Source organism: Nyctibius grandis, chromosome 3, assembly GCF_013368605.1.
Source record: "Nyctibius grandis isolate bNycGra1 chromosome 3, bNycGra1.pri, whole genome shotgun sequence".
NCBI classification, from domain to species: Eukaryota; Metazoa; Chordata; class Aves; order Nyctibiiformes; family Nyctibiidae; genus Nyctibius; species Nyctibius grandis.
Genome location: NC_090660.1, coordinates 59,323,902 through 59,468,080, shown reverse-complemented (window position 1 = coordinate 59,468,080; position 144,179 = coordinate 59,323,902). Strand labels below are relative to the sequence as shown.

General features: G+C 41.0%; 1 protein-coding gene and 1 long non-coding RNA gene across 4 annotated transcripts; one reads left to right on the top strand and one right to left on the bottom strand.

The window, feature by feature from the left end:
- Positions 1 to 57,937: 57,937 nt before the first annotated feature.
- Positions 57,938 to 143,581, bottom strand: MIB1 (MIB E3 ubiquitin protein ligase 1). The gene is given in 23 exon segments (XM_068396086.1): positions 57,938 to 63,597; positions 68,818 to 68,918; positions 70,041 to 70,154; positions 71,717 to 71,795; positions 73,911 to 73,957; positions 73,960 to 74,005; positions 74,007 to 74,103; positions 75,470 to 75,651; positions 81,090 to 81,251; positions 84,089 to 84,175; positions 85,414 to 85,546; positions 106,523 to 106,674; positions 109,263 to 109,460; positions 113,231 to 113,338; positions 114,396 to 114,529; positions 115,710 to 115,854; positions 116,168 to 116,351; positions 117,959 to 118,163; positions 120,123 to 120,189; positions 127,987 to 128,091; positions 129,715 to 129,844; positions 132,632 to 132,803; positions 142,862 to 143,581. Coding segments are annotated over 23 exon segments (3,018 nt in total). The 5' UTR covers positions 143,091 to 143,581; the 3' UTR covers positions 57,938 to 63,456.
- Positions 96,108 to 108,435, top strand: LOC137660895 (uncharacterized). Of its 3 annotated transcripts, none has more exons than XR_011047804.1 (6): positions 96,108 to 96,724; positions 96,837 to 97,016; positions 98,301 to 98,553; positions 104,151 to 104,195; positions 104,802 to 104,919; positions 105,040 to 108,435. It is a non-coding gene; the product is annotated as an uncharacterized lncRNA (long non-coding RNA). The 3 variants fall into 3 exon arrangements; XR_011047805.1 differs by having other exon boundaries at positions 96,822 to 97,016; XR_011047803.1 differs by having other exon boundaries at positions 96,111 to 97,016.
- Positions 143,582 to 144,179: the final 598 nt, after the last annotated feature.

Genomic DNA, 144,179 nt, shown 5'->3' with positions numbered 1-144,179 from the left:
TTTTGTGTCCCTGCTGACGCCCCAAGCCGCAGGACTGCAGAGGGAAACAGCATTTGAGGACCTTCAGTGTGCGTCGAGAGCGACCTTCTGCAGGCTGAGAGATTTACGGCTCTGCGGCCGAGGTACTGCTTTGCACGGTGCAAGATACATAACAACAACAATACCTCAGGCTGAATTTAGGAAATTCGGTAATAGTCAAGTGTGGTAAATCATCTTTAAAGCAAACATTCTTAAAAGCGGAGAGATAAAGTTCATTCCCCCGCGACGAGGCGGTAGCATGGAATACGGCAAGGCTGTGGGCAGGGTTTCAAAGCAGCCTGGTCGCGTTGGGCGAGATACTGCTGCCTGCTCCCGACGGGATTTCTGAGACTGCTGGCACCAGGGTGACAGGCCGGTAATCGTTAATAGGGGAAGTCTGTCTGGTGCCTGCCCTTTGTTCCAGCCCCACTTTCATATTTGAGAACCCTTATGGTATACTTTCTATTCACAGCAACGTTTTAGCCTGTCGCAAGTGTGGCCCCAGTGATTATAGTTAGGCAAATATAGCAAGAACCCACACATGCTTGAGCCCTTCAAAGTATCTTTTTTTTTTTCCACCTCAGTTTCCACTTGTTAATATTTGACCGAGTCTGTGGTTTGAACAAGTACTTCCCAAATATATTTCAGCTTTCAAAAAAAAAAAAAAAGCCACCGAACCTTTACGGTGCTCAGAGCATTTATGGCTGAAACTCGTTCTGCAGGTTCAGCCATCTGTCCTGCCCATCCTTGCACAACGATATTCTTGTAAAATGCCGTCAGTCATCTTCTTGGGAACTCACAACGCCCCTGGCACCACATTCGGTTCCTGGATATCTCACCAGGATGACTTCTTGGAAACAGTAAAAGCAAGGAAGATGCTAGGAAGATGTGGCTCAAAATGCTTACAGCTGCAAGGGGGAAGTCGCCGTTGAAGTGCAGATAACAATCTCTCAAGGGATCCACCTGAAGGAAGGACATACCCAAAACGAGGGATTCTGATCATCTGTCTGTGTAGAAAAAGGATGATGGGACACATGCTTCTGACTACGTTAAAGTGAATTGCAGTACTGGTAGGAACATCAGAGCTGGGCCAATGTGATTATTACTCAGATTACCAAGTGGGGTGATTACCATTACTGACTACTATCCACACAAAAGAGCTTGTCAAAGGGATCCATTCTTGCTATTTACCATTGGAGAAATGTACCTGAAATTTCACAGAAGTTGGAATAAATGGGGTCCCATCAACTCCAGTAGCTGCTCTTCCAAGCACTTTGTGAAGGTCTGTCTATGCAGTCTTAGCACAGGTGACTCGATGCGAATTTACACAAAGGCTTCTTCATTCTGCTTCTGGCAGCATAAACCATTTTAAAGAGGGTATCAATGATACCGTTCTGATAGAAGTTATAACAATTGTTCTTATGTGAACCTGTTCATCTATTTTAAATCTCCTTAATCCTATGCCAGGACAAATGTGAAATCGGAGAATTTTACATGCCCAGCTTCTTTTTTCAGCCATGCACATATATATGAGTCCTGGATTTCATATTTCTGTACACAAAACTATTCCCTGTGTGGTGATATTGTTTCTACACCAAGATGGGGAAACAAGGATGCTGCAATAATAACAACAAGGGAGTCCATTTTCCCTTTGAAGAAAAGCTCTTTGTTTTTTAAAGCTTTATGATAGATGTAAACAATTGTGTGTTCTTAGAAACGATAGGTATTTTTTAACATGCAAATAGAGGATTATTGTAATAACCTTCAGCAAGTCTGAAAGGCTTTCATATGAGCAAAGAAGGAGGCTGTGGGGTTCATCTCAAAGCTTGGCTAATTACACAGACTTACAGGAATTGCAAAAATAGGGTGGAAACTGCACTACATGACAGCAATTCCACTTTCATATTGCCTTGCTTGTGACTGGAACAAAGTTACTTTAGGTGAAGATCTGGCCCGCTACAGCAACTAAAAAATTCTGATCTCACCTGGTCACAGGAGGGAAAAAAGTTAGGAAGGCTGCAAAAGAGAGAGAACGTTTTCCTAACAGGCTGACTTCCAATAAATACGTAATTACGGTTAATAACATTTATTAACGGTGCAGGATAAGTATTTGAATAATCTTTTTTTTACCAGATCTGTCTCACTTTACCATCGGAAGGAAATCCCAGAACCAAAGAAACCCCTGAACCCAAGAACAAAAACTAAAAACCATTGCTGTCCTCCCTGATGCTGTTTCAGTGCTGGTGAAACCACATCGTCTCATACTGCCCCTTGCAGATGTCCTGGGTGAAGGCTCACTTTTGTTGAGCCAGGTTTTACGTGGTCACTTAAACAACTACCAAATTTTCCATTGGTTTCTTCCCATTCCTCTCCCAGGCCATGGATGTTGCCTCTCCATCCTTGTCATTCCCCAGACTGTAGATGTTAATACCACATCTCCATTGCCTCTCTTCTGGTATCCCTTCTTCCAGGCATCGCTTTACCTTTGTAGGTGCTTATTCCACTGTATCTTCTAATCTTCTTCTAATTTCGTGCTGGAAAAACACAGTTGGAGCTGTCTTGTCATTTTGCCCCTGGAAAACACCACTTTTGCTGTAGCACATGGAAAAATCACGGCTTTATTTTCATTAATAACATCCCACAAGCTCAATCAGGTAAGCAGAGGCAACCTGCAAGCCCTTGTCTACAGGGTCTATGGTTGCCGCCAAACAACCCTTCTTTGTAGCACTTCTTCATCCTGGAAATGTAGCCACGGAGCAGTTCACATTTTCAAAGTGTAAATCAGGCTCATATCTTGGATGCAACTGGTACAGTTAGAGCACGGTCTGTTTAAATCAGGCCAGAAAGTGAAAACCAAATAATGAATGAGCACAGAAAATTAGCTTGGCAAAACTCCACCGCGATGATTTGTTTTCCAAAGTGCAGCTGATTTACAGATTTGAGGCCTCCATTGGTGCTCTCTAGGTTTAAAACAAGATATTTCAACAAAAATTATAGCTGAAGAGCAGTTCTGCTGATCCAGGAAATGTTCTGAGGGTGACAGTAAACTCTCAAGGTATGTGCGAGAGGGCTATATCCCAGCTGGTACTGTTACCTCTCTGCACAAAGCAGTCAAGCAAGCATAGTTCCTGAATTTATTGGCTTTCCAGACCTCCGCCCTGCCTACAGCCCCACAGCCACCCCGCTGCCCCAATGGGCCAAGACCGGGTTTAGTCAGATTCCTGTGGATTCCCATCAAAAAGGCACCCTCCAGCTGGAACAGCACGCAGAGGCTCAGCTGCCTCTGCACAGCTCCCAACTACCCACCACTGAAACCATCCCTTCCCATGGGGGCAAAGTGATTCCCCAAATAGTTTGGGTGCTGGGGCTGCACTCGTCACGCAGCCTGGCCTATAGACGGTGAGGATCAGAGCACCTGATTTTTACCCAGCAGCTTTGCTTGTCATCATTATTGCTCGCTGGTGGGATGGCTGCAGTGACCTGGAACTCTGGCTGCGTGTGGTGCAGACCCTGCAATGGGTCCCTCACCTCTGTCACACCGCAGAGGGCAGAGGAAAGACTTCAAGAGCCAAACCACTCATAACAGCCCTTGGAGGAAATAAATGCTAAACAAGCTGCTTCCTTGGGCCTGCTGCAGTTTTTCTTACACTGATAGTTAAGGGAGAACAAGATCTCCGTGTGCTCACTCCTGCCTGCTTTGCACCCCAAATGTTTAACATCCATCAAATTCTTGAGCGAGGAAACAACAGTTCTCGAAGAGATTGACCTACAAGCTTTGTCAGTTGTAATGGAAGTTTTATCCCTTAATAAACTGGAAAGTGACTCTTTTTTTGATGACAGAGACACTAGTAGCTGACACCAAGTGGAATACCTGGCGGCATGCCTGTCAGCCGTGGGAAGGTGCCTACGGGCATTTAGGAGCTCTCCAGGACAGAGCAGCTTTTTTTTTACTGCAGCATGCAATTAGACAATAGAAATTTAAACTATCTTAAAATACAACAAAGCGCCCATCAGAGATTATATAAACAGTACAACCCTATTAATTTCAGTGTCCTGAACATAAGGATTTATACCCACCGTGTCAATTTAAAAAGCAAAACCAAAGCACTATACAAATTCAAGAGGATGGATTGTGCCCTCACTTCCACTCCTATACCACAATTAAGTCATATGACTTATGGATGTGATTAAGGGGGACGATCTGTCTTTTAGATGATGTAACGTATTAGCTAGAAAAGCAATGTGGATGTTTACTAACAGCTTCCTCACAAACAAAAATGGGAAAAGCGGTTCATTAAACTTTTAAGCTTTTAAAGTTAAGAAGGCAGATGCAAACCATTATTCCATACATGATGTGAAGAATAAAAAGAGAGAGCTCCTTCCACAGTGGGGGGAAAGATGGCTTTGTTTCTAGCACACCTGAAGTCTAGAAATTATGAAGCAAGAGAATGGCTGGTGATATTTCAAACTATTAATTTACCTGGGTCTATGGACAGAGAAGCTAAAATGTTCTGCCACAATATTCTCATGACGAGAAACACCGAGATTTATCAAACCATCCTCAGGAAGCTGGGAGAGGCTTTAAGAAGAAGAGCTTTGACAAGACAAAAATTGGAAGGAGATTAATTAAAATTACCCAGAAATGACCTGTCTGCAAGAGGGGCTAGGGCTAGTCAGAAATGTAAATTCAGAGTTAAAGGCAGAAGATTTTCAAAGTGGCATTGTGATCCCTTGCACAACACTGCCTGGACCTCTGTAGCACATAGATTTTAGTGCTGTAAAACCAGCAGCGCATGGGGCATCCTCTCCAATGAAGAAACACAGAGATGTGGGTGTTGCAGAAAGCCCTGTCCTGTTGCCAGACTGTCCCCACTGAATGGGCAGGGGACAGTAACGCCCAGGGGGAGCTGGGAAACGCAGCTCATGCTGGTCCAGCTGGGCAAACAGGGCTGGACCCACACCTTCCCCACCACCTGGTGCCCACCCAGCAAGGCGTTCGGGGGTTAGGAGCATTTCTTCAGCTTTTTCTTAGAATAAAGAAAACTTTTTACATTTTCAGGGGTTTTTTTCTTGCTTCACTTTCTAGCCCTGGATTCTTTCACACTACAAGATCTTTCTCTTTATGTCATCTCCATGACTTTCTTTTTCTCATAAACAGAAGTGGAAAAAATAAAAGAAAAAAAATAGAAGGGAGCAGGGAAAGGTGATAAACCAAAAGGGCAAAAAAACCCCCAGCAAAACCCCTCTATTTTTCAATGTCAGATTTATTAACACAGAAGGATGCTGGGGGAATAACAGAAATTTTTCCAAGAAATTTCTTTTTCCAAAGATAAATTCTGAAATTTCTTCTTCTCCTTATTTTCATTTATGAACTTTAAACGTGGCTGTTTCCTATATTTGTGAAGTACCCTTGGAAAGACATAATAGCTCCTAAGGGCATGCGAAACCAGACTCACTGCCCTGAGGCTTAAAATCCTCAGAAAGGCAGCACTCAGCGATGCAAAGCATGAGACTATTACTTCTTATATTTGCACATCATCATTATCTAATTGAAACTGTAGCTGAAGGAGAGGGAAAACCACAGAGCTGACTTCATGTGGCTACCAGAGAAAATTTTTAATTGCCTTTATGTGGATAATATTATTTTTTCATCAATGCTTCCAGGATACATAAGGGGACAGCTCGGCTCTGTACGCGCCATTCACAGAGAGTGGCGTGTTGGTGGCTTGAGCAGAAGTTGGGGTGTTTTGGTTTTTTTTTTGCAAGTGCTTCACTTTTTTTTCCAATAGATATGGGCAAAGTTTTGTTTAATTTTCCAGAGACCTTGATTATGCAATTCTTTGACTGCTGCCCTGGATGACATCAAAGATGCCATTCTTGTTATCAGGTGGCAGGCAGCCCCAGCCAGGTGAGGGACACCCAGAGGGCACCCGGCAGTGCCAGGGGCAGATGGCCCTCCAGCCTGCACTGATTAATGAGCTTCTCCTGGGGAAGCTCTTATTGCTCCAGCTCCATTTTTTTAAGAGGGGGAAGTTACAGGGCTGACAGTCATAAAATGCACAGAGGCATCATCAGGTAGATGATGATATACTGCAAATAAACTGAATATTTATTTCCCCTTCCAAATAGAGAAAGGATGCTCCCAACCCAGCAACAGCACATGCTCAACTCCAACCAAGGGCTCAGACCCCACTGAAAGGGTTAAATTCAGCCCCCTTTGAAGTTGGCAAGGGCAAAACCTTCATCTCAATAGGGCCAGTTCCACCTCCCAGGGCTAAGTGCTTTGATGAATCAGCCCTGTAACACCCAAACGAGGTGCAAAGCAACATCATTTTTTCCAGGGTCCCTCCCTGATGCAGGCATAACCCTTTCCAGGGAGACTGGAGCCAGGGTCAGGGCATGGCCCTTCCACCCTTTCTCCCAGAGACGATCAGGAATATCAGTGAAAAACACCACCCACATTAAGTCCCGCTCCTCTCCACAGCTTGGCCGTGGGCAGACAGTGAAGGGCAATGACCCTGCAGAGGCAATGGGGAGAAGGAAGCAGAGCAAGCATTCCCCAAACCCCTCTTTGCCATGAGAGTCCCTGATCTTGCTCGATAAACTTCCTTGTCAACCTCACAGGTAAGGAGGAAACCAAGTACAGACCAGAACTGCAAAAAGGTGGCTAACAGTACCCAAAAAATCTCCCATCACAGCCAGATTCTCTTTCAATGCTACCATAATTTAACCCTCCCCCCCGCCCAAAAAAGATGAAAGCCACCTACACCCAGTGTTTCAGGTGGTTGAATGTTAGTTGTTTTTGTGGTAGGACCTGGAAAACTAACTTATGAGAGATTTCTACCTGCTCCTCTTTGAGCACTCCTGTCTTTTTGGTCCCTTTTCCACAATTTCTTTTTCCTGCAAGCCTGGAACGGAGGTTTTAGCAACCAGGTGATCTGTCTCCCAAGTGCTCTTGACAGGGTGAGGCAAAGAGGACTGAAAATTGCCCATTAATCCCTGGTTTTCAGGGTTGTTTTACATCACATTTCCTGCTATACTGGGTAAGAATTTTCTGATCAAAGCAAATCCTTTCCAAAGCATCTCTTTTCTTTTTTTTTTTTTTAAAAAAAAGCAGAAAATTGAGTGAAAAATAAGAAGGAAGAAAAAGAAAAGATAAGCTCTGGTCAATCAAGCCCCAGGTCTCTTGTCTCCAGTTTGTGATATGTTTTATGATCTCAGACACAACAGATTGTGAGCCTGCAATGTTTGGGAATAGTAGATGATTAAACCTTCTGGCCAGGTGTAAATGCAACCTTTGTCTTCTGGTGACTGTGTGAGAATTACCTTCCTTCTCAAAGTCCCCAGCTGGCCCTCTTCTCTTCACTGTTACAAACGTCCCCAGCTTGGAGCTGCAACCACAATGTGCTTCCACGTTGTTTCTCACCTATCCAGGCACCAACGCAATCCATATCACTCCAATTGTCCTGAGATACAGCAAAAAAAAAAAAAATGCTGAGCGAGCTCCTAAAAATTCGAAAGAATGTGGCCTGTGAGTTTTTCTACTTCTTCTCCAGGGGGGATTTTGTACCAGGTAAATAATAAAAAATGTGTAATGATTGACTAGGCTTTTAAACCTGAGCTGAAGGTAAGTTTGCCTTGCTGTTCCAGTTAAACATTCTCACTAGCCCCCTTCTCTCTCTCCAGTTTATCATGCCACAAAGTCCCCTTCAGCCTGATTCATTCTTTATTCTTTAGAAATTTGGGCAACAGTCAAATCTGACCTTTAGAGTCGTAAACAAATTAAATTGTTTCACAACCAAATAATATGAAACAATATCAAATAGCTAGGCTTCCGCCGAGTTTCCTCTTAAAGAGAAAGAAGCCCCGAAACACCACAGATGTGGGAGATAGATAGATAGATAGATAGAGGGAGAGAGATGGAAGACAAGGCATGCTGATACTCGTCTACGGCAATGAGATGGCAAAGCACCAGGGTCTGTCTCTGGACTGACAGATATCAGCACTTCAGAAGATGCTGTGAGAGGCATTTATTGACCCTTCTGGGAGCAGGGTGCTCCCCAAGACGCATGCCCTGCTGCTGCAGAGACACCAGGCGCTGGCAGCACCCCACACTCTGGCTATGGTTCAAGGTGAAACCCAAATGTGGCCAAAGTGGCCTCGGTGCCACCAGGTCGGAAACCATTTCTCCTCTCTCCTCTGTTTGCCTGAACTTTGGCTGCGTGCTGTTCAGCTTCCCTGTACACGCGGCACCTGCGCGGTCCCGCTGACATGGGCGAGGGCAGGGCTGTGTCACCTGCTGCCACCTCTGTGGGGACATCCGTGGGAGAGGGACCATTCCCTTCCACTTGGCTTGGGCACCTGCCCTAAGGCTGCCAGCCCCCCAGTGTGGCAAGCAGCAAGCCCTCTTTGGGGAGATGCTGTAGGGTTCCACACATTGGCGGAGCATCGCTGGAATGCGAAGCATCTGGGGCAGATGTGGAGACGTGATAAGGCTCCTTGCTGTCCTTAAAAACACCCTGAAGTAGCCAGGTAGGGATTCCCCTGGCAAAGGGTGATTTCCCGCCTGGCACAGAGCTGATCCCAGTTGCCAATGAGGCTCTGGGACCATTATAGGCAGCCCAGCCTCGGGCCCCCGGGGAGATACCCTGTGGTCTCCTTCTGCTGTGGGTGGCAAGGTGGCATCCAGGTGCCTGATCATGCTGTGTCCTTTGCAAGGGGACACCCCAGCCAGGGACAGGCCACCCCTCCTCCTTCCTTGCTTGCGCAGTTATGCAGTTTTTGCATAAAAGCACCAGACAGAGAAAGAAACAGAACAATAAACGGTGCCCTCGACCGATGCCAGCCATGTGGCACAGGAGCTATATGGGGAAGGTGGGGCCCACCAGCCCCTTGCTCCAACACCATGGCCAGCACAGGCATCTCCATGCCCCTGGCCACCCATGGGCACGATGCTGGCCTGTCCGGCACCGCCCCCCCCCCCTTCCCCCAGGGATGGCACGTTTCTGTGATGTGCCAGCACTGACCCTGGGGAAATTCGCTGTCCTTGTCCCAGCTGCACAGGGCAGCCCTGGGCTGAGAAGTGGCCACAGGCTGGGCATCAGGGACACGCACCGCACCGGCACGACCTGCACTTAAACAGCAACACTCTGAGAACGGTGCGCTCATGTACACTTGACATAACGAGATCCCAAACTGCGATTAATTCTTCCCATACATGGTGTCTGCACACACGACACAAGCAACGATCTTTTTACAGGAGACATATGAACAACACGTGTAGCTGCCGCTTTTTCTCCTAGGCTGGACACTCAGCTACAGACGTGCTGTGGACAGTCATCCACGGCCTAAACTGCTGTCACTGTCACTGGTACGAAAAGCCTTTAATTATCCACAGGTTTGTGCCATTTACAAAGCGGAGACAGACAGACATGAAGCACATTTGGATGCTTTAATTAATGTCAAGAATTATGAAGCCTTGCCTGTAATTAAAATATAGTTTTGCCTTTTGTAAACCATTTGACAGAAGAACGATGAGGCGAAGAATTAGATGTAGGAATACATCTAAATATTTATACTACATTCATTACACCAGTATCTGAGCGCATGTTTATGTCGTAACCACCACTTCTACATCTGTTAATTTTGCTTTGCTATATCACCCCGTGTCACCTATAGCACCGTGCCATGGGTGCCCTCCTGCAGGGGGACTGCCTGGGTCTGCGACGATTCAGGTAAAAGCCCTTTCTCTGGGCAATATATTTCCCCTGCTCTCAGTGCAAAATTTGCTGAGGCTTCAAAACCAGGACACTGCATTGAACAGACTCCTGACCTAAACCAGGCTGGCAATCCCTACCTTGTATAGCCCCGACAAACTAAACCCCCTCACGTCGTATGTCAAAGTCCTCTGACACAGAGCTCCAGCCACCACATTTCATTATGGCAACGAAATGCTGTGGCCGGACTCCAGTAGCTGCTGTCATCAAAATGCTGACAGAAACGGAGGTCAAGAGTACTAAATGTTTCACTGTTAACAAAGCCAATGTAATGTAATGTGGCTTTTTTGCAGATTGGGTAAAGGAGGATGCTGCCAGCAATGATCCTGAGATACACGTAAAGCTGTGAAGATAACTTTGAATAACATTTTAGGAGTCTTCTAACTAAATAAAATATATGTGTATTTCAATCCAATGTTTTGCTCTATCTATAATTTTTTTTTCATTTAAAATATGTTAGCCAATAAAGTGAAGAAAATTAATTTTGAAAAAAGTCAACATGCTTGATTTTGAAAAGTTCAAAAGAAAACTTATTGTGCCTTGCAATTTTGCTCCTAAAATACATTTTCTAGTAAATAAATTGTTTACCCAGAATAATCCATCTAATGCCACACTTACTACAGTGAAAAGCAGTGTTAGTAATTACACACACAGAGGAATTTACCTTTATTTTTTTTGCCCGTGGAACAGAACTGCAAGTGCTGCAGGCAGAATTTTTGACCAACGGGCATTTTGGAGTTTTGCATTAGAAAGCTAAACAATTTGACAGTGTATATTTAATTTTTCCTATACACCTCATGACACTTGCCCCTTGTCCCATTCCAGAAGATCTCTTTTGCAGTCACCACCTCAAGGAGGTGGTCCCAGCAGAGGCTTTCCCTTGACATCCTCTGTTCTGCCTTCCCAGCCCATGTCTTCTGCCACCCCAAGCGCCAGACACAGGCATCAGAGGTGTGATCACAGTCTCAACACATGACAGTTCTTGAGCTGGACTGACACTAGTCATTAACACTGTTACTTTGTTTCTACTAAGCTAATAAAAAAAAGGTTTTATAATTTCCATGAATGTATTTCTTCCCCCCCCAACCCCGACAGGAATTTCACCAGTCAGTGCCATCATCGTGGCACTGGGCAGTAGCAGCTCCCTTGTCATCCTCTTTGAAGAATGAATTTTGCTTTGCAAGGGAAAATTAATGTTTGCCAGCCAAACTGAGAGGAGGAGCACCATCCCACCCTTGGCAGCCACATCCCCTGGGGAGCAGTTGGGAGATGTCGGCCGCTGCCAGGAACAGAGCCTAGGAGAGCCAGCTCAGGTAGGATGGGAATCTGCCCCCTCGACACATGTTGGCAGGTAGCTATCGAGGAGCCCAGAATGGGGAGTCCAGGCTCCTCGCTTGGGGCAGTCTCATATTTGCACTATGGGGACATCTCTCACCCCCATTCCCATATCTAACAGCAATTCTGGTTACTGGGACTCAGCCCCAGACTGTTTCATGCTATTCCTGTTTCATCCACCTGTTATTATCTTCTGCTGTTCTTCAGAAATTACTGCCAAATTATGCTGCTTTTTTTTTCTTCCATCATTAATTTCTTTTCTAGGGTGGAGAGCTTCCCAGATTACCCTCCACCCACTTACACACATGCATGCACACACACACACTTTATAGAAAGTGTTTACTTATGCGGGGGCAATAGTTTAAAAGGTAAATGAAATAGAGGACGCAGCCTGGATTGGCTTAGCAACACAAACAGTGCCAGCAGGTAAAGGGCCCAGGCCTGTTCTTTCCCACCTCAGAATTGTTTTAAAATGACACCCCTTCATAATTAATTGTACAGCACCTGATTAGTCACTATTGACAGACCTAGAGCCAATTGACTCTTTTTTTTTCCCCCTTCTTCTTCTTTTTTTTTTTTTTTTAAACTGGCTGGGAAGAAAATATGAAGTGCCTGTAGCCACACACAGGCTCTGCCTCCTGGTGATTACATCAGGCAGCTGAGCAATTAGAGCCAGTAGAATCAGCTCAGGAGCTGGAGGCTACAGTAGCAGGATCACAGCCCAACCTTAGCCTTTAATATGAAAATGAAGAAGGGAAGCAACAAATCCAATAAACCCTAGAAGTCAAACAAAGCCAACTGGGAATTCGTTTGTTGATAAGCTGAAGGAAGAAACACGGCTGATAAAGCCAGGCCCTTCTGCTGCTGCTCCAGACTCTCTCGAGGGTGAGGAGGATCAAATTATTCAGGAGGCAGCTCGAATCCACTCAAGTGGGAAGGCGATCCCAGTGGCAAAAAACACGTGTGTGCACTTCATTAGCAATGGAGTTGGGTCAGAAGGGGTGGGTTTGTACCCCTTCTCACTTCCAGGCATCTGTGAGCACTTTGCAAAGCAAATGAGTTTGCTGCGGGACAGGGCAAGGGCATGTGACACCAGGGGAAGGGACCGGCAGCTTTTGCTCACCTTGATCTAAAATAGCATTATCTTACTGGAAGCTTTGAAAGAACAAAGTCAGTCTCCATTACCAAGGAACCAGTTGAAGTCCTCCATCTCCAGACCTCCAGCAGTCTGCTTCCCCAGATACACAGATTTCGTGCACCTCAGCGCTGTACCAGTTTAACTCAGCCATTGTACAACCCAGTAAAGCCGAGTCCTGCCACTGTGCAAACACTTTACTCTCAAAGAAGAGGATCCGTACAAGACCTTAGCCAACTTCAGAGTACTTCTGAGTAAGGTATTAAGCCAATATCAGTGCCTACATAGGCACTTGCTCCAGTGTGAGTTAATCAGTTTAAACCCATACCTTTAGATAAATACTTGTGTGCAGGCAGACAATCACTTGGGATTTGACCAAAGCTCAGTGAATACAATGTGAATGAATGTGCGTGCTGAATAAATAAATAATTAAAGAGCCACTTAATTAAGGCTCCTCTGTGGCCATTCCTCTTGCAGAAGAGGCACTGTATGGAGAAAACCCCGGGGTCAGGTCTAAAGTGGATTGCAAGAATTTGGCAAAGGATCTGCTGCTCTGAAAGCTGAGGAGCTCATCAGGAATACATCGCTCTGGAAAAACTCTCCTGCATGGAAAAACCTCCACATAGGCCGTATTTAAACTTTTTTAACACAGATGATTTTACATCCCAGACATAGTGACTCCCAAAATCAGGCCCAGAAGCATAGGAGACTGCAGAGCAGAGATCCCACAGCTGCCTGACGTGAACCATCTTGGCTCCAGGAGGAGTCTCAGTCACCTCGGGTTCAAGGTGACAACCCCTTCTAAATGTTCCTTGGACTGGGCTAGTATGCATGGTCCAAACGTGTCTTGAGTTACTTTCTTAGTTTAAACCAGTATAAAATGCAGCATAATGGCTGATAGAAATTGCACCAGTTAAGAAAGAACCAAATCACAGCTATTTATAGTTACACATTAGGCTTCAGTTCTCCTTGAAAGAATGTAAATACTGCACCAGTTGATGACCACATAGCCCATAGACAAATCCTGGGATCAGGACCATATGTGTCCTTCTCCACTTGTTCATAACTACTCCATAGAGAATCAACATTTATGGCTCAAATAATGCTGCAAGGACTTTGGAAAAAAGAAACTGAGCCACACCTTTGTTTTTAACTGGAATCAAAATTGTTTTATTTCTGTGAAACCATTATTAGCCTCAACCATCATTTGTTTACAGGAACCATGACACAGGCACTGCCTGAAAATGCAGTTTTCTGAAGAAACACTCTGGAAATATGACTGAACTCACACCCCTAAATATTTGCAGAACAAAGGCCTACGCAGAAGCAAGGAGTGACATGAAGAAGAAAGGATTAGAGAATAGCAAGCCACAGGGTGAAGCATCATATTGAGATCACAGTGGCAAGACAACAGAGCTTCAGAGAAGAGTGCATGAATCTCACTTCTGTTGCGAAATTTTTCTTGTGGTTCATTTTTGGGCCACAAATCATCTTTCAGTCTTGTTTTACCTCTTATTTTTCAGCAAGGGGTCTTACACCAAATCTTCATTCCTATTTTCTCATTCCCTTCCAGACTTTCTGCAAGGAGTAGGTTTTCTGCATTTTCTGTTCCAGAAATCTCTTACGGGACTTGGCCCGACAGTTGCTGTTGCAACCAGCAGTCACGTCTCATATTTTAACCTATGCCTGATGAAAGAAACCACGGAGCTCCAGCTCCAGTAAAGGGTACATATACTTGGATGACAGCTCAAAAGATGGGCATTCAAAACTACGTATGGAAAGAATACCTGAACTGATTTTCCATGGAGGAGTGCTACAGAATTCAAAACGCTCTTTTGGTAACACATACGGGTACTCACACTGAAATTCTGGCTCTCAGAGTCAATTCACAACCCATTTAATATGGCACTATTTGAATGCTGAGTCAGAAGTTTACAACCAGTTTCCTCTGACCCACCACTGAGCTATGCAGCTGGTGCCTAACTCACAGCCCATACCTCCAGAAGGAACATTTATACTCTTCAGCCCAACCAACTCTTCCTCTCTAGATCCTTGATTAACTTCTGCAGATGACTCCCTTTGCTCTTCAAAAGTGGCTTGTATCTTCAGCAGCAAACCACACTCACCACTGTCCTCCTGAAACCAGTAGCTACCTGGATTGCCTGGCCTTAGCAACAGATTACTTTTGATAACAAAACAGAGCCTGTTCCAGAGGAAGAAGAAGAGTAAGTTAGTCTTTGAGGGGTTTCAGTCCCCAGGTTTTGTTAAGAAAGCAATGCTCTTGCCTATATAACCCTATACATCACCTCAAGTTTTCCCTCTTGCATGTCTTCAGAGACATGTAACTTTACACATAAGCTTTGTCCTCCCGGTTTGAAATTGTTTCCCTGGCCTATTACTCAGCCAGAGCCAATCTTCTTTCCTTCCTCCTTGTCCACATTAAGAGACTTTCCTCTCTGACTCCCACAGCTGCTTCTCTTTGGCAAGACTTGCCTCCATGCAGCTGTGCTAACAGGTCTCTGCAGGATCCTGTCGGGTCCTCAGGGTCCCTCAATGGCTCTCCAGCTGCCTGGCCTCAGGAGGTTAATCCTAGTGCATGCAGGCAGGCAGGTCCCACATGACCTGTTTGGGCACCCCTCATCACTTCTTCCTCCATCCCACTCTGTTTTGCTCTGCTCTGGTCTCACTCAGCGCTGAAGCCTGCGTAAGGGTGACTTAGCAGGGACTTGGTTTCCTGCCTCATGCCCTCCCGATCTTCCCGCAGGGGTCACCCACTGCCGAGCTTGCTCCATCAGGACTCCCGGTGTTCCCTGCTTCCAGTCAGGATGTCTCTCTTTTCACCTCTTCCATCTTCCATGTGAAAATGAAAACCATACCTCGCTGCAGTTCCAGTCTCCAGCACTCTGATTGCAGGAATGGGCAATGTAAGCAAGGGAAAGACATGTTTTTGCAACCTGAGACACCAGCTGAGGGATAGAGAGCCCAAGAATCTGCTCTGCCTAGTTCTTCTCATTGCTTTAACCTTGAGCTCTCATTTCCCCACATCTAAATTCTTGGTCTGAGAGTGTCTTTGGGATACTCAGTTCAGATGAAAAGTGTGCCCTGCATTAATGGACCAGCTATTATCTCAGAAAGAGTGCTCTGGGCTTCCCTATCTGAAAGGTGCTGGCATAGGTGGGGAGGAAGGACAAGCACAAGGAGCTATGGGTGCTCTCAGATACAAACATAGGACACAAGGTCATCAGCCATTGGAAATCCCTGCTAACCGTGATGGTGTCTCTGCCCTCAGTAATGCTTAAAGAAAATAAAGTAGTAATTCATTTCTGGAAGACATACTTTTGCAGAGTTTGCAGTGATCTCATTGACATCTCTTATAACCCATCAAAACCACTCCACAATGCAGTCCTGAGCTCTCTTAGGATGAAACAACATTCTCCACAGTGCCCAGTTTAGATATCGATGCTGTGCGGGGAAGCGTTACCAATGGACCATTGCATGAGGTTAGTCCTGCTCAGGCTGCAGGTTCCTGTAGCCCCCTGGGTGACAGACAGCTCCACATCACTACAGCTTCTGAACAAGGGGAAGAGCCTCCCTCTGAGCAAGCTACAGACTGCAAATCCTTATTAAGAGTTCACAGGTGAGGTAGTCAGTAGTGGGTTATATGATGAATGTTATCTTTAGCAGGACAACCTTCTTGCTGTTTTGCTTTGCAGGAAGTACCTGGAGAAGGGCTGAAGTTGGAAGTGCACCCACCCACTGTGGGGGGAGAGGGGAGGTGAGGGGACACCGGAGCAGAGGGTAAACATGAAATCTGCAGGCACAGCAGTGCCTGATGTTGCCTGAGAGGAGACTCCAGCTACAAATGTCTCAGGCAATGCTAAGAGGTGAACTTCTGAATGCCACTGGCAGAAGAGGAAGCAACCAGGAGATAAGGTCTTCCAGGAGCAATATCTGTTGTTCTAGACCACATAGGTGCAGATTGAAGATGGGTATTGGGAAGGCACTAAGGATAGGAAAACTGGGCCCAATGGCTCAGGCACCGGCACGGGCATGTGGAAGGTCTAGTCCTGTTGCTCACCTCTACATCTGACCTGCCATGAGGATTTCACATGAGCTCATTTTCCTCTACTCTATGGTATCTACTTAGATAATAAGCATCCTAGAGGCTGAGATGTTGCCTTCGTATGTGTGTGTGTGACAGTGAGATCAACAGATCACCAGATCTCAACGTGTTGCAGCAACATGAATGATCCTAACAAGAGGAGCAAGAGGCTGTGGAGTCCTGCTTCCCTGGGTCTCAGGCAGCTGCAATCCATTACAGATGACATTGTAATAAACACTGATTATTATTTGTTAGTGGAGAAGTGTTTGAGGGTGGGAGGCCAATGCTTTCAGGCTGAGCGCTTCAAGCCAGATGCTGAGGAAATGCTGGTGAACCTGGATGGTCTGAGCACAGGGGACACCTTTCAAATCTTCATCAGAGTCCCACCTTGCTCATCAGGAAAGACCTACCAGTGAGTTTGTACTCCTGGGATTATTTATCCCTGACACTCTCATGCTTGCTCCGGTTGTATTTTTCCAGCTTTTGTGTTTGGAGGAATGTGAGGAGAGAAGAGACGGAGACTGAAAGTCTTGTGTATCAGGGTGACTTTGGCTCCACGGGCTGGAAGACACACATATGTAAAAGAGACGTGCCTGTATTCATATCAGCAGATATGCATTAGCCACAGATCTGTCTAAGGGATATTCTGTGTGTAACAGCTCTGACAGACTTTAATTATTCTTCTTTCTCATTGATAGCGGTTAGAAGTTATAATTTCTATTCTGCAAATTATTTTACCATTACAAAATTTTGCACGATTTTGAAACCAAAGTAAAAACCTGAATTGCTATCTTATTTTAAATTATAGAATGGATATTCTGAAGGGCTTTGTTGGGATAATTACAGGAAACTTCACTTTACCAAAGGGGATTCAATAGTTGAATAGAGCCTACGGCTACTTAGAACAAAATGCTAAAATAATGGATTTCAACTTCATCCTCCTCCACACGAAATGAAGAAGACTCACTGATTTGTTTCAGTATAATCAGTGTCATCAGAACTGGAAATTTTTCCTTGAAATGTTTAGAATTTTCAAAAGGAAAAATTGTTCATCCCAGGCTTTATTATATCCTGCCGTTATACCAAGTGTCACTGTTGCTAGATTGCATACTTTTTATTCTTCTCTTTTTCCTTTGCATGTGGGCATTAGCTCACATGTACTAATATTCAAGAAGCAAGGTCCAGAGAGAGATAATTTAAAAGACTTAGTAATCCCTGAGCAAATTATCTCTGTCTAGGAGAAGCCATAAGTTTTCCCACAGTAGTCCAGCTCTGACCGGCAGGATGCTCCACAGTGCTCCCACCAGTATATTATCCACATTATTCCAGAGGACCACTCAGTCCTGCTAACTTTTGCTCGTTTTTCAGTACATATTTGACCGGGGGTTTGTTCAAACTAGGGAATGATACCTGCACATCGGCAACATTTGCTGTTTATGGTTTGCAGTGTCTTCTTCTATCATCTTCAAGCAATCGCGTAAAGATACAGGAACTGCACCATGGGAATGGGGTAACGTGCCACAAGCTCTCTCTGATAAATGTTTTATCAGATAAGCAGCATGTTTATCTAAGAACCTGTCACAAAGAAAAAAATTTGCCAGATAGCTTATTTCCAAGGAAAATCTGATCAGCTTGAAACTTTGGCAGTTAACTTCCAGCAGCAGTCAACACTCAGTGTTTAAAGAAAAAAAGTTGAAAAAACACAACTATAATGTACACGGAGAATGGTGCATGCTTGTCACAGGACAAATCTCTACGTCTGTCCTTACTGCTTCTGGTAGGTTGCTAAGGGTATAATGGGGTCCCACCAAGTAGGGGCAGGGAAGTGGAGAGAGCACTAGTGGGTTATTGGCTCTTGGTTTGGTGTCCCCACTTCCAAAGATAGCAATAAAAGTGGAGGATGTGCAGGAAAATACAGATCAAAGGCACCATCTCTCAGTGTTCAGCTTTCTAAAAGAAGGCTGACTTGACTTGCTGCTGGTACAAATTCATCCAGAAGGAAGTGTTGTCACATAGCAAAAGCCTCCTCTTCTTGGTAGAGAAAGACACAGCATAAATAGCTATGTGAGAACCAAGAACTATATTTTCACCAGTGAGGATGAAGAGCATGTCAGCAAAGGGTGGCAGCCTTGCTGGCAGAGGTGTTTCAGCCAAAGGCAAGCTGCCGGGCTTGCTACAGGGACGAGATGTGGGAAGGAGCTGTGGGGCCAGCATTAGGCTGAGAGCTGCTCTGCTGGCACCTCCCAACCTTTCACGAATAACGTAGGAAGGACTAAAACTACTAACACTTGTGTTTAGCTGCTGCTGTCAGTAGCCACCTGTTACACAATTTTTCCTGATTTTCATCTTTCACAATCATTTCTATTCCTGTAGGAAAAGCTTTGGAACCTCATGAGCATCTTTATCCACTTCCTTCAGAGCACATATAATTTTTCACAGCCCAGACCACCCCCATCCACTTTCTAACCCATTAGCTTTCCCACATTGTTGCATTTCCAGATGCTAAACACTAATCACCAAGCAGGGAGGCATGTACAACCACCAGAAATAGATCTTTTACATCCTATATTATGTCATGACAAATTATTTGCCATTAATGAATTTCACCAGGACTAGCAGGGTGGTGGTCACAGGTGTGGTTTGCAGAAATCCCAGTGACAGCAGTCTGAGTTACACCAGCCATAGAGACAGCAACAAGGGTGTGTGCAATGGCCAGACCTGAGAAGCGACTGTCCAAAAGACAGAGATGTGACCAGATGCAAGAGACAGATGGGTCTGAGGTCATCTTGGGTTGGTATTGATTGGACATAGCCAAGCTGTATGTGAGATCTGCTGATTCAGGGTCCTTTTTCCTCTTATGCTTTCACTTCCAATGGTCCTTTCGAACCAAAACAATTCTATGATTCTATGATTTTTAATGCATCCTCACCCATAACATGCCTTATCCTTTGTTTTTCCACAGTTCTCCCAGTCCGTAGTTCCCCTTCCCATCCCTGGCCTATTTTTTCTCCATTGCTTACGAAGTAAACCTCAAGCAGAGGCAGCACTGGTGGGGTCATTACAAATCAGTGCTCCACAAAGTCAGTTTGGAGCTGGCCCTGCATTTCCTGAGGGAGGGATGGAGTCACATTCCGGTGCCTTCAGTAGCACCATCGATGGCACCACGCTCCCCTGGCTGGATGTCCCGCAGCTTGTCAGCCCAAGGGAGCTGGCAGACACAAGGCTTCCCGCTGCATGCGCACATGCAGAATAATCAGAAAGTTGCTTATTTCTTCAGCCCCTTCACCCTGCCTAGCCAAGAAACATCTTCCCTGACCAGACATCCCATATTATGACTAAGGCAGAAGGCCACAGGTTTAGTCAGTTTGTGTACAGTTTGCAATTATTCAGCTGTTTTAATGAGAAGAAAGACCTTGAGGCCCGTGATGTCAGAGATAAGAAAGTGTGGAAAGCAGCAGATGTGTGACCTTGCCGCTCTCCTATTGCTTTCTCCTTTGTTCTGTGTGCTGCAGCTCTTCAAGGTTTTAATATTGGGAAGGGGTGAGGGGAAGGCAAGATGCAGGTTTCACAGTAACTCAGACTCCCAGCTTGTGGAACAACCCACTGGCTTTTAATATAAGCCACTGATGGTAACCGAAATCCAGCAGCTGCTTGAGATTTGGGATCTTGCAGGCTGCAGCCCTTTCCAGTATCTGTTTGTTTGTTCTCATGGGTAAGTTCAGATAAAAGTTCTCAGTATTTTCCTGGACAGACAAGTTTTCCAAAGAAAAATTTAATTTCATGGACACTGAAAGCCTTTTTCATACAGAACAGGTGAACATGGTTGACTGAAACATTTCAGTCTGACTTGCGTTTGTGCCCTTTGGCCTAACCGGGACAGCTGCACTGCGAGAGCTGGAGCCAGAAAACTGGCATGGGTACCTAAACCAAACCTTAACTATCCCAGAGGCACCTAAGTATGAAGGTTGGGTGCTCCACTTCTCTGCCCAGGTGCCACTACGCCCTTCAGACACCCGGGATATACCTGGCTTCTTAAGGCATGCCCAAGCTGAGTTGCAAAACACCTAAACTCTACGGGTGTCTGTGCCAAGGTGTCCTCACAGCTGTCTTGCCAGCAGCATCATCTCTGTTCAGCACAGTCTGGAGGTGAGGTTGGTGCTGTCTCATGTGTCTTCAAAGCTGCCTCACACATCTTCAAGCAAAACAGAAAAATACAGTTTTGATGCAGAACTGGTTGGATAACTCAGTCCGAGGAGCAGCTGGTGGTGGTTCATTGTCAAAAAGGGGAGAGAGACAGAGAAGGACACAGGGCTGGTGCCTGGCTCTACCTGGCATAATTTGTCACAGCACAAGGGAACACAGACTGCAACTGCAAACCTGGCAGATACAGGTATTTGGGAGAGAGGATCAGAATTTAAAATTTTTTAAAAGGGGAAAAAAGGAAAAAAAGAGATATTGTTTTGACAATTTAGAGAAATGGTGTGACAAAACTCAGTGGGGAAGAGTGCAAGGATCTACTATTAGGTAGGAATAATCAGCTGAACAAATATCAAGTGGAAATGGATGGTTAAGCAGCAGTTCTGTAGAAAAGACTCTAAATCACACTATTAACAAAACCAAAACCAATAAAGCAAACATGCTGGAAGGAATAATGAGCAGCATTGCCTGTACAAAGAAATTACCCTTTCCTTCAGTGCAGTCCTGGTACGCTGCTGCTGTTATAGTGTGGACAGTTTGGGGCAATGCATTTCAGGAAAGATGTGGACCCCCTGGCGAGAGTCCAAGGACAGCAAAGATCTGGGAAACGTGACTTGCACGGAAGGGCTGAAAGAACTGGATGGCTTAGGCCAAAAAGCAGACAACTGATGGGAATGCAGTAACAACCCTCAGCTACATAAAACAGCTCACAGATGAAGAAGGGAACAACTCTGCTCCCCTGTTCATAATGGACAGCGTGAAAAACCTCTTTAATGGTAAGGGGGGTCCTTAAGAGTAATATAAGAACATCTTTCACAACAAGCCACATGTATAGTTGGTCAATTCTTGGACAGAGAGATGCTTTTGGAGATCTCTTCCAACCCCTCTGTCGATTTCTGTGCTCCAGGCATAGGACCCCCTTGCATGCACACAAGCTGGAGCCACCCTTTCGTACCCAGCGCCAAATAATGTCCTCACCACGAGCCTTCAGGCACAGCTCCTTTTGAAATTATTCCACTTTGCACAGAAGGATGACAGAGCCATTTGTCTGGAGACGGAGATCACGCTTGTCTGGCTGAGCGGTGTGGATTGGAAAAGGTTGTCACAGCTGCTGGTCCCTGAGGTGGCCGCCAGCTATTCCCTCTGGGGCGTTGATAGGAAAGATAGGCCTATTTGAAGAGTATTTAGAGCATCTGTGTTACTCCCGAAAATACTTCCTGAGGGAGATTCTCTCCCTTCCTTGACTGTAGAGGTAGCTAGGCTGATCAGGCGGCTAGATAAACAAATTAGGTGCATGGGTTTATATGATCTCCCCCTTCTCCAAAATGCCCTGCTTGGAAAAACCGTCATTTTTTCATACATTTCCCAGGATGTTTAATTATGCTGTAGCCATTTCTCTAAGTAAGATGTAGACTCTTGAACTGTGAGGGGAAAATTAGATATTAAAAAACATTAGCCGGATGTGATATTCATTTTTCAAATTAAAATACCGCAACAGTGCCGTATTGATTGCAGCTGGAAACCACCACGGCAGGCCACCCTCACTTGCAAATACTTTGCCTGACATGTCAGCAGACAACAGCTCCCAGCAAGCCGTGCCAGCCACCACCCTGGGGCAAACGGTGCCGGCTCCCAGCGTTCGCCCCATGCCTGCGAGGGGGCCACTGCCTTGACCCTGACCCCGGCACTGCCAAAGGGATGAAGCAGAGGGAAAGGAGCCACCCTCAGGCTGTGATATTGGGAGCTGTGCTTGTCGCCATCTTTACTTGGTTCCTATGCTCACCAAGGCAACTTTTTGGGACAAGCTGCTGCATTCACGTTGCCTGCAGCACTGTTGCACCCATCAAATACCCCTATTCCAGCTGTGCAACAGCTTTCTGCCTCTTAAATCCCACGGGTTCCCCAGGAACCCCTCCTGCCATACCTTTAAACGTGCTGGAGCGAGTCCAGAGGAGGGCAACAAAGCTGATGAAGGGTCTAGAGGGTATGTCCTGTGAGGAGCGGCTGAGGGAGCTGGGATTGTTTAGCCTGGAGAAAAGGAGGCTGAGGGGAGACCTTATCACTCTCTACAACTACCTGAAAGGAGGTTGTAGCAGAGTGGGGGTTGGCCTCTTCTCCCAGGCAACTAGCGACAGGACTAGAGGACATAGCCTCAAGCTGTGCCAGGGGACATTCAGGTAGACATTAGGAAAAATTTCTTCACAGAAAGGGTGATTAGGCGTTGGGATGGGCTACCCAGGGAGGTGGTGGAGTCACCATCCCTGGAGGTGTTTAAGAAAAGACTAGACGTGGCACTTAGTGCCATGGTCTAGTTGACACAGTGGTGTTAGGTCAAAGGTTGGACTCCATGATCCCAGAGGTCTCTTCCTACCTAGTTGATTCTGTGATTCTGTAGACAAGAGGCCAGGGATGGGTGCATTAAGCCATTCTGCATGACAGGGCGACGGGGGAGCATGGGTTGGGGGCAGCCCTGAGGCCACCCTCCCTCGCCCCATAGAGCAGGTAGGCAGCTGGCAGGGCGCTCCCTGCTCGAGGCCCCCGAGGACCCCATTGTAATGCTTATCGAGCCCATGCACATTTTTCACTCAAGGTGGCAAAACGCCCAGGGGCTGCCAGGCTGCCAAGGTTTCTGCTAAAAATACCGTTAAGACACATTTCGGCCTGGGTCTCTTAAAGAAAAGAAAGAGCGAGCGTATTCTGGTTGCAATGGAAATGACGTGGACTAAGGCAGGGGAAGAGACAAAGGGAGAGGAAGACAGAGGGAATGAGATGGGATGAAGACTGGAGAGCTTCCCAGGGCAAGGCAAAGCCAGGCTGAGCCTGAGGGAGGTGTTGGCCATCCCCAGGGGTGATGAGCAATGCCACTGGTGTGCCATCCAGCTCCCCCTTCTCATGTTGTAGAAAATGCTTGTTCTTGCCATGTTTGCTACAGTTGGTGCCACCACCATGGCGGTGGAAGAAGGAACACCCACTCCTGTGTACCCAGCAATGGCACGGACAGGCAGGGACCTGGTGTGAGGGAGCTGGGGGCCAGGGTGAAGGCAGGAGAGTGACGAAGAGATCAAAGGGAGCCTGGACAGCTCAGGACAAAGGCAGTCTGGCACGACAATGGAGGAGGCTCAAAGAAAAAGGTCGGGAGAGCAAACACAGCAGTGGGGACAGAGCATGGGAGAGGACTGAAAGCAGGAGGGTGATGCTGAGCAGGTGGTAGGAGGAAGCGAGAAGGAAAAGATATAAGAGAAAGAGAGTTAAGAAAGAACAAAGGATGGTAAAACACTCTTAGCATGAAGATCCTCTGACCTCATTCTCTGTCAAGCAGGATGCCGTTAGCTTGGAGATCCCTGGGAAGGGATCTCCATTTAGGTGGAGGTATGTTTTGGGAACTCTGAACGGTGGCAGGTTGTTCATTGACTTTCCTGGCCTTCATCAAAGCTAACCTCCACTAAACGTAGCCGATTATGTTTTAACAGTATTGCAAACGGAAGGAACAGTTTCAGAGTGGGGGTTAGGAAGGGATTTAGGTTTATGGGAGTCAGGACTGACTAACATATTTTGCTTTTCTTATTATTTTTAATGTGCTGCCTCTGTGTTTAAACTACATGAGAACTCAAGAACCTTCACTAACACAGGCTGTACTTCTCTCTGACCTTGCAGATAACCATGAACCAAAACGCGCCGCTCTCTAATTGCTGTTCCTGATGGTGCTTTACAAGCTCGTGCTAAAATTAACGAGGAGGAGGATCAAGCTGAAAACTTTTCCAAATGTTCCTTTCCTACGGCAGGGGGAAGGATTGGAGGCGCAGAAGGAGTCTCTGCGTGCCTCCTGTGGAGGGCAACAAAAGCACAAGAGAAATAGAAATATCCAGAAGACCCAACTTTACCGTATGGAGCTAATCCAACCTGAGACTGGAGTCTGCACGCATGTATATCGGCATTTATATGCCCGTATGCCCTTAACAAACATAATCACAGGTTTCCGTGTTGCCAGTCACAGTCCCTGTGCTTCAGGTCCTGACACATGTGCCCATGGTGTTGGTACAACAGGGGAGGACCTGAGGCATGAGGAGCTGCTCCTTGGCCGGGGGTCCTCCGGTTCCACCAGCATGGGGGGTGCCCGCATGGTGGCAAGGACACGAGGCCGTGGCCAGGTCCGCAGGGATGATGTGCGGCTCCCGGGAGGCTGAGCACCGACCAGCACGGTGTTCCTGGCACGCAGGCATGCACGCGCCCGTGCTGGGCCAGCCTCGGTGCCAGGACGTACCAATGACGCACTGTAGCTCCTGAAGAGTAGGGCTTTTTTTATTTAAGAAGATTTTTTTTTTCCAATTCTGTCCCTTCTGGCCTGGTATGTTCCATGCTTATGATATTTCAGAGGAAGCAGATGTTCCTCCAACCACAGCAATTGTCACAGTGTTTAATTTTCTTAAAATTTAACACTGTGACTTAATTGTCACAGTGCTAAATTTTTCTTAAAGACTCTCAGCACCTTTCACAAGCTGCATATGCCAGCCTGAGAGTTTCAAACGACGCTGGAGAAAAGCCATCCCTCAGGTGGATCACAGCATGTCCAGAGAAAGATCTTACAACCAGGAGACATCAGATCAGCTTGAAATTACCTGCTTATTGAGTTGGTGTTGCAGCAAAACAAAAACTTGCCAAAAATACACAGAATAAAAGCAGGAATGTAAAAATAGTGTTTTAAAATTCACTGATCAAGTAAAAGAGGCTATAAAAATCTATTTAGAGTCAATGTCTGGTTCAGTGGGCAGCTTAGAGCCCTGGAGAGCCCTCCATGAGCAGGAACCTGGGTTTAATTACTCCTTGCTCTGGCCCCGATCTCTCCGTGCCTCCTCTCCTTGCCTTGTCTAACACGACTGCAAGTTCCTCAGACCAAGGACTGTTTCTCACTTGAGTTTTGCATATTGCCAGGGCAGTGAAGCTGTCTTGGTTGTTTCCCCAGTCCGAGCAGCAGGAGTAGCAAACCAAACCTTTGGGCACACTCAATGTTGACAAGTATTGCCGCTGACTGTGTTGACGGAGTGGAGACTTTGTACTGCATCAGAGCCCAGGCTGTTGTGTCTTTTCCAATTGTATTGTATTGTTTGCCTTCAGAAAAGAGGAGAAACACATGACTTACAAGGACATGGGAAATTCTCCCATGTCCCCACTGCATATTTCAGTCAAGCAAAATTAACCTCTTCACAGGAGGTGAAGATTTAGTGTGGGCAGAATTACGGTGAGCATAGTGGACGCAGCAAGAAGTAGCAGAGCAGAAAAGATCAGTTCACAGAGGAAACATAAAAATCTACTGCAGATAATCCAGTACAAAAAAATACGGACCAGCTGCAGAGAGATACCTGAGCTGGAAAAAAGACTCAACAGCTTGTGCAGCACATGACAGATGAAAATCAAAGCTGGTCTGAAGGATTAGAGAGACACATCCTTGTAGGTACACACAGCCAGATGCGACCATGGTAGTGACAGAAGTCACTTCAGCCTCTCAGGAAATATTGAAAGGAGGCCGGTATTTTCCAGAGTGTGAGGGATGAGGGCACAGAGGAGATACCAAGGGAAAGGGCTATGGATGAGCTGCGCATGGGAGAGAAGCATTTAATAATATTTGCTTGTGTAGCAAAGATCATCTTATCCATTTATTTTTCCTGAAAAAGCGTTCAGCCTTAAAATAATGGTGGAAGCACCAATTAAGGCAAACGCCCACACTCCTGCAATGCAAGGAAACGGGCTGTCACTAGTCAGAGTGCCTGCACTACATTTTCTCCCAAAGGCTGTTGTGTTAAACCATCCAGCTAAAAACCCAAACCTCTGCCCAAGCGCGCCGGGCGTTTTCCCACCTCCCCTTCCTGCCTGAGCGTGCCTGGGTGCACGGCTGCCATCCGGTGCCGCAGCACAGGGAGAGGATACCAGCAGGAGGCCCAGGATGGAGATGCCGGGGTGCTGCGGTAATGCACCAAGAATTCAGCAAATTATCTTAATTCATCATCAGTACTTTAGGGAATAAGTAACACAAGGATTCAGGTCTAAAAGGTCCCATAGGTCTTTCCTATCTCTAGCCATACGTGAACGTGCTGGGATGTAGTACCTGACAGAGCCTACTTGAACATCTGGTTTAATTTCTGCTGGAATCCAGGCTGGAGCAACGACCCCAGCCACCTGAGGCGGCAGATAGGGAAAGAGCAATATCGGCAGAGTTTGACCAAAATGATAGCCTTAGAACCAAAACTACAGCTCTTTACATCCACTCATATTCCCTCCCTTCCTTGCCAGCCCTGGCTCTGAAGTCAACCACTATGGAAAGCTGAAGTAACTCTAACTCTAGTGCAAGTGTTGGTGGGAATTTGCACCCGTAATTAACCAGTTAATAATAATCTTTACAGTTTTCCTAATTGCCATGTTCCAGGGCACTTGAATTAACAATTCACCAAGCATGTTCATTTTGAATGACTGCATTGAAATCAGCACAAACTCAAACAGAAGCCCTATAAAAAGCCAAAGCTTTATCATGTGCTCGGTGGTGGCAGCAAGAAGGCCTGTGGGAAGGAAACAATACCCGTCTGAGCGGAGCGAGGGTTTATCTGCTTGCCATCAGAACAAGCCAGTCATGTTGTTTTTCCGTCCGTTCACCATGTGAGCGGGCTCCGGTGTACAGTACCAGGCTGTGCAAAAGCCCGCGGCCAGGTCCTTCTGTTTGTAGGGCTTGCTGACATAAGGTGGAGTTGAGGTTATTGTGGTGTGGGACGTTTCCTGCCCCAACCGCTGATAACCACAAATCCCAGCAGCCTTACAGGCTCCCTTTGTCTGCCGGTCTGGGACCTGAGCTATGTATAGCCTATACCCGCCCAGCCCAGGGAGGGCACACTGTCATCCCTGCGCCCGAGGATGCTTCACTGCACACTGATCGTTTCCCCAGTGAGGAGGAGATGCTAAAAACCCTTCCACACCCAGAGGCGCGCTGAACTTTTTACCTCCAGGAGCAAAGGAGGAGGGTGAGCACAGGTCTCCGGCTGGTGCGCACACATTCCTTCGCATCACAAGTAAAAGGATTAAATGGACTGCTAAATCCCAGAGTCATTTATACCAGCTGAGGTGTAAATGAAGACCTTGCCATGAAAACAGCATTAAGCTCACTTTGTGCTGCCGGGCTGTATCTGTGGATGGCAGCGAGGGTGACATCTCACGTGTCCCCTGCCCGTCCCCCTGCCCAAGTGGTCAGCGCGGCTGTGCCAGCCAGTGTGCGTGGCGACATAACTCTGTGTGTGGCTCTTGTGAGCAGAAAAGCAGTGCAGGGGATGTGTTTTCATAAAGAGGTGATACAAGAGTAGGTGTGGACAGTGTGGACAGTCAGTCGGGAGAAGGATGGAGTGTGGGGATGAGGGAGAGGGGAGTGCAGGCGCAAGGAGATTTGAGGGTTTGAGTGCAGGTGCAGGGAGGTTTGAGCATCAGCTCCTGGGACGTGGGCAGCACAGAGGCATTGCAGCAGGCAGCATGGAGCAAGAAGGACCGCTCTGGGACGACAACGGAGAAGCAAAGGGGTAATACCTAACACAGTGTAAAAATGAAGGGTTTGGAGCCCTGAAAGAGTTTCCCTTAAGCCGAGGCTCCCTTAAGCCAGGGCTCTCTTCCAGGCCGTGCTACCTGCTCCAGGATCACCCCAGGGACCGAGCACTGCCCAGTGTCGAGTGTGCACTGCATCATGGAAGTGAGGAAATAAATTCTGTGAGGAAATAAAGTGCTCCAGGGCTGTCCCCTAGCCCCGAAGCCTGGTAGCCCAGAGCAGTTCACAGCCATGAAGCCAGTTCTCGTGCCTCTCAAAACAGACTGGCCACAACCGATGTGCTCAGTGTGCACAGCTGCTGCAAACACCTGAAATGCTCTCATCTCAGGGGGTGGTAACTGGCATGTGCCAAAACCATGCAGGTACAGTGCTAACTATTCAGTGATATAGAACAGCTACCTCCTGGCCTCATTTAATTTATTGGTGTAGATATTGCTGATGACATGGAAGCTTTACCTGCTAGCACAGAAAAATTTCCTCCTTCCTTTTTTGATCCTTTGTGTGTGGGTGACAGCCCAGATTGGATGCTCCCTGGGCTGCATGTGTCATCACCCAGAGGCCCCGTACTGATGCTTTCTGTGTCCAGACCCACCAGTCAAGCACACAGACTGTCATTCCCACTCAGGCAGGCTCTGCTGCCCTGACCCCTCTTGCCAAGTGCATTGTACCAGCCATGAGAGCCAAGGCTGGTGCTGGAGACATCATCTCGGTCTGCTTAACCGCTTTGGTGCAAGGCAGTAGGTCAGAGTCCCTCCCACCAGCTGGGTATCGGAACTGTGCTGGGGGGAGCACCACGCTCAGAGCAAGCAGAGGGGCAGCACACACCCTTGAAGACTGGAAACGCCCTGCTTTCAGGATTGGTGCTGATACTTGGCAGGGAGGTGTTAACAAGCAGCAGTATTTTACCTGGACTCGCATGAAGCCACAGCAGGCTGTGCCCCATAGCTAAGCTGTGCTGCTGAAACAAATGGCAGTCTCCCCGAGTGCCCCAGGGGGCTTACCAGGTGTCTCTAGTGCCATCCCTTCTCCTAGCATGGAGAGCTTCTCCTCCCCACCCCACCCAGTGAACAAACCCGCTCTGCACAGAGGATGAGGCTGCCCAACGGCACCTGCGGAGAGGAAGAGAGAGATACTGCTGGCTCCCTGTCCCTTGCCCCAGCACCCCGGCCATTTGCTGAAAATCTGTCCGTGCAATGACTTTGGTGTGGACCTGTGCATAGCAGAGCAGGTAGTGTGGTGAGGGCAATTAATTCAAACCAGAGCTTGAGGGTTGGTGGCTAGACCTTACTACGCATGAGACAGGAATCACTTCTTGCCTCCACAAGGAGCTCGGCGGCTCCTGTTACTGCCGGTACGGAGCTACAAGCTGTGGGACGCTATACTCCTCCCGCAGCAAGCCAAACTGGTGTGACCTACAAGTAGGAAGCACTGAAGACTTTTGCTTTTATATAGTGTTTGCTTTATTGCATTCACACCAGCTTGCAAAAACAGTGCTAATGCCATCATCTACCAATGTCTGTCTCCCATAATCAAATATCCTGCTTTCCGTGAAACTCAGACGCTGGGCACCGACACTCCTACTCCCATGGGGCTGCAAGGCAGGAAGATCCTCCAACTTCTGAGCAAATTTAAGTGAGAAAATAATCTGAATAATGCATCCTGTTCACCTCTATCTGCTGTCACAACGCCTCACACTCACAAATTACCCAGCCATGGGAATCAGACCAGATCCCATTTAATGCAAATGTTAATCTATCAGGTATTTCATCTCTCTTAAATGTTCATTTCGCTGCCATTTGATCAGGCAACATCCATGTCTTCCATTTGGGTCAGTGTTTCCCCACTCCCTTGGATGCTCAGGGCTCTCATTCCTCTCCTTCCACTTTGTCAGCCAAAGAGTTCACCTGATCCAGGCACTGCTGTTCTCTCTGAGCCGTCTCCTTGCTCCTCGTGGGGACAGACCCCTCTGCCCAAGGGTGCTGCTTTGCACGTGGCATCGAGCATGGTGGCAGAGGCTGGAAAAGGCCTCAGGAAATGGCTGTGGCAAACACAGCTAAGGCGAAGCTGCTGTTGTCCGAAGTCTGTAACACTAACGGGGTTGTGAGTCAGACCTTGGAGACTCCTCTTACCCACGGGACCGTTCCCCGCACACAGAGCAATGGTGGCAGCAGCCAAGATGTGGCATGGGCAGTGGTTTCTCTTCCCACCGTCTCCATGGCCCTTCCATCAGCTGGAGGGGGGTTCAGTAAGCATTTTGCATGGAGCAGACACCCTTTGATCCCCACCTCAAGGGAGATTTTGAGGTGTTATCGCACCAGTGGGGGGATGCCCTCCAGCCACATTTGAGCTGGAGCTTCTGTCCCAGCTTTGCTAGAGCCCAGCAAGCTCCTCTGACCAGCCAGCCATGATGGCCTGCACACCAACCACAGAACGTATACAACAACCACAGAAGGTATACAACAACCACAGAAGATATACACCAACCTGGTGCAGGTCCTGTAGAAAGGAGGGGGAAATAAACAGGCAGAACATGCAGGGCTGGGAATGCAGGAACTAAGACTGGAGCAGATCCCTTGGCTGCGTGTGGTTTGACTGTGTTGTCCCAGTAAGAGGGAGTACAGGTTCAACGCTGCAGAGCGATGAAGACTGAGTGCGAGGGAGAAGCCTCAGATTAAATCACATTGGAAAGGAGGGAGTGTGGGTACAATAGGCATACCCAGGATGACATCTCAATCAAGACCAAATGCTCCATCCATCTCTCTGTGCTAGTCACTACTGGCAAATTTTGCTCTCTGTGAATATTCCTCCGGGCTCCCCTGATCCTCCCTGGATAATGGCATTTCTATTCAAGTTGTTTAAACGAACAGCAGCACAATTCGCAGCCAGCGGCTTCGGCGCTTTGTGCTCATTTGCTCAATCAACATTCACCCCCTGGTAAGTGACTTTCAGAGAAAACTGTCACTGGCAGACAATGGGCTGGCAGTTCACAGCAGCGGTTTTGTGTCTCAGTGTTTGCAGACGCTGGAGTAAAATGTCTCAAGCCAAATGTAAAAGGACAGTCGCCTCCCCTCGGTGCACGGGGACCGAGAGGCAGCAGGGAGATGAGAGCGGCTTTCCTGCATCCCTGTCCCTGTGCCGGGAGGGTCGGAGGGAGACGTCTCAGGGAGGTGAAACCCAGTGCCACCGCTGATTTGTCACCTCCCGGCTTCCCTGCACATCGCTGACGGGGAGCTCGCTGTCCGAAGGACACAGTTCTGCTTTGAAATACTGCTGTGAACACCCGTGCTGCCCGGGCTCGACAGTCCCCCGCCACCAGCAGCTCCCTGGCATCGCCCCCAAACCTCAGAGCTTCATGAGAATAATTTGCCTCCCTCTCTGCGGCTCACTTAAAACATTTATTTTGACAATGAAAGCCATCATTAATTCTACCCATTGATTTATTTTTCCTAAAAGCCCATTGTTACCCCTTAAATGTGCATGATAACTTGCCATTTGAGATACCAGCAAGTGGTTTATAGACTTGTCTACCAGAAAAAGCCCTGTCAGTTTATAAATGGGCCAGTTAATGTGGCTCCCTTGTGGCAGCGTCCTTATTTTGCTTTGAGAGTAAAGCTTGATATTTTAAACTTTACACAAATCATTACTTACTTAAATCGATATGATTTTCTCATGTAGCTGAGACCTAACGTCTTCTGGTTTTGATCATGCCACACAAGCACTATATGCCAGCAGATCATCCAGAAGCTACTGTTGGATGACAGACTCCTTCTCATCCTTCTAACAAGGATAAGGCCCCAAAACATTGTCAGGCATCCTGTGACCACAATGGAGAATGGATCAAAAATTATGTAGCAATAAATGCTTTCGATGTAATTGTTTCAGACATTTATGTGTGAGGGTCTGTAGAAATTCCTCAACCCTTTCCCTCCAGGCTGTGACTCTACCCGAGCTGCAACAATCGTTCCTATCCCCTGTGCAGTTTTTCATGCCCCTTGCTTCCTTCCTTCCTCTCATCTGGGCACCCATATTAAAGATTTGAGGACTACTTGTTCTCTGTAGATGGATATGTGGGTCCGTTCTTTTTCATCTCACCTTGCCAGTCTTCCTCTGAATCTGTCCAGGGAGCCACATGGTGTAGAGGAGGACCATTCCCAACAAGCAGGTGGGCCAGGAGAATAAGCTGGACATCTAGGAATTCATGGGACATTCACTACATATGTCATGTGACATCCACCACATATGTATCTTTGTTGTACTGTCCACTAAAATCATAATAACTGGAGAATGTACTGGCTTGTCAACCCTTGGTGGACAATGGTATGTCTCCCTAAAGCTTTTATTGGGAGTCTTTTCATCAAGTATCTCTACTTCCACAACTTAGGAAAAAGAAGAGGGTGTTTCTAACCTTCCTGGCTGCACACCAAAGCTTGAAAGACAGATATTCCAAAGATTCAAAAGTCAGAAAACGAAAAATGAAAAAGTGTCTTGGACTTTTCTCTGTTTCTTCAGTTTCTCAAGAACCTCCAGCTCTTTAAGCCAGACCTGATTGCTGCATGTGTGAGGCTCTGGCAGTGCAATCTGGCAGCCTGAGTTCCTGTCAGGTGATGAAACTCTAGGTTTTACAGCTTGAGAAAACTGTGTCTGTTTTTTACCACCAGCTTTTCCCACACGGCATACATTCAAATGGAAGCTAAGTGAGCATGCCAACATAAATCACCCCGTGCACCTTCTGCCTGCTCACAGATGCATGGAGGTCTTGCCTACCCCAAGAGCTATCGCCCTTCAAAGGCCCTGTCCCTCTCTCTTCCTTGTTGTGCCACCAAGACCCTGCTCCCCTGGGGGTCTTTTTCCCCAGGGATGTCCCCCTCCTGCAGGACTGACCAGCAGATTGATCCCGGCTCCACGACCCGGAGCGGGGAGCCTTCCAGTGCACCATGCGTTTTGGGAAGGTAAATACACAACCAAAATATCCAAGCTGTGGGGCAGCTTGACCTTCGCGCGACCCTTAGCCTGACCTAACGCTGGTCACTCTCACCAGCAGATTTGTTTATCTTGGGACCTCGAGGCTTCCAACCCGAAAGCACTGGGCTGTCTCCCAGCTCCGAGGCTTGCTGGCGCTGGCTGCTGGCCCTCGTTAGGAACATCCGATGAGATGCAAGTTTTATTTTTAGTCCCATCCCCAAGCCCTCACACTCGGCAAGCAGCCGCCATCCTGGCAAAAAAGCCCCAGTAAGTGAAATTGGGCCGTGGTCCCCCTTCCCCAGCCTGTGGAGCAGCTGTGCGCACGCACTCAGGAAACAGCTCTGAGAGGGGCTTCTCTTTCTTCAAAGCTCAAAGAGGAAATTCTGCCCAGGGGTTTCCCCTCTTTCAGCCAGAGAACTGCAGCACGGCTGGGGAAGCAGCTAGGGCAGCAGATGCAGAAATGGGGGGAGACTTTTTCTTACCCTCAGAGAGTGGGATGCAGGGGGCGAGGAGCAGCAGCAGGACACATCATTCCGGGAATGTCTGCTATCCCAGAAGTGAGTGGAAACAACCCATCTGAAATATGCAGAGCCATTATCAGGCCGGGGCTTAAATAAACTTTACTGTCCATTCAGTGATCAACCTCCCTGTGAGCCGCCGGCTCCATTCATCACTGTCACCTTTTCAAAGTGACTGCGATGACAGTTCATGATCATTAACTAGTAATGGTGTGCTTTGCATTAACAGGAGGGCACATCAAACGGGCAGGCTCGCAGCTCGAAAGTTAACTGAATTATATAATAAACATTCTCCAGCTAACCATGTACAGATGGTGACAAAAGGTGGGACAAAGTGGCAGGCAGGAGAAAGCAGGGACAGGGGGGCATCAGAAAAAGAAGCACTTTGGTATTGTACGTATCGTGCTGCTCGCCTGCCCCGTGACTTGCTATTAATTAGGAATAATGAAACGTGGCTCTCCAGCCAGAGGGACCAGAGCCACTCGCTGAGGTTGCGGGAGTTTTACTGTCAACAAAGTTGCCTTAAGATTTCACAGATCTGCCGCAGCCGGGGTCTTTTTGCTGCGTTTTGTCTTTCTCTCTCAAATGTCATTCATTGCGGGCAGAGCTGAGGCACTCCAGGCACAGTTTGGATGGTCAAGATTGAAAATTGAAAAGAAGAGGACGTGAGGAGGGAGACTTCAAACACGTCCTTCATCTCAGAGAGCCGGGATGGCTCGTCACCACTTCCTACTGGCACAAAGCACCAGCTACGGGCCCCTGCGCATCCTCAGCACATGCTCGGAGTCAGAAGGGCCCAAGATCAAGCAGGCCCACCAGCTCAGCCAGCTCAGGGAGAACAGCCTTGTTCAGAGAATAGCCTGGGAGGCAAGAGCTCCTAGCACAATTCCCAGTGCAATCCCTACTGACTGAGAAACATGGGGGAAAAAAAATCTCATTTTTTCCATCTATTCACTACCAAAAGGCAAAAAAGCCATAAATCTTTTTAGTACAATTTATTATGTTATACTTGCAACAAGATCTTTCACACGGACAAAAACGGTGCCTAGAGTTGGGTTCTTAAGTCCATAATTCAGCACTTTAGGGAAATGGAAAAATATTTTAACTGGGACTTCAGCAGGAGCTGCTGGATGCTCAGGGCTTTTCCAAAAGCCCAGCAAAAGTCCAGCAAACCCATTGCAGCAAAGGGGTCTCCTGCCAGACTTCAGCAGCCTCTCTACTTAGACACTTAACCATACATTTAAGGGGTTTAGATTTAGGCATCCATTTTTTTACTGCTCATCTTAATGTTTTAAATTAGTGCGTGGTCACAAAGAGGGAGACTTTTTTGCTCCCCATGACTTAGAATTAAGGAAAAATCATCAGTCATCAAAAGTTTGTCTTCCTTCATTTCCCCACACCTCAGTCCCTTCAGCCATCTCTCAGATTACATACTTTTCCATCATTTACCTGGCTTTCGTATCAAAGTCTTCACAGAAAAAAAGCCCAGAAAAGGTAACCTGGACTCAGCTTTTATCCTAACCAAAATGGTCAGCTGAGAGGGAGGAGAGGGAAAGAAGCCAGACTGATTTTTACAGTTTCTCTCCCAACGGTGCTTCAATCTGCACTTGAAGAGCTGACACCCCTCGATGCAGGAAACATTTTTGGACATATATTTTCAAAGACCACTGATTTTTCAATGCTAAAATTATCTGCAAGGGGCATCAACTTTTCCTCTGCACATGTAACTGCCCGCCTCCATGCGCCATGGAGCAGGGTGACTTTCCTACTGGTTTGCTGTAGCTATGGGGAAAGTTGTTAGAATTCAGGTTTTCAAGAGAGTCTTTTAAATTTGGGTCCTTCACTGTTTGGGCGCACAACTTTGACAGCCTCAGGGTGGACTTTCTGAGGTGCCCAGAGCTCCTACTTGTGTTACGTGGGGGCAAAATGTACCAGGTCAGTGGGAACGCCATGGGGACTAGGTCACTCATGCTCACAGGGAGCTGAGAGACCTGTAGGCTCCCTGTCAAAGCCTTCGTGCAGGCAGACAGCAATTCAAAGTACAGTCATCTGCCGCTGCATCTCCCCTGTCCCGGAGGTTGCTGGGTCCCTGCACCGGGGCAGCAGCAGGAGGACACGAGCTCTACCATCTCAGCAACATCCCTATCAGCTCCGGCTGCTGATAGAAGGGGGCTGCTCCAACACCGCAAGCTGTGAACTGCTTCAACTGAGACACATCTCCGCCTCTGCCACTGCCCTTGCACAAGGAGGCACCTCAGGGAAATGGGCAGAGCAGATGCCATCGACCGCTTTGGCCACCTGAGCTCTTTCCCTCCTGAGTCACAAGCCAGAGCCTTTTGCGCTCCCCTGCCGTGGCGGTCACTTTGTCCCCTGCCTTCCTGGATCTCTCCTGTGCTATAAGCCTGGATGAAAGACTGTGCCTAGTCTGGATCTTTTATAGCACTGCCTATCTGAGCACCCACATTCTCTATTCAAAGGGGACAGAAGAGCAAAATAAACAGTTGTCAGACACTAAGGCGAAACATCTCATGAAGTCAACAATTTAAATAAGGAGGCGCAGGTACGGCAACACCCCCCTTCAGGGCTGAAGAAATGAGAGAGAAACTTAACTTCCCATACAGTTGCCCTGGTCTCCTTTAAGCTGCAGGAAAAGAAGTGACAGTGTCCAAACGCTAGCAAGCCAGCTAGGACACCCACTGTCTTTCATCCCCCTTCTCATGTCCTGCCAGCATCACAGCTGGGCTCCGTCGCCTGCCCAGCACAGCATTTCTCCTCAGGAACATGTTGGGACACCAAGCGTATACCATCCTACAAGGGATGAAAGCCTTTCAGGAATCAGATAGGATGAAAAAGCTGCATTATTTTCTCAGGAGATTTATATTGCTCATGGGATGTTCCTTAACAGATCTGTCCCTGTTCCTTGGTCCTAAAACAATGCTTCTGACAGAACAGAAAGGCAGAAAACTGCAACTGGTTTATGATTCGTTCTTTTATACATGCAGATGTTTCACAAACATTTAAAATAACAATCCACCCTGGGAATGTAGTGGGTGAGAGAGGCAACACAGCCGGGGACTTCTGGGTCCTATTCCTGGCCCCATCAGTCATTGGCTGTGTAGTCTCAGCCGAGTCACTGTAGGATTACTTCGTGCCTCTGCCTCCTGCTCCTTTTTCTGCTGCATTTCTTTAGATGGTGAGCATGTTGTGGGGCAGAAACTGTTTCTTTTAAAATGTTTGTGCAGCGCCCGAAATAATGAGAACCCTATGTGTGACTGTCTTGCAAATGAGATGCTTTGTATTTTAGTATCGACATAGTCTTTCAGGCAGCCCTACAGCTGATATTGAATGGAAGCTGAAGGACTCAGATGTACTTAAAGCAAAAACAAACAAACAAACAAACAAGAGCTAAGCCATAGTGTAATATTAACCATATGCCCCATACAGGATTGACAGATATTTTGCAGTTATTCCTGAAGGTCTGTGCTGGGCTAAAGGTTACCATACGCTGTAGGAATGCTCTGCAAACACCAACGAATTGCCATGAAAGTTGAAAACTTGAAGTTACTATACAGTCAAAGGTGGTTAATTGCAGCTGCTACAACCTGTTAGCCCAGGTATATAGAGTATTCAACTGCTTGGTTACAAGGGCTGTTAGCTTTTCTCCTCACACATGACTGACTAATTTTCTACATACCATTTAAAAGAAAATGCAAATAAAAGAGGTTTTCAAACAGAACAGGATTTCTTCTCCAGCATGGCCTCTACAAACCTTTATGAGTTCTACAGTGACTGGTCAGGAAGAGATCAAGAGCCGTAGCTGAGTGGCTTAGAAAGGAAAGGGAATGGAGTTTTAAGAGGGAAAGCACACTCTGATATTGCCAGGAACTGTTTTCTGGTTCTGCTGTAAGGTCTCCATCTATTTCACAAACAGTTAAATCCTTCCATACACCTCATGCATCAGGCAACTCCCCTTGGCCCCTGATGCAGGCAAAGGCATGTGATAAAGACTGTATTTTCCAAAAGTGCTCAACTCTTTTAAGTCCTATGGACATTTAATCCTAAATAAAGAGCAAGAATACAGATGGACATCAAGGAACATAGATCCACAGATCTATGTGGTTTGGAGTAGCCAAATGTATCCACAGAGGCTACATTTATACTGACAAATCGTGACTGTCATTCTTCAAGGACTGTGAAAGCAGGGTCAAGAAAAGTGAGGCAGGAAAGCACATCAGAAGCATGAACAAGATTGGATTTATATCACCATATTGTGGGACCCAACTATAATCAATAGAAATGGAAAGAAAATAGTCGTATTGATCTGCCAATACCACCCAGATGGAGCTGTGTTCAAACTGAGTGATAGGTGTTCTTCCCCCAGGCATGGCTCAAGCTGCAGGGGAAGATGTTTCTCTGTGGGAAAGTGTCTCCTCATTCACAGAAAGTAAATGAAGGAACATGCTGAGATGAGGAAGGCCAAGCTAAAATGCAATAGGAAAGTGCCCCTAAGGCACACATGAAACTTCCTCTGCCACTGCGAACTGTAAACTCAAGAACACAAATAACAGAGGAGGTGCAAAAACCACTGGAGATCAGTGTGACATGGAGGTAGAAGGCGGAGTGGGAATTCGGACTTCCAACAGTATAATCCAGCCATTCTCCTATGGTCTTGGTTTGAATGTTCAAAAGTGGGTGGTGATTTAGGTTCTTAAGTGCACCAGAGTCCATTGAGGCACCTCTGGTGCCACAATCTAAGCAGCTGAATAATCTGTTGCAAAATGCCTGCCCTGGTATCTCATGAAAGAGCTACTCTAAACCACTGGCTTCTTTGGAAACATCTGTCCCCACCAACACTTTCTTCCTTCTTCACAAACCAAAAAGCCAAAACCCCAGGAAAAACAAAAATGGCAAAGCCATTCCCACCTGGTAGATGTGAGAAACATTGCTAGTAAAGTGACTTGAGGAGGAAAGTATATCAAAAGTTATTTTACTGATCCAGACAGACAGAAGACAGGGTGCAGGACTCTGATGCTAAGCTTTGCCTAATGGTATGGGAAGTATAGGCTGCAACTGAGCAAAAAGGAAAACAGAAGAAACCTCAAGTACTGAAGGCTAGAAGGAAAGCATTGCCCGCTGTGCTCAGTTGCAGACTAGACCACTGCAGCTGGATTCCCACTTCCCACTTTCAGGGAAAACGCTCCGAAAAGACAAAATGGCAAGCTCAGCGCTGACTAGGAAGCAGGTCTGGTTAACATTATGAAAGGAACTAAATTTCCCTTCTCCCAGACTGTTCAAGGGCCAGAGATTTGTGTGCAAAATAGCTCGAGTTTTTCCCTGTGGTCACAGACTGGTGTTTTATTTATTTGCAGTCAGCAACGTTGGACTTCTGTCATATTTTGCTGTGGTACTCTATTATTTAAGAAAGTCCCCTGGACACTGGCCAATGCCTTTGCTTGACAGGGACTACCTTCTGACATTGCACCTGGCCAACAGGATCACTTTTTTATTGAGCGAAGAGGGGAATTAAAGGTACAACAAGAAATTGGTTTATAGCCCGAAGGAAGGGGACTTGTCAACCCTCACAGTGTTTTTTTTTCCTTAACAGGCTAGATGAATACAGCTGCTTATGCCACAGAGCACTTGCGTGTATATATCAAGCTGCTTTTAAATCCTTCTAAGCAGCGCACGCCTCGGTGATTTCCCCTTGCGACCAAAGCAATAACATGCCCGGCCACTGCTTAAGAAAGCATTGGGTTTTATCCTTTCTAAAAGTCTGGAGCAAGACCCCTCGAACAGCTCCTTATTCCCCTGTCCCAGGAAGGCAACCCGGCTCTTGCAGTCTCCTGTCCTGATAGCCGTCCCCCATAGTCAGATTTTACAGCCTTTCCTCAAGGCAAGGACCCTTACTGGTGCTCCCCACCAGCCCGGAGCCTTTGTTCCCATCCTGCAGACTTGAATCTTGAACATTATTAGACTTTTAGGATGGAGGTGTAACACAGTGATGCCGTAATACCAGTCCTGCTATTGCAGGGACGAAGACAATGTGAAAAGAGGGACCTCTCTGCCTTCTTAGTGAGAACATTTCAAGACAGCAGCTACTAGGCCTGGGAAAATAAACCAGGGGAATTAGACAAGAGAAAATTATAAACTGTTGAAGTTCTGGAGTACTTCCAGGTATTCAAACAGGTAATAGATTTGTTTAAATAAGTGGAAATAGTTTCAAAACGTCAACTTTGCCACATTGTCTAGCTTCTCCTTTCTGGTCCAGCTCCAGTCCAGGAGGTTTCTTCATGCATGAGCTCAGAGAAAAGCACCTACTGCAGAAATATAGCAAAACCCCACAGCATTTCAGCAGGGAATTTTCAGCTGGCACATGTCTATCACTTTCATGATTTCCTGCTGGGCAGATAGCTTTGGGGAAATGCACGTATGACCTACTGCCCAAAGAGCATCAAGGAACTATCCACAGAACTAAATAAGCAAGCTAGATAAATGCAACACTTGTTACTCCCCTCCTTGCCCCAGAGTCCTTAAGGTTGTTAGGTTCTTGATAACCCAAACACAAATTTCGGCCAAAACTTTACAACTAGTTTCACTTAAGTAGGTGTCACGAAAGAGCAGTGGCCCTCATGACTCCCAAAGCCTGCCAATAGAAATCAACGTGTACATCAGAAATAAAAAAATACAATGGTATTCATCTAGGACGCAGCACCTAAGTGCATTTGCTTCTTACAGGAATGACAGCCTTTTGAATCTATGTGGATGACCCATTGAACTCCACACACAGTATATTTTAAGATCTTTTTACCTTCTTGATATCCAACATTAATTTGGGATAAAGACTGCTATTTGAATCTTTCAAAAACTGTTCTTTTTCTCTGCAGCCCTGGCTAGAACAATAACAATATACTCACGAAGTACAACTGTCTACCTGTAAATATTTTATAATATGAATGGACTATATCTTCAGCACCTCTGAGGTTCTGTAGATATTGTCCTTGATCCAGAGGTACGGGAAAACAAGGCAGATAGTGATTATTGGTTACTCATGAGAACTGTTGCTGGTTAGGACATGACACAGATCTCCCAGTTCTCATCAATGTTCACAGACTTCAAGACCATCCCCCTTACTTACGTTCGTGATCACAAATTGGCTGCAAGACTTACACCATTTTGTATTCATCTCAGCATCCTATGGAACTGAAACTTGGGCAAACCAAATTTGACAAACTGAATGTAAAGATACCAAGTTCAATGAAGCTCGAGAAAAATATACAGCTGCATAAAAGGGAAGAACAAGGGGCAAAGGAGGGTAGAGAGTGAGAGAGAGAGACCAGGAGAGACCAGCATGGTTTGCTCATGGAACAGCTGAAGCTCAGAGAATTCACTCCGGCGAAAACTGATGAAAATCTGACTCAGTTCACTGCGTTGCTCAGAGAATGGCTTGTTCCTCCATATGCTCCATAAAAAAGCACTCCTGATGTCAGTAACATGTGGAGAGAGCAAATATTTCTCAATTGCCAATGATTCATTGACTCAATAAGCATCTGGCCTAAACATCTGATATATATTTAATATTCCACCTACTTCCTAAAAAATATTCCTTATTTTTTGAGTGATCAAAACCAAACGACAATAGTAAAAAAGGTAACAGGGTAATCTTTTTTTTTATGCCATTTGTGATCAGAGGCAAAAGCTGTTTACCATTGGTGTGGACCAGATTGGGAGCAATTCTTTGCTAAAGCCCTTCAGCTGCTCCTTTCTCAAGCAGAAGAAATCGAACATGTGCACGTAACTCCGGGCACTTAGCGACCAGCGATGTTACTGGGGTCTGCAGGGGGAACAATTCGGCAGGGGACGTGCTGATAACATTCCTGTGCAGAGGGCTATTCCCAAAGGCAATTAGTGACTCAGGTGCGCACCCACCCCAGGAGGACGTGGCTCCAACTCCAAGTCACACCCTTCACCACTGGTCTCTATCAGATGACTTTTGCCATGCACGGGAACTGGCATAAGTTACAGATCAATTTGTCACTCCGGAGCTGGATCAAACACCAGTCCTCCAGGTCACCGCGGCTCCACCCATATGTGAATCAACATTTAATATGGCATTAAAATTCTCTTGTGATTGCTTTTAACTTTTGCGCAGTGTGTGCTTAGGATTGCAGAGCGGGGGTTCTCCTGTACAGCCAAACCACTGTATTTTGTAGGCCAGCTTCAGCTGCATGTCCAGAGTCACATTCCTCCTCTCCTGGATGATCCAGAGCAAGATGTTTCAGCTCCCTGCACCCATTTCCCCCCCTCTTTGCTATCTAGAAACAAAGCAGCCTGGTCACAGGGATTACTGCATGCAGCGTCCTTCTGTGGCATGCAGCACAGTGGGGATGTGAAGGAGCATGACGTAAGTGCAAATTGTCATCATTCGCTCCTCCAGCATTTTAACTTATTTTCTTTTTCTTCACCATTTTTGCTGGATTAAGCTTTTCAACAAAATGGGGCTGACTCTGGGTGTCTGGGCTAGATTTAAAGTTCAATGAGGTTCGTTATTTTCCAGGAAACACTCTTCCTTCCTCTCCTTCCGTGATTGTTCCCACAGGTTTTAGAGTTTCTTGCTGTTGGGGTTTTTTCCTCCCCTTCTGGGTTTGACCTTTGTTCAGTTGTTCTTTTAGCAAGAGTCTTGTGGGTCTCACAGAAAGTTTCAACACAGTTGAGCTCCCTGTCCAAAAGGGGACTTAGCTGGGCAGGTTGCAAATCTCAGAGCTTCAAGCATGGGCTCAACCAGTGCTTGGTTCTCACCTTACTCCACATGGAGATTTACACCTCCCAACAGACTGCATGAGGGCTGTTGCCCTCATCAACTCAAGAGTTCATTCCTGCCCTTGCCTAACACAAGCAAGGATGGCTACAGGAAAGGCAAGGTGTTTTGCCTCTGCTTTGCAAAATTTAAGGCAGCATTTCTGGGAACTGAAGTCCCTTACTGAAGCAATTATACCTTCCTTGCCCAGACATATCAAGGCTTTTCATGAATCCTATATATATATATATGTGTGTGTGTGTGTATAAAATAATGTAGAAATAATACAGATATAAAACCTGCCATCTTCCTCCATCACTTCCCACAACTGTCTCTTCTCCACCACCAGGTAAGGACTTACCATCTAGCAAACTTGACTATGTTTATTCTGAGCTGCCTAACACCACTCTCCTAGCAGAGAAGACAAGACCTCAGACAAGTGTTATCTGACCTCAAGCCTCCACATCTTTTCCACCTTTCCAGCACAGTTCATTTGGCTCATGACTGCTCCCGCCCTTCTTTCCTAAGGATCCCTCAAATACAGGCCAGTGTTACAATGAACGTTGCCCTGCCCGCTGCCAGCTTGACTGCCCACTGTCTTCACCAATCTGATAATGCACATCCTAAACACTATAAGTGTTCATCAGGTTGTCTAAGCTGCTCATCTTGGAAGGCTCATCCAGAACTTCACTGATCAAATGGTGGGAATTTCCTCTTAAATCTACAGTTCACGGCTCACTAGACTCATTTATACTCATGTATGCTCCTTATACTCACTTATACTAATTTTTTCTTATACTCACTGTCCTTCAGTTCCATTCACTCTTCTTTTCTTTGCACCTTTCCCCTTCTGTAGTTACTGAGAGTGAGTGAAGCTGGTTTAGCCTCTCTCAAGACAGGTTTTCCAGCCCCCTGGTTATTCTGCTAGCCCTATGCTGCACCTACTTTCATCACGGATTTATTCTTTTTTTAAATTCTTCCTATGAAGGCAGTTGCCCAGAGCTGTACGCAGCATTTCACACAAGGTCCCTCTCACCAGCACCTGGCTCAGCAGCACAAATACAATGCTCCCCTCTCCCCTGGAAAGGGTTGCACTGGTACCACATCCAACTCAAACTTCCTGTGACTCACTACAGCACCCCGGCTTTCACTTCCTCTGAACCTTTCGGCTTCAGTTCATTGCCAAAATGTTTATTATTTCTCCCTATATGCAGCAAGATCTTTTATCTTCTGCAGTATTACATTTCACACCACTTCTGCTACTGTGATTATTTCATTCTCCTTGTGGAGATCCAAATCCCAGTCTTTATGGATATTGTATCCCAGCTCCAGATCATCAGCATACTCCTACATTGACACTTGTTGAAAATATTAATGCAGCTTGGTCACCAGATTTATTTTCATGAAACTCTGCCAAGAAAACTCCCTCAAATCTATTATTTCTTTTTCCCCACGTAAGTCCCTGCCTGCTGTTGCCTTATTAGCCAGTTCCTTACCCATGTTAAATGATAATTTTAGCAGAATTCAAACATCATTAGAATAGAATTAAAATCTAGAAATGCTTAATAAAGTTGTGAAAGATGAAAAAGCTGCATATTTTCTATCTATAAATAGTTTCATTACAAAAGGAAACAACCCTGCTAGTCTGTCACAAGCTGGTTTTGCTCTTTCTTTTTCCCTCTTGGTCACATGCCTGCATGTATTTAATAATTCTTTCCCTCAAAATCTGTCCTAAATTTTTTTTTTCAGTGTTTGAGGCTGGATTGACAAGGGGATAGGTATTAAAATCACATAGCACCTCCTTCTTAAAAATAGGTGCTTACATTTGCTGTTCATTAACCACACATTGAATTCCCAAATTCAATAGTGAATCAAAGTTCTAATAAAAATCACGACCAGTAAATTCATGTGTGAGTTTTTCTTAGTTTTGTGAGACAGAAGTGGAGATGAAACAGCTTCTTTCTATAACTTTTATTGGTGTTACGTGTGCCAGCTCTGCACATTCATTAACCAAAGCAAAAGAAACAGGCGCTCTTAATTTGAGCCAGCTGAGGTAAAAAATCTGTGTTTAAAAAACAATCAAACTTGTGGGTCTTTATGAGCTACATAGGTTTTTAGCTCTTTATGAGCTAAGTTTTAAGTTCTAATAGCCCATTTCCCACAGTCTTTAATTCAATCTGCTAACAGATACAAAAACTACAGCATCCTTTACTTGGCTAGACTTTCCTTTGAGTTGGCACTGCATTAACACTCCTCTCCTGGTAGTGGAGACCTCAGACCAGCAACATATAACCAAGACCCTCCAAGTCTTTCACACAGTCTTTCCGATACTTTTGGCCCATGACTGCTCCTGCTGCCCTTTCCAAAGAATCCTTTAAATGCAGGCTGCATGAACTGCTTTGCCAGATACCAGTTGCGGTTTCTTCTGGGAAACTCACAGGTTCATGTTAATCTTCCATAACATTAGGAGATTACAAATATAATCCCTCTCGGGATGAAAATAATGGAAAACGTCCTGATTTTCCTCTTCTATCCTCACATAAAGCCGGTAACATGGAAGAGAGCACCCCATGGGTCTGTTGCCTACTGAGATACACCTGTTCAATCCCCCTTCTGCATCAAATTGCCCTAAATTTGTGACTCTACGGCTATGGATTGTCCATATTTCCTTCATTCCCAAACAGGCTCATGGGTTTGGAGACATTTTACTGACCAAACACAGCAAGAAAAATCTTATTTCCATCTCTTTGAATCAGATCTAATGCTGAAGCCCAAAATTAAAAGAAAAAAAAGCAAGTAGGAAAGAAAGAGAAGCTGCTGCAGCAGCTGAGGACAAAACTCCAAGCCAGGATTTATCCAATACTACCACAAGCAATTTTGCTAAACTAATAAAATCTCTGTGAATGCTAGGCAAGGCAAAGCAAAGACTCACACAACCTATCAATCAACTCATTAGCACCAACCCACCTTTCTGGTAACCCACCACACAGCCTCTGTTTCAAGCTCCTGGTCCCCTATCAGGTCAATGTGGTGGACAAGGATGCTTGGATCCTTCTCCATCCCTGCTGGTTTTCCATAATGGCCTCAACACCCAGGAGCAGGCTGTTAAAGACAGGCGTAAACATGCTTTGCTGCCAATGTTCATTAGGAAGGACTCAACATGCTTGAAAAGCAAGGAAAAATGGGGTTGCTGACAGCGAGCTCAGCACCCTTTCTTAGGGGCGCTCAGGGCCTCTGCAGATCAGGCCCTCGTGTACTCGGTACGTGAAGACATGAATAGTCCTTTCTCTCTGCCCATACCGGAGACACTGGCGGCATTGTTAAAGCACAAGCACGACAGAGTCTAACGTGGCTGAAAATTTGGCAGCACCGCGCTGGCCTTTTTACTTCAGCAGGATCAAATGGCAGCATTGCTCAGTGAGTGCGCAGGGCATGAAAGGATTAGCCGCCCTCCCCCACCAAGCAGGTGAGCCCAAATCCTTTCCAATTCACCACATGTCAGTTTACAAGTAAAACATAAGGTATAAATGCAGCTATTGTTAAGGTGAAGCAGCCATCCTGGCTGGGGAGTTAGATTAGCAATTTGCCCTTTGTAAAAGGATTAGTGGAGCCCTATTGTTTCAGTGTTTATTTATCAATTTGCATTTTTAAAAGGGGGCATATATCTGACAAGGGCCCACTTTCTCCATGTACTGGGGCCACATCATTTTCTTCCAATTCCCCATTGCCAGAACCTACCAGAGCATTTTAGAGATCAGAAATCAAGGAGAAACCAAATCTTTGGCACTGCTACTGCTCACACAACAACATTTTGTTGGACTGTCCGGCATTCAGGAGTCTTTCAGTTGAGAGCAACTGCTGGGTTGCTGCTAGCCATGTCGATCAAACACCAGAACTGGTTTCCCACTTTTCTTCAGGTAGTTGAGCTGAACACACAGATATTTACAGCCCCTTCACTGTAGTTTCTAATCCAGCCCGTGGCAGGTCGCTCCCTGACATGGATCACAGGCATCAAAGCAATGGAACCTGAGGATGAGACACCTCTGTAATTGGCAGAGATTCCACACTTGCGGTCTTCAGAACCTCTCAAATAATTCATACAGCTTTCACCAGGCTCACAAAAGCTGTTTTTTTTCACTGACGAGCACGGTGGTGAAGAAATTACGTGTCTCATTGGGCACAGAGGTTAACAGAACGCAGCAGTTCTTGGTATCCCAGCATCTCTGATGGGTCCGCAGCTTAGGTTGTGTTGGGCACTTACACGGTCTTTGGGTGCCTTGTAAACGAGTATTTATTGCTGCAATGACTAGTTCAGTCTCCACAGGCCGCAGCGACTCCTCACTGGAGTTCAAGTGGAGGGAAGAGGTTTCACACAGAGCCGTTTGCAGCACAGGAGAGGGGGAGCGCCGCTCGCCGCAGCGAACCCCGCCAGGAGCACGGGCTGGCCATTTGGCAGACAACAGCTGCTCACTCAGATTAGGTAAAAATTCCTTCGTTAGTGGGAACCGGGATGTTTTGGCAGGTAAGTGGGAGAGGAGATTTTTTAATTAAAGTGACGCCAGTGCATTTGCACTCTGGTGCAGCCCCACACCCCGCTTTTTCGTAAGATGGCGATTTAGGAAGCTATTTTTTTAAACCATAAAAACAGTTTAGAACATGAACAAGCATCCAGCTGTGCTAAATTACTTTCCTGCTCCCCCAGGACCAAGCAGCAAACTATAGCATTTATTTTACAGGCGTATGATTTATTTACATGGAGTAACATACAGGTATTGGTTTTGACCCGTAAAACCCCTTTGCAGCTGGGGGCCTACACATCCAAAAGCCCGGGCTCCACCGCTACAGCTGTGCTGAAGGAGGACCTCCATTCACGAGAGGAGGAGAAGAAACTGCAGGGTGTTCTCTGGCTTTTTCTAACTCCCTCCGCCCACCCATTTCTTTTTCCCAAACAATTCTAGTTTGTTGATCATTAGGCATCTCGCACAGGCAATTCATTTTTCCTGATCATGAGGGGAATGAGAAGGCTCTGGTGGGACACGCTGTAAAGATCTTAAAATATGTTCTGTGCCGCTGGCTTATTGCAGATACTCTGATTCATGGTCAAAAAGGGAGTCCACGAGTGGTCTCAATTAAGGACATGAATTTAGGAATCATCAATGAGCACATAAGGCAAGCGACAGGCATTCTGCTAGGAGGATCGTGCACAAACATTTAATTAAAAAAAAAAAAAACAAACACATAGAAAAAAGGGGAGAGTGGTGTTTCAAATGCAAGGGACAGACCCTGTCCCACAGAGCTTACAATTTACATTTAGATTAGCACAAGTAGCAGTAACATTGCAGGGAAGGTGGATAAGGGTTACAACAACAAAACTTTGTGGCTGGCCTGCATTGTAATTCCACTAATTAGAAAAAATGAAATGTTTCTAGTTAATAAATTAGTGCTATTGACATTTCCATAAATTTGAGGGAGGTACACAAAAACCTGTGGGATAAACTCTTTGACTGGATTTAGCCAGTATACTCTCTAGAGTAATGGTTTTCAATCAACAGTCCTTGAGGTCTGCTTTAAAGATATGTGAAAGGTATCTTAAGAAGAAACAAGCCTATTCCATAAACTTACATTCACTGTATATCCCTGAATATTTCTGGTGGGCAGGAAAGAACAAATCACGTAATATTGTAAGCAATTGCTCTAGAATGACAGATGGGGAGAAAATTTTTTCCTCTTCTTTCTCAACTGAGAAAATCGATTACCACATCCTCATGGACAAGGGCTGGCAATCTCCCAGTGCACGGAGCTACTAACCTCTCTATAGGAGCTGGACTAACAACGCTGACCATCAGTGAGCTTCCAAGTGCCTGTAAACACCAACCTACATACGGATGCTGCAAACTTGTGAGCAAGTCTTCTCAACAGATCTGCAGAGGCCTCAGTCATCTTTTAGACCAGACCAGCGTGGCTGTTACCAATAAATATCTAATCATACCTAAACATAACAACAGCCCACACACATTCCTCTATCACCAGGTGCCATGGCTACAACACAACACACCGCAGCAAAGCAATGGCACCATGAGCACCACCACCGTGCTTTTATCAGTGTTGTACACACCTCCCTTCACGAGGCAGCACCATGCTCTGGCAAGGCAGTAGTATTGGCACACGCAAGTATTCACAGCCTTTCCCCTAACAAGGTCCCTCATCCTTCTGGTTTGCCAAGGTTCTCCTCTCAAAATGTGAGGAAAGAAGTGAGTGCAACTCTCCGATACCTCTTGACACTCCTCCAAAGGATGGCGATAGCAGCCTAAGGTCCTTCTGTGAAGACAACTGCCAATGCCAAGAACTGCAATGAAGTGTAGTTTCTGTCCAGCTCAACGTTCAAGGTTTGATACTGTAGGTAGAATGACTACCAGGCATAGCTAAAATGAGAGCTGTGTGAACTTGACTGAATATATTGTCTGATCCAAAGGAGAATAGAAGGAAGAAGTCAATTACTCAGAACTGAGAACGCCTTCCCTTTCCGCTAGCTTAGAAACAGACCAGGGATCTCTTCGTATTGTTGATATTTAAGCCAGTTTATTTTTCTATACTGGATTATCATCAGATTTTTCAGCCTAATCAATACTCTGCTCTCATAGACTTTCTGGATTTACTTGAGGAAATAGAAATCAATATACATTCAAAGCCAGATGAGCTTTTAGATGGCAACCACACACTCTGTCAATTTAGCAGAATTTGTGTAAGCACATGTGCCTGGGATGGGACTTCTGCACAGAAACTGGAAACTGCTCCAAAAGTATCTATCATTGCCATACTTCAGATTCTCTTTCCACACCCTGCAAAAATTGCTCACCGAGTGAATGGGGCTTCCTGAACTCAGCAATTGGCTGAAAACAAGACACTTTCTATTTGAACTCCAAAAATATCAAAAGGCAAATCAACTATGGTTTTAGAATGCCCACAGTTGACTGCTTCAAGAAAAACAAGAGGCTGAGAACCACTTCTTGTTTGTTTAGTTTTAAGGCAAGTAGAGGGAAGAGACATTGTCAGAAGAAAAAAAAAAAATCACAGAAAAAAATATAGAAAATCTTAAATATCAATGAAGGTTTCTTAGAGATATCCAAATCAGAAGAGGTGTCCGTATATGTTTGCTTCAGAAAAGCAGGCAGGTAGGTGGCATTGCTGTGTATAGTCTTTGTTACTCATCTGCACAATACATTAGTAAAACAGACTCTTAATCTCCTTCTGGAGCCCACAGATGTTCTGCAGTGATAATAAAGAACAGAACATAGAAAGCAGCTGTTGTGCTCAAGAAGCACTAAGGTACAAGACCTAAGAGACACACTGGGCTCCATTCTGCTACATTCCAGGGATCCTATTGGCATGAAATAGCAATTCTGCTCCAAAAAATACTGTACTACTGGATGACCAGAGAGTATTTCATGGGCAAGGCTAAATGGACACCAGTGCACCAGGTAAAATAGCTTCATCTCAGGCAAATATTCTAGAGAGTACCGTGACTACTGCTTAAAGGCAAACAGATAGAGTGAATTGATAAGGCAGGGGTCAACAATTGGTTCTGACATAAAACATTTCACAAAAAGCAGACCAGATCATGCTACAGTAACTTTTATTGCAGAGATCAGTAGGCCAGCACAGCTATTCATAAGTATTGTATATACACGTGCTTCATGCTTAGGCCAGCCAGCACAGAGGTAAAATGGCAGCATATAACAGATTAGTGTTAATAAGCAAACAGTCATTAGAAGTGTTAACAAGTGATGGTGGAGAGGCTCTGTTTTTCATTTTATTACTGATCCCTAGTAAGTGTTATTATCCTCATAGAATAACATTTTATTATGAAATGCATGTGCACAGCATTAAAGCCTTTGATAGACCAATGTTTGCCAGCAGCAGCAAAATTGTAAACAAAGTGAAAGAATCATTTCTGAAATGCCAACAGCCATTAGTATTCACAAAGTTTATAGGATGCAGAGAGGGCCAATATGCTGCAGCATAAATAACAGCAATTTACTGTGACCTGGGGATCTGAGGCATCAATTGAATATTCAGTTCCTTCATTTTTCAAAAGAGCCTAAACATAGATGCTTAATTTCAATTGATTTGTGCCTGAACTAGGGTCCTGAGTCTGTTAGATGTTTTCAGTTCTTTTTAGCCAATAGATTCCTTCGACATTTCCCTCTTTTACAATACAGCAAACAGCTGCAACTAATCATTTTTCATTATGGTTTTGTATATCTGTTTTGTTTTACAACAAATTTTACTTAAAACAACAAAAATGCAACTGAGCAACTTCTGCTTACTGTAGAAATGAGATTTTTCTGAAGACTAGCAGAATTGAACATGGCATCGGATACAATGAGGACAATGTGTTTATTTTAAACTATAGCTAGGAAAAGGACATGGTTTGAGGAAAAAAAAACACTTTAAAATGAAGGAGCTTTTAAGACAAGACTTAATGTTTGTCTACTTTCTATTACTATTTATCATAACCTGAAAATTATTGATGCATTTTATATGGCTACCTATTTATCACAATCGTTTCTTCAGCTTTGATATACAATCAAAACAAATAAGTCAATGGGGTTTAAATTTCTGTGTTGCAAATATGCAGTCTCCATCTATCCAGAACAAAAGCAAAGGGAGCTCAATCTACAACGTCCTATATCACAACTGAGTAGCACCAGGGCCCTCCTGAGCTACCTCCCACAGCAACACAACACAGCAGATAAAGTGCACACAAGCCACTTTAGTGCTATGTGCAAGCTAAACTTGGGAAAGTTTACGGAATTATTAAATAAGCAATTATGATAACACGAGATATTAAATACAGATAAGGGTTATGTCAACCCAGCTATGACTTTGGGTTTTTTTTTAATTTTTCCTCGCAGAAATATTAGAAATACTAATGTAAGCATGTTGCCTTCCCTTCCAACACGTAATCCCCTCTTCAGAAGATGGCTAAAAATCAGTGAAGAAAGGAAAAAAAAAAACATAATACAGCAAAGTCCTATTGGGGAATAGGGTTTTAACGAACACACAAAGCAACTAGGTGACATCTTTATCAGCCCTCATAAACCTTGATTGAATACACAGCGATAAGGCCTGTTTAAACTGTCATCCTCACGATAACACGGGCAGAGACAACGCCGGCCTTAGCAACGACCTGTGTAAGAGAGGCCCTCCCAAAAGTGCAGGCACCGCTAGGTAATGTATATCACGGAAACAGTTCAAAGCTTGCGCGGCTGGTTGGTTTGTGTGGCAGTGGGAGGCGGAGGGCTGGCCGAGGGGGTACAGGCACATCTTGCGGCACCGGTTTGGAAGGGTGTTTGCTTCAGAGCTAGTCTGGTTTTGGGGATGGCGAGCTGTCTGGGGAAGACGGGTGCTTTAAGTCAGAGTGGCTTTTAGTGCTTAGATCTGCAAACACCAAGAATTTCATATAAGTGGTTTTAAAGGATTTAAGGAAAGCCTGCTCTGGCTTTTTTCTTTTTTTTTTTTTTTGTTAAACCAGCATCTTATTTGAGGTGCGTAACATTCAGCACTAGGAAGCAAGTGGGTATTTGGGGCCAGAATGACAATGGAAGTTGGCAGCGACATGACTTCTTACACCAGAGGATCTGGCCCTCACCATCTGGGATATTTATTTAAAAAAAAAAGAAAAAATCAAGCATTTCAAATATTTTTTAAGCATCTCCAAGAAATATCTTGGCAACTGCATGGTTAGTAAGCAAGGATTTAATTATCTATTTTTCTATATTTATTTCTAGCTTAAATAAAACTTACACTTGAACTTTTATTCTTTCTCCCCAAAACTGTTCCTCTCTCACTCCAATGCTTGCAGTGACACCCACTGGCTGCAGCAGCTCGAGTTTCAGAGTCATTATTAAAATGCTTCAGCGCACTGACAAGATCACAGAGAGACAGAAACTCAGAAAAACACCGCCACCAAAAAGCTGGTGTTTTGTCAGCTCGCTTAATAATGTAACTCAATAACTGTATTCAAAAAACTTTTAATGGAAGAAAGCTGTAAATACGTAAATAATGATCAACAGCTACTTGTTACATACAATAAAATATACATCTGTATATAATTACTAGTTAATTAATAATCCCTATTGCTTGGGCGGTGGACGATACTAGTTCATTTTATGTCTATTTGGTCTTTGGCAAGACTGTGAAGTAGCACTAGTACTAGGTTTTAGGTTTCCATCAGGAAAATATTAAGCTGAGTTTGTACACCACTACATAGCATGCCTGGCTGGCAGAGGAGGCATTTTAGCTACTCAGGAACTGATTTATGCTTTTGTGGGTTTCTTTGCATACACCAGATTTCTGCTAGTACCTCCAAGCAGTATTTTTCTCATTTCACACACAGGAAAGAAGGGAAACACAGAACTAAGTGATTTGAATAAAGACTCACAGGAAACCCACAGAAACTAAATCTAACAAATCCCAGTCTAATGGCCTCAATTAGAAGATGACTTGTTTCTTCAACTTTATTAGAGCAATTTCTCTATAACACATGTAGGTTCTTAATGTTCAAACAAAATTATCCAAGTTTAAGCTGGAACACAAACAAATAGCTCCTGTTACACAAAGTGTTCACCAAAAGAAAAGGCTAGGTTTTAATTTAACTACAACCTGATGGCTTGGAAAGGATCAAGGGAAACTTCAGAAATACCTGGAATAAAAAAATCAGAAAAAAGAGAACTACTTTTTGCTGGCTCTATGGCATGAGCCAAGAGCAAATGGCTCCTGGCTGTGAGCATGCAAGGTGCGTTTGCTGACTTACTCAGATTAAAAGCATTTTAGTCAACTTTACGTTATTTCCCGCACCTACGGCCTCTAGAAGTTCTCTCTAGAGGAGGGTCAGAAGCAGAACTCTTATATTCACGAAAAACACATTTATACAGAACTTCCCACAGACCTGAAAAAAAAAGAAATGTTATCCAATGCCTTCCCTGCCAAACTTCCTCCCGAGGTGAAAAATCCTTCCCTTTGATAAGAAAGCTGTGTCAGACCACATTCTGTTGCTGACAAAAGAACTGCTCTCCCTTGGCTTGCTCCAGTTTTGGCAGCCATGCTCAGCAGAGCCACGCTGCTCTTCCCAGATAGTCACCACCCTTAACAGAGCCACCAGCTTATCTTTGACCTGAACAATAAAATAAAAATTAACTATGCACAAGCAGTTACTGTGGGTAACACTACCCACCTCAGCTCTGAGGCAGGCAGTTCTCTGGGTTAGAAATTCCATCAATAACCTAATATATCATGAAAGACCTCTCTCCTCCCCCCTCTCCTCCTTTTTTTTGCCTGTCCGGACTCACAGCTATCTACAGAGGTCTTCAATGCTGCTTATACGCAGTTCGCAGCAAAATAAGCTAGGCTTGTTAGCTTCCCTTCTTCCCTCAGATGTTCTTTCTGTATTGGGGGGAAATAAATTAAGTGTGGGGAGGGACTGAATACTGAAAGTTGGTGCCTTTTAGATACCCTTGTTTCTAATCTGCTGACAACCAACCCAAGGATACACACAGATGCTTAGGAACCTTGCTCTAGAGTTTTGGGGTAAGTCTACCGAGCACCATGTGGTGGTCTGTGTCCAGGTTCCTTGCGGTATTACTGACCTCTTCTCAGGTTAGCTACCCTTCAAGAAAAGCCAACAAACTAACATGCCCACTGGGAACTAAATGCTGTATGATTGCTATTTATTTTATACAGCTTTCATACAAAGTATCACAAGACACCTTATGATCATATAAACAGTAGGGATTACAAAATGTTAGTAGGAAGAGTATTACTTGGAACATGGTTTCATATTCGCTTTATTCAAAGAGGCAGAACTTTTTCATACTTCTCTATGGAGGCAGCAAGAAGCCAAATAACAGAACCCTTCTCTTTGGAAACAATCCATGCTCTTGCAAGTGATCCTACTGAACTGAACAGACTGCCTCCGGGCAACTTAAGTCAGCAAGATACACACGACTAGGAGACAGTAACTTTCATCCAGAGTGAGTTTCTCTGGGAAGTACCTTTTCAACAAAAACTGAATCTGAGGTATGGTAATAATGGAAAGTTCAGGCAGCATATGGGGGGAAAAAAAAAAAAAAACCCACACACCACTACAAAAACCAACCAACCACCCTGAAATATTTACTTTCCTGATTTCCCTCATATGGTCAAGAACAGTTGTAACTAGACCAAAAGAAGCGCCTCTACCCTACCACTACCACCTACGTGGTAGCCACAAACTTTCTTATACTGGCAATACAGAGAAATAAGGGTTGCTGATAAATCAATGCAAAATTTTGCTAAGACTGATTTCAGGAATTCCTCCTGTCAGTATATGCAATTAAGAGTGGAGTCAGACACAAGGATAGGGCCCCATTCTGCTTATGCAAAGGCACGGGGCCAACTCTGGTGTAACAGAGATTAATTTTAACGAGTTAAGGAAAGCATGACACTAAGAAAGGACACATCAAGAAAGGACACGCAGTTCTGCTATCAAAAAGCAGACATAGAATTGAAATGAGAGACTTGAGTAGCGAGGGACAGAAGCACTGAAGACATGAAACAAAAACTGTTAAGAGATGCAAAAGAGAGAATGCAAGAGTTACAAACATGAAGGTAAGGAATGTTTGTTGTTAATCTAGCAAGTCTAAGTAAGAACCTGTGCCAACCTGAATGACATTGACCATACTTAGATTCCTATTTGTGAAATATGACTTTGGTACAAGGGTTGGAAATTTTTGTCTAGGGAATAGCTGTCTGGTCTGTTCAGCCTCTTGGTAAAAAGATAATGAGTTACTTCAAACTTCTGTCTCCAAGTAACTTGCATACTCGGGGAAGCCTTGAGAAGCTGGACATTCCTTCCACTGAGCAGACTGATAGGGTTCAAAGCATATTTTACTATAAGCTGTGTTACTATAGGGTGGAAAATATTAATCAGCTCTAGCCATCTAGGGAGACTGTGGTTATCATTAAGAATATGTGGGACACTCATACAAAAATTCTTTTCCCCTGCCCACTGGACAAGCTTCTCTCATATAGTTTATCTGCTCCAACTGCATGCTTTTGAAAAAACAATAGACTAAATGAATACTTTCAACTAGAGCTAAAGGTAAACACTCCACTGGAACTTTGCCCTAATCAATAGTAGCAATGTTCATGTCACATGAGAGTCAGAGGATAGAATATGGTGCTTACTGAAGTCAGCAAATAAGCTAATTATACTTAGCCTGCTTGAAGAAGGGGACAAGTGAGGTCTGGTCCACACACATATTAATGCAATCATCATTATCCTTATCCCTTGTTTGCTTTGTGCTTATATTACAAAAAAAAACCAAAAAAACAAAACCAAACCTTGTCACAAACGGATGGTGCTACTGACCCCGTGTGGAAGAAACACTCATATATGGCAGCACACACAAGGTCACTGGGGAAACCAGCTCAGATCTAAGTTTGTCTACTTATCTCCCTCAGATTTATTTTTAAAGAAAATTCACTGAAATGGTATTATAGTGTTGCAAGGGGTCAGTATATTCTCACAAGTGTATTCTCCTGATTTTAGGCATTTTTTCAGAAATTAAGTTTTGTATTATCTTCTGTAGGGCAGTCAAGTAAAGCCGAAGAAATCCTAACTTTAAGTAGATTTTACACTAAATTTCCTACAACTTGAAGTCTTGCACTGTAACAGAACAAAACCTTTACATTATCAGCTAGCATAGTTCTTGATTTCTAATGTAATTTAAACTAATTTCAATCCATCATAACATTACTCTCTAAAAATTGCTTTAAAAAAAAAAAATCTTCTGGATAGCCTGGACAACCTACTCTCATCACTGCAAAAGGAACAAAGTATTCACATCCCTAAAGTAACCTTCAGCCAAAATCTTTTCATAAGCATCAAGAACAGCGTTGATAGGCTTCATTCTTTAAAGTAAAAGCGTTCCTATGCACAATACTTTGTTGGCTTGTATCTGGCTGCACAATGCACAAGAACAAGATCTTCAGCAATACTGGTTCTGACTAACTGAAATTACCTTGCCCCATTGCGGAAAATCAAGTCTGAAAAGGAAAGCTATCACTTTTTATTCAAATACTGCTGCTAATTTTTCTTCTCTAAATAAAACAGAGTACACCCATGAAGAATTGCCCTCTGCATTTAACTAAGTATCAAATCCAAAGAAAATCTCCACAGAGTTTCATCATCCTTGTTGCAAACAGATGGCTGCATTATTGTATACAGCTGGAATTAGTTAGAACAGCAAAGTACACTATATAGAGATTAATTATATTATACAGTTTTTATATTATAAAGTATTATATGAATTGTATCATACAGTATGAAGCAGCCTTCTCAAAATCTAAAAATGTCAATATCGAACACCAGCAAAGACAGCAGCTTCCATTGTGACCAACATTAGGGGCTGAATCCCTAGAGACTAAGCCTTAAGCCTATGCCAACTCTGTTACCATCACCTTCAATGAACAGGTACAGAGAAGTATGCGAACTGCTTGTAAGTCCCAAAGCAAAGAACAAGTGGTTATTTAAAATGTATCTTGACAATTTGCATCAATGGTTTTTAAATAAAAAGTTCGAAAAAAAATATATCTGAAAATCTTATGTTTTCATATAGCCCTGTCATATAAACCAAAGTTGAAGAAATCTTGAAAAATGAAAAGAAACTGTGAAAGAGAGCAACAAACTTTTTATTCTGTCAACTCATTTTTCACCTGTACACTATGATAAATTAAAACACTACGCCATTAAAGTCTGGTTCTTTTTGTTGCCTTTCATTACATATATATATATATATATATATATACACACACACACTCTTGAATGCATCCATTAAATTGAATCCTAAAACTATAAACTACGATGCAGCAACTGTTGTCTCAGAATATGGGAGTTACCGTATCTGGCAGGAGATTTTTAAGTGATCACATTCACGTAGCCAGATCTGTAAAGGCCATTCAATTACAAGCAAACCCGGAGTCTAACATAAACTTAACAGCAGCTCTAATCAGTATTATGAACTGCATATTTACAGAAAAATTTGCACACATGCTATAGATAAAAATTTTAAATCAACCTTTTTGTTGTTACAACATAATCCACCCTCCATCCTTCTACCGTGCTGCTTAAATAACAAGTATCTAGGAGATTCAAAAGGCATGTAACATTTTCGATGTTGCTACAAACTCAATCTTCAGGGATGCATTATAAAGAACCAGAATTTTTTGAAGCTTGGATTGCAAACTTTCTCAATAAATAAAGTCTGGTGCACTTTAAACATTGTATGTCAACAACTAACCGAGTTACCAAACATTTGTTCAGGTATACAATTTTCTAATTCCCTGATGACATCTAACATCATTACAAATAAGAAGGAGGAAGTCAAATGAGCCACCAAGTCCCTTCCCAATGATGTGTGCACAAAAATCAGTATTAAATTCAGTCCAATTACACTTTTAAATCAAAGCTTTTGAAAAAGTCAGCATACACCTTATATAATGTTTTATTAACCATACAGTACATTAGCAGTTCCTTTGAAAAGCTTAGACCTTGCTAAGCAGTTTTAATGAAAGGAATTATATAATGCTATCTGCATACAGAAATCCACTACATTCACACAGACGACCTTAAATTTCTCCAATAAACAGTCATGTCAAAATCTACAATTTACTGAAAACAGAAAGTTGGTTTTAACAAAAGCAAAAATGTTCCTGTTGTTCAGTAAAATCTGTTTTCTAATATGAATAGTTTGCATTCATAAAGACACTAAGCTTGGGACAAAGAAAGTATTTCCTAGAAGCTCAAAAGGAGACAAAGTTTTTAACTATGAAATAGCATGCAAATATACAGATTTGTTGCCAATTATTTCTGTCTTTTATGAAAGACTTACTGGGCCAGAGTAAAGCAGGTATTTTTACATGTTTGTTTACACAATGACCTCTCCCCTCACAGTAAAAATGTCACATACAGAACATTTTATCAGCTGTCTTTGTCACAAATACTGCTTCTGTAAATTTGAATACTATGCCCTTCAGACCTCCCTGACTGGTGCAACAATCAAGCAACTTTCAGAAAGCTTAACAAAACCTAAATTTGCCAATTTTCCTTTACAGAAAGTATATACAAGTTTACAAATCCATAGCAGGGGTATTACAATTACATTAACATCAACTCATTAACTGGATTCAAGAGATATGTGCATTCTGTAAGGACTCCATGGCTGCTGCCCATTCAACAGTTCTATCAAGGCACTGTACAGTTATTAAATCTCTAACATTCTCCAAGATGTGCTGAAGAATATTGTGAATGTGTTTAAGCTGTTAAAAAGCCCTGAGTCAGAACTTTCGTATTTACCACAGGCTTAGCTATAAAAATGGCACATACTAAAACTTCTGCGGATTTCAGTTTTGCTTTGTCAACACAAACACATTATGAAATGCACAAAAAGACAACAGTACAAATTCCAGCAATTTATGCAAGAATGACATACAATGTACATTGTGGTAAATCACATGCTTACATTGTACGTAACTTATACAGAGAGTAAAAAAAAAAAAAAAAATAAAAAATCTTCCCAATGTATTCAGACATCAAAACTGATGAAGTAAACCAAAACGGATCTGTTCCCCATCCCTTCCCAAAGACAAAGAACTAGCAAAGAATTCAGTAATTTTACAGAAAGGAGGTAGCACTGCTAAAAGTTAGGCTGTAGTGTTCTTGGTTTTTTAAGTGAAAACTTGACCCGTGCAGCACAAAGAACAGGACAGGCTCTTCGGTTCACCAGCTGCTACTGGAAGAGTAACATTAAGTTTCTGACATTTAATTTTGTAGAGGAAGCTTAGATCACTAGCTCGAAGCAGCTGCTTCAAACAATTTAGTTTTTACACAAACTGCAATTCTTCAATTAATACTGCTAAAAATAATTAGGCATACATAAAACTTCATCTCTAGAAAATATCTACATAATAAGGACTTAAATCGGATTCTTTCTAAAAGACCATCTCACGTCTTTAAAAGAAGCTAAAATACTCATTGTAAGACTATGCTAACAAGGCACAAGTACTTGTGCAAATCTGCTATATCTTCACCCAGTCCAAGTTAAGAACACCACCTCCTAATTAAACTTTCACATTTACAAAGTAACTGGTTTATTCTCTTGGCAGTCTCATTTTTAGCATCCACTTCAGCAAAGAGGCATTCCTCCAAATCCCAACAGACAAGTACACAGTATTTCAACAGATGGAAAATAGGTAATAATAGCCCAAATTTTGAGAAGTGCCATATGAGCTTGGGGTATAGTAAGTGACAGACAGTAAGTCTGAGGAAAAAAAAAGTCAAACATAGTTATACAGAAGTTAACAAGCTACAACTATTTAGCATATTCTGTTAAGTCTCTTAGGTTGTCTTCACACTTTAAATCACTGTGTACTCATGTGACAATTTATGTATTTTACTAAACTGAAAAAATGAAGTGTTTCACTTAAATATCTGAGCATACCTGACATCTGAACACTATATATTATTAGGTGTTTTCTTGACTGTTCCAAGAAACAAACTGAGATATTTCATCCAATTTAATTTCAAAACGGCTATTAAATACTGGGAGATAATCATAATAAACAAAGCTTGCAAATTTTGCATTTTATTATTTTACAGTATATTAGAGATAAATGCCTTACTCATTTTTCTCTCATTTTCACTTTGACCCTAATAATAGTGATGATAATAATGAGATTTATACTTTCATCTTTCACTGAAGACAGAGGCACAATGACTTACTCTCAACTCTCCTACCTGTTATGATCCCCTTTGGCTTACAACTGAGCTTGTTTCCTATCCTTCAATTATTTAAGTGTTATCCAATTAAACCTCTCTGTGCACATTGCGCAGACGATAGACTAAACTGAGTGAATGAACTTACTAGCTTTCTCAACAACACTAGTTCACCTTCTAGACAGTGTGAACCTAAATATCTATTTCCATAAGTGATACTGGATTTGCAAACATTTTTCCTCATTAAGTTTTCTGAAAGGCAAGCACTGCATAGCCTTCCCAACACAAGATACAGCTCTTTCACCTATTAGTAAGAGGCCTATATTAATAATTCAAGCATGTTGGTTAGCTTACCTGGATTTCCTAATTCAGCTGTTTCTTGTTGCACCGTAACAGCATCAAGTTGACACGCTTTGATTTCAACTGGCACATAACACTGCCTAATGAGTCCAATCACAAACTTGTATGCAGTCACATACATCTGGTGTGACTGCAGTACAGAAGACTACAGCTGCTCCTGTAGTGATACCTTCAGTCATTGTCTCTATTTCCATAGGACTGTGATGGTATCCAAGTATTAAGAGTGTTATAAAGTAACTTACAGCTTCTCTGTTGAAAAGTATAAGCTTAACAGAGCACTCACCTATCTATGCTACAATATGTGCCTCGTGCAGACAAGGAGTTTTTATCATTCGACTCCAGTTTCCCACCCAGGATGCTTTAGATCAGTTCTTACTCAGCTGAATTATTCAATTGATGCTAAACTGGAATACTTTCAAGTAATTCTGGTTTGTTCCAGTGAAAAAGAATTAGGAAAATGCCAACTGCTATATTGAGGTTTCAGTTTTGAGCTGCATTAGCAAGAAGAAATACACCCTGCCTTTGTGCCAACAACAGTTTATAGAGGTCCTCTTGAAGAATAAATAGGACACAATATTCAAAACATGTCTACCAGAGCCAGAGGCAACCGAGGTACAGATCTGATGCGTTACAGGTACAGATCTGATGCGCTACAGGCTGAAAGTCAGAATGGATTGTCAAATGGCATGTCTTATTACAAAATTATTTTTAGAGGAAGACTGACAGGAAACTGAAGTCTACTATAGAAAGTTCAGCTGTCGAACACGCTACACAAAAAAACCCAAACTGACTTAATGACATGCATATTGGCCAAACGAAAATTGCAGCGAACACTTAGCTGCACTCAGAGCCTAAGTGAAGATAGTGAAATGCTGAACTGAAAAAAAAGCCCTATATCAAAAACTTTCCAAAGCTCCTTGAAATCTTGATAATTTTAGAATAGGGACCCAAGAAAAAAGGAGGGCTACTTAGTTTGGCCAAAAAGACAGATACACAGATTATCTGAGCACAGATGACCACTAGTACACAAAATAAAACAGAGTATTATATTGACTCCAGATTGAGATTGTATCCAATGAAAAATTACTGAAAAGAATGATGAATGTTTGCAATTCAGGATCAGGATAAAAGATGGCTATGGAAAGGCTGTGTATTACATCACTTTGTTATGTAAAAGCCACTCTACATACATTTTTCCAATAGATCACTGTGGTTGTTTCCTGGAAAACACTATTCAGTGTTTAAACCCTAAAAGTTCACCTATCTTTACAGTTTATTAGCAACATTCTTCTAAGACTTTTGCCAATGTTTGCACAATTCAGGCATATCAACATAAGCTTCAGAAGACCAAGACTGATTTTCTGAAAAGAGCACAGTTTTATGCCTTTATCCTTTCTTGGATCTTTCCCTGTACTATCCCTTTTGCCACATTTTTGACACATGCAATGAGAATTAAATGAGAAATTAATCTTAGCTCCCAATAAGGCACCTAAGTGACTCCAGCATATATTTTTTTATTGTTCTGCAAGAGCACATCCAAATGAAGTCTGCACAATGGCAAAGGGCTACATAAACTATGCACTCAGAAAACTGCCGAATCACACATTCCTTTTAGCTACAAGAGATCCTTGAATCACCATACTTTCTTCCATCCAGAAAGATGGAAGGATGTACTTGTTATCAAAATGTTAATAGTTTGCAGTTCCTGACAGTAGCACTTTTGGGGTCAGGAACGTCTCTTTATGTCACAGCAGTGACAGCTAAGTCCTTCAGCCAACTTCAACTCACATAGACATGGCTCACAAAAGTCACTGCTCTGTCAGCAGTATCTTCATTTGCAGTATTACCCAGTAATGTTCACTACTAAATTCTGGTGTTAACACTCAACTTAGACAAATAAGCAATATTAAATCGTCTCTTTTGCTGTTGATACTGTTTGCCTGGAAATAATAAAACTAATTTAATAGAGGATATCTTGCAAAATCCCTAGTTTTTCCCTAATTCACAGACCCAGAATTTTTAAATGGCCCCACATATATATTTGTTCCTCTACAGCTGATCAAATTCACTCATCTGAAATGGGTAACTGACCCACTGCTCAAATGTTTTCCTTTCCAGTCAAGTTAAAAGCAATTCCATACAAAATTATGTGGCTAGAAGAATTAAGAAGTTCACTATTTAAGCTAGTTTGAACTTGTTAGACTAAAGTGCAGTTTTGGAAACATAGTGTTTCTAAACTAGATTTTTCTTTTTAATGTTTCCTTCCCAAACCATCCTCAGCAACAAAGGGCACAATAAAGTTAGAATTACCTTAACGTTGTATTTTGAGGCCTGTTCTTACAGGATTAGTAAGATATTTATTACTACTGTGTATATACTTTGTATTGATTTTGCATTATTGTATATTTCAAGATCAAAATTACCGTGAATCATAACTGTCACAGGAAATTGGAACATTCTCCAGAAAAGCATAAAACAAAAAAATCCTAACTGTTTATATTTGATATTAACTGACAATATAAAAAAACACGCTTATGTCACTTGACACCTTATACATATATTAAAAAACATGAACGAAACCAAAATAAGATTGTCCCTTTACACTTCAAGGGGAAGAAGACGACAGACAATTTAAAAAGACTGCTTTAAATTAGCTTTAGGCTTACGTGTTTTTTAAGAGTCAGCTAAAAGCTGACTGTTCAAATACTCTTATTTGGTGCGTTCACAGTCTTTAAACAACTACCATGTAATGAACCTGTGCTAGAAATGTTTTCATTAGAACCCTTTACTGCTTTTCAAACTGACGAAGATTTAGATCATCAAAATGTCCTTACTATTTCATCAGCTAATAAAAGACACTGGTTCCCCTAATTAATACAAAAGGATCCTTCGTTCAATTGCCTTGCGGCATATAGGGCATTCACTCATTCGGTCTCCACAAAGCTGACAGGTTCCATGGCCACAGAGAAAGATCATATTCTTCAGACGGTCCAAACAGACAGGACACATGGTCTGTAAAAGATTTTGACACGTTACATAGTCAATGGCAGCAGCGATACAGTATCAAGTATGCAATATGTAAATTACTGAAATTTAACAATAAATATGCCATCTTAAGCATAGCAGATCATTGCCATTGCATAACCCAGCCACTAACCTGAAAACTAACTATTTTTTATAAATCACATTTTTACTTCACATTGACTTAAAATATTTGGGCTTTTCCTACCCCATCATGACACAAAAACTATGTAGCTTTTTTCCAAATACGATTCCTTTAAGAAAGGCAATCCAGTAGTAGGCTGACATCACATTTTCAATATCATTACCCAAGTTGGCAACATTTGCAACATTCTTCAGCAACAATCCCCTTTATGTCATGTAATCTTTCAGGGAACAAACACAATACAAACAGCTTTACATGTGCAATGCTCAGGTAATGATTTACCAATTTATTCTCAGGCTACCTAGCCATTCATATACTTACCTTTAAACACCAAGCACTGAACACATGCAGAAGTAATAAAAATGCTGCATAATGAATACTATATATAAAGATTCAATACTGGTAATTCCAGACTTTGTTCATGGAAGTTATCTAGCTTTTCAACCAAAAGAACACCTCCAGTTTCAAATGAAGAACAATTTAATAAATCTGTGACTTTCAGTTATAACAGTAGCACAGCAAACTTTTAAAATCAGTTTTAATTGCTGAACATTAAAGTGACAGCCAATGCCCCCCAAAAAAATCTCCTAAAGTTCTTAAACAGCAAAATTCATTTTGTACCAGGCCATTAAGGAACAATGTCCTTCACCTTTCGTCACATGCAGAAATTGAAGTTTTGGTAAGGCATGTTCCTTCACCATAAACATGTTGCAGCCATATTAGGATTTCATTTATAACAGTTTATCAAAGGTTAGGAAATGGATAAATGTTGTAACAGATGATACTTGTTAAGACCATTCTATAGTCCAACAAATCAAATCTCAGATGTCCTTAGATCTGAGACACTCTTCTCATATCTAGCACTTACAAATGTTGATCTCATATAATATGAAATACTGACAGGGTTCATCTTTCAAATGCAAATTCATTTTATCACTACCTTGCACCTGTGACTTGTTTCCATACTCATCATTGGGGGGTTACTTCAGTTTGTTCATCTCATGAGAGAGAGAATCCATAGCAGGAACCCTATTCAGTATAACCTTAAAGCATACTTTCTATGGAATCAATACATATTACTTCCTAGGGTAGGTAGCTTAGTTGAAGACCAAAAAAATTCACCATCAGTCTGCTTATACAGAGTTCAAATTGGCATGGAATCTGGCCAAATGCCTATTTTAATCTCCACAATACCAGTGTAATGGGCTACCAGGAATGTAAAACTTCCAGATAAATGTCAATTTATGTTTAAAAAAACCCCTTCACTCTTCCCAAAAATGCTGTGCTCCAGCTTTGTCAGAATTGCTGCAGTACTATAACAGAACACTCTCAAACTAAGAACTTGCAAAAGACCAACTCTGTCAGTCAGTCCTGCTCATTTTTCCATTCACACCAAGTCATCACCTTCACATCCCAATGGGACAATTACAGCATTCTTCCTCCAGTAGCCTACAGCCTTCACATATCAATGAAACAGCTATTTCCAATGAATATATAACTGTCCTGTGACAAGTGTCTATAACCTGATATAGTATTGGCATGATGTCCTTTGACAAAGGACTGACAAAGCAAACCTGAATCTCATCTTTGGAGAAAAAACTTGTAGCCTTTATTTTATGTTTTTAGCTTAATTATTTGCTTTTGTGTCTAAATATAATGTCAGAATTACTGAAGTTACAAGGGTCTGTTTCTCTTCAAATGCCACACCGTCATTTGAAAATGAAAACATCCATCAAGGGACTCAGGAATAATAAAAAAATAAAATCTGTTCAAACACCATTATGTTTGATTATTTCATTCAGTGAAGCACAGAAATCCTAACATTTTCATTGTATAGATCTTTTCTGCAATTGCATGCAGCATTAGCAAATTGCCCGACTTCTCCTGCTTAGTACAAATGCAGAGCTCCTAAAATACATTAGCTGTTTAATTCCTTAATATGATACTATTTTAACATTTAAGTTACTTCACACAGTAGGAGAATTCAGCTGGCAGGAACGACCAAACTTCCTGTTTGCTACGCAGTTCTATTCTCACAAGGATTTTCTCGATTTGTTCAGCAGTTTCCCACTGGGATACAAGCCCAAATAACTGAGTTTCATCGAACTTTCAAGGAGCATTCATTACTTAACCACCAGCTTATATGCACTTCTACAGTGGAAGGCAGTTCACTGCATGCCTTATATCCAATTTGTGCCACAGCAGCAGGAACGAAGCAGCATCTGTTTCTATTGTACTATCAGTTTGTTAGAACATTCTCTGCACGAAACCACATTCTACCTTTTTTATCTGCATGAAACACTTGACTCACATGTTTTGAAATAAAACAAACGGTGCAAAAATATACCTGTTCTATGTGAGAACTACTTCTTTAGATAACTAAAAGTAGTCTGAAAAAGTGCTCATCGTACCTTTAAGTATAACTGGGTTTAAAATTCAAATCAATTTTTACCACTAACAAGGTGTTTTAAACTGCTTGAAATATGAATTCCTCATTACTAAAACCAGTTTTTTCCAACAATATACAGGTGCACAGTGACAAAATAAATTCATTTTTAAGGAGAAAGAAAGTGATGTAAGTATGGTGAAGGAACATACATAAGATATTAGACAGATGATGGTGATTATGTATGAAATGGAGTGAAGATATTGCAATTACAGTCAAAAGGGTTCACATTCAGGGAATTCCTGAAGAATGGTGTGGTCATCAGATGTGGGAGATTCTGTTGACATCAGCATCACTTCTGCTTGGCATCAGAAATGGTTTTAAAAGCTTGCTGCACTAACATATTAGATTATCATTGAAGGTATGAGTTGAAACATAGGATTATACCTGCTGAAAGAGAACAAATTGATTTTAAGTACAAAAATATCAATGTAACACGAAGACTGAACTGTTAGAGCACAAATGAAAAGAATACACAGTTACAGTGGAATGCTGAGCACAAATTTAAAAGATGAGATAACTGATTTCAATCAAATCCAACTTGATACTCACAAGTATGAAACACAACTTTCCCTGTCACGAGACTAAGCAGAAAAGACACTAAGGAAAACATTAAAAAGTCTCAAGCCAAGATGCACACAAGAATGACCAGAACCACTTCTTTCTAGTCAGAGGCATTGAACAATCTTCAGTTTTATGCTGATTTAAAATAAATTATTGGACCAAAGGCCACTTCAAAGCAAAAGAGTGCACTTAAATTCTCAAAGCATTCCAGTATTAGATCTTTCTTACTACTGCAAATATGAAAACTAGAAAATGACACATATAAAGTAGTTATTCTCTTCTCCCTAATACAGCATAACTTTCTGATATTACAAAGCTTTTGGCTAGCAAATCCCAAAGGCAAGGCAAAATTGTTAAGAATAAAAGAGCACTTAAGGAAAACTGAAAAAAAACAAGATCACCTCTAATTAAGAAGAAAAACTGTAACATAAAGTAGTTTTTCTTTCATGTCCCTATACATAGGAGTATTAGCATACCAAAACAGAATTCCAATCTTCTATTAACTCCTAAAATAAAGTAACCAGAAAAAAAAATACATCTGAAGAAAACAGATTACTTGCATTTAAGCATCCATCTGCATGTTTTGAATACATCTTTTTAAATGCCAAAACAGTAACCTTATTCTTTTCATCATTGTTAAAAAGTAAAACAGAAGCTAAACAGTAGATGTAAGACGTCAGAGATATCTAGAAACTCCAGATATTATCATCAAGACATATATGCATTTTTCAAATAACAATTTTTAATCTGCATGTTCTTTTACAGACAAAAACTACAAAGGGATCTGTTTTGAACTGGGTATTTGAATTTCTATTACTGGGGTGTTGGTCAAGTCTCCATATGACAGGAACAGCTCTTCACAGACACGCCACTGAGGTTAAAACCTGACAGGATATCAGCTCCCAAATTTAAGGCATCTAGTGGGCCATAAAACTGGCGATCTAAACACTTCAGTCTTAGCTTTCAGGCACATGAACAGCTGAGAGCAACAACTACCAGGACTAGATGTGATACTGCCATCACTGAAGATTACTGACCGGTGCAAGCCTACGAGAGGAAAAGGCAAGTAATACACTAAAACCGCTTCTCTGCTTCCTGTATCCATGGAAAGTTTCTTCGAATTGTGTTATACATAGGGAAGCCAAAAATCACATTATCAGGGTTCTAAGAAAGTAAGTTCATACAATAGTCAGATACCCCAGGTCCTTTACTGCTGAAAAATCTCAAAATCAAGTTTTTCTTTGTTCAGATGGAAAAAAGAAACCATTTAGTAATTTAACATTGGGAAGTTCTGCATGTAGACAACTGCTTAAGCGCTTCTAACAGAGCTAGACTTACAGGCATAAAAAATTTAAATAAGTAACCGTCAGTTATCTAAAACACTAATTTTTGGTTAATCATTATGTTTCTAAATTGCATGTAACTCAACCAATGAATAATCAATACAATCTATAGTCAATTTGTGTAAATTGCCTCCTGCAAACACTATGCATAATTACAAAAGACAAACCTTATCACTTACATTCCAAATATTCCAATTACATGTATAGTACTTTCAAAGGTCTTAACTTTGCAATCACACAGTACATAAATCACACAGTACATAAAACTATAGCCTTTATACAACAGGTAACTGCCAGCCATTGTTCAAAGCCAGTTCATGAACAGGCAAGTAAAGATTCAGGTAGATACAGAATAGTCAAGAATATCTACTTTTATTATTGTTCTGTGAAAACAGCTTCTGCTGGACCTATATGCTCAGGTCAGCTAAACAGGCAGAAAACATACTGACTGGGCAGAGCATCCTTTTTTTAGGCACACCAACACAGATGCTCTAATAGATGGATTATCACACATGGCCACCTTTTTTTTTTTTTTTTTCAAAATCTGTACATAGAAGACATACAAGCCACATCACACACACAAAATATGGTTATTTAACTAAAATTTAAGAATTGAAGCACTTCAACATGTCATTTTGTTTTAAATAACAGAAGATGCATTGGCTTTTTCAATTATTTTAGTGGTCCATGAAATTTTTATCCAGCACTTTTACCTGTTCCTTGATGTCTTGTAACTGTTGCTGCAGCTTCTGTACATCCGCATTGACATTGGTGTTGTCTTTGTCTTTCTGCAAAACTGGAATGTTTCCACTTGCTGTAATTTAGAGAAAATAGAGATATGTGATTATGCATCAGTCTAATGAAACAGGAGTTAATTATTTCCAGTGTACTAACTACCATTTTTCAATTATCTGAAATAATGACAGTCAAACATTTGATAATCTAATTAAATTCACTATGACATGACTGCAGCTCAACTCATAAAGAACTTCTCTGACAAATATTTCCTCATTAATGATGCTCAAAATGCCTGTAATCCCTTAATGTTCTCAGAGTTCTTATTTGCCAGTGAAGTTCCTGCAGTAAATTCTTTTGCACATGCAAAAAATAAAGCCAAATCCTTTCATGCTGAAAAGACTTTATCTACACAGCTGATTCTATTTGGTGTTCAAAACTGCACAAGCATCTTGGAAGTAGTTTGTTCAAAATTTGAACAAGCTCAGATTAATATTCCTGTATTTGACTGATCCAGGAAGCAATGTTACTGTAAGAAACAGAAAAACTGAGAAGTATTTCAAATGACAAATTTTAAATTGCCAGTGTGAGTATTAAAAACCTGATTTTAAGGATTATTCTTACATTTATCTATTTAGGAACAGTATGACAAGAATGACCTAATATTCCAATTCACATAAACTCAATTCAAACACTGCATACCACACACACACAGAGTAAATACAAATAATTCCTAGAAATTATTCAGAGAAAGAAGTTTAAAAACTAGTCAAAGCAGGAGATGTAAAACTGAACAATCGGTCATGAAAGTTGCTTGTACCTTAGATGCAAAATTTACCATTCCTTTACCTGTCAGAGATTTCCATAAGTAAAAAAAAAATTACATTTTTTTGCTCATTGCACAATTACAGACAATCTTCAGCTTTTGCTTCATAGGACATTAATAAGTGGCCAAGAAGTCATATATGTTTCAGCTTCTACTCTGGATGCTGGAAGCAATCCTGTATTGTAAGGACTGCTGTTACCATCGCATCTCTTGCTACCAATGTAGAAAGTAGCGCAAACAGCAAATGAATACCCGGCTTAACGCTGTTTTTATTAAACTTTTATTTAAAAAGGAGAGGAAAGATTTAGGTCATTTAAAAGAATGCAATAAATTGGTGGGGAAATGCGAAAGAGTATGGGTTTTGGAGTCACTCACAAATATCATCAGTGGTATCTTCTGTACCTTTCCCTCCGCAGCACATTATGAAAGGCACTCTTCGCTCAACCACTGCCCGACACTGTACACATTTCTTCATCAAGCTTGCACAATCTGAGAGGACGGAGAAATAAATCAACTCTGAATCCTACGATTTCAGTTTCCTTCATTCCTATCCATGAGCTTGTGTATTTACAGTAACTATATAGCAATGCCATAATAGATGCTTATAATACAAATAACTACTTGTGTTCATCTTCATACCATTTTCTTCAAATGTCTTGTTTGGGATTCAAAGCAAACCTATTCTGTTTATCTTCTTTTAACATATTCCAAGTGAGCAGGTTCCTCTTTCTCCAAATGGATGTCTATTCCACAAGAATCACATAAGTTAAAAAAGTAAAATCGCACACATTTGAGACCAGAACTTTCAAGAATGTCTTGACTACCTGCTTTTTCCTTCAACACAAACGAATTCAACTTATCATCCTAATACTCCAAGGGCAAACAGGTGTGGCTCCTTACCCTTATAAGAGTAAACCTCTATCTTTTGATATAATCCTAGAAAGGGGGCTGTAATTATTCTACAAAAGGCAGATGATTATGTTTTATAAATGCTGAAGGTTACTGTGAATCACAGTGGGTCCTATAAACTACACAAATCTGAAGACTCACTCTCATCCTGCTTGAACAAGATGTCCAGAAAATAATCTGGAAAGAAATCATCTACATCTGTTAAACCTTTTGCTGTCCTTGTTACAGCTTAGACTTGGTGATGTGCATTTTTCACTGCTGAAATCCTTCACCACAGCAATCAATCTTTTTTGCTGTCTTCTTCCTGGGAAACTAGTCAAAAAAACCTGCTCTCATCATCTTTCAACTGCAGACAGTGAAAGAGGCCAGATCAGAATAACTGTGAAGTCAGTGATTCAATGTCAGGTCTCTCAGCCAGAACAGAAGAAGAAACCAGCCTTTTTTAGCAAGACCAAGTAAGCAGTTACTTATGGGAACGATTACTTTCCTTATGTAGATACTCAGTAACAAGGACTGCTCTTCTCTAGGCAAATGACCCTGCAACAAAGCCCTGAAAAGTCTGGTGACAAGGTGATGGCTGCATTCTCAGCCACACATTCTCAAAACCTAAAAAATTCTGGAGATCTATGTCTTTTTTTGCCACACAAGATAAAATCAGAGTGAATCATAACTGGTGCTCTTTGCAAAGATATATGATGTGTCTTTTAGGGAAAATTACAGCCCTTGTGCAAATCTGTAGAATAGTAATGAAGCATATTAAATATTTATTTACAATATTCTTTTAAAACCCCATTTGCACATCTGAATGCCCCAAAAAAGCTGCAACAAAGCAATAACATGAATTCTAATTACTTCGAAAGTTTTAATGATATACAGCAGACTTCTATAATCTGAGCAAGCCTACTCACAATTAAATAATTCAGATGGAAGAGCACTTGCTTTCTGGACTTTTGAAAATCTCCAGTTTGTTCTCCAATTATTTAATTATCAGCATGCCAAATAATGCCAGAATTCTGAGTATCACACCAGACTATCAAGTAAATTGGGCCTGAAGTTAGATTACTAACGAGCTTTTAGCAATCTGATTAAAAGTGTTCTGTTTCAAGGTTATTTTAAAAAGAACTTTCATCAAGTTTACTCACTCTCACAGGCGCACATATGACCACAAGGCTGGAAAAGCACTGCTGCCTTTTTGTCTGAACACACTACACATTCTTCGATCTGTAAAAAACAATAAACACACATATGAGAAAAGTTTATCTCCTGTTCTCTACATTAATTTGCTTTTACACTCTCTTTGGCAAGGCATGTGGACTTTGAGAAGCTCCATCTAGTGCTATTTTAACTAATTCAGCACCCCAAATTACAATTTAAATGAGTTGTCACACTGACTTCTAAGAATAGATACTTCCTGGCAATATTTGTATGTTCAGGACACAGTCACAGAGAAGCAGCTAAGACAGTATGTTTGTTCTTCTTTATTCTTTTCTCCTTCTTTGTTCCACCATATATACTTAAATTGGGGGTGTTCAGCCTGGAGAAGAGAAGGCTCCAGCAAAACCTTATTGCGGCCTTTCAGTACTTAAAGGGGGCTTATAAGAAAGATGGGGACAGACTTTTTAGCAGGGCCTGTTGCAACAGGACAAGGGGTAATGGTTTTAAACTAAAAGAGGGCAGATTTGGACTAGATATAAGGAAGACATTTTTTATGATGAGGGTGATGAGACACTGGGACAGGTTGCCCAGAGAGGTGGTAGATGACCCATCCCTGGAAACGTTCAAGGTCAGGCTGGACAGGGCTCTGAGCAGCCTGATCTCATTGAAGATGTCACTGCTTATTGCTGGGGGGTTGGACTAGATGACCTTTAAAGGTCTCTTCTAACCCAAGCTATTCTATGATTCTATGAAATTCACTTATAAGAGACGTTTATAGTAATCTGTTTTAATATTCTGGGTTAGGGTTTCTCAAGCCCTTTAATGTGATGAACTGTATATATAGTGTGACTGTAGACACCACATACCACTCCATTCATACTGGCCTGGACCATCTCTTCCAGTTCATAGAGCTGTTCTCCAGGTTCATTCATTTCTTAACCCTGCAGATATTACCTTAAGTTTTACATAGAAGAGTGTAAGAGAAGTATTGAACAGATATTCCACTCTCTCAATCTAATTTAGCAAAAGCAATCAAAGGAAGGTATCCACAAAGGTTAGCTTCACCTGGGAAAGCTGATTTCCATAGATTAGCTTCTTTAGATGGATGAGTGGAAGTAGAAGCCTTACTTTGCTGCTCTGAATCAGCCAGTGGCAGAACTTTTTCACTGACTATAAAGAAAGTCTAGAGAAAAGAAACTCACACTATGTTAACATTTGGCCCTTGAAAATATGCATTGCAGAATAATGAATGGTATAAGAAGTAAGAGTAAGAGAATTGATAGCAAACCCAGTAGAAATTCATATTTACAATTCCTGTATTTACTCTGAGGTAGAGAAAAAAGCCATAACACAGAAGCAGACTAGTCAAATGTGTTTGGAAAGAGATAGAAAGAACAGAGTGGGTTTTCCACAGATCAGAAAAACCTGTGTGTAGAACATGAGATTTTTTTTTTTTTTAAATGGCCAAAAAAGCAACAGAAAGACAAGACTTGATGATTATGGGGAATAAAATAATACTCAAACAGAAAAGCAACAGGGATGCCACCCATATAGTCACAAATACTTGGGAGCAACCATCTGAGAAACCTGAGGACTTACTGGGTTTATGTCCCCAAATTGGGCACAACTGGTTGGTACTTCTGAAGGAGAAAGACAGCATAATGAAATTCATGATTCCAAAGAAAGAGAAGGTGAAAGCTGAAAGTAATTATTAGCTTCAAAACCATACTAACTAACTCAGTTTACAGGCAAATCATCTTTCCAAGCAGCCCTAAGGAATAAAAGGATTCAGAAGAACTGAGTATCCTGAAGGAAATTATTACTTCAGGAAAGCAGCAATTTATCTTAATGGGAGAAAAAAAAATACCGGTGTGGGGCAGGGAAATTATTAAATAAAGCATCCTCTACTCTACTGACTATTAGGAACTCTGAGGACCTGAACAATAAAGACATTGCAAGGCGGGAAGAGAATGAAGGGTAGGTAGGACATTAGTACAGGCAAACAGAAAAGAGTAACACACAATGCTGGGACAAGATATCACTACAATGCAAAATGAATTCCATCCAGTGAGACACCTGTAAGGCAAAAATACCGCTTAAATATACGACACTTTTCCCTGACCTCTTTTTACTTGTCCATTAAAAACAGAAAGAGAACCAACAAACTTTGGAAGTTTTTACCTTTGTCCTAGACTGAACTTGTTCTTTGCAGATGAGGCATTTTTTCACCGTGGTGAGCACAGAGAACACGTGGCAATGTGTCCACATGGGCCAAAACAGAGTATCTCTCTTCATGTCTGAACACACCATACATTCTTCTAAGGTTTCAGAATCATTGTTGATCATAGATGGACTTCGGGAACCAACCTGTCCACTACAAAGAAACCTTGCAGTCAAACTTACTTTTAAGAATTTTTCAAATTCTTAATTTAAAATGCAAATCAACTGGCTGTTTATCTATATACTGCTATGCACCTGGTCTAGTGGAAGGTGTCCCTGCCCATTGCAGTGGGGTTGGAACTAGATGATCTTTAAGGTCCCTTCCAATCCAAACCATTCTATGATTCACATGATTCTATGAAATGTACACTTGACATCAGAGTGAAAGGTCACACGCTTGGATAAGACACTGTACAGAAACAAGCCACCCAAGTTAGAACAGCATCTCATGAATGTAAGAAAAACCTTCCCTCCCACCCTAAGAGTTTATTAACAGAGACATACCCTGTAGATTTAGAACTGCACAGCTTAACACCTTCATCTTTAATATACTTCCAATACTTACCAAATGACAGGCTTGTAAAAGAACCTCCAAACTCCCGCAGTGAATTCACCTCAGATGTTTGTCCTATGCTGCTGCTCAGCCAGCAGAGGGAGCATGTGTTGAACCTAACCATCTCATGCCTACAGCCCTCACCAGCCCATAAAAGGTGGCAAGAAAAGAACAGCAGCCACAGGGATGAGGCCAAGACAGATGGACAGACAGACAAAAAGACTCTGAAGAAAATAAGCACCTTACACACCAGGACAGCACCAACAAAAAGAGCCCCTCTTTGTGACATTTTGAAAGTACATTTTTTATTTCCATACAGAAATTAAGGATGAGAATCATATAAGCCAATGGTAGGAACACAATGAGGACAAGTAACAAGCTGAAACTTCTCATACTGCGTGCACTTGATAACATGACATCTCACTGAAATCATAATTTCTAGAGAAGTGCTTCTGAGACATGAGGCCTACCGCTTCCTTTTCTTTTTACAGAACCATACAATCATTCAGGCTGACAGGTACTCAGGAGGTCACCTGCTCAAAGCAGGGTCAACACTGAATTCACACTAGGTTATACCGGGCTTTGCCCATTCCAATCTTCAAAACTTGCATGAACAGAGATTTCACAACCTCCCTGGGCAGCCTGTCCCAATGATCAGTTATTCTTTCAGTGATTTCCCCCTTGCCCCTTTTCTGGAATGGTTTGAAGTTCTACCAACCTCCACCTGCATCTTGCCACCCTCCCATATTAACATGAATGAAAGTCCTGCAAGACTTGTGTAAGTTTCAACTAATGCATTTGTAAATTAGCATTCAATGTACCATAGAATATAGAGAATTAATTGAAAGTAAAGAAAAAGCTTGGATGTTTTAACACTATTGCTAATAAAGGCACAATGTTTTAAATACATTGGTTAATCTATAGAAAGCAGAGATTTGGAAAACGAGTATTTTATGAATATACAAACCTGACTTTTTCTTTGTGACATTTAGCCAATGCTTTGCAGAGACTAGGATCAGGGCAGAGATCGAGAGGAGACTGACCCTTCTTATTACGAATGCTGAGGTCAGCTCCGTTGGCTGCCAGGAAGCAGGCAATAGATGCTGCACTCTTCTTCTCTGCTCCCTGAGTGCCAAGTCCCATTATTAACTGAAAGAAAACAAATACGTAAGCAACTTGAGAGACTCTCTAAACAGTCAGGAATAGTGCGGCTAAAGGAAAACTACTTGACATGCGCTCATACACACACACGTATGTATAAATCTGTAAGCCCAAGGAAGCGTCTCTAGAACTAAAAATCAAAACAACAGTATGGTTGCTTAATTTTGAGTCAGCTATACTTAACTTTCCTTTAAGGAACTAAAATTCAGCAAGGAATAGTTCAGCTACTGAAGCAGTCAATCTCCTGCATACCTATACTCACTTGTGAAGTGGCTATCCTTCTACATAAGCCCTGTAAAGGGCAAAGTCCCAGTGGGTGTATTCAGAACACAGCCAAGTATACTGAAATTGCTCAGTTCAGACAAAATGGTACCATGACCACACTTGGACTGAAAACATAGTTGGGCAGAGAAGTGAATGCTCACCTACTTTTAGTCTAGTGAGTAAAGCACCTGCCCAAGAAAGACTTTATTTCAGTTGTCTTCTTAGCCTGGAGAGGTTTCAACTCACATACCTGTCCTCCTGCCCTTACCATGTAAAGCTCCTTTGGCCTTTTACAACTATTACTCTATTTCTGTATTAGCGTACCCATTACGTACAATTCACAGGGCCAGAGAGAAAAATAAAGAGAGAAGGCTCACTACCGTAGCCCAGCAAGGAGTGGATTCACCTACTCGATCATTCTAGGCCTGCTCCAACATCTTTTTGCATTAAAGCTTCAAATGAAATGCGTAAGTATAATGCAGACCACATGTAACATGAAACCTGCTGGCACCGAGAATCCCTCAAACTGCACTAGACTATATTCAAAGGAACAGCTTTGGCACAGCTGCGACAGCTCCAATCCAGCAGAGTTTGAAGTGCTGAATTCCGGAATTATAAAGGCTTTGATGCTAGGATAGAGGCAGGATTTTGTACACACCTCTTTCCCATTACTTGATTTAAGTGCCCAACTTGCCTGATGTACATCTTTCTATGCCACTTTCAGCTTGTACAGGCTATCCCTGCAACTGGTCTTCTGAAAGCTGGGTGTCAAATATCACCCCTCAAAATTAAAGTAATTTTGGCTGGATTAACAACCATTTTGTATTTAAAGAACTAGATGTGCTATTTTAGACACAACAGCATACAGGAACAAATTTAAAATACCAGACACCTGTCACTGCAGCCCTAAAGGCTGCATGTCTTAAAGTCTGAACTACGAAGACAACAGTTTTGAAAACCCCTCTAGTTATTTCCCCCATCCCTCGGAGGTGACTTGTGAAGAAAAAGGCTGGGTTTGGGTTCATGTCTTGCAGCACATGAAATATGTATTAGAAGTCTTTACCCTGCCTTGATAACTGCAAGATTATCCTCATCATACAGCCACCCGGGTTCCTAGGGAAGCAATTTTTAAAAATCTCAGTCTATATGTTTTTTCTAGTCAGGAGTTCCTATATTAATTAGTATTACACTGAGGTGCTATGAGACTCTTCAAGGTCACTTCATGAGTTCAGAGATACTCACAGTCCTGCATTCTTCCCTATGAGTAGGTACAGCTTGAAAGGCTTCATACCAGGAAAACCAGTAAGTTATGGAAAGAAATTGTTTTGTGGCATTCAGATCACAGAACATTTTAATTTACAAATTCAGACCATTTTTCTGCACCTCAATTACAGTATTGGCTGAAGTGAAGCAGAAATTTTATCTAGCTTCAGCCCGGGTACCTTGGATCATGTCAGTAATCCAGCCAAGGTAGCACAATGCCCAGTAAGAGCTGATTTGCTCTGAGGTTGGCAGAGGAGACATTTTTTGAAGGCATGCCCACACCAAACGATTTGCTGTAGTCCGTCCTTACTTGCTGGGGCAAGAGTTCTCTCACCATCCACACTTCCACCTTACGGGCTCTTAGTTGTTCCTGAACGAAACAGCTATTGTGCCTCCAAGAGGAAAATCAAACACAGCTAACACGATAGTTTGCTTCACTCGGTGTGGATATACACTATGCCAAGACTGGCTCCTCCACCTGGAACAGTCATCAACATTATTCAAGAAAATCTTGAGTCCTAAAATGCCTCTGTGTGCTGTATGCTTTGAAAACACCAAGACAATATTGCATCCCATGACACTTCTCTGGTAGTCTGCAACATTTCAGGCACACAGAATGACAAAAAAAAAAAAATCAGCCCATGCATAAAAATAAACATTATGTCTTAGGGCCTAGTATGGCTGCAGCAAGCCTCCTCTGGAGGGTGCTAGCCCTGAGATGCATCAACACAAGCCAGGCCCAGCCAATTCATCTGCGAGGGAGAAGACTCCACACAAACAGTATAAATATCACCTAAGTAATTGTAACTACTGAGCTATCTTTGAAGCTGTGAACACCTAACCAACTTCCATTAAAGTTTCTTTAGTTTAAGTCAGGATTTAGGCGGTGGCATCATTTTGAATCTTAGAAGTGTTTTAAGGGTCTGAAAGATACCTATGCTAAAATAAATTACACTAAACGAGCCTGGGGAATAATACATTTATTTAGAATAAAAAGTACCCTAGACCAAGGAACACTGCATCTGTAATAAGGCAACTGAAATGACTTTTTTTTTGTGGTGGTGGGGACTGTACTTCAGAAAATTTCTCCTCCTCCCAGCTGTACCATCATCGCCATACGATGGATGAAAAACTTCAAAATTATTTAAAGAAATGGGGTTCACTGCTCATAGCACTTGAATACAGAAATGTTTTTCAGATCGATACCTAAAATGTGTAGGCCTTTGTGTACTATCCAGATTGTTCACTACATGCATTTTAAATAGTCTGCAAAAAATAGCTGAAGAAACCTGACAAAAATTGTTTTAGTTATTACAACAGCTTAATGTTGACATTCAGAAGGAACTACTAAAAAATCAATGCTGAAGAACTCATTCCATATAATTCTACTTATGAAATAAGTTCATGACACCAGTAAAAAGTTTGTTTTATGTTTTAAGCTGTGCTCAAAGCAAAAAGTAACAAATGGTAGAATTTCAACGAAGTTGCTGTCCAAGCAACTTTATCAACTATGAAAAACATCTAAAATCCTGCAAGTAAAATTCCTTTTTCAGTTTATTCAACTGAACAAAAAATCATTACTTGTTGAAGTACTATACTACAAAGAGGCACCCTACGTGGCTCAGTAGGTTGGTATCTTCAAGACAGTATTCCAAAGTGAATTAAAATTTAGCCAAGCAAAAATGAGCTCTAAAATACTACAGATTTACATATCAGATTTGCTATCACACAGACTAAAGGAATCTGGTATGTTTTCCCAATCTTTAAAGGAATTAATAAAAATTAATTAAAAAAATACAGATTCCATCAATTTAACTTAAGTCATCATGTTTACAAAAAGAAAGTCTTACTGTTTCCCAGACTAAATTATTAATCTTATTTATCCTCTATTATCCATCACCTGTAATTGCAATTCTACACAAGACAAATTACATAAGTGTCCTTGGACAGCTTTAAAGGTCCAGATGCCTGCACATACTTTAGCAGCCTAGATCCTGTCTTTTTTTGACATACTATTTTGGGCCAAAGGTGGCTTACTATTAAAACTGTTTACTGGTAAGATCTAGTTTATAGCATTTTTACATTACCTTTATTTAAATAAAGGTAGATAGGTACAAGTATTGTTCTCATTTACTATTCTCCACAAAACAACATTTTCAAGATAGCTTGATCTGCTGATCATCTTAAAGAGTTTTCAGGTATATTTTAGCCAGGCTTGACTCCATCTTTTACATTTCAGCCAGATCTTATGTTGCTGCCGCATAAAACTAAAATAAGTAAGTTTTCACCTCTTCTCTGAGGGCACATATCTTCTCCACACCACTTAAACCTCCCAAATTTGTTAGTTAGGCAAAAATTTTCTCTGCAGCTAAACAAAGTGCAAAAAAAATGACCAATAGTTTGATCAAGCTAAAATAAGAGGTACTGGTTGATCGTGATTTTTTTTAAACATTAGAACAATTTTATGTGATCAGAGATATAATTGTGCAGGGATTTTGTTTGTTTGTTGTGGTTTCTCCTCCCCCTCCCTTTCCTTTTTTGTTTTGATAGAAATAAACCAAAAGTGTATTTTTTTTAAACCAAGATACAGCTCAAATGAAACTAGAAAAAAAAACCTTGTTCTTTGGAACATAAAATCTCCTAAAGCAAAAATTTAAAAAGGTAGTAAAAAAATCCCTACTTCTTGTGTTAAAAAACCTCAAAAAACAACAACTCTGGTTTCATTGTGCATGTCTCTAATGAGATGGGCAACAGAGAAACCTATTTATGACATGCTAAATCAGAGAAAAAATATTTATCTCCCATTCATTCATTCCACAATTAAATACATGCACACAAATTATTTTGGCCACCCCTCACAGAGTCCATTTCAGATCATGGGAACAACTGAGCTGTAATTGCTTTCTTCCTCTCACTTAAAAGGACAGAAGCATTTTCTTACATCAGCCACCCATATTTTAAATCTCTTTTCAAAGTTTATTCCAGTGTATTTCAGTGAGCTAAGTGACCAGTTTGAAAAACATTTGCTGTACAGTGGAATTACTGTTTTGAACAAAGGCTTTTTAATAAAGTTCGTGGCGGTTTTTGAATGAAATGCAAAACTTACCACCCGCGGATAAATGAGAAAAAAAATTATGACACTAGTAACTAATGATTCAGCAAATCTGACCCACTGTCATGTTGTGCATCTTTAATATTTAAAGAAAAATTTGTTGTTTGCTTTTCTCAATCCCAATCACTCCAGAATTTGATTTGTCCTTTGCCTCTCAGCAACACTATAAATTTCATCTTTGCATATGGTGTTCACAGAGCTTTTTGGGTGTGAGCATGTATTTTTTCAATAAAACATTTTGATCTTTATTACCTGGAGTTTCTTTGATTATTTCCTTACTACAGAACAATTTCTGAAATGAACTCTGTCAGAAAGATACATAACAATAAACATATGGAGATAAGAATGCCTTGTTCTAACAGCATAAGTTTCCAGACAGTTAGAGAAGCAGCTAAACAATTAAAGCTACAAAGACATGTAAGATATTGAATCACAGAAAACGTAATTGTAGTCTTATTCTGTACTGTAATACTGTTTATTTCTCGTTGCTAAAAAGCTATTTTTGATTTTTTTGGCAGCCACACATGTTCTCTACGGCAGAGAGATTTGTAGAAACATTTTGAACTAAATAACCCGTATTTTTCTTTAACAAAGGCAATGACTACACGTGAAAAGCCACATATAACAACATGATTTCTGCCTACACTGCAGTCTTATGCAGAATGTCTACATAAACCTATGCTGCCAAAACCAAGTTCAACAGTACAGAACTAGACGAACTAGACAAACTAGACAAATAGACAAATTAACAGAAAAAAAAAGGAATAAGTAAATGCATTTTATTTACTGTGTTCTTTGATGGCTCCCAAGCAGTATCTACCTTGCCCACATCTTGCATGTCTTGGAGTTGTCGGAGCTGTGATAGGGTGTGGTGTCTCAAGGCTTCATGCAGGGGAGTATCCCCATCTTTATCCTGAATATCCAGCTTAGCACCTGCACGGACTAAGAGCTGAAAAGAGAAAGAACACAATTTAAAATTCAAAAACCCGTATTTGTTCATTTTAAAACTAATTTCAGTGAAACTATGATTTAGAATGCTCTAGGAGGTCCAAAAGGGTTATTCTTTTATCTTGCTACAATTCACAGTTGAGTTTATTTACATTTATTTTCCATACTTGGAGCTCAGCCCTCAACTGAAGCATTTACGTCTTTCAAAGATCAAGCTTAATTCAGCAAAAACCTAATGCTTTCCTGTGCTCTGAGGGAGCGCTACAAGAGATGCTATTTTAGAGGACTCTTTCTACTGTCCAAAACCTTTAAATCCTACAAGACAACCTACAATGTTAACATATTACAGCAACATATCAGAAACAGAACAAGTGGGCAGTACTTTAAATACGTATATATTCTTTACTGTTAGGTTTCAATTACCTCAAAAATCACCACTTTCACATCATGCTAAACTTTACAGCTTAATTTACATGTCCTCCCATTAGCAAAGTAGTTAAGCATGTACTTAGGTTTATCCTTAATCAACAGAAGACGTAAAATCCACTGACACTATTAATACTATGTCAGAACACTTTGGAAAGTAACGAACTGTAAGATTCATCTTTAAGGCTAATTTTAGACACATGTTCCAGGTCACATGACATGAAAGCAAGTGTAAGGCTGCACAGGCCCTCCTGTTCATACTGCCTTTGCATACAGCCCTCCCATAACTCGATGCACCAGAACTTTCTTAAATATGCTGTCAAACAAAACAAATCAACATACGCTGACAAATAACAACTACCCCTAAAATTTAAACCCTGTCATTGTCACTATTCCAAAACCTGTGGAGAGCAGCTGAGGTTTTAACTTTAGTTCTGAGCTTTTGCTACTCTGCAAAATTTGCATTAGCAACAAGAGACAAAAGGCACAGCCTAGAAACAGGAATACATGAAGGTGGATCTCCCCCTTCAGAACCTGCACGCTTGCAAGGATCTCAGCCTCTCGGAACCAAAGAATCTCAGACTCTAGAACAGGCTAAAAGGAAAATAGCTTAAAATGAATTTGGAACTTAATTTTCAAGGAAATACCTGCCTGGAATTGGCTGCAGGTTATCATTTTCCCCAACTTGTTCTTCCACAAGTGAAACCAAGAAAACCAGCTAATAGTTGCAACATTCTCCCCCCAACTTCCTACATTCTCTAAATGGACTTACTCTGGCCCAATTTTTCTTTCTCATATTCATATCTTGGGTCTGCCACTAGCTATTTACTGCTTAAGAGTTTCTCCTGAAAGAAAATCTACAAGAGAACTCTTGTCAGAGGAACCTGTAATCCCTGGCTACCACAGAAATTCAAAGCCTTTGAGTTTAAAAAAAAAAAAAAAGAAAGAAAAATTAAAAAAAAGGCAAACCACCACCTTCTGTCATTGCAGCAGGGCTTTTAAAAGACCCGTGCTACCTTTGACCACTATTCCACAGATGCCTGAGGGTACAACCCAGCCCTGGAAGGTACCCAATAGGAATTAGTTTTGAAATATGGAGTCAACATGTTCTTTGCATGGCTGCATGAGTTATTTTAGGACTTCTCAAAGTTAAACCAACTCTGAAGTACAGATACTCTACAGGGTCATTCACTTAAATGTTCTCAGATATTAGCATATTAGTCCAATACATGTACTAGTTCTTCTACATGCCTACCTTCCCCACCTTCCAGCTCATCTGCTACATTAGTATTGTATTCCCAGCTACCATGTCAGTTCCAGAAGAGCACAAGAGCTCAGCAAATACAGCTACCAAACAGCTTGCAGGATGCAAGTGACACTGACTCTAGGAAACCATTCTTTTGGTAGCAAGCAGTTCCAGGTATAGGGCCATATCACATGTTTCACTGTAATGGTATCACATCCATCAACCCTTGGAGATGGAGAAACCTTATGGCAAAATAATGCTAAACAGAACTGCAGATACAGGTCTGCGTAGGGGGGACAATTCTCTGTAGGCCTAAACAAGAGACAGTTTTTCATATAAGATGACTCTCACTCTACAAAGACAAATTTTAAAAATTTACGCAGAGGGCTAAGGCCAGGCTGATGTATTCACTCACAGGGAACATTTCCTACAGCAGTGAGTGCTCTCTCTCAGCCTCAGCAGCCCATGCTAGCAATCCAAACACTAAGTTACACAGGTCCCCTACAGACAGTGCACACAGGCCAGAATGGGCAAGCTGTGCCAGATGCCCATTTCCTGTGCCAGTAACAAAATTTTGTTAAATTGAAGTATTAACTTTAGCAACCATGCAAGCAAAAAAAAAACAGAAATAGCACTACTTTCACCAGTAAAGTACTTCTGTTACTGCTTATAGCTCTCCCAAGCTAAGAACAGGGAAAGTTACACACTCAGAAGACTGAAAAGTAGTTAAACTCATGAAGAGATGTTTCACCTAGCTACAATTTGCAAAAGCTATGAGCAAGAATAATTACTCATACAGCAAGAGGCATCACAAATGCTGTTTGACGGTCCCATTAGAGGACCACAAGACTCAGACAAGCAACAGAGGAACACATTCTTCCTTACTCAACAAGGAGGGATGCTGTAATTGGCAACTGCATAGAGGAAACCCTAATGTACACGTACAAAAATTTAGCACTCCTGAAATGCCCTTCATATTGCCAACTGTTCTTCTGGACAAGTTGGCAGGTTTCTGAAGCAATCAAAATTAGTCATACAAACATTCAATGGCTACATGTTGTTAAATCATTTTTCAAATGTTCATGAAGTACCCATATCTTAACAGCTACAATCAGCTTGAGTCAAATACCATTAACCATATGACTTATTGCAAATAAGATACTTACCCTAACAATTTGTGTATGCTGTCGTTCAACAGCAAGGTGCAGAGCAGTTTGCTGGTTAACATTCTGGATATCCAGGTTAGCATTGCCCTGAAAGATATTCAAAGCATTAGAGCATTATCATCCCAGCAATTCATCTACAGGCAAGGCAGTCCATTAGGGCACTGAACACAACCCTGAATATCAGAATCATAGAACGGTTTGGGTTGGAAGGGACCTTAAAGATCATCTAGTTCCAACCCCCCTGCCACAGGCAGGGACACCTTTCCTCTAGACCAGGTTGCTCAAAGCCTCATCCAATCTGGCCTTAAACACTGCCAGGGAGAGGGCAGCCACAACCTCTCTGGGCAACCTGTTCCAGTGTCTCACCACCCTCACAGTAAAGAATTTCTTCCTAATATCTAATCTAAATCTACCCTCTTTCAGTTTAAAACCATTCCCCCTTGTCCTGTCACTACATGCCCTTGTAAAAAGCCCCTCTCCAGCTTTCCTGTAGGCCCCCTTCAGATACTGGAAGGCTGCTATGAGGTCTCCCCGGAGCCTCCTCCAGGCTGAAGAGCCCCAACTCTCTCAGCCTGTCTTCATAGGAGAGGTGCTCCAGCCCTCTCATCATCTTCATGGCCCTCCTCTGGACTCGTTACAACAGCTCCATGTCCTTATGTTGGGGGCCCCAGAGCTAAACACAGTACTCCAGGTGGGGTCTCACAAGAGTGGAGTAAAGGGGCAGAATCACCTCCCTCGACCTGCTGACCGGCTCATGTTGAGCTTCTCGTCAATCATCACCCCCAAGTCCTTCTCCTCAGGGCTGCTCTCAATCCATTCTCTGCCCAGCCCATATTTGTGCTTGGGATTGCCCCCACTCACATGCAGGACCTTGCACTTGGCCTTGTTGAATTTCATGCGGTTTGCACAGGCCCAGCTCTCAAGCCTGTCAAGGTCCCTCTGGATGGCATCCCTTCCCTCCAGTGTGTCAACCACACCACACAGCTTGGTGTCATCAGCAAACTTGCTGAGGGCACACTCAATCCCACTGTCCATGTCACCTCCTAGTTTGGAGATTTGAGAGCAGAAGTGATTAAATACTTTAATTATTCACTGTACAGATGTTGATCTGTTGAATCAAACTAGGTATCAAATTTTTCAGTCCCTCTGCATCATTAGGCCATTGTAATGATCTCAAAGGCAAGTTTGACCTTAGAGCTCACCACGTGTCCTTCCCTGCTCCACCGCTTCTGCATTGCGATGTAGGCGTAAAGCAGCAAACTATTTTCACATCAGATCGTTAACTGAAGCGCGACATCTAAATCCTCCTGAGAAAAGAGTCCTACCTGATGTACCAAAAGTTCAGCCACTTCCACGTGATTATTAAGAGCTGCCAGATGTAACGCAGTGTAACCGTCATCTTTTTTCTCGTCAACAATCCATGGTCGTGGTAACTTGGACAACAATACACGCATTGCACTGAAATAAACATGTGGAGATGCACCTATAATGTATTTGTTGAACGACAACACTAAAACAATATTCATTCTCAGAACTACAAAGTAGTAGTAGCTAAAATAACATTAGTATTTTTTCAAAAAGAGAAAGTGGGTGAAAAGCTATACTGACAGTTCTGAAGCATAATAATTTCATGTTCAGTTCCTTCTAGTTAGAGCATACAAACAAACTATACAATACCCAAAACAGAGTGTGGGAATCAGATTTTTTGAGAAGAATGTTATCTAGCAGTAAAAATTATCTTAAGAATAAGTATTCACACAAATTCTGAAACACAGACAACAATGTTCTCCCTCAAAATCCTTATAGCATGTTTCACTTAAGTATTCAATGAGCAAGTTCACTATGTTAGATTTCTTTAAAATTATCACTTTATGAACTGATGCCATGGGCTGTGACGGTGAAGACTTCCAATTTCTGAGATAAAACTGGAGTAAGACCTCTTAGGCACAGGCAAAAGAAATGCTGAAACTGTAAAGCAAGTGAGTGGAATATTTTCCTAACAGATAGTGGCTGAGTATAACATACCATGGCAATGTCTAGTACTCAACGCCACTTCTGTATGTGCTTACCAAGATGCCTACCAAAGGAAGGGGATTTATTATCTTACGCCTCGAATTCAAGGGTGGGGAAAAGCAGCTCAATTACTAGAGTATTAAAGCAGACTAAAATCCATGAAGTCCAAAGACTGCAGTGTTAAGGGTATTAATAACACATGCTAGCTAAACAAATTGTTCAATCTTGTATCCTTTTAGAAATACACTTAAGTTCACGTGTCTTCACTTAGCTTTTGGAACAGGTAAGTAACCAAAATTAATTCCCTTATTGTCTTATCTTTATAATTAGCACATGCAGCTCCCTTATTACAGCTCCTCAGAGATAAACAGAAAACTAGAAACTGCTATAATCTTGTGCCAGGAAACCTCTTCTGTCATTTGATCTTTCCCTACCATTGAAGCAGCATGCTATTTTCAGGAGAAACAGAGTTTCTTCACAAAATTCAAACTCTAAAATCCAAGTAACACTAGCTAATGCAAGTGGAACCACTCATTCTCAGAATGCCTTGCAAGGCAGATACTATAATGGGATTAAACAGTTCTTCATCAGCCACTTGATATTGAAAACATGGGATCTCAATAAGCCTCAGAAATATCCTCATAAAATGAGCCTCTCTGCTTTGACTTAAAAATATTCTCAACAGATAGCAGTAAGATGACAGTGCTGTCAAGTAATAACTGAGCTCCTAATTCATTCCAGTAACCTGTTACCTTGAACACCCACACCACGTAAGTGCTATTCACTCCTAAGCTCTCTTTTAGACTAAGCCAACAAGTTTCCCATAAAACAAACAAACTAAAAGCTGTGGTTCTGGGGAAAGCTCACTCCAATGCGCCCTCCTGAAAAGCAGAAGAAAGAGTCCATGAGGTAGACTACTGTACCAGTACGTAAGTGCACTCCTTCCTACACACTGCTTGGACGCTATCCTAATAGACCCTGACTTCACAGAATCACAGAATGTTAGGGATTGGAAGGGACCTCGAAAGATCATCTAGTCCAATCCCCCTGTCGGGGCAGGATTGCCTAGACCATATCACACAGGAACGTGTCCAGGCTGGTTTTGAATGTCTCCATGGAAGGAGACTCCACAACCTCTCTGGGCAGCCTGTTCCAGTGTTCAGTCACCCTCACCGTAAAGAAGTTTTTCCTCAAATTTAAGTGGAACCTCCTGTGCTCCAGCTTGCACCCATTGCCCCTTGTCCTGTCAAGGGATGTCACTGAGAAGAGCCTGGCTCCATCCTCTTGACACTTGCCCTTTACATATTTATAAGCATTAATGAGGTCACCCCTCGGTCTCCTCTTCTCTAAGCTAAAGAGACCCAGCTCCCTCAGCCTCTCCTCATAAGGGAGATGTTCCACTCCCTTAATCATCTTCGTGGCTCTGCGCTGGACTCTCTCTAGCAGTTCCCTGTCCTTCTTGAACTGAGGGGCCCAGAACTGGACACAATACTCCAGATGCGGCCTCACCAGGGCAGAGTAGAGGGGGAGGAGAACCTCTCTCGACCTGCTGACCACACCCCGTCTAATACACCCCAGGATGCCATTGGCCTTCTTGGCCACAAGGGCACACTGCTGGCTCATGGTCATCCTGTTGTCCAGTAGGACCCCCAGGTCCCTTTCCCCTACGCTGCTCTCCAACAGCTCTGCCCCCAACTTGTACTCATACATGGGGTTGTTCTTGCCCAGATGCAGGACTCTACACTTGCCCTTGTTATATTTCATTAAATTTCTCCCTGCCCAACTCTCCAGCCTGTCCAGGTCTCTCTGAATGGCTGCGCAGCCTTCCGGTGTGTCAGCCACTCCTCCCAGTTTGGTGTCATCAGCGAACTTGCTGACAGCGCACTCTAATCCCTCATCCAAGTCATTAATGAATATATTGAATAGAACTGGTCCCAGAACCGACCCTTGTGGAACTCCGCTAGACACAGACCTCCAACTGGACTCTGTCCCACTGACCACTACTCTCTGGCTTCTTTCCTTCAGCCAGTTCACAATCCACCTCACTACCCGATCATCCAGACCACACTTCCCCAGTTTAGCTGCAAGGATGCTGTGGGAGACCGTGTCAAACGCTTTACTGAAATCGAGATAGACCACATCCACAGCTTTACCACCATCTATCCACCGGGTAACATCCTCATAAAAGGCTATCAAGTTGGTTGAGCAAGACTTCCCCTTGGTGAAGCCATGCTGAGTGCCCCTAATGATCCCCCTATCCTTGATGTGCCTAGAGACAGCACCAAGAACAAGTTGTTCCATCACCTTTCCGGGGATGGAGGTGAGGCTGACCGGTCTATAGTTACCCGGGTCCTCCTTCCTGCCCTTTTTGAAGACTGGAGTGACATTCGCTTTCCTCCAGTCCTCAGGCACCTCTCCCGTTGCCCACGACTTAGCAAAGATGATGGAGAGTGGCCTAGCAATGACTTCCGCCAGCTCCCTCAGCACCTGCGGGTGCATCCCATCAGGGCTCGTGGATTTATGGACGTCCAGATTGCTTAATTGGTCCCTGACCCAGCCCTCATCAACCAAGACAGATTCCTCCTCTATCCTGACTTCTTCTGAGGCCTCAGGGGTCCGGGGCTCCTCAGGACAGCCTCCAGCAGTATAGACAGAGGCAAAGAAGGCATTCAGGAACTCCGCCTTCTTTTTATCCTCTGTCTCCAGGACCCCCACCTCATTCATCAGTGGGCCTACATTGCCTCTAGTGTTGGCTTTACCTGCAATGTATTTGAAGAAGTCCTTTCTGTTGTCCTTGACCTCTCTTGCAAGGTTTAATTCCAAGGAGGCCTTAGCTTTCCTAGTTGCCTCCCTACATCCTCTGACAACAGACTTATATTCCTCCCAAGTGGCCAGCCCCTCCTTCCACGATCTGTACACTCTCTTCTTCCACTTGAGTTTGCCCAGCAGTTCCCTGTTTAACCATGCAGGTCTCCTGGTACCCTTCCTCGACTTCCTACCTGCTGGGATGCTCTGATCTTGAGCTCGGAAGAAGCAGTCCTTGAATGCTAACCAACTATCTTGGGCCCCCGTACCTTCTAGTACCCTGTCCCATGGGATTTCCCCTAGCAATTGCTTGAAAAGGCCAAAGTTGGCCCTCCTGAAGTTCAGGGTTGCGATTCTGCTAGCTATTCTGTTCCTGCCACATGAGATCCTGAACTCTACCATCTCATGGTCTCATCACAACCAAGGCTGCCCTCAACCTTCACCTCTTCAACCAGACTCTCCTTGTTAGTGAGGATAAGATCCAGCAGCGCTCCTCTCCTAGTTGGCTCATCCACCATTTGCATCAGAAAGTTATCATCAACGCACTGGAGGAACCTCCTGGACTGGGGATGGCTGGCTGAGTAGGCCTCCCAGCAAATATCAGGGTAGTTGAAATCCCCCATGACAACCAGGCCCTGTAATTGCGAGACTGCTCTCAGCTGCCTGTAGAAGGCCTCATCACCCTCCTCATCCTGATCTGGTGGCCTGTAACAGACACCCACAACAGTATCACCCCTGCCAGCCTGCCCCTTAATTCGCACTCACAAACTCTCAACTCGCTCCTGATCCGCCCCTGGACAGAACTCCGCCCCTGGCAGACTTCTTAAGCATCTGCATGTTCTCCTGCTACTGCACTGAGTATGCAACATCAGTCTTCAGTTTCACATTTAATACACCATCCTGGCAGTTGCAGTATAACAGTCACTTTTTTTTCCCCTAGATTCAGAGTGCCTGAAGGAACCACAACCAAGCAACTGCATCTTCAGGCCGCACGATCACACAGGCCCACAGGACACCCAATGACCAATTGCTACGTGGAACATCTGCAGCCAGGCTGCTCTGGAGGTTCATCCTTCGCAGAGTGGACATAAGCACTTGGTCAGGAACTGAATGCATTTTGCAGACGGTGGGTTATCTCCATCATTTTAGACTCCATCATAATCACAGCTTTCTTGAGGTAAGCAAATAAATAAGAAACCATTCTCAGCCCCTTAGGATTTTTTGTTTTCCTGGCAGGACCAAGTTTCTCACTTCTTCACAGTTCAAATCACTTATAACACAGCAAAATAAGACAACAACACTTAACAGATTATACATTGCTCGTTGTGAATCACTGCTCAGCTTCTATTCATAACGCCTTCTACAGCTCTGTCACGTGCTAGGAAATAAAGAGTAGAATATTTTGGGGAAAAAAACCCCAAACCACCAACATTAAGTCTTTGAGAGATTCACTTATGCAGGAGTTTCCAAAATTAAGGGTGTAATTCAGTAAAACACAAGTTACCAAAGCTTTATGAAATGTGGCAAAATAAATGAATATTAGTTGCATTGATAAACGTCATTTATTTTGTAATGAAACGATGTATTCTCAAACCTAGGATATAAATGTGTCTGGTTCGCAACATCAGAACTGTTTCTAGCTGTCTTAGAGAGGGAGCGAGTCTGGAGCACTGTGGTTCGTGTCGTACCTGGACTGTACCTGGGCACACCACTATCAGCTCTTCAGGAAGCTGGGCTGATACAGACCACGCCTCAGGAGCACATGATACCAGCAGCACAACAAGCCGGTCTACTTTCTACAGCGGTTTCCCGCAGGGTATCATGTCATGTAAGCTCTTTATCTTCACCTGCCAGGCTCAGTGCTTCTAAAACCCCGTAAAGCTCTTCAGTATCTACTGTGGATCATCTAAAAAGCACAACAAAAATTACCTGAAAATTCCTTATGACTGACAGAAGCAATATGACCACTGTGAGTGACCAGTAAAAGGAAGGACAACAATAACCTAAGAAAAAAAACAAGGCCAAGACATTTTTTTTTACAACTGCAACTACAACTTGAGAAACGCTATGAGAAGGCACCAACACTCAAATCTCTTATTATAGCCAGCTTGTCTCCAAAGTAGCTCTAGTCACTAGACGAGGAACTGTCCTAACCAACTCGGATGATATTTTGTATCTTTTTCTTCAGTAAGGAAATAAGGAAACTGCCAACTCCACAAATAAATTAAATAAAATTTAAAGTACATTCACACACTTTAATAGATGCATCGAGACGTGAATATACTTCAGAAACATTATTGTTGCCATTTTTTAACACCTCTCATCTTTGAAAGAAATCAATTGACTTGATATTTTGTATGCTATGAGAAAATTCACTCATCCTAATATTTGCAAGAGCTCTAGCCTTACCAAATCCTCTTTCAAATCTTTTCCTATTTAGTTTGCTGTCAAATAGCAGGAAAATTTTCATCTGCAGTTCAACTGTAAAATATCTGGAGGCATCTTGCTTTCACATAAATGAGATGCCTGTTACATTTTTGGATGCTTCTAAAATGTATTGGTCCTACTGAAAAAACAGAGGGACCAATAAAACAAACAAACAGCTTCTATATGTAATAGATTTTTATCTTACTTTTCACAGCAAAGCATCAGAGGGCCAGTAACTACTACTCAGTTGCTTCTGCCTATCCAAGTAGAGACCACATCTCTCTCTCTTCCAGACTGTGCTAAATTACTGGGCAGTAGGGCAGAAGGACTGTTTTATGGACATGACACCTTAAAATTCTGCAAGATATTGATATGCTACAAATGGCAAATTCTTTTATGATGCTCAGTGGCTGCATCCTCCTCCTCGTTAGCTGACAGGTAGTTTCTTTCAATGCACAAGATCCTGTTCTTCCACACTGCAGCCTTCCTTCCGACAGCTATTCTATTTTGCAGGATTTTCTAGAGCTGCTGCCAAAATTCTGACAGCTAAGTGGCTACCATTCAGAACAGTACTCACTGGAATAGGCATGCACTGTATCATAAAAAGTCATATTAGTGAATCAATGCTGCATGCCAATTACACAGTAATTCCTGATTCACTTTTCCACATGAAGTGTTAAAGAAGCAGCCAAGTTGTACCACCCAATTTTCAGCACCACAACACACATGTGGTCCTGAAAACTTGCTTTCATCTTGTATACATTAAAACAGACCACAGACTACTTTCACTGTAATTGTACTGAGAAGTTCAAGAAATCAGCAAATTTAACAGTAACCCTGACCATGAAATCAGCCAAAGAAAACTCTTCAGGTTATTATTTTCAGTGTATTCAACTGTTACAGATTACATGGCTAACTGAGTAGCTGCAAAGATTACTGATAAGATGGTTAAAACTCCTGTTGAAACACTGAAATCACAACATCATGATGCTATTTAAAGATTATTACTAAAGCATTACCAATGAATAAAAATTTGTAACAGGCAAGCTTTGGCATTTGTTGGTCTGCAGTATTTTCAGGTTACCAGGAAGCTGATAAAATATTCTGGGCCTTTTTCAGTTGGATGATCTTTTGCAAGTTCTGAAATTTTCTAGATGGGACAAAAAAAGAAAAACTTCGGTGAAAATTTTTGAGGAAGTTCTCTGTAAAACTTCAAACTAGGTGAGAAAACTAGTTCTTCTTTCATAGGAGCTAAACACCACCTCAGTGAAAAAGGTAACAAGAAAGCACATGTGTGTACAGGGGGCTGAGATCAGGGTATCTGTTGCTTTCCCAGGTCCAGCTGTTGGGGGTACAGTGACTTATAAAGCCCACTATAATTCACATAATTCATCCCCATAAAATAACAGTCCAGGCTCTAACAGTTAGAAGTGATTTGGTAGAAGGAACACCCATTTATACTGTGTTACATTTAATCTGAGATGTAGAAGAGTAACAGCAAATGCTGCTGCTGTACGCACCTTTAATTTGACCTTGCCACATGAGTATTTTTTCTTTTTTTTTTTTTTTTTTTAAAGTTCAGGTTTTAGAGAGTCTGGAACCACAGCTTAACATAGATACGATGTATTTAAATTATAACTAATAGCAGAATGCAAATTCAACAGCATTAATTTTATATTTGCAACATAAAATGCATCACAGATCTGAACTATACACTAATTCATTTTTAGCCACATAGAGCCGTTGTTTCAACACCAGTTACCAACATTAGACATACAAAAAAAAAATCATTGTTATGACCAAAAGTTTTAACATATGGTATATTATTCATTATCAACTTACATATAAAATATCTTTCCTCACGCAGTATTTTACTCAGAATTTTTCCAGATGCCCATCAGCATTATCTGAGAATGCCACATAGAATAATGGATTTATTTGAAAAAAATCTACATGATAAAAGTACTTGTAAGCAAGATGAAACTAGCACCTCATTGTATATATAAAAAAAAAAAAAATCCAGATTTCGCATTTCTAACTGCAAAGACATCCTTCCACCCTGTTTAAAAAAATACGTAAAGAAAAACTAGAGAAGATTCTCCGCTAGCAACTGCAATTTGACTGCCGAATGATTTAAACAGGCAAGGTGGGGAGTTTGTGGGATGGTGGTGGGGTGGTTTTGTTTGTTTGGCCTTTTGGGGGTTTTTTGGGTTTTTTTAATGAACAGATACTTAGCTGTAAAACAACAGAGAGACTATTTTACAATCAGCATAAGCACATTTAACTTAAATTGCTACTGAAAGACACAATCCCACTTTTCCCTGCACTTCAATTCCTGCATTATGTTGGCTCTACAGACACATCACTGTGTAGTGAGTGAAGCAACCTGCCAGACTCTTGATTTGGCAAGTTTGCTTTCAGACAGATCAATGAGATAATCCAACTTACCCTGCAACTTCATGATCTCTAGAAGCAATAGGAATAAGGAAATGATGAAGCTAGAGTTGCAGGGATGGCAGGCTGCCCTTTCCAGAACAGCTGTCTTAGATCAGCATAAACTTATCTGGAATCGTATCTCTAGGGGTTGTAATGATTCAGTCCACTTTCTACTACAAGTTTCTCTATTTCTCTGCCATTCTCCTTTCTCAGGTCAGCTTTCCACTGTCTCAGTGTGACATGGTTTCATAATATAAGATATTTTACAGCAATCCTAGCTTGAAGTATCCCCCCCCGCCCTGCTTATTCCCACCCTCGGCTCAGCTAAACCTCTTCACCTGCTTCCTGTTACATCCTCAACCAGCTGAAGGAACGGATCAGATTTAAAGACAGCTTCCATTGCAAAGTTTTCTTTTAAGGCCATGTAGTCTGACATGCATTTTACAACACAATAGAAGCAAGACTACTTTTTACTAATCTCATTCCTGTCCTCTGACTACCACCTCTGCTCAAAAAAAAAAAAAAAACAAACCACAAAAAGTGGTCCCAACACATCTAAAGAGTCACCCTTTTTTTGTTGGATTATTTCTCATACAGAATAGTACTCTAAGCTTGTGTTAAAGAAAAAATTTCTACAACAGCTTGCTCACTGTGAAGCCAAGGAAATATTTGTACCAACATAGTGCAAGAAGTAACACAGGAACAGGACAGTGCTATTTTTGGCAACGATATGATCTTAAGTGCACGTCAGCACACAACTTAAAGCAAAATCAGTTCCCTGATCTGGTTCACACCACACTCACTGTGCAGTACGAGTTACACTGGAAGAATGAAGAAGGAAGTACCCCTCAGGAACAAGTAACAAAGAGTAGATTAATACCTTAGACTGGTATTACTGAGCACACTGTATCTTGAAATTCGAGTTTAATACTTCATATCTGACTGATGGCTCAGCATAAGTTTAAGTAGGCAGGTTGTTTCCTTCTTGTCTCTCAGATTTTCAAGTATCTCTGGTATCTGAAAAATCTATTTCAATATACATGAAACTAAAGAAACAATGAGGTATATAAATTTACATGGGATTCACAAAAATGTATTCTGTATTAGTCTAGATCTTAGACAATGATTTTGCCTTCATTGTATGATTCTGAAATTGAAGAAAGAGAAATGAAAAAGTGTGACTTAACAGAAAGCAACACTGCAACAGAAGTCAGGGGGTAAGCAGCTACCAAGCACAGGACAACGCCAACATAAAAAGAGGAAGCAAAGAAAGTATAAATCCAGGACAGCAGTCCATTCAGGACTTTGTGATTCACTCTCTACCCTACAGTACTGAACTTTAATGCATTAGTAACTACTAATTATATCAATATTAATTGGGATTACATTTTCATTTAATAAGTTTGTTTAATTTTAGATTGAGACATTTTCAGCTTTTTCACTCTTCATGCTCCTGAGCAACATAAAAAATTTTGTCTAAAAATTATAAAGTCTTGAAGTATTCAGGTTCCTGTTACATTTAAATAGCTAAATTTCAGTTACTTTATTCTTTTCTGAAGAAAACATTCCATTACTCCCTATGAATATGAAAATTCCTCTTTTCATATTTTGAATGTGTAATTATTTTTCTTGTTATAGGCCAATTTTGTACACATGAAAGTCAGATTAACGGACTGAGCTGTTCACTTGATTTTTTTATTCTTAAGCATTTGAGTTTTTTCAAAGAACAGTAGCACCTAATTTACACATGCATTTGTATTTTAAAAGTAATTTTATAGCTAAGCATTATATGCAAAATACTGTGGAATTATTAAACATAATAGTATGGAATTATATGAACTTACTAATTACAGCAAAGGTTCGGTTTTTTTTTTCAAATAATTTCTAACTTGATTTGAATATGGAAATGTGGGGCCACAAATCGGCATCAACTTCTTATTTATAAAATAACAGTATGGTTTGCAGTTGCAAACTTAAAACTAGACGTAGAACAAGGCCGCTTAGACCTCAGGTTAAACACCATGTTGTTACTTGTGGCATTTTGCACCGATCAAGAAACCAGGTTACACAACCTGCCGTGGCAGCACAGGATATTTATTGTTCTGTATCTCCGCGAAGTCCTTGCCTTGCTACTAGCAGGGCTGCCTTTCCCCCCCTCCTCTATCTCTCCTCCCCCCCACCCCCCACCAACGTTTCTAAGTATAGTGACAACCTCATCAGGGTTTACTAGCAGCAGCGCAAGCCCAGTGAAAACCTGGGAAATCTAACTGGAAACACGAGCGAGCGCTTTATTTGGCAGTGCTAAAAAAACCTGGGGACAAATGGCTGAGCGGCGGTGGAAGTGCAGGCTGCACAATCAATAGGCAGAGAGGAGGATAGAGGCTCTCTCTGCTGCTGGATCGACAATCGACAGCTGAGAGACTATTTTTTGCAATGGTTGACTAAATATGGTCAGGGAAGAGAGAGGCACAAGAGAGCCTGTTTGCCTGGGAGTGCATGTTTCAAATGCTTAGCTGCCTATAAAGCCGTAACAGTTTTGCTCGTGCCCTCTGAGTGGGAAATACGGTTGGTGTCTTCTGTAGGGTGTGTGCGGGAGCCCTGACCTCGCTAGCAGACTTGACCTCTGAAGATGGAAAGTAGCTTCAACACAGACCTGCCTACAGTTAAGCCTGGAAACATAACCTCAAGCAAGAAAAGATACAGTGCAATATCTAAGGAACTAGAAGAAACCAATATTTGCCGGGGGAGGGGGGAGACGATCGCCTCTTTTTTTGTGCCTTTTTCTTTTTTTGGAAGCAACTCCAACTTTTGGGGGCTTGGTTTTGTTTTTTTGTTGGGTTTTTATTTTTCTTTTTGCCTGTGATTATTTTCATCTGACAGTGGGCTAAGTTCACCTTCCCTTGGCTTCCTAGCATCTATCCTTGGAGTTTTAACTCTCAGTCCAGCAGACATAAGGTATAATTTCTATACAACATCATCCATATTTTAGCATTCCAAGAAAGGCAGCAGGTGCCAATTAGGCACCGGTCTTTATGCTTTTTGGTTTTTTAAGTTTTATCTATTTAAGGTGGTGAGGTACCATATGCACCGACATTCACCCCCCCCTTGCCTCCCCCTCCCATGTAATGAAGAGCTGATTCAGCGAATAGAGTGAGAGCGCACTCAGGATGAGATGGCTGCTGCTGATGTACCTCTAGGTCATTACCTCTCTTCCAACTGCAAATGCTGCATGATACTAAGCTTACAGGTAATAGAACATCAGGAGACCTGCATTATTCTGCACGTTTAAAGGATGCCTATGACTTTCTGCATGTATAACTTATTTACTAGAATGTTTTTTTATTGTTATATTAATCCCTCTACTCTGGGAACAGCTTAATTTTGAGTGTGTTAAAGTACCAAGCATTTGTAGTGTAAAGAGCAGGTTGAACAAAAACATCATTAGTCCAAATTTCATAGCAAAAAAACCCCAACTTGCTGGGTAGGCAGAATTCTTTTTAAAGAAGATGAACTCAAAAATTGCAATGCCATTAACTAGTTGTTCATTTCAGTGAAATATAGTTTTATCTTCCTATGCACAAGCAAAATAAATTACCAACTTTAAAAAGAAAATCTAATAAAGAGTGTGGTAGTGCAATGCTGAGTTCTCAAGTAGGTCTAAGCAAAATTTTCAAGGTGCTTTATCTCAGATGTACATGAAAACAACCTACTTAAAAACTAGAATGTGACTGCTGTGATTCTACTGCTGCATTGCTGTTTCTCCTTGTAGTACTGTGCTAGCTACTGCTACACTCTGATTTGCTCTCTATCAGCTGCACTGTTTTTGTCATGAGCTGCAGAAATTCTTACCTCCTCTGCTCTCAGCTTTCCTTACGACTATTACATTTACTAATTGTTAAGTTTGTTTCAAGTTTACCTTCTAATGCTGTAAAGACAAATCTTACTCTCTACTGTAACGCCAATCATCTCCCGAAATGCACATTAAGCAACCATAAGCTATATCTGTCAGCCCCTTAGAAGTCAAACCCGTACTGTACATCAAATATTTAATTACCATTCCAAACCAAGGTGCACAGAGTCTGATACAACAGGGTTAAACTTTGGGTTTGTTTCTTTGAGAGTTTTTTTTTGTTGTTGTTTTTTAGTTGTCATAAATGTTTCAAGTGTGGACAAGATTTTGACTGAAGCAGGTGAGTGCCAATTTTAAAGAAAGAGAAAAGCTGTTTCCAGACGTGTTGAATAGGTATTAGCTTTCACATGTGACCTTCGGCCTAACAATCCAAATCCTATCACAGCAGTTAGAGGTTGTTTTCTTAATTCAATGTCGTCATCTTTACAATAAGCAGGATCACTGGTGGCATCTGCAATTATAATTTTTTTAAAACTGCTCTGAACTACAGCGGAAATAAGTATAAACCTGCAAGGAGTTTGCAGAATACCGGATGGGATGCAAAAAGCATGGAAGTGGGATTGGGAAGGGTAGGAAAATAAGTTTAAAACTGCCATTAGACAAATCTATACTTCTCTTCAGGACACTAGGTGCAAACTGTACTCCAGCATGGAAATCTGCTAGAAGACCTGGGAGGAAGCTGAAGTTTTTACAGTGGAATACAACTGTGAATTCCAAGAAAACACGTTGCAAAGCTACCAGAGATTCAACTCTCCACTCAAACACGGTCACCCAGAACAAACAGCAAGAGGCTGCAAAAATCTGGAAAAGCACTTCTCATGCCCATGCCATCCCAGAACAATGAACTAGAGCCGGCTTTTAAGCCGCTATGCAGGTAAATTGCATTGCAAAGTTTAGTTAGAATAATATGTTTATTTTCTACCATCAGCTAATCATAACACTGTTCTTCCAAAGAGCTGTCAGCCTGAGCTTTATCTAATGACAGTAACGGAAAGCAGCAAAATACTTTTCAGGTTCATCTGACAGTAGTCGAGCAACTCTATGCGTACCTGCTCAGAGTACATACTTCTTTATGTACCCATATGAACATACAATGCTATGGAATGTAAAGAAGTATGTATTTTTGGCAGGCACGGAACAACCAGTAAGAGGAAACTAAACAGCTGTTGGAAGAAACAGGTTTCCCTCTTGTTTGAATGACATTCATGTGACAAATTAACTTGCTAAGGGTCAGCTGGTATTACCAAAATAACTCATACTTGTTAGTTACAAATCACAAAACATTAAATTAAGTGACTATAAAAGTGGGTAGGAAGAATTGTTAACAGCTGATAATCAGAACATTAGCTGTAAACAAACAATTCAAAACAAGGCTGGAAACGAACCCTCGAAATGCGCTGATTAATATCGCAGACTAGCTGCAGAATTTATCATTACCAGTACTCCTCACTTAATAGATCCTAAACTAATCTTAAAAGCCTGATTTTCAAAATGTATCTCATTAAAAACAAGCCATTGTTCTATTAATCACAGCCAGTTCTGTGTACTTTAGATGGTAGCATTTAAACTTACATCTACCATAGAATATTTAATCTACAGGTTGCAACTCAGAAGTAGAAACAGCTAAGAAATTAAGGCTGTGATTTAGAGAAAAGGATAGTCAAAATAATTGAGTACGATAACTTCTGCAATTTAATATACGAGACTTAAGTTAGAATTTTCTCCAAATCAGCACTTATTATGCTCACTGAGCTCTTCGATACAAAGTGCAGTGTCAGGTTTATACACAGAAAGTGACAATACAGAGATTTCTAGGCCACAGTTGCTAGTCAGCGGATTAAAGCTATTGACAGATTCCTAAATGAAAACACAAATGACAACTACAACCTAGAAGGTAAGTTATCTTAAATACTATTTTCAAATAAGCTCAATTTATTTTAAATGCAAATTTAAGAAAATCGGCCATGGAAATAGGACTTTGTAGCATACAGAAAATTGTAAGAACTACATGAGAAATAGTCCTGCAACAGTTTCAAGTTCTAAAAGAGGTATTAATTAAAATATCCCAGTGCATACCATCCCTAAGTAAAGACAGTCAACATCAAATTCAGTAACAAGGAAAAATATACGGAAAGACCTCCCGACTCGTCAATCCAGCCATTCCTACTCATGACAGCAGCCTTCTAAAAGCAGCTATTAAACAGGATATGTCCATGATCAGTAGGCACATTGGCCCAGATGAAAGATTTTAACTGTACCCCTGTGCTTACTAAAATGTCTGGGAGAAGAAGAAAGAAAAATTTAAAAAAGGCAATGCATCATTTTTAGATGGAGAATCTGATTTTTAAATACTCACATAATTCTCAAATAGCTAAAACTATATATAGCCTGCTATTTTAACTACCTGAAACTACAGAATAACATATATACAAGAAGAAACATTATCTTATCAGAACCATTTTATTAAGTAAAATATTAATATTTGTTTTAAAGCTATTTCTCTTATGAGTAGATATTTTGGCATGAAGACTAGAGTATCTTAACATCTAAATTAAAACCTGGTTTATAGTGGGAAGCAAATCAAATTGTAATAGCTTTTCTAAATGGAGTGATGCTACTGAACTTGATCATGCTCACAGAAGCAATTTGGTATTACTAACAGCTTTACAGAGGGGTTAATTGCTAAGCATTTACTTTTCCTGAAGAGTTCCTGTCCCCACCACCAATTGATCTGACTTCCTCTATATAATAAGACCAAATTTTTAACAGCTTAAATTTACTTTGAAAGGTTTTCGGTAACAATTCATCATGTTGTATTCTTCCTTGTCTTCTTCGTATAACATTGCAATGCTATTCTGAAACAAAATGACAGTTCAGAGTGATACAAAAGTTAAAATTATATGTTGACATTGCTTCCTGCTAGTTCATGTTAGCATATCTCTAAGAATACATATCCAGTCACTCTAAAATGTCACATCCATCACTTAGATCAGCTGTTCAATTTTAACTCAGCACATGTTGAACTTTGGGCATCTGCTGACACAGTTGTAACTCAAACATTTCAACTGTGTGACTGACAGGGATAACAGATGCTGACATTATCAAATGCTACACGGCTTTTTTTCCATGGCCGTTTTTTGTCCCGATATGGCCAGTACATGAAACTGTATTGCCATCCAAAAGCGCACTTGAGCAGCTGTATCTGTAAAACAGTTCCTGTATAACTGGTAAAAATAGAAACTAATTTTATAGCCATCTTTAATGCTTAAGTCCAAGTGACACACCTGCTATGTTTCTATTAGGATACATGGTGTTGGGAATATATTTACATAAATCTTCTCGCCAGCATCAGACTATGCAACAAACAGATGCAGACTATACTTGACGTACTCATCATTAGCGAATGGCTTGAAAAAAGGTTGCACCCTACTTCCCCCTGCAGTCAAAGCTCAAAAAGAATTCAGCATACAACATAAAAAAGCTACATGAGCATGCACAAATGTATTAAGGACCTTAATTTAGAAGGAATTAGATGCAACTCCAGATAATTCTTTAAAAGCTGTATTTTTCTGGCATTAAATGTTTTCACATATACAAACAGAGTAAAAAAAAAAATTCCATCCTGCTATATTATATAATCATTCCTAAAAAGTTAATACTAACCAGAGATATAGCAATGGAATTGAAAGCACTTGACATTTATACTTGTGCTAACCAATTACAGCACAAGCAGCTGCAAAAGGGAACCTGCCAGAAAATTAATGGGGGGAGGGGGGAGGGGGAGGTGGAAATCGAAACCTTCTTCCCAGTAAAGTTTAACATAAAGAGGCAAGCGAGCTCTACAGGAGTAGAAATTGTAAGACTACACTTTCTGGTCACTACTCCAGAATTTCATTATTGCAGAGAGAAAGAAGTTAAAACTGTAACTATAATTTAATCTGAGACTCATTCAAAGAGCATCAAGGAAATACTTGGGGAAGGAACAAACCTGGATACTGTACAGGCCTTTCTGGTACGTAGCTTTCCATTTTGCCGTCTCCAAATTAGTGAAGGAATTTAAATTTGCATTTACTAGAAACAAAATGTGTAACACAGAAGAAAGCCACATGTTCTTTGTGAACTGTTCGTGTACTTAAACATGTGTTACTGAATTATAACCTTCCTGCACTCCAATGCTTTGCTAAAGCTGGTAAAATGGAACCAAATCACCTCTTCAATGGATTTGGTCCCCTTCAACCAGCTGTAGCTATGCATTGATCACTACAGGATTTCTCACATTTTTAAAACTGGACACTAAGGCTGCTCAGAGTAATTATGCAGTCCTCTGCAGTTGAGTTCAATTATTCTAGGCAGTTCAAACGTAACAAGAAGTGTAGTAAATTCTATATTCCAAAATTTCAAGGTTTTATTTGTAAATAAACAGCTCCTGGTGTTTAACATTCTGTCCATATTCAGTGAAAATTGATCTCTCATAACATTTATAAAGAAAATAGGTAAACAGTGAAATAAACACATTTTCCAATGATTTATTGTCTCTTGTATTTTTCCTCAAGGCTGTTGCCCTTTGTAACAGAACTGGCCAAAAAAATCTGATCAAGAGGAAGCAATCACGAACAGTATTGGCAATGGAGGGAAAGTCTGCTTTTGGGCACCTCTCTTCCTGTAGTGGCACCCCCCCCCTTTTCTTAATTGCACAAGGGAAGACAATCCACAGCGTAGGAACTGTATTTGCCATCTTGCACATGCTGGGCATACTATTTCCTATTTGAAGATAATAAATTTGTCACTGATCTCAACAGCTACAGGCTAATCTGCCATCTAATTATAGCTCTGCTCATGGAGATTATATTCTTTCTCCAAATCAATTTGAACAAAAGTCTTCTTTCAAAGCGTTTTCTGACATAATGCTTTAATAAGAGGTTTTAGGAGCATGCTTTTTTTGCACTCAGCTTCAACTGAGCTTCAACATATGTTTACTGTTGGAACTGCAAATATGAAAGCAGAAAATCCCTTTTACTGGTTTAGAAAATAACTGTACAACTCTGCGACTACCTCATAACTTCTTTCTGTGAGGACCTCCATGACAATACAGCACAAAAGTCCCTGAGAAACTCATTAACACTAAGTACAGGTGAGAAACCCCACCTCTCAAATACATCGCTAAAAACAGTTAAAAATTCCACTGCCAACCAGTACAAACTATCTGCACTCCTAAAAACAGGGAGGGATCTACTAAATAAGACAACCATGGCGAAAAAGTAGAATTCCATTTTAAACCACAATCTCCTACTTGCTAGTTTGTGAACATAAAGATGACATACTCCTTGCTATTGGACAGCAATATATGAAATCTGCATCTTACCCCAATATTTTAATTTTTTGATTTAAAGTCCAGCAGAATTTATTGCTCTGAAGAACTAGTCATATGCATGTGCGAAGTCAGGTCAGCTCTAAAAGCAGCCTCTATTTAAGATGCTAGCTGCGGTGTGAATAAAGCTCTCTTCACAAGATACAATGCAAATCTCAAACTAACTGGGGCAACGGATATAAAATACACCTACACTTCACAGTCATGTCTTCAGCTCAGAAATCTGAAGTCACAGGTATGCGAATAGATCAAACATAACCAAGAGTTGATAACATGGAAAAAATAACCGATCTGTACAGTATTTTCAAATTTTACTCTCTTTTTTTTTTTCTGTCTGAAAAATCTTAACACTGAAGAGGCAAAGTCTGCCAAGCTTTGAGGTTCACAGTACTTTGAAAAAAAGTCCAAAATAAATGCACTTTTAATATGACTGACTCAGATAAAAAATCATGAAGAAGAAACCACGTATTAAACAAAACCTTAACTTCCCCACACCTCATTTCAAATTTCTTTTTAGCTCTATCTCCCCTGCACAAGTATAAAGCTGCCTACAACACTGAGTAACGTCCAATCTACATTTCAACATTACACATTAGCAGGAAAAACAAAAACTGTTTCTATACCAATTCACAAGGTATGAACAGAAGCAAAGTATTAAAAGGAGAAATATTCCACTAATAATAAGATGCTCTCCAAAACACACTATTCCTTGACTTCCAGAAAACACTGCCAAACTGACACGTAAGATTAAGTGCTGAGAAACATCTAAGCTATTTGACATAAATTGCTATCTTTCTTATAATATTTATCTTATACACAAATGTTGCAAACAGAATACAAGTATTAATTTTCATATGAAAAATTAAAAATTTCAAATGTTCTCTTCAGCACAGTTTGTGTGGTTTTTTTTTTTTCTTGGAGATATATCTCCCTACTGTTAGTAAAGGTCAGAACTCAAGCAAGAAGCAGAATAAGTTTTGCACTGAAAACAAAATTGGTTCCAAATACCTATTTGATATCAACTATAAAAAAATTCTATAGAAATCTAGTTCACTTTATTCTGGTATCCACACCCTTAACACATGCATTTATTTTGTTATCAGTAACTAAGAAGATGGATGTGGACTTTAACAATACTTACATACATGGTAAGCATTTTATTTTTATAAATGTAGATATATACACAAACATGATATACGCTTATATACATCTACGAATACATGTTTAAGTTTTATAAAATAACATTTCTTTATATATTTGACCTTAAGGGGAATTTAGTGCATCTTATTCCACATAAGGCACCACAGCATGAAGCCACAAAAACTCCAGTTTAGGTGGAGCAGGAAAGTTTAGATTAGGAAAGACAGGTCCTTAAGTAAGGTTTCAAGCAGAATATATTATGTACTGCTTGTGCCCCACACCAGCTACAAGCTAAAGTTCAAGCAGTTATTTTTAACAACGTTTTAAATAGCTTGTGCTTAGTGCATTTAACAGATTAGGAATATCCATTGTTCTATACCAGATTAGAAAAAAACAAAGTAGCAAATATAAAACCTTTGGTCTCATTCAGAAGGAGGCCAGTGGTAGAAGTACAGAATCAGCAATGAAATAAATGCCCATCACTACAATCTTAAAAGAAAATAAACCATAACTCCTAAATGAATCAAATTATTATAATGATTTTTTGGCCAGGACAAAAAAAAATGTTGAAATTTTTTCAAAATAAATTTATTTTGTTTTTATTTTCTTCACAGGTTGATGTGTAAAATATCTAATGCTGTGAACAAATGAAACTACTGCTTCTGTGATGGAGACAAGATTGTCTCTTTTTACATGCTTCAGAAGTGCTCAGATAGAACTGTAACCAAAAAAGTAAGATATCAACAGCTTTAGATATCTGACTGTTTTAGATGCAAGTGAAAACCCATGTATAGGAGGGACTCACAAAGGGTCCAAATCACTAACACTGGAAATATTTTCCTATTCTTTCAGTAAAGCTTTTGTAAAGGAGAGAGGACTCTGGGAAAAATTGCACTATACTTCACATTCTGCCAACCATCAAACTGACCCAGTCTGAACTACAATTTGGATCCCTCCATCAAAGAAAAAGCCTGCAGCTCCTAAAGCATTCATCCACAGGAAACTCTTCAGCATCCCTATGAAGAGCTTTTTTTCCATACACTTTCCCTTCATCTCACAAGAGCCTAAGAAAAGCATCACAGAACAAAAAACTAACAAAAAATACCCATCTAGGTAACTGGAGACAGGAAGCAGTACTCCGGGCTAATGCTGTTATGCAAATATGTAGAATTCACATTAAGTGAATAAGCTACCAAGTCAGACTTGAAAGAATGGTCTCCTGAATGCCAAAAATAAGCTCCTTTCACAATTCCCTGATGTGTTCTCTTACAGACCTTTTATGAGCACTGCAGAAAACTGTAAACACATTTATTGTTCCTAATAACACTTCCAACCACTACTTTTACTTTGTGAAGTGTGATTCTATTCCATATACATATATAAACGCTCACAATTACTTTTTAAGTATAAGTCTTGATAGCTATGTTCTAAGAGACTAACCCAGATTTTATTCTCATACATTAATATACAGCCTTATTTGTCCAATTTGACTCAACTGAAAAGTAGCAGAATTTAGCAGTTAAACAAGTAATCATGTTTCTTATTTCATGTAAACTATGCCAAGTTCTCCACCACACAATTAACATATTGAAGTCTTGCTAGGCTGACAGCTCTGAAGAATACCATTTATCCACAAAAAAATAAGCAACCAGCAATGCAGCAAGTTTTCCATTAAGTTCCATCTCTGCAGTATAGTTTTTGAAAGCTATCTTAACTGAAGATTGAATGTAGATGTATAGTATGCAGCTAGCACCAAAAAAGTTATGCCTTAAAAATAACTTTTTCAGATAAGCTGCTATGTAAAAGCTAAAATAAGAAAATCATTCTATACAAAAAAATTAAATGTTTCTTATACTGAGAAATACAATTTAATGCAACAACCCTAAGATCACTTTATAATTGCATGGTATCTTTAATAATTATTTACAAATATGTATTTCTTAAAAATTCAAATCCCTTTCCCAATTCCAATACCCAAGAAGGGAAACATTTTTACAAATCTTAACTTAAGATCGATCTTAATAACTTACTTGCCAAATAACTTTGGCAATAACCTTTGCCAAAACGTTTATTGGCAAAATTTTACAGCCACCATATGATACTTCCCAGGGATTTGGAGTTACCGGAATACAGCATTATCTGAGCAGACTAGTAGCTTCATTCTAATAACGGCTTCCCAAGCATTAAAAAGACGCATATCTAAGCAACATCAAAATTCAAGAAAAAACTGCATGCAGGTTTAAGGATCTTTTGAAAGAATACCATAATTCTACCCTCCCATGTACTTGTTTTCCTTTTACAAATGACAAAATAATCTTTAAAAACTAATTTTTACCTAGGGTTTCCTCTTAGTGCAGCATGGTGAAGAGCATTAAACCCATTGTTGTTAGTGATAGTAACATCTGCTCCAGCTTCCAACAACACAGCAAGGATGTCATCACGCTTCTTACTTATTGCATCATGAAGTGGAGTGTCACCTTCAGAATCCTAAAACCAGAAACAACTTACATCAATTTTTACATGCATCCACATTAAAGAAAAAAGATGCTTAAATATCACTAGGAAAACCGACTACACAAACACAAAACACCTCTTCAGACCTAAAAGTGTTGTTATATTGCGGAGTTCAGAGCAAGCTATTTTCTGATCTTGCTCTGCGTTTTGCAAACTCTTCAGTGAGTTATCCCACCCAGGGCTCCAGTCTTCTATGATTACACTGCTACCAGAACTGAAGCCTGCCTTGCATCTGATAGTACTGAAGATACTGGTGTAGACATCGACTTCTCTATGCCTCAACCTCTCTATGCCTTGTATCCAGATGGAGTTGACATCTAAGTTACAATTTATAGAATCATTGAATGGTTTGGGCTGGAAGGGAACTTAAAGATTATCTAGTTCCAACCCCCCTGCCACTTTTATGAGTAGTAGTAGGACCGCAACAAAAATTAACGCAACAGAGAGGAGACTAGCCCAGCAGGGGGAAAACAGGGAATTTTGAGTGACGAAGGCCAAGACTGAGCCAGCAATTAACAATGTAAAAGACAATACCAAAAAGACAGTGTGAAATAAAAGCATAAGCAAATCAAAATAAAATGCAGTTCAAGTAATAAACTTAGGCACATCTGTTGTTTTAATCGAAGCAGATCACTTTCCATGAAGCAAAGGCCAATGTCATAAGCAATATTAAGCTTGTAAATTTGTTATGGCTAATATCAGATTACATTACACAAGGTACGTGAAAAATACTTCAGTGCATAATTGAACAGGCAAATAATTTATATTTTTAGCTTGACTTTTTGTTTTTCAAATATCCCAAATAAGGTAAAAATACTTTTTATTCCTAGAAGCATTTTGTACATTACTTATTCAAGGACCCAAATGGTTGGACTGAAAAGGAATGCCCCAAATTAACAGTGAGAAAACATATCCATTTAAGCTTATTTGCTGCTTTATAGGAAAACTCTCTAGGTTTGTGCTTCCAGTAAAATTCTAACACCATATAAGTCAGGAAGTCTTTTGTCACTGACACTGACTCAACTGCAAACTGACTAACACAGGAACTGAACTTTAGCAATACACCAATAGAAAAACAGATCTTTACAATCTTTACAGTGAGTATCAAAAACTGCCAAAAAAGCACGCTAGAATATGGAAACACTTGAACAAGTGTGAACCAGTTTGCCAAAACTAAATTATGTAGCTTTTATTTGGTTTAATTGATCATATTTCCTGAATTTACTGTTTACAGACTAACAGATGCTTCTGTTTACACAGTGAATTGGCTTGAGTAGTAGAGTGCTGGCCAGCTGAATTCCGGTCATGCCTCAGTCTGACTCCCCTGTGCTCTCATCCACCAAATCAATTGCCTACTCACATTTGCACATTGGAGTTCCTCAGCACACATGCAGGATCTGAAAGTTCATTATTTTCAATGACAATTATATTTTCCACATGGAGTTTCATAGCACCATTCTACTGAATTTTTCAATCCAAACAGAATTCTATAATTTAAAGTCAGACATATCCATTTTGGCTATTGATATATCATACATCATTATGATACACAGTCACCCTTTACTGGGCTCAACACATAAGACTCATTACATCTACTGTTCAACAAATACTAAATAGGGTCAGGATGGATGTTAGCTGGCTAACAGCTCAACCTCAGCAAGATGAAGACAGTACCTATAAAGCCAGGTGGAAGCAGATAAATAAACAATCACTATATTCACTAATTTCAAGAAAGTTTGCTCATCTTTTTATGTGGATATATAGTTTCAAAAAAATCACTGACATGGCAAAACAAGAAGGTAAATGTGTTATTACTGCGTATCTTGATTTGCCCAGGACGTTACAGCTTTTTCTTTCTGTCACAAACCTCTTCAAACTTACCCATTCTGATTTGTTTTACTAATGCAGTGCATGCGGATGCATTCAGCTCATCCAGAATGTGGATGCCTGCTTACTTGATAGCAGGTTTCTACTCTACCTTCTCAACAGCAGGTTGCACTCATATGTCACAGCTTCCGCCACATTCATTACAGATAAAACACCCTATGAAATTATGGTACTTGAGACTCTATGCATGACAGCTTTTTAGATAAAAGGCTGAACATTTTTAAAAGACAATCTGGCTAAATAGTTCTATCAATGATAGGTCAATTCTGAAAAAAGGTTTCTTTTAACAAACCATTCCACAGTATCATCAGCCAAAAAATGCAAAGCTGTGCCCTGCAGAAGGAGCAAACAGCTGTGGATGCGATAGAGGAGGAATTAATCTGTAGAGAAAGTTAACAATTACAGATAACTACAGTCTGTGAAAATACCAATTAACATCAACTGGCTAGAATAAATCAGGTACCTATCTAGCTGTCAAGAAAACAACTAGATTTAATAGCATTTTTATTACAGCTGATCACATGTTGGGGTAGAGGCTGGGACAGATAACTTCACAAGGTCCATTCCTTTCAATCCTGTTTTCCATTACTCTTCTATCACCTACACACACATCTACATACAGCAAACGATAAAATTTAGTAGCTAAAAAGTGAATCTACATTAATTTACTTTACCTGGAGACTAGGATGGCAGCCAAAATCCAGTAAAGTCTTCACAACTTGCAGATGACCTTTGTTGACAGCAATATGAAGTGGAGTCTGCCTACGTTTGTTGCGAGCGTTCAAATCTGCACTGCCTCGGTGCAAAACCTCTATCACAGCACCCTCATCACCAAAGGCTGCATGATGGACGGCCCTGTCTCCATCTTTGTCCTAAAGTAGAATCATTAATTTGAGCCAGTATGTTCCACATTTCCTTTGCATTTAAACAAGAAGATTAATTTAAACTGAACAATCATGCATATTTGATTTCTTTAAAGAAAAAAATATATGACCATTATACCATTCAAACACCTAATTAAAACAATTGCTCAAACCGCAGCAAGTATTCTATAGCATACACAACTATTGCCTTGAATCTTTGTGTGATGTGTTCATCAAAAACTCAAATAGATTCATTTGGGTTTCTACTACAAAACAACCACTGTTAAAAAAAAGAAAACCCACTATCCCTAAAAAAAAAAACACAAACAAAACCCAACCCCTAAAATCAAAAAAAGGTTACAGAGTTTAACATTAACCCTGCGTAACCCTTCCTGTAACCCAGGAAATGTTACAGATTCCAAATCACGGTATAAGACAAGAGAATTGCCTTGTTCATACAACTAAGCTGATATTTATTAGGTTTTATTATACGTGTCTTAGTTTTCAGTTAATAAACCTTTTCCAAAGGAAATTTTGGATTGATGTTGAAATTAATTAGAAATTCTGATTCTATGATGACAATTCACAGCATTAAAGCTCTGATTAAATTCAGTTGGTTTCAGTTTCATCCAAACTGAGAATTAAGGCATGAAGTCATAAATTTGTCAATTTGGGTTATTTTAACATCCATAAGAGTAGACTGTACTACGTGAAACATTTTAAATTATTAATCGAGTGATTTCAACATTAATGACTATACAAAAGCTAAAAGTAAAATGAAAGGTATATAACAGGTTTCAATACAATAATAACTTCCATAAGCTAGTTTCCAACTAAATTTTTGTGCACAATGGAATATTACTATGCATTTGTAGGATTTAATTTTGACAGTAGAGAAATACTGGGAACTGTAAGGGGGAGAAAATTGTGACTGATCAAGGGTGCACTGGATGCCTCTCTTGGGTAAGCTTAGTTTCTCTTAGCAATTTGCTTCTCCTTCAGCAATGTCTTTAGAAAGTTATTTTTATTATGTGTAATACATTTCTAATATATTTTACATCAATGCAAAAACTAATTGTTCTTAAAATAAATTGCATTTGCACAATTACACGATAACAATGAGACTACTTACAGCAATTTAAAAAAATTATGTAAGGACACTTATCTGCTCATTATCAAATATAGCTTTTTGGAAATATGAATACCACTTCCAAGACTGTCAGTGCAGTAAACAGCAGCTTCAATAGCTTTTGAAAACAAGATATTTTTATGCCTTCCAAATCACCTCATGCTAAGAAATTGTCTTCTAAGATAGCAGGATTCCTCCTCAGGCTCATCTAACACAAACAGTCCAAAGAAGCCAAAGCTTGCCCATTTGGGAGGGGAAAGGATCAGAAAGGGGAACTTCTCTGTGTTTCTCATCTGGTTATAAAGACCATTATGAGGTGAAACTTACCAAGAGTGTGACAGTAGTCTTAAACTGCTACAACATTTACATGTACAAAGCACTTAGGTTCACAAGTATGTGGTAATTTGTCTTTTCATTTTGCAGTCTGCAAAGTACACTGAGATACTTACTGACAAAACCCCATGTAATTTATTAAATATTTTACAGTTTTAACATATTCCAATGTTGAGACGCAAACCCCTGATTTTATAAAATCTTCCATGTATAGAATTCCTACTTTAATGAGTAGAGGTACAAGAAAGTGCGTGCCTTTTTAGCCCAACATCAAAACAAATAATCTTAGGAGCTAAATCCCACTGTGTAGTTTCTACACGAAAGCATATTAATATACCTAGAAAAAGCCAGCAACTAATTAAGCATCTGTCCTAAGACTCATATTTAGATATAAATCTAAATATTAAAAGCACTATATTTCTATACATGCCAACAATATAGTATTGTCAATATAACAACTGATACCCATTAATTTCTGCAGACTAGAAGGCTACGTATTTTTACTATGTAATATCTACATCAGGCTTTTTGAGCTCTGTCAGTAACATTGTTTTCTGACTAAATAGAGGCCACATGTACTCTACTTTAAGCTGTCAGAGACATAAGCACAGAAGAGACAACAATAGGAGGGCATCCCCAGAAAATGTCACCTTGAATGTATACACTCTGCAACAGTGACTGTAAGCGTAAATACATCCAACTTAGCAATAAAGCAGGCAAAGTAAGGATTTTTATCCGTTGCTTCCATGCCACAGACCACAACAGTGAAGGACTAAATTTTTGCTCTCCACTTAATGGCATGGCTGTTGCGTCTTCAAATCACTAATTTATAGGCAGTTGCCATTTTTTAAAGCCTGAAACATATAATCATTAATCTAATAATATAATACATATATGATTAATATAATAATTAATTCTATTATATAATTAAGTAGGAATACCATCTTCACTTAAGCAACTCAACGTTACATGAAAAAGACCTGAAAATTAAACTGAAATCCCTGAAAATTTTTAATACGTGTTATGATACTTCTGAAGCCTGAGCAAACATGAGCTCTTTAACAATTCTACTGCTAGCAGATTACCAGGTGTATTACCTTGAAGCTGTTTAAGCAGTGCTTCTACTTCCCTCTCTAATGCTTCTAATCCTTCCTTACACCAGAGAAGAAAGTTATCAGTCCACAACTTGATTAACATGGCAGCTTTGATCCCACAGTACAGATGAAAAGCAGATTAGTAAAGTCTGTAACAGTATATGCCATGTACTGCAGTGAAAACACCACTTCTAAAATGAAGCTACTTCACAGAAATCAGACCGCAGCAAGTACGTACTGTATCATATCTAAGCCATCTTTACAATTTAGCAGAAAACCTTTATGAAGTAATGGTGTATCTGTGAATATAAAAATAATTTTAGTTCCAAAAATTACATCATTGCTTCATTAATGTTTTAACATAGTATAACTTCTGTATATCAAATACAATGTAATGCTAAATGCCCAAACACGTAAAGTTATTTTTCTGTTACGCAAACTACTGGGCACACTATTAACTTTTAACCATTCTGTTAGGCTTTAATTTATATTCTTAATAAGAGAAATTTGACAGATCCTTCTTGTGCTTCACAAAATGAGCAAAGGCTGCAGTATCAGTGCTTTCTGTGTAAGTAAACAAGGCAAAATCAATTCAAAATGCAAATACCACAGTATGCTGATAGATAATTTTCTCACAAACAATAATTCTCAAAACATAAACACAAGAAATCCTTCCACTTTGGGTGAAGTTAAAAAAAAAACAAAACAACACACAGAAAAACTGGAAGCAGAGTTGGCAGTTCCTACCCAAAATACTGTTATTACTTTCTGCTCAAACCTGCTTTAGTTAAGAATGGAAAACTTTCTCCTAACTGAACACTGCATAAGAAGCATAGCAAGTATCTGAGTTGGAGATGCAGCATCCAACATCTTTTTCTCTGAATGCCACAAGCAGTGTGCTAGCCTACTGCATTCTACTGTTGAAATGAAATAAACGAAATAAAGAAGGGTTTCATCCACCACAGTCACACACTAGCTTACATAGCTCTATTATATTAGCATTAACCTTCACTTAATTAGAGGTATAAAAGAATTAGATATTGACCCTTTGTAATATTGTTAGTAGAAGGCTAATCTGGGAACATTATCACTGCAAGAAAAGCAGTTTTTCACTCGCTCTGACATTTACAAAGAAGGCAACTCCAATAGAATTGTTATTTCTGTATGTAGCAAAGTTTAAAACTTAAGGAGACAGGAAGTGTACTTTAAAATATTTAGGTTACCTCTGCTTCTACATCCACATTCTGTTTCAGAAGCAACTTCAAAATGTCGACGTGACCATTCTGACTAGCGGCTTGCATAGCTGTGTGTCCAGCACATTGTCCATTCACCTGGAAGCAATATCAATACTTTGAGACAAGCTGCAAGATACACATGCACCTATGAGACACTTTAGCAGTATATATGCAGGTGTATTAGAAAACTTAAAGCAACAGCATGCATATGAAAGTATCAAATGAACGATTTTTAGACAGCTGCCTTTCTAGCACATATAGATAATCTCCTAAGTCTTCTCTATTTCATTTCTATAGCATTAGCTAGATTAAAGGAAAAAAAGCAAGAAATGAATTTATTTCAAACACTAAGACCTTAATGGTAGTTGGCTTAAAAACTTGCATCTTTGGGCTACTGTGAAGGCAAGATTTTGAGAACAGGTCTCAGAATCTTACCAGTCCTCTGCTCTACAGTATATTTAACTTCATTTTCTAATTTACGGCAACAGGAGTCAGTCTGAACAAAATACCATGTTTTGTATAATCTTGAGACACAAATCTGTCCTCAGAACTGATGGAGTTTAGTTTCTTATCTGCAAGAATTACTACTGCTGTCATGAGAAAAACATCTGATTGTGATTTTAAAACATGTTCCCTGAACAAAGTCCTATAATTCTTAAGCATTTTCTTTTAGACTTTTCAGTACTAGGTGATTAGATCAGTTAGTAAAAGAAATCTGACAGAGAACAGATTAGATGAGTTACTCCATGAGTTAAAAAAACAAAACCAAAGCAAAACCCACAACAGCAGCAAAAAATCCCCAAAAATCTACCCTCCTTCCTTTATCCCCTTGAAACAAAATAAGTTGAAGACCCTTCACTAATTGTGAGTGTTTGGTTCTCTGCCCCAATTCTGTCAGACAGAGGCTGGAAAGTGTTTTAATACATGGCAGACAATAGAACACAAAATCTGTCTGGCAAAAAGGGTATAAAGCACTCTTTTCACATCCCTACAACACATTTCATAGGGCAACAAATGGGAGAAGAGACACTGGAACCAGCTGTACTACTTCTATGCAGACACACTACTGACTGGCAAGGAGCATCTAGGACAGCTTCACTTCCTTTAGTATTACAGGTCCCCAGACCAGGTCTTCCCAAAACAGAACACTCACATCTACATCTGGTCTCTTTAGCAAGTCTTCCACTTTAGCAACATCTCCATTGGCAGCAGCTTTAACCAATTCTTCATTGAGATCTCCAGATTCTTGGGTTTCAAATAATTTCTTCAATAGCTGGGACAATCTCTCTATAATTATTAAACAAAGGACAATTAAGATTACAATTCTAATCACACAGGAAAAGGAAAGAAAACAGCTAAATTTGTCATGTTTCTAAAGGCATGTACATAGTAATACACAAGCCACCATAAAATGGCAGCTGTGAGTTATCATTCAGTTCTGAGTAAGCACTGCACTCCAATACCCTTTAGACAGTTGAGACTGTCACATCAGACACTTCAAAACAAAGTTGACTGAACCACAGATAGCTTGTCTACCACAAAATATAGAAGGAAAGGTCAAGGTAAAACATGAATTTACGTATTGACATAACAGGCTTTTTAGTCTTCTAGCTTAATTTAGGGTATATCCTGCCCTCTGTGATTTGAAACACAAAGTCATATTACTCTTCTAGCTAGTTTTATGGCCACTGTGACTTTGTCTTTATTGTAGAAAACTCACCGTATCTATGCCTCCCTAGGAAAAAGTCTAGAAAACTACACAGAAGGTTTCTTGGCATTAAAGCAAATATGGAAAGAGGAAAAAACAACTAGCTATGACCAAAAAGAGGAAAAATGTTCTAGTTTAATTGATCTGTGAAACAGGCAACAGAACATAAAACACACTGGATAGTCTTTCTGTCTCATTTTAGATGAATGAGAGCAGGTTCAACACAACTGAAATGTGATTACATAGACACACACAAAAAAGTCCCACTGTAATTAGTCAAAGGATGTCTGACTAAATTTTAAGGAAAGAATATTATCCTGAGTAATCACTTGCAATAGATCCCTCGCTTATGCTTGCTATCCCACACCACCTATTAAACGACAAGTCTGCTTGCTACACCCAGTGACACTCTCTTCATGCCTTAGTCCCTATTCCAATCTAACGTTTGTTACAATCATTTAAATCTTTAAGTCCTTAGAGCAGACCTCCAAAGACATACCTGCACTGTGGCCAAACAGAACCCCAAATTTGATTTGGAGTTTTTGCACCTACCTTATCAAGATAACAACCATGACCATCTCCATACAGACTGCAAGCTGCTTCTTGTATCTTTCTCAAAGGTGTAACACCAATTAGCCAAACCCCAAGTTTGAGTACTATTAACCTTCCATACAAACTATGTACTACTACTTATTAACAATTTTTTAATTAACACAAATACTTGCCATAAATACATTACTGATTATTCTTGAAACTTACCACCAGATGCATTACTTATAGCAGATCCTGCTGATGCCACCTTCGAGACAGCTGCTGGATTATACGTCCAAGATGTCCCACAAACCTCTACCTTTAAGTCGCTGTCTGAATAGATCTGCTGGACCCGACCAACTTTACCTAATGTCTGCATTAAAGAAAACATCAAATGCAAATAATACTAAAAATATTTAGAAATTCTAATGTTTTAGAATAAGTCACAAATTTTATGAAGTCCGTTGTTTAATAGCACAGTCACTAATACCTTTAGCTAAGTTTCATCATGCTAAGTAGATGATTACATCTGAGCAAGTATTACATCGTGTTTGATGAAATACACTTTCTCTAACGTAGAAGAAAATAACTTTGACTCGCACAACCTCCAGGTATTATTACCAATCATAACTGGAAATACTATACAAGTTTTGCAATTCTATGAATCCAAACATACAACTACTTACCGGAAGCATTGCTTCAGCCCACTCTCCATGACCTCTCTGAAGGTGCTTGATTCGCTCTAAGTCATAACATACTTGAACAAGGTCACCCACTTGAAATTGCGAGGTACCTCCTTCTGCACCTTGAGCAGCATCTCCACTTCGGACAACGTTGGCTTTGGTGAGAACAGCTGGATTAAATGTCCACCTAGACAATGAAGCATTTAAAGTAGATTTTAAACATGCAAAGTGAAATGTATGTTTAAAAATTCTCTCTTGGACAAGATTCTGCTTGTATACCTACAAACCTTCTGCAATTCGATACTATGGCATATTTGTTGTTAACCACTTTTTGTCCATAAACTTGTCGTGGCTCATTAGTTTAATATTTCCAGGGACTATATTGAGATATATTCAGAGACATAAACTTGTAAAAGCAATGAAGAAATATCCTGCCTAAGGGGAAGCAAGCTGACAGCAATATAATAGTCCTGAAAGTAGCTATACAGTTTGTCCATTTTTCCAGGGAGAGAAGTAGATGACGCTGGTTGAAAAGGGGAAGATCCAGGTGGTCTCACAAAGGATCGGACTGTCAGGAAACAACACGGGAAGAACACGAAATTTTGCCCCCTCCCCCCTAGGTCAAAAGCTGCAAAATTCAGTAATAAAAAATACTCTTGAATTAAATGGATGTTCTACATACACCTCAATTTTTAACCAAACTATCCTAATTTGTACCATAAATTTTACTGGTTCAGAGGCAGTTAGCTGTTTTTACGTCGAGTTATATTCTAACAAATAATATGGTGATCTTTATGTGCCATTCGGTCTGGGGTTGACTTTCATTTAGCTATCTGATCTAGTTGAGAAGCATCAGATAACACCTACAAAGGGCAAAGTCAGGGAGGAAACCACAGGACAGAGCAGCTCCTCTCACTAGCTCTGCAAACATGACTGTCAGAAGAAAAGCCACTTGCATCCCTTCAGCTTGTGTTAGCCAGGAAAACAGCTTTGTTTCACATTACTTTGCAATATTAACAAACAATATCTTGAGGGAAAGCCTGAATGAATCTGTTACTCCTTTCTGGACAAACTGAACAGGTCAGTTTCCAGATATGACTGACGTGACATTCCATTCATCAGCTGCTTTTTAAAGACAAGCCCAATACCTGAGAGCAAGACAACACAAAACCATGTGGACATACCAGCTCTGATCCAGCTGTAGAGCTGGGTTTGAATCCTGTTAGCATGGATGCAGCTCAAACTTCAAACCTAAACTGCTTGCAGGGAGCGGTTTTGGCAACAGCATACCCAACACTTCCCATTCTCAGTCCACATTTACATAAACTAACATTCCTTTGAATAATAAAATGCTAGACATAGATCATGCTAAGGTCACTCTATACTAGACAAGATCCCCAACATAAGAAGTTTGTCACCTGTCCTTTTAACACATTTTCCTGAAAACCCACAATGCATTGCTATTACCATTCCTCTTGAAACCATGGGATACTTTGTAATTAAAAAAGAAATTACTGCTTAAAACACTACATTGTGGAAATAAGATAGTCCAGAACGTCATTCTGTATTTTGGACTCAAATTTTCACCAAGTGAGAGAGGCAACAATCTTCCTTTTCCCACTAAATCATCTTTAAACTAACGTCCTCATTACACACTGTAGAAGGAATAAAAAAATTCTCAAGGAAATCTTAATAGACACAAAGGAGAACAGGAAGTTTCTGGCACCACGTGATCACAAGTGCCGAAGGCAAAGGAAGTTTGTGAGACTCAATGATGAAGGCTATATAACAAACCTGTTGCCACTTGGATATTGTACTACAATGTCATGATCCTCATCAATGCCACAAACTGTTCCAGTTGTTGTTAAAGTTTCAAACATGCCATCAGTCCACCCTCCGTGACCATGCTGCAAAGACTGTACAATTTCCAAATCAAGGTCAATGTTTACAAGGTCACCTATTTGCAGCCCACCAGGGTTTCTGTTACCATTTTGCTCACCTGAAATTGAATAAGAAGAAAATGTTTACGTGACCACACTAATCTTCCTTGCAATTTAAAGAAAACAGAAGTTAATTTCTAAGACTTGATGTCTCTGCAACCGTAGTGGCCAACAGGTAAAAGGGAGTGAACAGGAGCGTGGCCAGCAGGTCAAGGGAAGTGATTCTGCCCCTCTACTCTGCTCTCATGAGACCCCACCTGAAGTACCGCATCCAGCTCTGGGGCCCCCAACATAAGAAGGACATGGAGCCGTTGGAGCAAGTCCAGAGGAGGGCCACGAAGATGATGAGAGGGCTGGAGCACCTCTCCTATAAAGACAGGCCGAGAGAGTTGAGGCTCTTCAGCCTGGAGAAGAGAAGGCTCCAGGGAGACCTTATAGCAGCCGTCCAGTACCTGAAGGGGGCCTACAGGAAAGCGGGAGAGGGACTTTTTACAAGGGCAAGTAGTGACAGGACGAGAGGGAGTGGTTTTAAGCTGAAAGAGGGTAGATTTAGATTAGCTATTAGGAAGAAATTCTATACTGTGAGGGTGGTGAGACACTGGAACAGGTTGCCCAGAGAAGCTGTGGATGCCCCCTCCCTGGAAGTGTTTAAGGCCAGATTGGATGAGGCTTTGAGCAACCTGGTCTAGAGGAAAGGTGTCCCTGCCCGTGGCAGGGGGGTTGGAACTAGATGATCTTTAAGGTCCCTTCCAACCCAAACCCTTCTATGAGTCTATGAAAAGCAAAATTTTCTGTAGTGTCCAGTTTTATGACCAGGTGTTTTGCCAAGGAAATACACATTAATAATGTCCTGGTTTGGCCCAAACCAGGCCAATTAGTCTTAGAGAAACCAAGGTCACTGCTAAATTCCTCACTGCTTATGAGTGAAGAGCCGAAGGGGGCTCGCACCTGCAGGGAGGAGCAAACAGGGCAGGTGACCCAAGATTGACCAGCAAGGTATTCCATCCCATACATGTCATTCTCACTTTCCTATTTATCACTAACCCACTGCCTCCTGGAGGTGGGGTCGAGGAGGGAGGGGCCCTCCTGTCTCCCACTGATTGGTACCAGCTTTGCCAGTTTCCAGTTAAAAGCCTGCAGGTGTGATGGCAGGGAGCTACTGCATTTTCCCCTCTGCCCGTGCTGGGGGAGCAACTTTGCCTGAGGAGGATTTCCAAGCCCTTGATCTTGTTTTTGTATATATTTGTATATATTTGATTATTTCTATTATTCTTATTATACTCTTTTTCATTACTATAGTTTATTAAAACTGTTTTAACTTTCCAACCCATAAGTCGCTCTCCCTTTTCCCTTTCCCTTCGGGTGGGGGGGGGAGGGTTAACAGAGAGCGTCTGCCACAGGTTTAGTAGCCGGCCCAGCTTTAAACCATGACAAATAATTAAGAAACTTGTGCCCAATAATCTACAGACTTTATCTCAACTTGCCCATATTTCAAAAACCAAAACACGTGCCAAATATTTTTTATAATCTCCTCAGCACATGTCTACAGCCCAGCTAAGACACTAGAGGAATAAGTCAGTGCAATAGCTGATATGGAAAACCTCAACCAAGATTTCACAACATATACTAATATCAGTATAAATTAACAGGTTAAGTTATATGTTCGAATGAGTCCTGTTTGTGGCCATGTACATGCTACCTCACTGAACATCTCTGAATATTTAAGACAGTCTTGTAAGAATGCACAGCTACATTTGTCTCTTTAGAAATACAGTGCACAAGACATGACTCAATTTATTACTTACTCAACACTGAAACAGCTCTCTTGCATCCACTTGGCACACAGATACCAAATACATTTAGAAAAGCATTACAATTTATCATTAATGCATAGACATGCTATCATTTACATTTCACTAGTAAGGACAATCCTTTTAGATGACATTTAAAAAAGAAAGAGAAATCTAAACAATATAATTAACATACATCAAGATAAATTTACTTTATCTTCAACTCACCTAGCACAGGACAATGGTCCCTGTAGAAAGAGCCTCCTTTTGCGTCTTGAACACATTTCAGGTCAGACTATGGGCAGAGATTGAGACAACTTTAGTCCTCACTGACAGAATCTTCAGGTTAACATAAGTCAGTGAAACTAGAACTGAAATACGCTCAATTAAGAAAGGCTGCAAATTATGTGTACAAAAAACATGCCTCATGAATTTGTTACCGATGCATACAATCTCAAATACTTTCCAATCTATCAGAGCCTTGACATTCTCAAGGTTTTCATAACCTTTACCAATAGAAAAGGCTATAAAGGATGAGACACTTTTAACTCAAAACAAATGTATGAAAATAACACAAAACTCCTTTGCATTGTTCTGTAAAGTTATATTTCCTTTTAAAAAAAGTCTGTGAACACAAACGAGGAAACAAACAAAAGTATCTGCAGACAGTGCTCGAGGCCATAGTCTTTCTTGTACTGATCATTTAACGCCTGCCAGTTCCCAAGCCTTTTTGACAGATGCGTTTAATTTAGAGAAGAAAACCTGGCACCCAAATTCTACGAAATGAAGAATTTCCAATTAAGAATATACAGAACACAAGGATATTACTTTTTTAAAAAAAAAACATTCTGCTGAGCTAAACATGGTCTTTTTAAAGAGAAAAGTTCTAAAGCTTATCCTCCAGAAAGCCTCTGTTTTATATTATCTGAGAAATCTAAGTTTCAAGTGTGATGACCAACTCCTGTTCATAAAGCCAGCAGAGTTCCTATAGTTTTCATTTCCTCTAGTTTTTTCCCTGTATAACCCTTAAAGCCAAATGGCTACCATCTGCCATGGCTCCTTATGGAACAATTCTCACTAAAAACAAAGGGCATCTTATGTGCACGATGAGTTGGGAAGGAGATAGGAAACCGTTTGCAAAATGTGTCAAAATATTCTAATGCATGGGGGAGGAAATAGAGGACAGGTGGTGCTTATGATATAATCAACCAGAACTAAACAAATACTTTAACAATTATTTTTCCCACACACAAGATTTATTGACAGAGAGTGCTCCTGCAAAAGGATTAAAATGAAAACTCTCAAGTCTTCCAAATCATCAAGACACTGACAAACACAATACTACCCTCAGTGATCTGTACCTGCTAAGTAGCCAGAAACAATACAAAATTCAGTGTGTATCCTGATCTACAAAGAATGTACCATCACTTTCTGAAAAAGTGATGAAAACAGCCAGATGACAATAATGAGATTTAGCCACTCTTCAAATCCTATGAGAAATCAGAGAAATAGAGTTTGTTCAGCCCAGCAACAGCAGGCCTGCAACAAAGTGCTGCCACCCGGTGGGCTGCTGCCACCCAGATGCTGGCTTTAACTCGGACAAAGACAAAGGGGCTGCGCTGACCATCCCAGATGGCAAGCTGATTAATTCCCCCCAACCAACAGAGATTTAATGTGCCCAGGAGCACTTGGTCTCACCCACTGAATACAAACTCTTCATGTCATGCAACAACCAGCTGTCTGTGCAGGAGTCAAGAAGGGGTATACATGCAAGAGCTGTTTTCATGTTCTTCAGAGAATTAAGAATAGAGCACGGGAGGGTCCTAAACGGTTCTCCTCCCAGCCAGGCAAGATTTGTGTGAAAGACCCTTTGCATTACAGGTGTTAACATACAGAGCAGACTCATGGCTAAAAGCTAGAAGAAAAAATATTCAGTAAAAGGCTAATTACTTATTGCAGCAGAAATTATTTGGAAGCAGGTTAAGATACCTTAAATTTTACAGAAAAGAAACAATAAAACCAGAAATCTACAAATCTGCACTCTCTTCTTACGCTGCCTGTACCATGCCCTGCACATAGTTTATTTCTGGAGTATAATGGTATACTTGGTTGTGAAACCAAGTGGTAGCTTGATGTTGAACCTCAGCTTCACATGTGTCTCCCCTTTCACTTACATGGTGAAGCCAATGTTTGATCGCTAAGGAGTAAAACAAGAATCTGATCCAAGTATCACAGAAAAGCAAGGTAATGTTTATGTTATTTGCATAAGCCTTCACCAAAAAACTGAGGACTCAAAACGCACAGAAAGATGAGGCACTTGACAGAGGTTAAGGCAGCAAGAAACTAACTCATATACACTGTACATACAGCAAAGAGATTCTTCAGCAATTTTGCAAACAGCACTACTAACAAAAGTAACATCAACAGGATAAAGGCCTGCAAATGTCTTAAAAAACATAATCAAACCCAAAAAAAGATCCTTGAGTTTTAAGACAGGAAACTGTACTTAGTTGTACTTCAGTACCATGAAAGCTGGTTAAGCAACTATAATTCTACTTCTAGCACTCAGCTACTATATTTATCAGAAAAAGAAAACAAGCTTTCTTCTGCCCAAGTATTTAAGTAAAAAAATCGGGGCTGGTGTTAAGCTGCGGGTCACCCTCCCCCGGGGACTGCATGGAGAGAGGTTCCCCTGGTGAGGACGGAGCACAAACACACCCGAAGCCCAGCCACACCAGGCTGCCAGCGCGTTGCATCCCTGCTGCCAGCTCTCGCGCTCACTTGGCCAGCTCTGCTTGTACTGCACATCCAAGAACCCCACCGGGATTTTTACAAGTTGTATGAGTCTCCTTGAGTCTTGTAAACGGATTGAAACAGAGGATCATTTGGAGATGAGATGCACAAGTGCAAAAAGGAACGTACCAAAATACAAGGGATGTTAAAACACAAGTTTTAGACTCACGGTGACACCACACACGGAAAAAGAAGTAACAACCATGAGGCTGGGTGTAAATATGGTATGGAGACAAACGTACAAAAATGAAAACAAAACATAGGCTTTTACACACTAGCTTGATGGAGAAATCATTCAACTAACCCCGAAGAGGATTCTTTCAAGAAACAGAAAAACAAGCTACAGATTTTGTGGAATTTGTGTATAGTTAGAGAAGAGATGGAAGCCCCAGTTAAGCAGGCAATCATGATAATGAAAACTCAAGGAACAGCACAAGCACAAAATACTGCACAGCAGGACTTTCAGATCAGTAGTACCAGCTGATGCACATGAGCAGTGGGTAATAATGGTTTTTGCCTACAGTGGAGAACTTTGGTCTTCTAGCATCTACATTCTGACTTGCTAAAAAACTCTCTGTGTTCCAGCTGTACGTGACTGGATTACATAAAGATCATGATCTGCTGAGCCAAATGGGAAATACAGAAAAGATAACAGTTTACTCTGACTTACCATCCAATTATACCATTGAAAAAACAGCAGCAATTTCATCATCATAAAAACTTCAGTTAGTAAAAAAAAAAATGTACATTACAGCAATGTCAGCAATGTTGGCAGATGGTGTAAAAGCACCATCATCCCTGACCTTGAAGAGGAAAACAATGCTGAAGGAGCAGCTGCCTACTGGAATAACTATTAAGTTATTCCAATCAATATGGAATGTCATCCATCAAAACCAGGGAGGGGAGTCTACAGACTTGATAAGGAAACTAGGTGTGCTGCTAAGAAAAGGAAGAATGTTTGCTCCAGAGATGCACTGAAACAACATCTAACACCAGCAGCAAATACCAGGAAAGAAATTAATACTGATCTTACAGATATACCAGAAGGAATGGTGCCACAGCTGCAGGTGTTTGAGGTAGCAATGAATACACTTTAAAGGTCATTTTAAGTCTTTAAACTCACAACAGCTTTTGGCAAGGAAACAAGCCCTTACAGGGCAAATGGAGAAAGCTCAATATGTGCTGTTTTGTCACCTGATTAAGACAACAAGGGACTGGATAAATCAGCAAGTTTTAGCTAAAGGTTTATAAGAAATGCTGCATTTTAAATTTAATGAACTCAAATCATGTGCAATTTCAAGAAGCTAAGAAAAGTGAAAGAAATAGAAGGAGAAAGTAGAAGATGGTAGAGAAAGTGACTGAAATGATAGAGAGGTTTCTCTATCATGTGAGGTATAAAAACAATAGCAACAGCTTCTTACAGAAGAAATCAGACTTCAGGCAAATCCTGAGTGAATGGTTTATAACCTTACTGTCTATTGATTATAGGCACTTATAAAAACTTTCCATGTGTAACTTTTTTTTTTTTAAGGAGGATCATTTTAAAGTCTTCCTTGTGGGTTAATACTGTAAATAACAAAACTGGAAAAGGTTCAGCAAGTACATTTCTGCTTAACAGAAGTATGTTTCTAAGTAACGCAGTTACAGAGAGATGACAAACTTGGCTTGGTTGAGACTACAGGAGCAATATAGAGAAATAAAGACTAGATAAACAAGAAATGAAACAAAGTCTGCTGACAAATGCAAATAAATGCACAAGGTATGCATAAATGTCTCCTTCCTCTCTGGATTCCAAAACAACTAACCACCTAACTTTGGCTACACGGTGAGTGATGTAATAAAAACCACCTGCTGCATGTGTAAAGGTGGCCAAAAATTCATGTTTCTGTGTTTCAGATCAGTTTTGATCAGCACCTAGAAGCAACAGGACACCAAACTAACAAAATAATGAAAATTCTTGTTGCTCCTTCCTAAAACCCTCATTTTGAACACACTGGGGACAAGATAAAGGACAAGAGAGCTGAAGATCTGACATTACAGATCTGACAGTTATAACTGCACCAGAAAGCATATTTCTATATATAACACCTGCCTGCAATGCCTAGTATGCTAAGATATTTATTTTGTTTTTATTAAAATAAAAGTTAACAAGTCATTCTTAAAATCCTCCAGAGTAATTTCAAGGACTATCTTTAAGGGTAACCCAAATAAATGTTGATGAATATACATTAGGTATCAATCAGGATAAGAAAGTTTAAAGTAACGTCAAAAACACAAGGGCAAGGAACCTTCTCAATTTCCCTTATGCACTCAACTATTCAGAATGCATGGAAAAAAGTACACAAACACAGATGGCTTACAGATTACTGTGACAATGATGGATGATAACTACAGTTACTTCTTTCAGAGGCTACACAGATGAAAGGAAGATCCTCCATAATGAAAAACAAGAAGAGGAGGTTAATCACAGCAAAAAAGGCAAGAGCAAAGACGTTTGGTAGCACAAAACCAATTCCTAAATAATGAAACTGAGTTAGGGCACGCCTGCTGATGGAACTATTTTCTTAATTTTTTATAGCAAAATCATTCTATTAATAAGGAGTATAATGCTTATTGAAAGCCAATGGAAGTTACCAGCTTTACATCCTCAGCTGTGTGATATGAAGAAATAAAAACCAGAAACAAGTCCAAAAAGCTAAATCACTATCTTCTCATTAACTAATTCCACATAGTTTATCTTTTTATTGCAAAAAGCTATGTTCACACATAGAACCACATTTCTAAAGCAGATAATGTGGTTAACAGCTTGGTCTGGCTCTACAATCTGAATACATATAGATATGAAATGCAAATAGTGTTAATAACCATATTAGCCAACAGTACTTTCTTCCTACTACAGATGTAGCAAACATTATTCAACCTAACAGTATCATAAAAACAGATTTCTATTTCGGAATTTGTGGCCTGTGGCAGCAGAAACTCCCAGACTTAAATACCGGGCTTCCCAAAGAAAGGCAAGATGCACCTCTCAATCACTTCATCTGTAAACACAGCAACAGCAAACTCGAATAAAAACTCTAAGGATCTGACCACAAATAAATGCAAGTTTTCAGCCAGCACCTGCTGCTCCACCAGCCAATCCTAGTCTCTCCCAAGGAAAAACTGGCAGGCCAGATAGACTAATTTTGAGGAGCAGATGCAGCCTGTCAGTTATGAACCAAGCAACCTTGACTTACAATGATACACTGTGTTTCTTTAATCAGCTCCATTTACAGCTGAATATTCATTTGCAAGTAGGGGTCTCTCCCCAGCTGGGCACACTCATGGGCACACACCCTGAGTACTGTTGAGCCTGCATTCTCTGGATGTTCTTAACCAATTTCTAAGTACCAAGACAAGTTTGCCCCAACTTTACATGAACTTCTGATAGTCTATTAGTCAGCTTTACATAACAGCACTTAAATAGTAGCAAACAATCATAATGAATTGTACACTTAGCAAGCAATTAATCAGTTACAAAATTTAGCTTTACATTCGAATGACTATTTGTCACAGATATCCACGAATACATTCTGTCTGAAGTGAAAATTGCATTTGTTAAACATATCTGACAAAGATAATTATTGTAGAAATGGATTACAGTCAGGTAAGCACTACATACAGAGCCTCAAATTATCCTTTTATAGATATGTACATCTATTATTTATATATTATCCTATATATAAAAATACATACATATATGTAGTTTCACAAATACTTCAACAGCGGTTTTTTGTTAATTAAATGACTGACCAATTATTTCTATTTGTACAAATTTTGTGGGAAGGGTCACCCTTATCCATTCAAATTTACAGTTGCAGTAGTTAATCAAGTATTCTAGAAATACAAGTATTCTAGAAATATTTAACACTTCTCTATATGGCAATAGTTCAGCAACACGGTATAGCTGATTTATGAATAATCAATATAGTTTTATTACTAAAGGAATAACTATTTCAGAACAGAATATAACTTATCTTAAATGTATTTTTCTGAGGCCAGAAGGAATCTTTAATGATTCCACAGCACTCCTACTATGCAGTCCACAAATTTTAACATAGTAACTGAAATCGCAACAACAAAAAAAAAATCAGTTTATCTGTCTCTCATTCTATCTAGATTTTGTAGTTACCACTCCTTTTCTATGCATCACAATCAAATGTAAGGGTGAAGGTACCAACCATTGGTTTAATAATATACTACATATAACTTATTTTCCCTTTTGCTAGGATATAAGGAATTTTCTTTAGAACTGGGGAGATCATGAAGAACAAAATTCAATACTGACTTATATTTTATCCTTAGTATCTTCATGCATCAGAAAAGCTGACCTGCACTAAAGATGTTTACTGTTTTTAAACCTGACACTAAAATATGTATTTACTGTAAAAGTGGTATTTAGTATTTATTTTTATAATAAAAATAAATTTTATTTCAAGTGAGGCTATAAGGCAAAATAATTTACTTTCAAAAAAGTAGACTAGTCATTGTTTAACATTTTATTACTGATATACATCTGACAAGATGACACTTCAATGTTAAGTTAACGTGGTTTTCCTCTGCAGTATCAATCAAAAACCATGCAAAAAAAAATGCTAATTAAGATGTTATAAGCAGTTGATAATCAAAGTAACCTTTCCCTGACCCACATTAGGATAACAAAACCCAGCAACAGAAGGCACTTAGGCTAGAGTCTGATCCATTTTCTCTGTAAAGCTGTAAAAGTAGCTGTAGAAGCTAGGAAGTAAAAAAGAAAAATCTAATGCTAAAGCAAATTAAGGTTGTAAATTAGTTCAACACCTTTCCATTGACAAAAAAAAATTGCTCTCAAGAGGATTCTGAGTGTTGCTAGTAATTTAAAAACTGCAAATCTTGCAGTAATCACACCAAAATTTGAAGTGAAATGAAGAGTTCAGGAGTTAAAGAAATAGGATCTTTAAAAAGTTCATAACTAAGCTTATTTTTCTTTTCTGAATTTAAGCACAACAGTAGCACAGTAAGATAATCATGTATATGATGTAAATATTTACTATACTTTGGCAGAAACCAAAGCCCTTAAGTTATTCACATTTTATAAATTCCCAGATCAGACTTTTTTCCTAATACATATGCATCACCCATACAGCTGTATTCACACTAACCTGACTAATAGTGTGCAAACTGACAAAGGATATTACAAAAGGAGGATAACAAAGCACAAGTTATTCTTACTACCCTTCCCCCACCACGCATTTTACCCTTTGTATTCTTTTATACTTACCATGCCCTCAAAGCCAACTCTGTAAAGGTTCTTAGCACCATTGTCCCAAAGAACATATGCTGCGCTATGTGGACTGGACGCACTCCAATCTTGGATTTCAGTTACCTATTCAGTTTTAAAAATAAGAAAACTGTTTCTAGAACAAAGACTTAGAAGCACAATTTGAACTTAAAACTTTATTCATCTCTTCAGAATAGTTCAGGATACAGCAGTTCTACTGAATTTAATAAAATTTATTCTGAAGCTATTTTCTGTTTGATACAAGCATTCCCTAGGTGTCTTAAGATGGTAGCCTGAATATCTACTTTGTAGGACTATTTTTCTTTTGTATATTTGGTAGGTAATCTAACTACAAAAGCAGAGAACAAAATCTGAACTGTAAAAATTTATTTTGTGATGCTTTGACATGTTCTTACTAGAAGCAGCATTTAACTAAGAAAAACAGGATGAAAACTATTTTAATTGCTTCAATTTGTCTGGTTTAACCTGCATTAGCCTGGTGGTGGTGCACTACGTTAGGAGACAAAGTTTTATTTCCAGAGACAATCTGCTTAACAACAGTACAAAAGGAGAGTGAACTGGACTTTCCCTGACATTTCTGAAATCATGAGGCCACGTACCAAATTCTGAAAACACTTCCATTATTTAAAAAAAACATCGATTTCCAGAATTTGTCTTCATTCTTATTTCTACTTATTTAAAAGTTGTTTCTGCTATCTACCATCTGCTTTTCCTTGTTAAAAACATTTATATGCATTTATACAAATTTTCAGCTTGCAAATAATCCCACTAATTCAAGTTTAGTACATAAAGCAGAGAATGCAGGCTAAGACTCTTATTTTGCAACGTTTCAGAGATTTCAAAATATCTTGCCAAATTCACAGCAAGGGGTAAATGTACTAAAAATAAGTGTAACAAAAAACACCAGTTCACCAAGATATAAGGGCATCCAATTCTCCTTTTAGAACATCTCATATTTGGTGATAAAAGTCATAGTATATTTTACACTCCCTGCTGTATGTTCATACTTATAACAAGCCTTCATTAGTTCTCAAGGTAAATATAAGTTGTAAAGAGAAAATTTGCAAAGGTTATGATTAGCAGCACACCATTCCATGCGATTTTCAATAAATCCAAATATTTATATTATACAACTATATCAAAAACGTGCATATAAGGTCCTAAACCAGTAAAATAATATCCACATCCAACACTTGCAAAGTTTTTAATTTTAAACTGGAAAAGTCCCTATAATTATTAGATGAAAACCAAAAATCCAGGGTGCAACCACTGAAAGCCAAGAGCAGGAGATACACAAACGTGATGATTCACAAGCAATAACACTACAGAATGCAGCGATGACCAGGAAGGGCTATTCTTGAGAGCTCTGTTTTTGTAACAGCTCTCTAGTAATGCTGAAATATGCCCAAGATCTTAACGCTGTTACAAGCCAGTCTTAAACAGAACAACCAAGACAAAAATTTAATAGTTTTTAAAAATTTTTGTGCTGGTATTGTAAAAATGTAAATTTAAAAGAACTGGTCATAGTATACATCCCCTCCTCTTTCTAAATGCTTGAGCATTACAGAATAAGATTTTTAAAAGTCCAGCAAATTAGAATAGTAACTTTTACGATGATATTTTTACTCTACAATTAGAAAGGCCACTAAGGCCATTACATGAGCATTCAGAAATGCATCTTCTTATTTAAACTAGTTTTATTTTTACCTTTCCTCTACGCCCATTGCCACCATCTTGATCTTCCCATTGCCAGTCAACTCCTCGCACCACCCTGGCACCTGCAAAGATTCCTCTTGCTGTAATTTTCTTTGATTTACGGCGAGACTCCAACAATACCCTGAAGTTATTAAAAGAAGAACCCACAAATGTCAAGATAATAAAGAAAGTCCAAAACAAATCTTTGGGGATAGGACAGAAGGAGAGTGTCTTGAAACAAAAATAACCCCCCACACACAGATTTCAGTGCATGAATCACATTCATTCAGTTCTCAACTGGAACAGCAGCCCACAAAATAAAAAAAAAAAAAACATGATCTTCCTAAATCTGATTTATTGTATGTTCATAATTAGTTTTTAATGCTAATGATAATTTCTTCTCCAAACTTCCAATTACCAGCAATAATTTCGTAACCACTTACATATAGATCTGTACTCCTATTATTAAAATCATTAAAGAAGCATACATATAAACCACACATTTCTGTTTCTCTTAGATGCACCGCAGGCCATATTACTGTCCCACAATTGCCCTGCCATTTTTATTCAGAATTATGCTATTAAGTAAAAGAACTACATCTCTTTCCCCTCCATGTCTCAGTTTATTTTCTACATACTTCTTATAGCAAATTTAATCCTGGCAAATTTAATTCAATATATCATCATCCATTTTTTCAGTCATAATATGTTATTTCTCTAAAGCAAACCTCTTCTTTCCCTCTGACTTCAACAGAACTGAAGTAGATAGGTCTAAACAGAACAGTGCATGAGTATTTAACTTACAAATAGAAACAAAGAGATAAAACATTTTCCTGCCTTTTAAGTCATCTAAAAAGCCACCAATCTGCATGCAACCAGATTTCTTACTTCATGCCAGGAAAATGTTACCATACAAAAGTATTTTTCAGCCGCAATTCTGAATGTTTCCTGACCTCTTTAGGAAGTGTATCACCCTCCCGCTAAACTTTTAACATCCAGCAGATGGCAGACAAGGAAAAAGTTAAACAGTTAGAATCAACACCAAGAGCACACGAAAGTATTAGCCATTTTTATCTAAGTAAGAGTGATAGAAAACACAAAGATATGTTGTGTATAGCAGCGTTTTAGAAAGATCTCAACACCTACAAAACTGGGACAAAAACCAGCATACATTACTTTGGTATGCTGCCCATATGATATCCCAGACTCAAGAATAAAATACGTAGAGCTTATGCTTTCCTTCATCCAAACATCCTTAGATGCCTCTTGCCATTTTTCCTATGAGATAGCCCACAAATTCAATAGCACTGCTTTGCCCTTTTCTCCTCCCTCAGTTAACTTTAATCAATTTTTCTCAATTAAGCTTGATCCAATAGAAACACCTCCTTGGCAGATGAAGCTGCCTTCTAGATAAGCGCTGCAAAACACAGCTCAATGTGAGTAAACAAAGATAGGGAGAAAGTGACAAGACGCAAAAGATTTCCTGCAATTCTACACATTGCATACAATCTATCTCCAAAACTAAAACTTACACTTTATACACTGTAACAGACCACTTAAAACTACAAAGGAAACTTCAGCTAAAAAAAAAAAAAAAAAAAAAGAAGAAAAAAAAAAGTCTGGCAAGCATTCTCAAAAGCAATGAGATTTTTTAAAAAGAAATAAATAGAAAAACAGATTTGTATTTTGTTACTTATTCTCTATTCATTACACTAAACCAGCACTTTCTACTCTTGGATCCAACTTCTAAGCCTTGCTCTGCATTAAACATTATAATTGAGACACTAAGCTTATAATATCTATTTGGTACCTACATCTGCTGGCAGGAATCTCAAAAAAAAACAGAAGTTACTTATTGATTAAGCCACTGATCTTGGCATTTGAGCCATAGTTAAGCTTCAAGGGAAACATCTGAGAAAATAAACAGTCCTACAAGACACCATACCAGAACTCAGTTTGTGTGCTCCAACCACTTCCCTTAACTGTAAAAGCACATCACTGAATTATAACATATTTGTAAGCCTTACTTCTCCAAGAAAAGGAAATAAATGTTGTCTTACACACGTCACATTTAACTGAGTATCATATCATATCATATCTAACAACAAAAGCTTCCAATGATTTAATGAAAGAACATTGTTCTGGAGAGCTATCACAGAAGCGGTACCACAGCATGCAGCCTTTACACAACACTTTACCATAGCTCTTCCAGTATTTAGCAGCAAGCAAATATCACTGTTCCCACTTAACCGGTAGATAAATCATGACATAGAGGGGCTTTGGATTTATACAAGTTATTTAAATCAAGAGCAGCCATGGAAGAATACCCTAAATACCAATTTTGTTCAGAGTTCTTCACTGGGAGACAATAATAGACGCTTAAGAAAAGAACATGAAAACCAAGGCAAGGGTAGAACAACCCTCCACAGCATCTTTTCTCCACTTTCTGTGGCGAGCAGTTTAAGCAGTTCAAGTCAAAGGTTTTGTCTCCAGATCATTCTGGTTTTCATAGCCCACAAGGAGGGTATTTTCCCTCAATCTGTCTACTCCATTTCTGAACCCAATTAAACTTTCACATTCAGGAATTAATTGACAAATCATTTTGTGATTATATATTGCATAAAGATAATTGCCTTTGTTTTAAAGCTGCTGTATGGTAACACAAGAGCTAGGAAGACTGAAATAAGGTTAAAAGAAACTGAATAATCTTTTTTGTCTGCTCTATTCTTTCTAAAATTTCCATGTTTTCCAAGCTCCAAAGATCTGTCCCAGCTACTCTCCGTCGCAAAGAGGCAGAGCCAGTAACAGAAGCTACACCCAAGCCACTATCTTATCTAATCCAAGTTTCAGTAACCAAATCTGCAGTTTAAAAGTTAACCACAATTAACTGTTCCTTTTTAATTTCATGGGGGAAAAAATTACGTTTTACCTTTCGCTTCCTGGTGTGGTAATTCTGTAAAAACGATGCCTTAAGTGGTGTTTGTCCCCATGATAGCAAACTGTGCACAAGTCATAATTTGTGCATTCAGCACATTTCCATCGGATGCCAATGATAGGTTGCTGTCGACAAGTATCACACATAGTCCCATCATGCTTGATACCTGTGGGGAGAAAAAGACAAAAAAAAAAAAAAGACTAACAACTTTGCTACATTGCTACACAGATTTCTGTTGCGCACCATTATAATTTGAAACCATATACTAAAAAGTTAACAATAAAGAAAAGCTGCTAGTGATACCCTATCAGCCTATACAACTGAGGGGGAAAGATAATGGACTTTGCACCTCATATCTCCAGCTGTCAATCTTCCTGAAATGTTCCATCGTTTCTCAGCTCAAAAAGCTGAGAAAGCTATGTTAGTTTTTTTCCCATCTGTACAAATCAGAGAAAGAAAATGAGAAATCCTTTAACTACAAGTTAAAGGGTCAGAAATGGGTGTATCAAAATATACAGACAGTCTGGAATTTTATCTCTGGATTAAGACTATTAACACACCTTATACCACAAAGGCTACTGTGTTCAACTGTGTGTGACAGTTTGAAATCACTGGTTTGACTTACACATTTTATACAGTGCAAAAGGTAAGTGCTTGTCGCTATTCTTTTTTATACAGGTAAAAAATAAGCTCTCTTGGATAAATGCCATTAGCTTCATAAAAATCTGTTACCATTTTGGAAACATTTTACTGCTTTATATGTTGGTTTGTTTGAAAAGAATGTGCCAAAGACAGACCAGATGTAATCCACCAGCATGTGCTCTGCCCAGCCTTCCACAAAAACTGAGTTCTCAAGACTACTTACTCATACAACTTTGCCAAGCCACAGCAGAGTAAAAGTGATCAGTTACAGTTAGTTTCCATCCCTGCATTCTGAATACAGTGAACAGCCACAAGTTTATTTTAAAAATAACAATATCAAATTCTGCTGACATTTGGAAAAAATTGAGCAATAGAAGAGAGAAGCACTGGCATTAAGTCTGTAGCACAAGCTAAAAATGAGCACTAAAAGGTTCCACTAACACAGAATTTTCCCAGTCACTCACCCTTAAAAAAACAGCCAAAAAAACAGATCACACTGAAATTAGTGAGGAAAAAGAACAGGTTTTGTCCCCTCCAGAAGGGATGCTTTTGGAAATGACTGCCAAATTCACTACAAAGCTATTAGTCACTTATGTCCAACAGCTGAGCCACCTGCAGTGAAGAAAAATCAACAGCTGGAGAGGCAAAACTGAAGGAAATGTCTTCTTGTTTGATCATTCACAGAATGATGTAATACCTGAAGTTGGAAGTAATCTCTGGAGATTGTCTACTCCAACCACCACTGCTCAAAACAGGGTAAACTAGAGCTGGCTGCCCAGGACCATATCCAGTCACGTTTTGAGCACCTCCAAAAACGCAGGCTCCACAACACAGCCTGTTCCAGTGTTCAATCATCCCTATAGCAAAAACATTTCTTCGTATGCTTAAGTGAAAATTCCTGTATTTCAATTTGTGCCCATTGCCTTTTGTCCTGTCGCTTGACACCACTGAAAAAAGCCTGGCTCCATCCTCTTTACAACCTCCATCAGGTATTTGTATACACCCTTAAGATCCCCCTGAGCCTCCTCTTCTCCAGGCTAAACACCACCAGATCCCTCAGCCTCTCCTCATACCCGATGCCTAAGGATCCCTTAAAACACATTTGCAGCCCTTCACTTGACATGCTCAGTATGTCCATGTCTTTCTCGCACTGGGGAGCCCAGAACTGGACCCAGTACTCCAGCTGTGGCCTCACCAGTGCTGAGTGGAGGGGAAGGATCACCTCCTTTGACCTGCTGGCAACACTCCTCCTAACACAGCACAGAATACCACTGGCCTTTATTGTCACAAGGCAAGATTGCTGGCTCATGTTCACTTGGTTGTCCACTGAGACACCCAGGTCCTTTCCTGCAAAGTTGCTTTCCAGCCAGTTGTCCCCAGCTTGTACTGGTGCAGGACTCACTCCTCCTCAGGTGCAGGACTCAACCTTTCCCTTTGTTGAATTACATTTGGAGCAAAGACTGCACATAGCACCACAGAGATCTGACCAGCTCTTCAGAGCAAAGACAGCCTTCAGTGACAACAAACACCCTGAAACTGCTGACATTATACTAAATGATCAGTGTAATTCCTGGAGTGGTTCATGACTAAGGTGGCATCCATACCTGGACCACAAAGTCTGTGGTGAAATTTTGAAGGTCTGGCACAGACAAGTCCTATAACTCGTAATGTTATTTGCCAACTCCAATTGCCAGACAACACACCTTGTATACCATGATCCTTCTTTTTAACTAACCTTCTACATTTAAAAAGTATTTGCTGCCTGGTAACAACAACCAAAAATGTTACTTTTTACAAAACAAGAACTTGGAAATCACCCATACATTTTCTCCCCCCCCACAACTCCATCAATGACCTTGCTCCCAATGTGGAAGGTTAACATCAAGGAGAAAGCTATCTTTCTTGTCACAAACACGGAGACTCTGATGTCTGGTATCTGTTGATTATCTGTAACACTCAAAAAAGATAGTATTAGCTATGATCTCAAGGTGGCTGCCTCACTGCTTTGAATTGTACTGAACCATTTTACTACTTTTTTGGGAGTCTTCAAGAGCAGGTGCATTACAAGGATTCAGATAACCTGTTACTGTTTTGTTGCCTTGCTTAAAAAGTCTAACTAGCTATGGCACTTGGGGTTGAGAGGTGGTATTTGTTGTGGGTTTTTTGTTTTGTTTTGTTGGGTTTTTTTTAATTGATTGCTAAATTGGTAATTCACATAGAAACAGAGACGGTACATATCTTTGGAATTTTTTTAACGGTTGCTGAACTTCAGGGAAGACAGTTTGCCGAGGATCACATTTATTCCAGATGTAAAAGGACCAAGGAACTGGGTGTTGCAGGATTCTTCAGTTTGTTCAAGAAGCAGGAAAGAAGGCGAAAGAGAAGTATAATCAGGAGTAATGTAATACAGAACTAGGCCATCTCACAGTAAACTTTTAATAAAAACTAAACATTTCTAGCCACTGAAGCAAAAGCTGCTGTGGAAAAACTCAGAAAAACTTACTTAGGAAAGATCTAGAAAAAAATATACAAAGATATTTGACTCAAAAGTCATTTTACTGACTACAGTGTCTGGGACTTAAAAAGAGAACAGCGCACATCTCTATTTGGAGTCTCTGATCGAATGTCACATCTCTATCTCACAGATCCTAAACACCACCCTAGATATAGCCTTTCTCCATCCGTTCCCTGACACATGATTCCAGCAGCAACACCCACTTCAGTGCATGCCTCACCTGACCATGCTGCTCCATTCTTTCCATTACGCCAGCAAAAGGTTTTTGCAGTTGAGCTGTAAACTGGATCAAGAAACATACCTGGCTGAAAAACAGCCAGGAGGAAAAATATTCATCTGGATTGGTTTCCCAATGGTGTTCTTCGTGGTGCTGCACAGTGCTGCTGGCATGACAAACAAAGCATTGCGGGGCAGGAGCAGGCAACTAAATCCTGTTACAGAATGTTTAATCACTGCACTAGAGACATGCAGGAAGAAGTAGATTTGTATGTCTCTGGTTACAGTGGACTAAGAGAGAGTTTTAACTTCATCTGCTAAAAAAAGATGCTAAAACAAGGTGCTACTACTGGATCACAAAATGTGATACCTAAACTCTTATTCATGTTCATAATACAAACAAAATGAACCATTTAAATCAATAGTACATTTTAAAGAAGGTTGAAAGAATTATTTTTTTTTTTTTTTTTAAGTTGAACTAGATACTATAGGTACACTAGTGTGTTGGGTTGACCTAGGTCGGCTGCCAGGCGCTCACCCACTTGCTCTCTCACTCCCCCTCCTCAACAGGACAAGAAATGAAAATAAAATGAAAAAGTTTGTAGGTCAAGATAAAAGTGAGATCACTTACCAATTACCACCACAAGCAAAGCAAAGCAGACTTGACTTGGGGAAAATTAAATTTATTGTCAATCAAAAAAAAAGGATAGTGAGAACATCCTGCTCCCAACACTCCCCCTTCTTCCTGGACTCAACTTCACTCCTTCATTCCCAACTCTCCTATCTCCCTGCTTCTTCACAGGGGAGACAGAATCATAATTTCAGTTGGAAAAGACCCTTAAGATCATCGAGTCCAACCATTAACCTAACACTGCCAATTCCACCACTAAACCATGTCCCTAAGTGCCACGTCTACGTGTCTTTGAAATACCTGCAGGTATGGTCACTCAACCACTTCCCTTGAGCAGCCTGTTCCAATGCCTGACAACCCTTTCAGTGAAGAAATTTTGGTGAAGATGGGGAACTTGGGGGTTATGGTTAGTCCATAACAGCTCCTCATGCTTTTCCACTGCTCCAGCATGGGTCCTCTCCACCGGCTGCAGTCCTTCAGGAAAACACTACTCAAGTGTGGGCTCTCCATGGGCTGCAGCTTACTTCAAGGCATGTCCACCTGCTCCAGCATGGGGTCCCCCATGAGCTGCAGTGTGGATACCTGCTCCACTGTGGCCCTCCATGGGCTGCAAGGGGACAATCTGCACCACCTCCATCTGCTCACCATTTACTCACCAAAAGTCAGTAGATGACCTGATGTTGGCACTATACACATTTGGGGGGAGGGAAGGAGACATTATTTCTAACTTTTCAGACTAGCTCTGCTCTAGCCCAGTGGACTGAACGCTCAGTCAGCGTTGAGATAATCTCTTTGAATTTACTTTCATCGAAAAGTAAACCAGTTTGTGCACTCCAGAACCACTCCATTATGTAAACTGAAGCACTCTACACAGGAACAACCAGGAGACTGGCTCTGGAGCCAAACTGAAATCCTGACCCGAATGCAACCTGTATCTGTCACATAATCCGCTTCCACTCTTCAAAAGGAAAGCTGTTTAAGAAAGGTTGAGAAACACAAACTTTACCAAGTTTGTATTAGGAAAGAATGCCTTAACTAAACCACTGCAATGCATTAAAGTGCCATAAAAACTTCAGAATTCAAACATCAGCCCTGTAGCTGGCCAGCTGTGAATCAGAAGAGCACTTTAGCTCTCTAAAATGAGATAATGCAAAAACTAAACCCCTAAATATTCTTCAAAATTTCCTAGGAGCAGGTTATTTCAAAATGAAACAGGTTTTGTATCATCCTCCATACTGCACTGAAAAACCAAAAGAAGCCAGGTAATAACAAGGGTACTTTCACCATGCTTAATTACTTTAAAATAGCTGTCACTTCCTAATGTCCCTCCAACCTCAGTATACCACAAAATCCAGTATTCCTGATCTCCATTTGTCATTAATGTTTTTACTATTTGCATTTCATATTAGTTTCCTACCTTTACGTGCATGCCACAGTTATTTTCACTTTTGTCACGAATATCTCTTTTGTATTAAAGATAATTTTCAAAGGTGGCAATATACAGCTGTCCAATAAAAGAACATTTTAACAGTACAATAAGATGCACAAGGAGCATCCGTATCACTCACTGTTAAGCACAGTAGAAGTCAATAGTGATTTCAATTACTTCTCCGAACCAACAAAATCTGGTTTCCAACCAACTCGTTATTCTCTACAAAACTCGAATAAGCCAAAACCCTTTCATATTATAACGACAACACTACCATCAGGCAAGGGATATCATAAACTACTTAAAAAACTGATTCATTTAGATCCCAATTTAAAAAGCAATAGCAATGTTTTGTGCTTCCCATTCTTCCACTCCAGGTAATTTTTACACTACAGCCAGACTCCAGGCAAACTGAAAACAAAGAATTCTTCAAGATTAACCAAGATTCCAACAAATTGTGTGAAAACTCAAATCAGTGTCCCCACAAACATAACCCATCTATTAATTACCCTGTTTGGCAGCAGCCAGCTGACCAATGATTATATACAAGAGATGCCAGACTTGTCAAAGCATGTGTCCTATCTGGTAAGGGTATCACAAGACACATGAGGAGGGAGTGGATTATTGTGTAGGAGACATGAGAGAAGGGCAGGAAGAACAAAGGACATGTTTATTAAAAAAAAAAAAAAAAAGGCTTCCCAAGTACCACTGCTCATGAAGCTATTAATTTTTTTTGTGAGCGGTTTTGTAAGTATTTACAAATAGCCACTAAAAAATTCTTGACTAAGACAATTTGCCTTAAATTACACCTGATGTGCTAAAAGCAAGAACAAATAAACAAATACATAGGATAAATCATTCGAGGTGGTCTACCTTTTGAAATGTTCTGACATGTACGACTTTATGATGATTTATGCAACTCTTCAGGTTACAGAAAACTATTAATACAAGTACAAAAAGCCACTCAGATCTTCAACAGATGACACCTAAATTTTCAATGTTAGCAGAATACAGCACATAACAGCTTTCCACGACACAAAGATGCTTGCTCGCGCTGCGGGATAATTCCACATCAAGATTCCATTTCCTGAGCCCAGCCCCTCCACCACCTCCCCTCATTCAAACACAATTGGGTAAATATTTTAAGCAGGAAACTAACATTGTTACTTTGAACCAACCATACAAAAGAGGAAATGGATGACAAACGAATTTTTGCCTAAGCTTTGTAGAAAGCAAATCTTCAGAAAGAGAATAAAGACAGAAAGTTTCTGTAATGATCATGAGTATTTTGCAAACATAGTCAGGAGTGCCCTCTACAAACATGGTACTGTACAGCCTTTACCTTTGGCAAAAAACTGCCTTCCCTTCTAAGGATAAAGCTTGGGTTTATATACTTACAAGCTTCTGTTAAGCAACTCAGAAAACTACTCCTTTCTTCTCAGAAAGGGTTATTAGACATTGGAACGGGCTGTCCAGGGAGGTGGTGGAGTCACCATCTCTGGATGTGTTTAAGAAAAGACTGGACATGGCACTTAGTGCCATGGTCTAGTTGACAGGGTGGTGTCAGGGCAACGGCTGGACTCGGTGATCCCAGAGGTCTCTTCCAACCTGGTTGATTCTGTGATTCTGTTTCTTTTCCACAACCCTACCAGAAAAAGGGGACTCTCAGGACTCCCACATCCTGGCAAAAGGCTACTTTACAGAAAGACCAGAATTTATGTGCAAGTAATCAGGCAACAACACCGCGCTGCTAATGCATCACATCCCACCCCACCACTTACTCCATTTAGGAGCCCAATACACAGGACCTAACTGAAGTTTCCTTTCTTCTAACTGAAATTTGCATTCTTTTCAGATTCTTAGTTTACCAATTCCTCTCAATTGCTTTGTCTTGCTTAAAGAGACACTGGTCAGTTTAAATATGATCACCAATGGGTAGCTAATACAGCTAGCTTGGTAGACATAACTGAAAAACAAAACAAAACTTCATATCAGAAATCATTAACTACCCAAATGACTACATCTGGAGCAAACAGCTTACAACAGATACTTCATGTAAATCAACGATGAGTTTTTATTTTAAAGAAGACCGTCCTAAAATCTTAGTAGTAATGCTATTCAAGTTTTATAAAAAGTTAACATAGCCTTGCAATGCTGGTAATAGCCTACAATCATTAAAATACAAGAACAATACCTCATTAAGTCTATGAAACACTGTTCTGGCATCAAAACAAAGGCATATACATATATATGTACATGTATCAAATTCAGGGTTTGTTTTTTTTTTAATAGAATGAGCTTCAAACATTACTTCTGTAACACAGTGGGTTCCTGAGGCATCACTACTGTTTCTGGCTGCACAGGCCTCAAACTCATCACAGCAGCAACTCTGGCTGCAAGCACTGCTTTTAAGAACTTATAATCAAGTCTGGTTTTGAATACCTATAAAACGAACTCCCAGCAATAATCAAATTTTGCTTTCTACTGCTGTATTTTTATATTTATTCTCACTACAAACTTAGAATCATCTGACTATAAATTGACGAACCAGACAATTTTTTTTCAAACTGAGCCATGATTTAACACTAAGTACCATCAAACCAAAAACAACTCCATATTTCATAACATTTCCTTGCTCAACACTACAGTTAGAAATTGCTGTCACCTAATCTCACTTTTCCTGTAACTATTTATATCAAAATTATCTAAACACCCCTAGAGATAAGTATCAAACTATCATCCAAAGTCAGAATCTCTTAGACTAAACAATGGATAGTAACTCCCATGGCGAAAAAAAAGTAAATACAAAAAGGTGGAAAACTAAAGAAAGGAAGTCATTTACCCAGGAATACAAAGTGATCAGTAGTAAAACCAGGATTTCAGCCCAAATTGACAGAATCCTAATTCCATTAACTTTCCACAGTACTTCCCTTTTGCTGCTACTACTTTACAGATTTTTACTCTTCCTATCTCCAGGGAAAAATGACCTCAAAAGTAACTCCCTCTAGTGAAAAGCAACCCTGGGTAGCTCCATGCTGCCGTTCCGTGAAGATGATGCACCCGTTGGCCAAAAACCTCAGGAAGAGAAATACCATTTTGCAAAGCCTGAAAACAGCAATGTTTACGAGTTTTTCCCCAAAGCAACATACACAGTCCTACCTGAAGCAGAAATTAAAATTCTAATACAAAAGTATAAACATAACTGAAAAGCAGAAGGAACAAAGCAGGAAAAAAACAAAACAAAACAAAACCAAACCAGGGACTTAAAACTGAATATTAAGTGTAGGCTTCCAGGTGCACTTAACAGGATACTGTCCGCTTGCAAATACATCAAGCAGAGCTAGAGTAACAAGCATTCAAGGCTCATATTCAGCATTTATGCATGCACTTCAGTTTTAAGCAGAAGTAGTCCCACTGGTTTCTACAGGACATCAAATGCTGGTAAAGAACACCAAATGCAAGACAAGGATAGACAACTTAAAAGACTACTCTTAGCTTCTTGTTCCAAGGTCCATTTCAAAAAGATTTTCAGCTCATTTTAATAGAATCTACCTTCCAAAACAACAAAAAAAAAACAACCATGAAGCCAGGGGAGAGGAAGGTACCCAGACACAGAAAAATTAAATCCATCTAAAAGGCTCACCATGCAATGTGTGGTGTTTTTTTTTTTCTTAGCAACATTTTTGTAATGAATTAGAATTAATTCCATGGTGCTGTCTCTTCAAAAGTCTGTCAGCTTCAACCCACTGCTATAATTTTCCTTTTTGTAACACTACATGTAGCTGGCTCAAAGATGGTCTCTCCTCTCCATCATATTCTAAATGAAAGACACATTACAAAAACAGTACATCTAAGTACCCCAACAAATGGTCCAATCACCTCATTATTGAGGCAATCCTGCCCGGCCCAAAACCACATCACTACATGTCTGATGAAACTGAACAATATATTTTTCTTTGTGAGTTTTCACTGTAAAAACAGGTGCTAAGACGAACATTTCCCTGCCGTGTTTGCAACCCTAACACTGCCGCATAATGTCAGTGCAGATGTAAATCCATTGTCCAAACTGAGTGAATTTAAAGTATAAATACCAAGCAGCCAAGTCATTAAAGAACGAACAAATGCGTTATTTTTCCAGTACTTCAGCTATTTTACAGCAGGTCTAGCAACACAGACAAAAGACAACATGCATATTACAAGACAAAACAGTATTTCAACCACTTGATGTTATCTATAGCAAAAAGGCGCTACACCTCTTTTCTGCAATCCTCCCTATACTTGACTCAGAATGACTGTCACCATTTCACAAAACAGCTCTGAAATATAAATTCAAGAATGGGGGGGGGATGTAAAAACAAAACCTTGACGCATCATACTCTCGGTTCCCTCCCTTCACTGCTCCCTCTCCACCCCCCCCCAGCATACCGGGAGCCCGCTTTCCATGGCAGATCATGTTTGCTTTGCCTACCCCAATTTAAAAGTCCCCGGACAACTTCTCCTCTCCCCACGGCCACACACTATTTATTCTAGCATGTATATATACATATAGACACCCACGCGCAGCCATGCGAAGGGATGGGGGAAGGCAGCCGACTTTCCCCCCACAAAACCGAGAGGGAAAGACGCGCCCCGAAAAGCGAAACGAGGGGAGCAACCTGCCCCCAGAGACGGACCCAGGCCCTCACCCCGCTGTGGGGGCCCTCGGGTGCTGCCCCCCGCACCCCCCACAGCCGCGAAGGGGTCGTGCGGGCTCGGCCCTTCCCTCCCACCCCGTCCCTAGCCGCCGCTCACCGGTGGGCGCGCTGTCGAGGATGCGGAGGTCGTAGGCCCCGGAGCAGCGGTAGTTGGCGGCGGTGCCGTTGTCCCACACCACGACCACCTCCTCGGGGCTCTCGAAGCTGCGGACGGTGCCCACATGGCCCTCGCCGCCATCCTGCTTCCCCCACTTCCAGTCTGGGCCCCGGACCACCCGGGCCCCGACTCCCTCCACCATCACCCGGTTGTTCCGCGAGCTGCTCATCCCGGCGACGCCCCGCGGGCCTAGGCCCCGGGGCGGCTGGAGGGGGCGCGCAGCCCGCAGGCGGCGAAGGGGGACCCCGATAGGGACGGCTGCCTCGGGCGCGGGGAGAGAGGACAAAGGCCGCGGGTGCCGGTGCGGCGGCGGAGGGAGGCGGGCGGGGGGGAGGGGGGCAATCCTGACGCAACGGTGAGCGGGGGAGGGAGAGGGAGGGAACCTTCCGACGGGCCGGGGGACGCGACCGGGGCGGCGGGAGCTGACGGGCGGGAGTCTCCGGCCGACTCTCCTCCTCGCTTGCTTCCTTCTTTCTTTCTTTCTTTCCTACCTACGTACCCATCCCCAGCGCCGCAGCGATCGCCCCCCGGCCCCCGCCCGCCCGCACCCCACAGCGGCAAACCACCACGGGCCCCGCGCGCCCGCCGCTACATCCGGGAACTTCGGCCGCGACGGCGGCAGCACCAGGGAGACCGGCGGCAGCACCAGGGAGACCGGCGGCGGCCCTTAGCGCCCGCCTCTCCACTCTACGCATGCACCTGGGCTCCGCGCCTCTGCGCAGCCGCAGCGCGGCAGGGCGCGAACGAGGCGGTGCGGCGCTCGAGCGCCACCTGCCGAGCTGGGGTGGGCACTGCCCGGCGCGGCCGGTGCTGGCGCCACCCCTTCCCCGAACCGGCCGCGGGCCTGTGCCGGTGGGAACGGGAGGAAGCGGAGGAGGGAACAGGGATTTATTTATCCCTGCCGGCAGAGCTGCCCGGGGCTCTCCCCAAGCCGTCAACCTGGCGGCTCCCTCTGGGGGCGCGGGCCCTGTTGAGTGCCCCGAGGGCAGCGGCCCCGCTCGACGCTGAGGGGATTTTGGCGGCACCGAGGGCGCTCCTGGGGCCGGGCTTCCCAAATCGCCCTCTCCCCCTCTCCTTCCAGGAGAAGTTGCTCGTATCGCCTCTCCTTTAGTGACAGAGGGATTATCAATTAAATGGTATCAACTAAGTCTTGCGCGATCTAGCATAGGTAAACTTGTATTGCATTTTCCTCGTTTTTCGGTTACTCCTGTGCCCTGAAATCCTATTTTCTTTTCAAACTGTGGACATGAGTCCTGCA